This window comes from Xenopus laevis, chromosome 5S (assembly GCF_017654675.1).
Source record: "Xenopus laevis strain J_2021 chromosome 5S, Xenopus_laevis_v10.1, whole genome shotgun sequence".
NCBI classification, from domain to species: Eukaryota; Metazoa; Chordata; class Amphibia; order Anura; family Pipidae; genus Xenopus; species Xenopus laevis.
The window spans coordinates 116115897-116244630 of NC_054380.1; the positions used below are offsets into that span (position 1 = coordinate 116115897).

Genomic DNA, 128734 nt, shown 5'->3' on the forward strand with positions numbered 1-128734 from the left:
ATTCTTTGCTAGGATGTGAACCTTCAAATGGCCATTACAAATCATCACAATCTGATTCTGTTCAGCATTTCACATTAGCAAATAATAAAAAATACTGAAAGATTCAAGACTACCCCCAGACAATGGGCTGAGTTCAAAAGAGAGCATCAAAAGAGATAATAAAGGGGCCAGTAGGACCTGGTTTAGGTGGAAAGAAGTAATGAATTGTTCAGTTTTTGTTAGGTTCTGTTTGAGATGGCGTTGGTTCTTCCAGTAGGACATTTCAAGGAGGTAGTTAGAGTCTCAGTTTCTGCTGTTATAGGAGGGGTTGATATACGTATATATTTAGATCATATTTGGATTATACATATGGTATTTAAGGTCAAATGATTGGATGAGATCTCCCAAAGGATCATGGGTGTATAGGGAAAATAGCAATGGTAAAGTACAGAGCCTTGTGGTCAATGTTCCCTCAAAGCAGTGCGCTCATGCATGAACACAAATCTTGAGGTCAGCGCACATAACAAGTTGTGGGGCACGCAAAGAATTCTGCATGAGAACACAACATTTTGTATTAATTCTGACCTGGGCACATGGTTTTTTTGAATTTTTTGCTATGTGCACATTGCCGAGAAGGAATTAGATGAAACGTTGCTTGTTGCACACCTAGACTAAGTGGAACTGGTGATCAAATGCAGATCATGGGTCAAGGAGCTTTAGAATGCAGAAGTGACCTTTGACTTTGGCAGCCTACAGACCATTTGTAATTCTGCACAAGGTAGTCCCAGCAGAGTGTGCAGCTCAAAGGCCAGACTGCAATGTGTTCAACAGATCATGGGTGTGTAGAAAGTAAGTAATGTAAAAAAACGCAATGTGTTCTAGTCATAACCTGGCATGTACCCTGCATTCCATATCTCAGAAATTAGATGCCTCATTTATTATGTTACATTGGTGCAGGCCCAAAAACAGGTGCAATTTTGCATCTAAACAACTTACAGAATAAGATATGTGCTATGCTAACAGAGTAAACCTTATTTTCTCTAGTCAACCATAGCCATCATAGCAACTATTTTGAATAAGGTGCAAAGTGCAATGTCCAATGAGCCCTGTATTCAATACATCATTGACCATGTATTGATCCCACATTATTTTGCACAAACTAAACATGTAAGAGAATTCCCATATTGATGGCAATACAACATTTTCAGTGGGACACCAATTTAGCACCCAGTATTGATGCTTCAAGTTGCAGGTGCAAAATTAAAGGGAACATGCCAACATACTGGAATTCATGAAAAAAGTAATATGTTGTTAATGAAAACAGGGTAAATTGTTCTCATATTTGCACTTTGTACATTATTGGTATTTAAAACCCACATATTACCCAATGAATTATATAAGTTTGTGCAATTGTGAAGTGGGCCTTGCAGATATTGAGGTGGTCAAAAGATTTATAGGAATAGATTTACAGAATGTAGATGCCTGGATTCAGTGATTGGTTTCTCATTGACTATACTATTGAGCCACAATTACTCTAATTCGCTTTGCTCCATTGGCTTGAACTGGTAACAGCTGCTCTCTAATATATACAGAAAAGCAGTAAATAGATTGCATTCATGGGATTTGTAGCAAACCTAGTTTATTATTTTGATAAGTGGTGCTGGTGTCTCCATCATCATCTCAGAAGGTTTGAATCGTAAGGAGTCGTTATAGAGCTCAGCCATTGACATAGGTGGTAAATTGAACATTGCTTACTAATACTTTCTCAAATCTAACTATAAATACAAGCTGCATTCCACAAGTCTAATTGCAATCTATTGTGCTGGTAAAATGTATTTGAGTCTGTAGTTAATATTCAGGTACATTGTTTTAATATAACAATGTACAGTAAATAGAGAATTATGTTGATTTTTGAGGGTTGCAGTCTTTTAAAAAATATTAAGGTTGCAGCTCATCCATAAACTTTGGATCCAGCTGAACACTGACTGAATCCTCACCCAACTTGATTTTCCTTCAGCTGTTTGGTGCTTTACAACCTCATGATTTTTAGACATTGGTTACAGTCGGAATCTGAATCCTGCAGAAAGAGCCGAGATTTGTCCCAATCCTGGACTTCTTTACACTGCGCGTTACTACTTAATCTAAATTTGTGTTCATGTAGGTTAGAACTGAAGTAAGAAAGAGCCCTGACATGTACATCTTTTTATATGCATGTGTGAATTTTAAAATGCACTTTGTAGGCACATCAAAAAATACAGTGAAACACATCTGTGCTAAAATTACAATGAAGACACCTTGCAGTGATATGGTATTTAAATATATAATGCATTTATATCCAGGAACCCTTTTCTGCTATGGATTTAAAGCCACAGCATTTGGATATTTTTATCTTTCATTAAATCTTTATAGCAAATTTTAGCACTTTTACAACACAGGCAATTGTTTTTTTTACATTTGATATGACTGTGAGACACAAGTTTGTGCATGATCATGCCATGTTATGCTGCCTGGTTGTATCCACTGACATTAAGATCTGCATTTTAGTACAGTTGTGTTCCATTGCCTTTTATTTCCTGGATGTGCTTTCCAAATACAATAAAATGTTCAGAAATGGAAGTTTGAACTCACAAAATGAATAAATCCAATACAGGTATGGGATCTATTATCTGAAATGTTTGCAACCTGTTTTTCAGGATAAGGCAGAATTTCTGTATTTGGATCTCCGTATCTTAAAGGGCACCTGTTTGGTAAAAATGTTATCCCCAACCAAAGGTGCGGGCTAATAGAGCCTGCATTCCGGTTGGGGATAACTAGTTTTTTTTTTTTTTTAAAAATGCCCCCCACCAGTGCTAGGCTACCCGCACTGGGAGGGGGCTCCCAGTGCAAGCAGCCATGTCCGGTCACTCGCATGCACATAATGAAAATCTGCCCTGAATTGCTCATTATGCGCATGCACATGATGTCACATGCACGTTATGCACATGCGAGTGACCGCACATGGCTGCTTGAATCGGTGCGGGTAGCCTAGCGCTGGCGGGGGCATTTTTTAAAAAAAGATCTACTGTTATCCCCAACCGAAATGTGGGCTCTAATAGCCCGCACCTTTGGTTGGGGATAACATTTTTACCCAACAGGTGCCCTTTAAGTCCACTAAAAATCATGTAAACAAGAAATAAACCCAGTAGGATTGTTTTTCCACCAATTTGGAGTCATGCAGCTTATTTACCATCAAGTACAAGGTACTGTTTAATTATTACAGAGAAAAAGGAAATCATTTTTAAAATTATAATTATTTGCTTAAGATGGCCTTCTCTTAATTTGGAGATTTTCTGGATAATGGGTTTCCTTATAAGGGATGCCATAGGTATATGTAACTCATTTGTATTCTAAGACAAATAGCATGCATTTTAATAGACACGCTCTAATGCCTGTGTGTGTTAGCCCTTATTTCTGTTTGTGTTGGCTGAAAAGGCTGCTGTCCAGGGTGCTGATTCACAATAATAATGTGTTGTGAGCCGTAGGGCCTTGTAGGTACCCATATATACCAGATATTGCTTAACATAATGACTTATATTTCCTACATTGAGAGAGACAGTTCTATTATTAAGCAGAAACATGTAAACAGTTGCAGCAATTACAATGCATTGCATACAGTGTGCACATGTTGGTGCATTTACATTAAATCAGAATCATGCAGGATTGATAGCCCTGTTTTTTTATAGAACATCCCAGCTTCCTTTTATTTCCCATAGGCAACTTAAAGTGAATTAAACCTTCACAATTTAAGATTCAAAAATCAGTCCTAATATTGTGAATGTTTGGCACGTACGTACTGTACATATGACCTCTTAGCCCACCTCTAAGCACACATGCTTTTTTTCATAAACATAAAATTCTGGGCAACAAATGCTAAGTAGTGTTAAAGATCTCAGTTCACTTTAAAATAACAATAACTGTACTGATAATCATTTTAGAGTCATTTCATGACTAATCAAAACTCAATGAACAATTAGTTTATTACTGTACAAGCTTGCAGTCAGTGGACTTATTTATGGCTAAAATCCGACTCCTAGTTCTGCTACATTTAGGCATCATATTGCACTAGGAGAAAAATCTGTGCATACACCTGAAATAAGACTACATGGCTTGAAATGATCTGCAAAAGCTGATTTCCTTGCTGCAGTGATGGTCAATCTCTATATATTGACTTGGCTTATAGGGGGTTAAAGGATTGTGCCTTGTTCACATCTTCTCCTCTGACTCATCTGTGTGTAGATAGAAGGAGTGGCTTGGTCTCAATAACGGGGGATTCAGAGCACAAGCAGGAGCAGCAGTATAGTATAGAGAGAGAGACTGGAGTGAAGTGATTCTCTTCTCCTTGTGAATTCCTGCCCTCCCTGTGTTGGACCTTCACCCTGTTCCCAACGCATGCCGTGCATCTAGACATGTGGCCATATGTGTCCCAGAGGTAAGACCATTGACACTCACCTTTCTTAGTGAAACTAGAGCAACATTGTAAAGCTCGTAGCTACTTTGCCAAACTCTATCCACTACATGTGCCCTGTTCCTCCACTAACCTATATAGCTTGGTGCTTCTCTGTGATCTTCAGTGGGAAATGGGTCATTCTCCATATTGCAGCAAGGATTTGAGCAGAGATAAAATATCCCTAGGAAAAGAACACAACATGCAGACTTGTGCTCGCTGTTAATTACTGTTGACCCTTTCTTAAAAAAAGAATCAAAATATTTCCATGTCCACGGCAGTCTATTGTGACGGAAAGAGTTAACTGCTAGTTTTTGAATGATGACGAATGGGTTTCAATCATTAATGCAGAATACGGAATTAATTCTCAATGGTCAGGACAGCAGTGAACTTCAGAATACCCTTGGTTATGTATGTCTCATACTCCTCTGATTAAAAGGGATTATTGGCAAGCCCAGATCTCTGTTGTGCAGGGGCAGCCGAGAACGTTTTCCTTCTTGTTGTATTTTTGTGAGCACAGCTGGATAAATCAACTCAGTTTACAGAGAACTCATTCCAATGAATAGAAATAAATCACAAGCTAGGCATGCCAAATGACTGATGCTTTACCTTTAGGGTCGGGGACATAATCTCCATTTTTATGAAATCTATTAATACATTACAAGTGCCCAAAGCTGATGTTCTTGGGTAAAACAATGAGAGATTTAAAAGGATCGTTCCTTTTAAAGATGCAGTATTTGAATTGGTTTGGGTTCTAATAATCTCATGACAAAACAAATCCCTATGCATTGGAAGCAGTTAATATGTTGCTGTGAATTTCCCTGTTGTGTAGGATCGGGGAAGGTTTATTCTAATTTTGCATACAAGTCGTGCAGATGTTCGGATGCTGCCGGGGAGAGATTTCCTGACGTGAAAATGACATGGGATGTTATTTGTATCCCAGGAAAGCAGGGACAGGAGATAGAGATCAATCTTCTTAATGTTGTGTGATATTGATGGTATATGAATATTTATAATATGGTGCTATTTCATATTTAGAATATTGCATATTGTACAATATCTAACTATTGTTATAGTAATCTGTTCTACAGTATATGATATTTCCTATAAGGGGCCCCTGAGATGTTGGGGGCCCATGGGAAATTACTTTACTTCAGTTTCCAAAAATGAGCCCTTCACAAAAAGAATACATTGTCCTCTGCTTCTTGAGCTTTCCAAGAGTTGAATGTGTAACCTTTACCTGTTGTTGAGCTTTATACAAAGGTTGCATAATACCAATGGCTAAGAAATTATTTTCTCGTATATATATTTAGTGTGTCTAATGCCTGGCTCTTATTTTTTTTTTCTTCGCATTGTAAGGTTAAAATCTTTTTTTTAAATGCGCCATGCTAAGTATGAAGCTGCAATGTTCTCAAAATGAAATGGTTAAAAAATGAAATTCTCATTGCAACGTGCCCTGGTTCTGCATGATTCCATCACTATTTTTAATAGCAGCATTAAAACAGATAACTTTATTATTGCCAGAACAGCCAGAAAGGGATCCAGTACAATAAGTAACAAGAGGATTAGAATAAATTCCCCACTTGGTATAATCCCAGCCCTACAGATATCAAACAGTTCTATAATGAAAACAGCAGCTCTATTATCCCCAGTTTAGCTCAATATTAACATTATCTCAAATAATTGTGCAGGATATATTAACCTTTTTATTGCCAGGAGAACAATGACTGTCCCATATGTTTGCTCCTATCCAAGTAGTTAGCAACTTACCCCCTCATACTGTATATGGACATCTGATGGAGTTATTGCTTTTTTTCTGTAAGGTGTAAAGGATAACTATACAGGTGTGGGATCCGTTATCCAAAAAAACTATTATCCAGAAAGATCAGAATTACGGGTCATCTGCCATAGACTCCAGTTTAAACAAATAATTCAAAAATTTAAAAGATATTTTCCTTTTTCTCTGTAATAATAAACTAGTACCTTGTACTTGATCCCAACTAAAATATACTAATACTTATTGGAGGCAAAAAATTCTATTGGTTATATTTAATATATAATAATAAAACCCCAGGTCCCCAGCATTCTGGATAACAGGTCCCATATCTGTATAGGCAAACGCAGCATGAAGGACAGATGATGGCAATAAGTGGCTGAAATTATCCCAAGGATTGAGTGGAGTCTAAATTTAAATCATTCTTTCCAAATACTGTTGTTGCTATGAAATTAGTTTATTTGTGCTTCTGTGTTGTTATTGCACCTTTCCAGATTCATCTGCCTTAGAGGGAAATTGGTTTTCAAACCTAACAACAATGTTATTAATCTCTGCCATAAACTCACAAACACATAATACACTGTCCAACAGAGGACTGCAACTTGGATGTCTTTTATTGCCTGTAAGACTCCCCATTTGAGTGTAATGTATAGTAATGCTGATTCTATTGCAGATTTCTCATAAAGTGTTTGGGGAATAATTTCCATTTGTGCAAGGAGGGAACCCTGGTTTAGATATGTGGGAGGAATCGCATGGCTGGTTGAAAACAAATTTTTTATGAATATATTAATACTCAGTTCTTCATATGATACAAGGGGGCTCCACACTGCAGTGATCTGTGTCATATCTACTTTATCATTGAGTCACTGAATGGATCTTATAGATCACAGATGTGAAGTTCTTGTGTTGGAGAGCCAGATAAATGTGACTGATTAGAGAGCAAGTACTGCATGCTACATGAAGAATCATAATAATGTATACAAGCGTCAGAGTCATTAAACTGGTGGCCTAGATGTTTTCTATTGCCATCCACAGCTATAGGGGATGGCAACAGCCAACAGGAGGTACATAATGGGGTCCCAGACAGCAGCAAGCAAGAAGACTGAGGCATAGCAGGTACAGCAGAACAAGACGGTGATTGTAAATAATGATATCCATCAGTGATTATGGCAGCCCTTCAAGTGATGTTGATGTACAACTCCAGCAGTCCACACTTTCTGAAGGTTAAAGGGCCATAGGTTCAACCATCCTATCACATATAAATAATGGGGTCAGCCAACATCTGTTGTGCCCCAGGCCCTACCACTAGTAAATATATGACCACTGGCACCATAAAATATTACAGCTCCTTTTCTTCATAGTGCTGACCAGCATGCATAGAGAAAAAAAAACAAATAATGAGGAAGTAAGGCATACATGTCATACAAAGGTTGCACAAAGTGACAATATTTAGGAAAGCATGTATTAATGAGACTGGGTTTTGAGGGATACAGATGTGTAATTTGAATATAAGACTTTGCAGGGAGATACAGTAGATGGTATACCAACGGTTAGTTCAGAAGCTGTCAAGTGGCCAGAAACAGTGTAGAAAACCATGTTTGCAAACATTAAAAATACTGCAAATCAGCCACAGTTCCATAAATATTTAGAATTGTTTTCTACAAGTTTTATTTTAATTAATCTCCAAAACAGGCATTCAGGAGTTTGTAGGTGAGCAAAGAGACATTCTTCATGACTTGGTCCCTAGCTAGCCTTCAGGTTGGACCCTTGCAACCATGGCAATGAGCTCTTCTAGGTGGGGGAGCCGCACTGTTTGGGAACCATTGGTGTAGATGATACAAGTACAGCTTGGATTTGACAAGGTGACATTTATTACTTATGGGTGTAGCATACCTCCCCACATTTTGAAAACAGAAAGATAGATTTTTGACCATGCCCATTTTGTGGCCATATCTCCTAATTATCATGTCCATTTTACAAAATTTGGCAGGTTATGAAAGTTTGAACACAAGTCTGTGGTTTTCATGTGTTATTACAGTTTTGCTAATAAAGGTGAATTTCCCTTTAAGCTCTGAGTCTAAGTTCTCCCAAGATACATACAAAAGTATCTAAGTATCTATTATGGGCTCTCTGCCAAAAGCCAATTAAGTTAGGAACTTTGTATCTTTTTCTGGCTGTTCAGTGCAGGAGATCAAAGAGAAAATCAGGACATTTCAGTAACAATCCAAGGACCCGCAGGTTGAGCTGTCAAAATAAGGACTGTCATGCGACAAACAGGACAGTTGGTGTAGGATTGAATGATTGCAAAGGAAGCTGTGGTAGTGGTTGAGAAGCCATAAGAGTGTTGCTAGATGCACAGGTTAACAATGAAAACGATTGGTAAAGAGGCATGGGTTGAACAAAATGTACTGAACCCAGACATGTAGATTGAATTGCAAGTCAGGAACTAGAGATGATGCAGTCTGCCAAAAGCATGCATGAAAGTAAACATTGGTGGAGAATGTTATAGGAAGGGAAGTTGTAGAAAGTGAGGTTGAACTTAAAGTTTTGGCCATTGTCTGGAGTACGGGGTCAGGCCTAGGGGGAAGGTGTAGGGGAAAGACGAAAAAGGTATTAGAATGCAAGTGGTGAATGATGGGAAAGCATTTGTGCTGGTATAAAAGAGTGGGGTTGATAAGACAGGCAATGACAGGAATTAAAAGGGGTTAAAATCCCTTGTAGCACAAAGTCAAGCTTATTTTCAGTTGCATTTTATTTACTGAAAAGTAGATGTCCCACTAGAATTTCTGCGCACTGGCTGAAATCATCTTTATGAAGGAAAGATGACAGTGCTGTGGGTTTTCAAAAGCTGGTATGCATTTTCTGGCTAATAGAAAATCTCCTATTTCGGAAGGGCAGCCATGCTTATTGCCATGCTCCCTGATAATGTTTTCTTTCACTGCCTTCTTGCTCCAGTTCATTTCTTTCAGCTATAGGATTTAGACAACCAGGTGAATAAATCTAAAGTAACTGTTGTTCCCTGCTGGTTCCTGGCATACTTATCGTGGGCTAGAAAGAGAATGAGAGAGAGCTCTGCTAAGAGGACTGACAGTGAATGCGAATGCTGCAATCACACGTGCTATAATACTCATACTATATAATCAAGGAGCGCATACCTACACTAACTGATACCACTGAAACCATCTTCAAAGAGGACCACTTACTCTCATCTGGCACTGTGCACACAAAGGCTTTAGATCCCTGCGGAGTAGTAAGATCATAAATGCAAGTGTCTCTGTGTCAGATTGTACTACTTACAAATACCAGAGCCATTCTGCAGCCAAAGCCGATTACAACTGTGTCTTTGGATGTTTGACTGTAGAGACCAGGGGGCAAATTCATTAAAGCGCGAAGCGGCTAGCACAAATTTGCCAGTGTGACGTTGTTTCGTTACTTTGCCGATTTACTAACGGGTGCTGGCGTAAATTCGCTAGCGAAGTGGACCTACTCTAGCGCTACTTCGCACCCTTACGCCAGACGAAGTTGCAATATGGCGAAGGGACGTAACTACGCTAATTCACCAACTTGCAGATTTTACTGAACGTTACCTCTTGCGCCAGACTTGCCTTCGCCACCTCGGACCAGGCGAAGTACAATAGATTAGATATGGCTTGCTTCAAGAAAAGTTGACATTTTTTCTAAGTCCCAAAAAACGCTGGCATCTTTTATTTTTTTAAGGGTGATAGGCTGAAAAAGATAGGGGGTACCCTCCTTCCCCCCTACATTTCCTAAGATATGGCACCTAAACTATACAGTGGGCACATGTATAGGGAAAAATAACAACTCTATTTTATTATATGAAGCTTTCCCAGGCTTGTGTAGTGTAATGTATTTGCTGCTACATATACGTCCATTGTACTTTAACTTGGCACGGTATGCAAATTAAGCATCACTAGCGTAACTTCGCTTTGCTTGACAAATTAACACTAGCGCAACTTCGCTACCTTTCGCCTCCCTGAGCACAACTTCGGATTTTAGGGAAGTAGCGGCGCCCTGGTGAAACTTCGCCTGGCAAAGTGCGGCGAAGTGGAGTGAAGTCAACGCTGGTGCAACTTCGAAGGTAAGTAAATTGGCCCCCATGTGTACCTTGTTAAACCACATAATCAAAAATTTTCCCCTTTCACTGAAAATAAGGATTTAAAAAGGCATGATGGGCAAGCAGATCAGTAGGTACAGCCAGTGTTACTATTGGTTAGTGTTGGATCCCTTGGTCTCCTTGGTTGAACCTCTGAAACCTCTATTAAGTACCCTAACTACTTCTAGGATAACTAGACCTAGCATTAGCATGTCCTACATTCTAGTTTTCCACCCTCTTTCACCAAGTAGAGTTCAAAGAACCATACCTAGCCCAATAGGGAATTCACACTTCCCATGGAGTATGCCTAACCACCAATACCTGAACCTACTGTACCCAGCTGAGAGGTTCAGCAATTATATTATTATTATTATTATTATTATTATTATCATTATTACAGGTATGGGACCTGTTATCCAGAATGTTTGGTACCAGATAACGGCTCTTTCCATAATTTGCATCTTCATACCTTAAGTCTATTAGAACATCATGTGAATATTAAATAAAAAAGGCTGGTTTTGCTTCCAATAAGGAATAATTATATCTTACTTGGGATCAAGTACAAGCTACTGTTTTATTATTACAGAGAAAAGGGAAATCATTTTTAAAAATGTGGAACATGGAGTCAATGGGAGTCAAATAGAAAATCTTCTATTTTGGAAGGGCAGCCTTGCTATGCCATGCTCCCTGATAATGTTTTCTTTCACTGCCTTCTTGCTCCAGTTCATTTCTTTCAGCTATAGGATTTAGACAACCAGGTGAATAAATCTAAAGTAACTGTTGTTCCCTGCTGGTTCCTGGCATACTTATCGTGGGCTAGAAAGAGAATGAGAGAGAGCTCTGCTAAGAGGACTGACAGTGAATGCGAATGCTGCAATCACACGTGCTATAATACTCATACTATATAATCAAGGAGCACAGACCTACACTAACCGATACCACTGAAACCATCTTCAAAGAGGACCACTTTCTCTCATTTGGCACTGTGCACACAAAGGCTTTGGATCCCTGCGGAGGAGTTAGATCATAAATGCAAGTGTCTCTGTGTCAGATTGTACTACTTGCAAATACCAGAGCTATTCTGCAGCCAAAGGCGATTGCAACTGTGTCTTTTGGATGTTTGACTGTAGAGACGACTTTCGCCTTTCACTGAAAATAACGATTTAATAAGGCATGGTGGACAAGCAGAGCAGTAGGTACAGTGAGTGTTACTATTGGTTAGTGTTGGAACCCTACACTGGCGTGAGATGGTCTCCTTGGTTGATACTCTGAAACTACTCCTAGAATAACTAGACCTAGCATTAGCATGTCCTACATTCTAGTTTTCTACCCTCTTTCACCAAGCAGATACCTAGCCCAATAGGGAATCCACACTTCCCATGGAGTATGCCTAACCTGCATGGAACCTCTTCCCACCAATACCTGAACCTACTGTACCCAGCTGAGGTACCCTACTGTACCCTCATAGATCCCTGCTCCAGTGGAGCTTACAGGCAAAAGGTGGAAGGACTATATGCTGACTCCCCTACGAACCTGCAATCCGTAACCCGGACCCGCAACCCGCATTCTTACCCGCTTGGGCCCGCTACCAGACCCGCAAGTACCTTATCCGCAACCCGGATCCGCAGACCATCAAGAATCAGGAAGTGCTGTCATTGTAAACCAGAAGTGACATCATCGGAATTAGGCATGATCAGAAAAAAAAGGAGTAAAACAGGAAGTGCTATCATTTTAAACCGGAAGTGACATCATTGGAAGTAGCCGTGAACCGAAAAAAGGAGTAAAATTCGATATTGAGAAGACCCGCGGCCTGAACCACGACCCGCAAACCCACAGAACCGCCGACCCGCGTCTATACCCGCACCAGGAACCTCTACTCGCAACCCACAGTCAGCATTCTGCATATTTTTCACAAACATATATTATACTCTAACTGAAATCAATGCCAACTGGGCGCTAATGAAAACTTCAGCAAACAAGTTAATAAATTGTAGCTTATATGTCAATATAATAACCAGGCTGGAATAGATTATGTAAATAATGGAAAACTGCCACAGTGCTAGTTCAGCATTTTTTTAAAGAAAGACCTAACTAACAAAAAGCCTACTGGAAGTGCGCTAAAACTAATGACATTGCAATTGTGGTTGCACATCAGTTGCAAGGTGTAGCTCTTTTTTTCAGAATTGGGACCATTCCTGGCACACATTGACACAAACGTGGCAGCACTGTTTAGGGCAGAGACATATGCTGCTATTTCGGGAGATTAGTCACCCAGCGACAAATCGGTTCTTCGGGCAACTTATATCCACGAACTACCTCCCGTCGGCTAGAGTGTAAATCACCGACCGGATGGCACTAAGATCGTTTTGGCTTTCCGAAGTCACCCGTAGTTTCCTCGTGAGACGACTTCGGCTGTTGGAAGGCAGTTCGGGGACCTTAGTCCCCCGAAGAAGAATCGATCTGTCGCTGGGCGACTAATCTCCCAAAATAGCAGTGTGTATCTCTGCCCTTATAGTAATGTGGGCAGTCTGATATATTTTCAAACACTGTAACCACCCTAGAATAAAGTTTAGCTAGGAAATATCTACAGTAAGCCCTGCTATGCTCCTTCACCGCTGGGTTTCTGTCATGATACTATGGGGAAACTTTTTGCACTGGTTTTTGATGTCTGCCACATTATCGGAGATTTCATCTTAGTTTTTTATGAAATGCTGTCTCACAATCAAAGAGATTATTTGGTTTCTACACTAATACTTCAATTCTACATTCTCCCATCTAACTGAACACGTAGGTTCAAATATAGGGCAGTCAGGCTCCACTGATTTGTGTTAGACTGGAAAAATACATTACAGGACATACAGTAAAGGTTAAGTGTAGCATGTGTTTATTATAACCCATATGGTATGAGATGCTCTTCTGTCTCACAGTTTCTGCCTTGTTGATTAGCGTGCTGAGAAAGAAAAGGCACTTTTAAATATCACTATCTGAATAATACTTGCAGGGTCAATCTGCCCCCTACATATCAAGCTGACCCCCTGCCTTATACCTCCTTTTCATCTTACCTCTCCCAGCAGATAATAATGGCATTCAGGTTGGGATGGAAACAAGCTTTATTAACAAACATGTAAGGGATAAATATAGCATAAAAAGTTCAACAGTGTTAATAGTTAAATAACAGCAACAATATAATAACAATAATATAACAATACAACAATAGCAATAATTGTTACTAAACTCCGATTTTTTTTCTGATTGGAGTTTTAGATTGCAAAAACACAATCTATTTGTAAGAAAAAAAAAACTTCTTAAAGCCCAAGGCTGCTAAAAGTCATAAGTCCGAATAAAAAAGTTATCGCAAACCTGCCGAGGTCATATAAAAGTCAATGGCAGATGTTCCGTCTACAATTGGAAGATATCATGATCTGAGTTTCCAGGCGTCAAATCCGAAAAAAACGCACAATTCGGGTTTTTTTTTAACGATTTTAAGTCTTTTCCCGCACCAGATTTTTTTTCTAGTAAATTTATTGATAAATATGATAAAATGTACACTGGAGTTTGGTCGAAGTGGTTTTAAGAAAATAGTGAGAAATCTTCTGATTTTAGTAAACAACCCCCTGTCAATAATATTTAACCCACACCAGAAAATCTTGACAAGATTGGCCACTTTATGCTAAAGCGTTGGGTGGGCAAGTAAGACTGGCCAACCATAAATCTTCCTTCTTGAGGCCCTTGTCTGAGGATGCAGCTCACCTAATGCCTTTGCGCATAAATGGGCCCCCATAAGCCCCCAACTAGTGACCCCCAAAAGCTGTGACATTGCTGCCCATGATATAATGAAGCCTGAACTGAAAAAAAAGTACAATGGCGGGTGGAATGCTGCTCGCTATACCACAGGAATAGGAGGAATCCCTCTTGCCATGCTACTTCCAACTCCTAACATTTATCCTTAACAGAATCCTAACAATCCCAACAACCTGCATAGCGTAGTTTCATTAACCCTCTTCCTAAGCTCAACTAATCATTTGCTAATCTTGTCTAGCCTGCCCTTCCCAGTCCCAGTTAAGGCTCCTCCCCCTAAGCTACACTCCTCAGTTGGATCCCCCTTCCCCATGGCCATTTGCATGAGAATATGCAGGGCTCTGCTTGTAAATACCCAACCATTCATTGTGTTATGGTCTGCTGTCAGTATCTTTCAGAATGAATCCAGGCTCGTGTTGTCTGTGAGAACCAGTAGGAAACAGCTTTCAGTTATCCTATTTGTTATATAACCTCCAATGTTAAATCAGGCGTCATATAGAACAGCTGCTTATTCCAGGAATGGCACAAGGCAGATTTTAATGTGAATACCATTTTTTAACAAGATCTTTCCTATCTAGTAAGTCTGCAGTGACAAGTTTAAGGATAAATGTAGAATAAATTATGCAAAAGGGAGGTGGCACAAGTCAATAAAATAAAAATAAAATGACAGTTAAACCTAAAGGGGAAGTAACATGCTCTGGAGGATGGGAGAGAAATTGTATAAGTATCTGAAAGAATTGGTGAGGAATGTTATTAGAACTGACCTTTCTGTGCAGCCGAGGATTATTAGTGCATAGCTGCTGTAGGGTGAATTTATCCATGTGTCAACTCTTGACGCAAATAAATAGATCTGATTTGTCACAAAAAGAGCTAAACAGGTGAAACGTGGAGCTGTTAGCATGGGAACTGTCGCCTCGACAGAACATCAGTGTTCCAGAGAACAGCCCGGGATGTTCTTTTCCTGCGGAATAGCCAGCAGACTTAGCTGACATCCAAGCTGGATTCTGGAGGTCTATGATTTGCTATGCTTTGTTTATTCATCAGTTCGTTTTAACTGCAAGGCAGGAATGGATTAACTATTGGGGTACCAAAGATGGGAATGCTGAGGCAGTGATGCCCTAGTGATACTGGGAATAACCTACTGATACACCTACTTGGCAATACGTTGTTATGTGAGTCTTGTCTAACAGCACTTTGTATGGATTGAAAGGGGGACATTTCAGTGCTCCACTGGAACAGTATGCATAATAGTTCAGCCTATTCTAATATCTGTGAAAATAAATGAGGAGTCATTTATGCAGGTGCTCTAAAATGAACAAAATGAAGAGCACATATGTATATAAATACATGTTAATAATAATAATATGCAATTCATTCATTGAAGAATGCAAGTACAGGTGCAAAGTGCCATTTTGTAGGCACATCACCATGTTTTTACCCACAATGGAGTTTTTTTGCCATAATTCCAGAGTAGTTGGAATTATCCCTCCTTCATGCAGTGGTAGGCAGTTCCAGGATTTCTTTACATCAACCCAGAAGGCTGTGTTGAGAACTGTATTAGACTAGTGCCCATTTAATATGATGGTGCCTATAGTGGAAATGCAATAATAGACTCTGGAAAGGGACTGTTGGATAGCAGGTATAGTAGGGAGAGATGGTGCCTATAGTAACAGTGGGATAATAGTTTCTGCAAAGGGAGTGTGACTGTGGGATAGCAGATATAGTAGGGAGAGATGGTGTCTATAGTAACAGTGGGGATAATAGTCTCTGGGAAGGTAGTGTAACTCTGGGATAGCAGGTATAGTAGGGAGAGATGGTGCCTATAGTATCAGGGGAATAATAGTCTCTGGGAATGGGTGTGACTGTGGGATAGCAGGTATAGTAGGGAGAGATGGTGTCTATAGTAACAGTGGGATAATAGTCTCTGGGAAGGGAGTGTGACTGTGGGATAGCGGTATAGTAGGGAGAGATGGTGCCTATAGTAACAGTGGGATAATAGTCTCTGGGAAGGGAGTGTGACTGTGGGATAGCAGGTATAGTAGGGAGAGATGGTGTCTATAGTAACAGTGGGATAATAGTCTCTGGGAAGGGAGTGTGACTGTGGGATAGCAGGTATAGTAGGGAGAGATGGTGTCTATAGTAACAGTGGATAATAGTCTCTGGGAAGGGAGTGTGACTATGGGATAGCAGGTATAGTAGGGAGAGATGGTGCCTATAGTAACAGTGGGATAATAGTCTCTGGGAAGGGATTGTGACTGTGGGATAGCAGGTATAGTAGGAAGAGATGGTGCCTATAGTAACAGTGGGATAATAGTCTCTGGGAAGGGAGTGTGACTGTGGGATAGCAGGTATAGTAGGGAGAGATGGTGCCTATAGTAACAGTGGATAATAGTCTCTGGGAAGGGATTGTGGAATATGCATTCTTAAGAGTGTTGATACCAATAGCTAAGTCATTTAGATTGTCCTAACTATTATAATTAAAATGTATTTCTGCAAAATTCATTTTTCTTGAGCCCCATGGCTCCCAGTATGTTAGAGCCAAAGATAGCATCAACATCCATGCTATCAAGTAGGTTTTTCTCCCAGATGGCAGCCCCAGCACTTAACCTAGAGCCCCACCTCTCCAACTCAGAAATGTAGAACGCAGAAATGTAAAATGCATTGTTTCTAATAGAGTATATTAGAGCCCTGGATATCTTTCTTGATGTTGGTCTCTTGCCTGGATTTCCTTGCCATTTCTATTAGTGTCAGACATGTTACTTGCTGATTTGGTCCTTTAGGGCTAGTCCACACGGGGAGATAGCCCTGCGTTTGCGGTCGCGGCGCCTATGTAAAAACGCCTGTGCTAACCACACGAGGCGATGCGCTTTTCAACAGTCGCCTGAAAAAGCCTGGCTTCTTAATATGATGTAAACTATCTGCTTCATTTTGGGGGTATAGTTTTCCCTTAAAGGTGAACCAACCCTTTAAGAAGTGGATGGGCCCGAGCTAAATAGACTTTATGGGGTTCTGTGCTCATTTAGCTATTTTTGAGCTTTAATTAAATTGAATAACAGGTCAGGTCACAGTGGGATAACAGAAGTCCCTGGCCACAACAGCAAACAGTCGCCATGCAGCACAGAACCCGCATGACATCTCTAGCAGCCCAAAATGTGTCAATTCTCGGATCCTATAGAAGAGAGAGCAAAAGTCTGCACTTGTTCGTAGCAGGTTTTTTTTGTATTATTCAGCAGGGGCAGGAGAGACAGCTTTTCCTTTGTGTTGATTATTTAATGTGTGGATCAGTAGGTGTTATGTGATAAACACTGACGTGTAACAGAAGAAAAACAAACTGAAATACGAGGTAGCAGGAGGCTTTATGCAGGATTAATATCTAGTGGTTTAGTCTATAGAATCTTGTATCCTGTCCATTCATATTATGAAAATAATCCAGCAAAGGTATTCTGTACAGCACAATGATCTATATTGGTTCTATCTAAATAGAATGTGATTACAATAAAGAAAGCCGATTTGTCTTTGGTGGTGTGATAGTATAGACTCTATAAAAAATGTGGGAGTCCCAAGGGGCACAAAGTTGTCCTCAAAGACTTAAGCACCATTGTCCCTGCCCTTGGTGGGGTGGTAACTGATTGCAGGGGACAAGCTATGGGGTATATTGTAGTTCAGTTTTTTTCTAATGAATCAAAGATATTAGCAGTAGAATGCAGTTTTGTGATTAATTATCTAATGGACCAACACACAGAGTGGAGTGTTTTACAGTTGTGTGAGGCTATTGGATCACGTTTGCTCTTAAGGCAGTAAATTCTACACCCTGCTCCTGGTTTCTTGCTACAAAGCAATTCAGGATTGGAGAGTGATGTCCCCATTCTTTACTCTGATAATGAACATTCTGGGAAAGCACAGACTGTAATTAACAAGTGCAGGAGCAGCTAGGAAAGTCCTATTGTCAGTTCGCCATGATAAATACTCACAGACATTGATTTTTTTTTTTTGGTTTGTAATAAGGGGCCAACTTACTGGAGTTAATTAGTTAATAGACAGCAATTCTCTCTGCAAACCACAATGTCAGCAAGTTTATAGGATGGGCAGCCATTTCTCTTCCTTGCAGTTCTGCTTTGGTTTAAAAGATACAGCAGACAGATCCTTGTCATATCTGGAGGTGGTGGCAATTTCACCCACAGTAAAAAGTAGTTATGACAAAAGTATTATAAAACCAAAATCAGTACAACAACATGAATTTAAAGCCTGACACATTACAATGACTTGGATATACATTACATACAGGGTACAAAGGCAGCCGGCTCCACCCCCCATTCTTCTGATTGACAGGGTTCTGCTCCCCTAGTCCTGCATTTTGTATATTTGGTTTTCTGACCTTGAGAATGGCCTTGCCTCCGCACAGGAGCCTGCATACACTTAACCCCCACATAGACAGCAAACTGGAGATAAGTGGAAAGGCAGGGGTGGTCAGGGTGCAATTAAAATGACCAGATCCAATCACAAATTGGAAATATTTGATTTAATAAGTGGCATTCCATCTAATGTGATACTGTAATAATGTACCCTTTAAATGGTGTTTGCTACTTTTCCTTGGGCTACTTCATTATTACGTGAGCTGATGTGTTTTCCAGAAAGGTCACGGTTAGTCACAAGCTGGTAAATTGCATTAGTAAAATAAATGCACAGATTTGCAATCGGTTTCTTGTACTGATGTGAGATGAATGGGTTTCTGTACATTCTTTAGTGTTATTAAAGAAGGAGATGCACACATTAGGTACCATAAAGGGTTGTTCATCTTTAAAATAACTTTTAGTATGATGTAGAGAGTAATATTCTACGACGGGTTGCAATTGGTTTTCATTATCTTATATATGTGGTTTTTGAGCTATTTAGCTTTTTGTTTAGCAGCTCTCCAGCAATCTAGTTGCCATATTACCCTAGAAGCCATGCATTGGTTTGAATAAGAGACTGGAATATGAATAGGAGAGGCCTGAATAGAAAGATTAGTAATAAAAAGTAACAATAACAATACATTTGTAGCCTTATCAAGTATTTATTTTTTAGTGACCCCCATTTGAAAGCTGGAAAGAATCAGAGAAGAAGGCTTATAAATTAGAAACTTTAAAAAAGAAACAAATTGAAACTATGCTTAAAAATAGCCACCTGTAAAAAAAAAAATAAAAAAAAAAAGATAAACTGTCAAATCCTCAGCAAAATTTTTACAAATTGGTAACTATCATTAGTACTCATTAGGCTGATAATTGACCGCTGCACTTTCTCATACAAGCTATATGCATTTAACATATTCTGTCCTTCTCATGAGTTCTATGCTGTTACTACCTTCATTATAACTGACAGTTTACTGAAGCTTCATTTCTTTTTATTGTATACGAGTTTGATGCATTTTTCTCATTTTTTGAATTGCGTGTTTGCCAGATGAGCTTTGAGTAGTCTATTCTGAGTGAAAAGTGATTATGCATGAGATTCTTGTATCCTTTATTTACCCAGCCTGATCCTACACTCCTCCCAGCTTTAATACGGAGCATGATAAATATTTGCTCAATCGAGGATTTTTTAATAACTCAACTGATGATAAACAGAAAAGGAGCCTTGATGAATAAGAGTCTGTGTGTGGCACATTGGATGCCTGGATTCATGGTTATGATGTTTCAGACACTTCTTGTCCATTAGCAACTGGGCTTCTGGAACACATAACTCAGCATTTCCCATACTCTTGCCAGCATTTGACTTAGGCAGTAACATGGGTATATATGTGTGTAAGGCTATAGTAAAATGGGCGGCATTGTTACTCTAACTAGCAGCTTTACCCCAATATATGCTCCGGATGAGACCTTAATGCTCAGAGGATAAGCCCTCGCAAGGGTGTGGAGGCAGGGTGTTGTGCAACTGTAACTGTATACAATGCACAATAATTGGTCACCAGTGGTTCTTGCAACTTAACCATAGAACTTAATGCACATACAAGTTCAATTAGAGATAAGCAGGAACATATAACATCAGTAGATAGACATATACTCATGGTACCAATGGTCAGTATGAACCCAACAGGGTAAGAAAGAGAATACACAGCATATATGGAAGTACACCCAGCTTTCAGCCTTTACCCTAAGCTGAGCAAACTATAACACTAGTCCCTACTTATGGGCAGGGTCATACTGAGTCGGACTGGGACCCTGGCTCTTGTGGGCCTCGTTGGACAAGATCTGCACCCGCACTGATCTTCCTGACATGACCTCCCTGCTTTGGGCAGGTCATGGCAAAAACACATTGTGAGTGCAGAGGGGGGGGTAGAGGGAGGGCTCTGAGACAGCAGCCCCAGTGGACCCTGGGCCCCCCCAGTCCGACCCTGCCTCTGGGCCATTAATATCACAGATCCTATTCCCATGGTACATTCCTCTGTGTAACCTCAGCTGATCGGCTTAATAGCCCACTATCTACAGGCCCGGATTTGTGGCGAGGCCACAAAGGTCCGGGCTTAGGCGGTATAATATTAGGGGCGACATGCCGCCCAGCCGCCTCCCGGGGAGCACAGCTCCCCAGCGCTCCATTGTAGGTGCGCAGGCACTATTGCACTGGAGGAGGTAAGCAGCCGCCTTGGGGCACCTGGCCACTAAATCCGTTGCTGACTATCTATCACTCCTAGAACGACCTATTAAAGTGAGTAGCCTATCACTAGATAGACCTGACCTGTCTAGGTTCCACTTCTCCCTTTCTGCCTGCTCGGGTAAGGGGACTGGCAAAATGGACCCTGAGCACATGTATGCTCAGCTTTTATATTAAAACACAGTGCCATCTGGTGGCTAAATCTGGGATAATTAGGGGTCATGCTTTGACCCAGGAAATGATGCCTAGCTCCTGTATAACTAGGGGGCCCTTAAGTGGCTAAACTTTAGGGGATTGTGCTATAAATGGTAATGGAAATACATTTTTCATTCCCCTACATGTGCAAACATTAAAGATTCACCTGGCACACAGAGCACAAGGCAGACCATTAATTTCATGAGGAAATGGATGTTAATGGATGTGTGTGCCAAATGCTTCAGTAAGTTTTGCTTCATTTGTATATTGAAGGTTGTATATTGAAGGATTACACAACTTTTAGTGCCTGAGTAGAGTGTTAAGCAGAACGTGGAAGCCTAAGTTTTGAGTGTTAAGATACTATTCCTGATGTGAACTATAGAGACCAATCAGAAACCTTCATCCATGTGCTAATGCGGTCCTCATCTAATGGCATTTTCTAATCTGCCCAATAGTTATTTTTTTGCCATATATGGGTCAGACAGGTCATTGGAAAGGAAGATACTGGAGTCAATAAACTGCAACTAGAAGTTGTACAACAAAAACCAGTCTGTATTAAGTCTTTTCTTACCATTGCATGTACATCAATTAGTGGATGGACCACTGAGAGCTCTACAATGCTTACCAATTAAATCTATGCTCTGAAAAGTGAAATAGACCAAGCCATGTAGCACAAGCATTCTGGGTATCCCCAGACATTTGTTTAATTAAAATAATTGTTTTTAAAAAATGATCTGAACTTTATTGTGGAAAGTATGCCCTTGAGTTGACATTCACACAGTGTGACACCAGTAACCACATTAACATAACATGTGGCAGATTAATCCATCAGGACCTTGGCTAGAACGCTGCTTTCTTATATTGAAACAAATGAGTGTCAGTTCTGCTGCCATGGTTTTTGGTTCAGGCATATGGGGGAGGAAAATGACAAGGTTAAGAAAGAGAGATGACGAGAATAAACAAAGTGAGAGAAAGGATCAGACAAAATGTGAAATGTTGGAGAAGAAAGCAAAACAGATGGACAGTTCAGTGTTAGGGTTGCAGCTGGAGAGTCTATGGCTGGGAGCTGAAACCATAGGCAATTGAGCCCTATAGCAAAATGATTTTAGGACCCCACTTAACCCAAACTTCTTTTTTGAAGATCCATCACAATGCCCAAAACATCTGTGTACCTGTGCCAACAGCCACCATATTGCCCCATGTACCTGAGCCTGCAGCAGCCAAACCCTCATATTCCCCCAAATCTATACCTGTGCCAGCAGCAGCCAAAAATACCCACAATATTCCTCCCAAATATGTACTTGTGCCAGCAGCTGCCAAGAGGGAGGTGGGGAGTGCTTCTGCCCACAGTACGAATCATGGGCAAGAGGGGGTTGGAACAGGTGGTTTATAACATTAAAAAACTATTAAAGGCCAGGGTTTAAAAAAAAAAAAAATTCCCCTTAAAAGTACGCCCCCCCTATATTGCACCCTAGGCGGCCGCCTACTCTGCCTACCCCTAGTTCTGGCCCTGCTCCAGTGCCCACAACTCCTTGCACACTTCTGTAATTTCTCTTCATTAAAGAGTTTGTTAATCACAAAACATGCTGGACATCGGAGAAATTAAGTCTTGGTTTAAGGGGAGCACGTTATTTCAATGGTACATGTAGTCAGGACCAGCATCAAAGAAAGGGCAGACAGATGTTGCTTTTAGTAGCAATAACATTTACAAATCATTTTTAAACCATTGAACGTATTTAATGGCTGTATATTTTCAAAGTTGCTTAGATTTAAATATCATTATATTTATTATATTATAGATTGCCTATGACTAAGTGCTAGGTAAGCATGAAGTGCCATAGGGGGAATGTTTGATTTTTTAATATGAAATAAACCTGTATCTTTTTACTTACATGCATGCTTTGGGAATATTTTTTAAGAGATATGGTTGTACCTCTGTTTGAAAAACAAGGGAAAGTTGTGCTCACCACTATTTTTTAAAACCATTAGGCGGGGGTGCAATGAGGCTGTGACCACAAAATACATATAGTCAAATACAAGAGTCCTCTGCACTCAACCCATTATCAATATATTTAAGACAGAGACATTTTGTGCATACTGCTACTACTGGGTACTGGGTAAGGCATTTTTTAGTAGCAGTATGCACAAAATGTCGCTGTCTTAAATATATCGATAATGGGTTGAGTGCAGAGGACTCTTGTATTTGACTATATGTACCTTTGTTTGGCCACTAGAGGATCCCAGCGTGCAATAGTAACCTTTACTGTGCTCTTGATCCAAGGTAACTATATGCATTGGTAACAGTTAAGAACTGGATTGCGCCTAGGGTTGCACTAAAATAAATGGAGTCTTCATGTAAAATGATGGCATTCATAAAGGTTCTTGTTTCCAAAGCTGATCCCTGCACTTGCACATAGTTGCATTTGTGTCTGTCCCACCTTTGTGAAGCCTGGAGCTATCTGTCACATCAAAATCAGTGGAAGCATTAATGGTTGCAGCAGAATTGAACCTAAAGAGTGGAATGCACACATCATTTTGATGGTTTGAGATGGAACATGTTCCAGAGTTTAAACATTTTCAGCTCAATTGCATTTGTTTTGATACATTGATCACATTTACATTGGGTGCAACTCTCCATTGTGGCTACAGCTGTTGGGAACACCATGTATTAGCAATTTGTGTCCAAAATTGTACATTACAGTGCAAGTAAAAACCTTTATAATGTAGTACTAATCAGATAATGATGTATTGAGTCCCTGAAGAATTCCCTGGTCATATTATAGTAAATAAACATTAAATAGGGCCCCAAGTAATCAGAATCCTCCTTTAGCCTTTGGTACCATGCTGGGCAAAATAGTGCCAGTTTGACCAGATAACCTTTTTCCAAAACTGCTTTACCTCCAAGTCCACCCCTCTCTCTCTATTCACTCCCCATGTTGTGTAGTTACAAAACTGTTTGCTGATGATTTATAAGAAGCTTCCTTTATATTGATTCCCATTCTCACAGAATTCATGTTAATGCTTCCTCTCCATTTTAGCTGTAACACTTGTTGGATATTTTGGCTGCACGCACTTTTAAGGAGCTAGATCCTAGGAAGCCCTGGGACTATTTCTGTCTTATTTAGTGCTCTGAAAGTACAGCACCTCTTGAAGATGAAAGATTCAGTCTCTCATGGCACAATTTGCATGGCTTTTCTCTGTTCCATTTCCAAAGCTTTTTCCTTGTGCTTTTTTAGAATACAAAAAAAAAAAACAGGGTTCTAAGTCTTTCTCTACCTGCTACAGGGAATTGTCATGCTAGTCACAAACCCACGATCTGTCACACCTTTCTCTGTTATGGGGCAGATTGTTCTAGCTGTGTGGAAATTACATATCGAAGGAATAGAATGCCCTGACTCTGCAGCTATTGACAAGTTCTCAGGAGGAGGCTCTTGAAAGTTATAGTTTAACATCCACTTAAGGCTGTCCTTAGTATTCATTTAATTTTAACCACAACTTCCAATATAATCTAGTATTAAAATTATGTTATCCATGAAATGACATTGAACCCAAAAACATTGTACTGGACTGGAGCAATCCAGTATAGGTATGGGATCTGTTATCCAGAATGCTCAGGACCTGGGATTTTCCAGATAATGGATCTTTCTGTAAATTGGGTCTTCAAGCCTTAAGTCTACTAGAAAATCACGTACACATTAAATAAACCCAATAGGTTGGTTTTGCTTCCAATAAGGATTAATTACATTTTGGTTTGGAATAAGTACAAGGTACTGTTTTATTATTACAGGGAAAAGTTTGAATTATTTGATTATAATGGAGTCTATTAGAGACATCCTTTGTTTAATTCGGAACTTTATGGATAACTAGTTTCCGGATAACGGATCCCATACTTGTATAAGCCATAAGTCAAAGACAGCTCTGCAGAGGCACAAACTTTGACCTGGTGCATAGTAGAGAAGTAGATATGAATCATGTAGACTTTACAACCTCAACCACCATAAGGAGTTCTTTAGTTCTAACTAGACTATCTGTTGCCCCACAACCAAGGCCATATAAACCACTTTCCATGCTATACTGTGATGAGTTTTTGCACAAGGTATTTTCTGCAGGATGATACCACTTTATCCGGAAATTAATCAAATGTAAAATAGTTCCATATGTGTCAGTTTAATCAATTCAATAATTGAAGGCTCACCACCACTGGCCTATTAGTTCCCTAGTTGTGTGCTTTTCCTAGAGACTTCTGCTTCTTAAAATATGAGATTTTAACCAATGGGAATAACAGTTATTATTATCTCTCTCTGTACTATGAGAGAAGAAATATGCCTTAATTGAAAGAGAAGATGCCCTTAATACTAATTTATCACTTCGGTAGACAGAGAGGTCTGATTCAATCAGTACAGCTTAGTTATAACAGAAAGGAAAGGAAAGAACCCCTCTTCTATCCAATAATCCTATGGTTAATTTCTAAAAATCAAATTCATCAACTTGCTTAATACATATAATTGAAAGTGATTACACCTTAACTGTATGATTACGTGATCTTAAAAATATAAATAGTGGATATATCAATTCATTAAAATTTCATTATTAAGTTACAGAATTTATAGTTTTTAAATTAAAATGCGAATTCATTGAATTTTTCTAAGAAGGGCAGACTAAATCAATTTAATTCTACCAATTCATTAATTAGCAATTAATTCATTTGCAATTGATCCGCTGCCTAAAGTGCATAGGTGTTAATTAATTAAGATACACGTACTTAAAGTGCAAGTGCACTAGTCCAACATAGGACTTAGAAGAATATGTGAAGAATTAATATATGAACCAAATTAATTAATGATAAATCAATTACCCAGCAACTCAACCCAATAAAAGTAGGAAAATTGATATACAAGAAGGTGGAGTTGTCCCAAATCTTTCTACCTATTGCAATTACTATCCCTGGGACACCAGAAAGCAAAGAAAGGCAGGAAAACCAGGACTCGATTTTTAAACTGGCCCTATCTATTGAAAGAACTGTCTAGACCTCACAAAACCACAAATCCTGGCCCCCTTGAGAATCTCAGTGAGGGATACAATAGGAAGGGAAGAGAAAAAAGAGTGGGGTTTGAGTGCAGAATTCTGCCAAACAACCTCCCCCCTTGACCAGTTTTAATTGTAATATGCCTTAACAGATGGGATGGGAAAAAGTACATTATTACCAATATCCTGCTTCTCTTTTAACTTTGTGCAGGGCTGGGGGGGGGGTGTTGATCCTGTATCTATACTTCATTCATTATTGTCCATATTTTTAAATGGACCATAAAACATACTAATTTCTTACAAGCTAATCCCATTTTAGACAAGAGCATAGCCTTAATATCACAAATGTCTCAGTCTTCTAAAGATGGCTGCAAACATGGTTGCATATTTGAAGCCTAATAGTCTGTGTATTGGCCCAAAAATGGGATTTGTTCAGGTGTCACCAATACTAGGCAAAATAATCACCTTGGTCCATGGACATAGTCTTCAGCCAACAAGTCTGCACAGGCCTGCATATTGCCTGATCTTTGTATTGGGGGCTAAGTAATTGAATCAGTGCACATGTGGGTATTGGGCCAAAACTGGGTCTAGTTCAGGCATCACCCAGGTTAGGCAAAAAATCCCCAAAATTAAAGACCGCTCCCTGGGTCCATGGGTGTTGCCAAGGGCCTATATTGCTTGATCTTTGGCCTGGGGTAAGTAATTGAATCAACGCAGCATGTGGGTTATCATATCAGGAAAAGATCCCGTTGTCTTGCGGTCTCACCATTCACCCAAATCTTGATGTAAAAAGCCAATAGCCCTAGAACCACAAATGTTTTCTCCCCTTGAGATACACAATGACTCCTTGTACTCTCTGAGTGCCCAATGACATGGATTGCAGAATATTTGCCATGCACGGATACCCAAATACAAAAAAAATGTATAAACAAAACTGAATTTTATATTTTATTTTTCTTATAGGGTTAGCTGCTTCATTTATATTTCCCATTTAGAACCTGCCGCTTGTAGGCAAGTGTCACCTTTAAGACTATTAAACATCATTGTCACATGGGCAAGCTTTCAATATTCTTGCCAAGTCTTACAATTCCTATAAAGATGAAATCTGCATTAATAATTGCTATCTGTTATTCCAGTCTCAATTTAAAAGCGTTGGCAGGAGCTGGGCTCATAATGTTCGCTGCTCAGCAGATTTAATAAGGGCATGACAATTCTGTAGATCGCTCCACACAAGCAGTGTATTTCTAGATGTGCAAAAATAATAAGCCCTGGTCTATTTCTCTGCAAAGATTTCAATTAAGTGTCAGTCTTATGTAAAGGCATTTATGCAACGATGATGGATTTAAGGCCATTCAGTGAATATGGCATGTTCCCTGAAATGGAATATCATACTCGTGAATGTCATCAATCTAATGCTAAAGTCCTTTTTCTACCTAAAATGGCAAAATGGTGATTCCAAATGTCTTCCATAACAAATGTCATTGTCCAGTTCAGTGAAAGAACATTAATGCTAAATCTGCTGTGGGGGATTGTGGGAGCCTGAATTCACCACTGCTGGAAATGGGTGTCTTGTTATATTTGTTGGTCACAGATGAGAAACCCACCCAAATGCCAAAAGTAGTATTGTACATTGACATTTATGTACAGCCATAAACACTCTGAATAGAATTAAGCAGTTCCTGGCTAGGAAATTCCATGAATAAAAGAAAGAAATGTCCTCTTAATGTTCCTGGTCTATAAGGCAGATGAAGGATTATTCACAGTAACAAATATTTTATATATCCCAATCCCATACCCATACACAGTAATGGCTAACGGTGCTCCAAAATTGCTATATCCTTTCCAGCTGTTGTGGATGTACTCCCTGCCCTAAATAAAATAAAGTATGAACGTGTAATGTAGACTGTAATTGGCTTCTAACGTATAAATGATTCTAGGTCCAAGATATAACAAGCACTAGAAAATATTGATTTTAGCAACTTTCCAATATTTATTACAGAATATTTTAAATTTTTTCATGCCAATTACAGTACAGCTGTAGTAATGTAGGTCATCTTGTGCAGAAAGGAGATTCGCAACCTGGAAACCCATTATCCAGAAACCCATTATCCAGGAAAGTTATCTCCCAAAGACTTCATCTTAATGAAATAATTGACATTTTAATTTTTAAAAGTAATTTCATTTTTCTCTGTAATAATAAAACAATACCCAGTGCCGGATTTACATAGCACGCACCCCTAGGGCCACTGCCGTTCATTGACCCCCATCCCCTCCCCTTCTTTTGTGCACAGACATGTGCAAATTTCCTGCTTCGAGTCTAGAGTACTGGGGATTGATGAACAGGAAATTTTAAAAACTATTGTATCTCCTGTGAATCCCTAGTGCTTCCAAACCTATGCAGGTGTAGTTGGGTGGCATGCTGCCCTCCTAAAATTCTGCTGCCTTAGGCCTGGACCTTTGTGGCCTTCCAGAAATCTGGGCCTGACAATACCTTGTACTTGATCCCAACTAAGATTTAATTTATCCTTATTGGACGCAAAACCAGCCTATCAGGTTTATTTAATGTTTAAATAATTGAAATAAAGTTATGGAGATCCAAATTACACAAAGAGCCATTATCTAGAAAACCCCAGGTCCCAAGCATTCTAGATAAGAAGTCCCAAGTATACACAGGCACACAAGCAGAATTAATTTGATAAAATGTCAACTTTTCTATATGTAAAGTGTAAGGCAGGGGTGCCCTAAAGGTCTACCAGTAGACCTTTAGCTGGTGATCAGTAGCTCTCAGGACACTGTCAACAAACAGCTTGTTTATATCACCCTCCTGTTTCATGCTTTTAATTTGGATATTTATTCTCTTAAATTACATAAGAAACAGATGTTTCTTAAGTAAAGTAATATACAGTAAATTCTCTCATAATCAATATAATATTAAAGTAATATTTTCCACTCCTTGTGCCCATACTTCAGAGGGACCCAGGGCACTCCAATCCTCATCCTCCCAACCCCCTTCCCACCTCTGCCCACTTTCCAGCCCTGACTCTGCCCACTCCCCCCACCCAGACTCCGACCGGGGATCAGACAAATCTGATCTGTAGGGGATCAGACAAATCCTTCCCCCGTTTTTCTGTCTGTGACATCATCCAACCCAGTTACAGACAGAGAGCCATCTGATTTACTGGGCGCCCCAGTGCATCCCTGGGAGAAGGGGAGTGCCTGACTTTGGAGCCAAATGTAGAGGGTTACAGACAGAGCTTAAAAAAGAACCCCTGCAGCAGCAGCCATAGAGATCAAGATCTATGGAAAGTGACAGTGCTGCTTGAAAAGACTAATCAAGAAGAGCTTGAAAGGGCTGCTTTGTGCTGTCTGTGGATGCTTTGGCCACTATGCGATTCCCCAGGGTGAGGACAGGTCTTGCTCGTGTACTTGCCATGTGAGAGCGGCTACTACTTTCAAACGGAAAAGTATCTTGGGGCAGGTAGCGCTACCTGGGGACATAATAACTCTTGGGGAAGGGACATTGACTGGATTTATTCTACATGTATCCACCCGATGTGGTGTGTGGGACTGTGGCATTGAGAGACTGTGCCAGGGGTTTATAGTCCACACAGGTTCCCCAGAGCAAAGTCATATTGAGTGATTTGCATTTACAGTTATAAAGTTTATATTTGTTTTATTGCAAACTGTGTGGGTTTTATTTTTCCTAGTGGAAATCCCCTAGGTGGAGGCACTGAGTTGTAAATCCCAGTTCACAGTACTTTTCATACGCAAAAGGGATTTAGGGCCCTGGATTGCAAAGGGTTATTTAAAGAGACAGTAACCAAATTAGAGTTATAATCACTTTGCACAAAGGGTTAATGATATACATACAAGGCTGGATTTCTAACTCTGGCGCCCCTATGCCGGCCACGTCATTCCGCTCTGCCCCCCCTCCCATGCGCAAGCGCACATGCTCACACGCTTCTTCTGTCCCTATCGGCACTGAGGACTGCATGCACCTGGTAAGTATGTGTAGGAGATTTACCATGTGCGCAATTGGCCAGTCTGACCCTGCTTCTTAGTATTGAGAGACCGAGGTGGAAAGCTTAAAACCTTGAACACAGGGTTTCAGGGTCAAGTAATTCAGTCAAAGCAGTTATCAGAATTTCGCACGAAATTCGCAAATTTTTTAGCGAAGCGAAACTGAGCAAATTCCCCCATCACTAATTGCCCTGTTTAAAATGTTTTGATACAATAAATTTCACGTTTGTGCAAATCTACTGTGTGCTGCTGATAAGTGCTTTGACCTGCTTCTTAGTATGACATGCTATCATATTTCCCAAAAAAATGGCAATGCATGTCTACAAAAGAAAAAAGTCCCCACCTATTATCAAGCTGTATTACTCCAAACACACACGGACAAATGCACAGGGCCACTCCTGCAATGATGCATAATGAGAACTTTGCCTCATGTGGCAGCGAGTGGCCAGTTTCAAGGGGAGGCAAAACGTTGACTCTTGTTACTTTAAGACCGAGTTTTGGGGTTTTAACCCGGATATTCCACTCCTCTACTGCAGAGAGCGCTATTGATATTGACCTCCTATGATCCGCTCCAATGCTGTTTTAATCATAGAAAGGGTGAGGGGGGCGGCATCTAGGCTGCTGCCAGGATCACCCCTGCTCACACACAGGTTATAAGGAATGAACCTTTGACAGTGGTAACAGTATATATCTTCCCAGTTTCCCATTTTCAAACACAGACATTTATAAACACAGTTACACACCGGCATGCTGACACTGCTACTGTGGTTACATAATGACAAGCACCAGAGTGAAATTACCAGCAAAAAATCCATACTTTTGGCGTTGGTAGTGGGGACGGGAGACATCCTGGCCTAGCATCTCAACTGTAACGAGAAATAATTAATATAACATAAGGTTGTATAGAATAACACCCTTAAAAGCAATGGGTATTGAATATGTCCTGAGCAGGAATGAAGATGAAGGATTAAATAGGATTTCTGTCTTTCTTGCTAGAAATATAAAGGTCAGCATGGGAAACGTGATGTCAAGTTTTAACTTTCCTTGGGAACTGTAGAAAAAAAAGCCATGATGGGAGATCTATACACAGGAATGGTAAATTCTAGCACTATAAATTCAATAAATAACATTTGTTTGGACACGTAAATCAGTCAGGTAAAAAGAAATTGTATTTGTGAAGAATACTAGATCTAACTTAACCATTCCGGTCATCTCCTGATGCACAGATATGTCTTGCATTCTTCTTAGGCTTTCATCCAAATTGAATATTGACTGTGAGAATAAGATAAATAATCTGACTGTTAGATCTGGAAATCTGTTAATAGCTGATCAAAAGAATGAATCCCCGCAAGGCCCAAACAATGGTTCAGCAGAAGAAAATCAATGTTGCTCTTAGTTTTCTATACATAATGAGGGGATTCACATGTCCCAGATGGTTCTCAAACGATGCCGCCAGTCATTTCCCTTCTAGTAAATTGTTGTTTTTTTAAATGAAGGTTTCATGTAGGATTGCAAGGATGTTTTCTTATTATCTGCCTTGAATCTACTTGACTGCAAAATGGTGGCTCAACAGGTAAGGCCCAGGAGAATATATCCGCAGAACTCCAGGTTTTCTATCAGCCAAATGTTACGGTTTGAACAGGCCTGATGGGTGCCACGCCTAGAGGCATATTTTGTGGAAAGAATGATTAACACATAAATCCTAAAATACTCCACTGCAAATTATGGAAAGGACATACATCTGTTGGGTAAAAGAGATCTTCTTTATTTTCCTTCTCTACACAATTGATTCTTTATTGGGCCTCTACAAATAAGAGAAGTTGGAATAGTTGGTCATTCTTGAACCCCCCCAAAAACAGCATTTCTTGGCAGGGCTATTAGGGGAAATTGATATCTAGAACTCATTTTCATAGTGAGAGAGACAAAAAGAACCTAATAACCAAACATATTTGCCTTCATGTGCCCACTTGTGAACCAATGAACCACACTGAAATGTCCATCTAGGAAATGACAGATAAGTGCAGGTGTTCATAGATACATTACATATGGCATTGGGTAAGGACCAATCATTTATGCCCAATGTATTAATATGGAAAGATGGCAAGGTGTACAACCATTGCATAAAAGCACACTTTTCAGTCATTACAAGTTAATTAAATGCATAATAATAAGAAAACACAGCTGTAACATGTCCCGTCCCCAAGAAGCTCACTGTTTGTAAGGTAGAGGAGCTATATAAAAACAAAAAGATTGAGGGAATCAAGTGCTTTTGTCATTTATGAGCATAGTGAGCCTCAGGAATGCTGCTAAAACAATCCCCTCCTTTCTAAGTAGGCTTGAGAACAAGGTTAATGCAGAAACAGAGTTTCAAAGGTTTAAGGGTGAATAGCTTTGTGTACTACTTATAGTGTTGAATTGATTGCTATTGATATATTTTACTGAGCCTAAGGACAGGGGTAGAGTGTACTGGGAACTTAGAACAGAGAAAAAGAGAAGCAGAAGAATGTAGAGCTTTAAAGAATAAAGGGTATATTTTTTTAATATTTCTTGTGCCACTGGACCAGAAACCAAAAGAAAGCCTTTTTGGCAGAAAGGGAATGAGAATGGCTTTGTGCATAATAGATTGTTGTGGACCTGTGGCACCACATAGACACCACAGAGATCATTTATGCCTGCAGCCACAGTTGCATTTGTGCAAATTTCCCAGCAGCGAATTACATGTAAAACCCCACAAAATACACTTTTTGCATTTGTGTATAGTGTGCTCTGCTCTGAGAACAGTTGTGCCTATTGCCACAGAGGAAACCTGGAGCTACCACCACTTACAGGCCAAATGACAGCTCCAGGGCTCCTTCATCGCTGTGTGTTGATTGGTTCAGCAGTTTTGCGTCTAAATAATTAGGACACGTGAAGTGTAAGCGGAATTGTGTTAATTTTGACACATCAAGCTCAGTTGCATCATACACCACACCCCAACAATGCTGGAATTCTGGGAAAACCTGCTGCATTATGCAAAATAAAATGGTAAAATTGTACTTTGCTCACTGCACTTAAATGAGCCCAGTAGTTACTGGTCTGGTCTAACCTGAATATATTACATAGATACATTTTTCAGAGCATTGCATAGCCCAGTCAGAAACCTAGACATGGCATAGCTAAATAATATATGGAAGGGCTTTTTGACCCTTACCGCAATATTGACTATATATAAGCATAAAGGTAGGGATGTACCTGGGCAGTATTATGGAAACTAGGGTTTGATATCTTGCTTTTAGAGAACAGATAGTGAATAGTAACAAGTACAACACTTACTTGTAACGGATTGTGTTAACTTTGTTATGATCATCCTTAAAACAAGAAAGCAGTACAGGATCCTCCATTAAATGTGTAATGAGAGCAGTTATTAGACTTATGCCGTAACTTTGCCTAGCTCAATTTGTGCAGATAACTACAGCCTTTAACATCTGTTACTCTTTTAGTCTGAACAGTAGTATGAATAAATTACATTTCTATGCTGAAATCCAGCTGTTTAACAGTTTTTCTCTTTCTGCATCATTTGAAATCCTGGCAGGGAACGAGGGACTGAACACTGATGTTACAAATTGTAAAAACTTCTCCACAGCTTACAGACAGCATGCAGGAACTACATAACCCACAATGCATTGCACTGTGATGTTCCTATCCTTATTGAAATCATGTGTGCAGGGAATTGTGGGGTTTGGAGGATAAAGGCTGAGGACAGATGGCTGTTAATACAAAGTAACAGTAGTCAGCCAGCTCAGCAAAGTAGTCAGAGAGATCAGCAGGAGAGCAGGGGGCTAGGCTTAGGGAACAGTTCAAAACCATTAAAAGTCATGAAAAGTCTGCATATTTTTTAACTGATATATATTGCAAAGTTGCTTGAAATTATGTTTACTTTTCAAAAAGCTTAAGTTATATTTGTGTGGAGTTCCCCTTTAAGTCAAGGACAAAGACTTTTTGTCTTCTTGGGGTTTAAACTAGTTTTGGATCCATGTAAGTTCCATTAATTCATTCTTAAGAAGCAAAACTCTGCATCAGTTCTTTCACCAGCACAGCCTAACAAAGCCCTTCCACGGGCCGATAGAAGTCGCCGCCATTGGACAGTGTATGGGGCCCTCCAACTGGCTTCCCCGATCGATATCTGGATGAAAGTCGGCCAGATTTCAATCAGCAGGCTAAAAAATCCCATCAGATCGAGGACATTTTTGGTTCGTCGATGTGGTCCGCGAGTCTGCCGAGCAGATATCTATATATATGACCACAATTTTCAACATTGGTTCAATAAATAAGGCTTGTGGTGAACATACATGTTGCCTATTAATTTGCCTTTTAATTTGGACATATCTATGCTTTTGTTATTTCTTGCACTAAACAATTATTTATTGAACCAATGTTGAAAAATCTGAAAATGAAACTAAAGTCACATTCTACTTCCTGATCCCAAAGAGCAAAGGCAAACAAAGCAACAGTCTACTGAGAAGCTTTTGTATAATGAGCTGTAGCTGGGGGAAGAGAGGGGTTTATTTATGTAGAAGCTTCTCAGTGGACTGTAGAGACCTATTCTGCTTGGGCAAATGAAGCAAAGGCAAAGCTTGCCTTTCTCCTTGCCTCTGGCCCATTAGTCTCTTCAGAAATGAACACTAAGGCTGTCAGCTCCTAGAACGTCCAACCTCATTATCCGGCACTAAATTGTTTTTAAAAATATTTTCCAACGGAGCAAAGTTTCTCAGCTCAGTCTCCATGGACCATCTGTAGCATCAGGTCGGGATGCTGAGTTTGCCTTGTGCACAAATGAGACAATAAAAAGGTTCAGTCATTTTAATGAATTCACCTGATTTCAAGTAAGCATGTCCTTTAATGTACACTGGCTATGTTTTCCCAAAGGACTGGATTAATCACAGAAAAAATGTGCAGGCAAAATTAGAAGCAGCACCACACAATAGAGCTGTGAAAAAAAACTCTTCTGTTGCTGCCTCTTTGTTGACTTTTAGTGATGTCCTCAAGTGCAGCTCTGGGAATTTGGCAGCAAAAATGAAACTACTGTACCAACCAATTCTCAATACATATAGATCTCTAATTAGCCAAAATATAAAACACCAGCGAGAAGATGACAGTGGGATTTGGAATGAGGAATATGAAGTAGTTAAAGTTGTTTTAACCCTCCTACTGCCTAAGGCTGGATACCAATAAATGAAACTCAATTCAGCCATTGATCATAAATCATTGCATACATTGGTTGTGGCATAGTGTATACTTATTTATTTTGAAATGAAAGGAAATGAAGAGATGAGTGGGAAGGGTGATGCTTCAGTCCTAGGGGCAAATTTACTTACCTTCGAAGTTGCGCCAGCGTTGGCTTCGCCACACTTCGCCAGGGCGCCGCTAATTCACTAAAATCCAAAGTTGCACTCAGGGAGGCGAAAGGTAGCGAAGTTGCGCTAGTGTTACTTCATCAAGCAAAGCGAAGTTACACTAGCGATGCCCAATTTGCATACGGCGCCAAGTTAAAGTACAATGGACGTATATGTTGCAGCAAATACATTACACTACACAAGCTGGGAAAGCTTCATAAAATAAAATAGAGTTGTTATTTTGCCCTATACATGTGCCCACTGTATAGTTTATGTGCCATGTAGGGGGGAAGGAGGGTTCCCCCAAAAAAATCTTTTTCAGCCTATCACCTTTAAAAAACTAAAAGACGCTAGCGTTTTTTGAAGCAAGCTTTTTTTGAAGCAAGCCCTATCTATTCTATTGCACTTCACTTGGTCTGAGGTGGAGAAGGCAAGTCTGGCGCAAGAGGTAACGTTCAGTAAAATGCGCACGTTAGTGAATTAGCGTAGTTACGTCCCTTCACCATAGCGCAACTTCGCCTGGCGTAAGGGTGCACGCTAGCGAATTTACGTCAGCACCCGTTAGTAAATCGGCGAAGTAACAAATTGACGTCACGCTGACGAATTTGCTCTAGCGTTAGCCGCTTCGCGCTTTAGTGAATTTGCCCCTTAATGTCTCTTTGTTCCCTCTTGCTGGGCCATGGTGCCCCTTTCTTTGCATATTTCTGTTAAGACATTAGTTGTTGTTTATTGTCTATACATGAACACTGAACAGTCTTCTGTTAGAAAGTACAGGTATGGGATCCATTATCCGGGAACCGGTTATCCAGAAATTTCCAAATTACCGAAAGGCCATCTCCCATAGACTCCATTTTATCCAAATATTCCAAGTTTTTTAAAAAAAACTTTCTCTGTAATAATAAAATAGTACCTTGTACTTTATCCCAACTAAGATATAATTAATCCTTATTGGAAGCAACACCAGCTTTTTGGGTTTATTTCATGTTTACATGATTTTCTGGACTTAAGGCATGAAGATCCAAATTACAGAAAGATCAATTATCTGGAAAACCCCATGTCCTGAGCATTCTGGATAACAGGTCCCATACCTGTATTGGGAGATTAAAGATGTCTGAACTTCTCGCCCTGAGAAAAATTGTATATGTTGTGAAGTGCATCGTGGGGGCCCAGTTATCCCCCCACATTTCAGCTCAGAGAGAGAGAGAGAGATAGAGAGAGAGAGAGAGAGAGAGAGAGAGAGAGAGAGAGAGAGAGAGAGAGAGAGATGTGATTCTTGGATGAGACAAAAGCATTGGCTTTTTGTACTTTCAAACATAATTAAGAGAGATGTTTGTTTAGCAGCTATTGCTTGTTTGTTCTTAACTTGCAATTTTTGTAGCACAGACTATTACTTTTTATATTTAGCTTACTCTCTCTGCTTAGATATCTTTATATAAGGTTTAATTGTGTAGTTTGCCTTCAACCAGTGATATTGCAGTGCTGTATGACTGAGCAGTTTAGCTTTCTTCTTGTAGACCAGTAACCCTCAGCCCCTGACTCTCCTGGTGTTTCTGAACAACCATCAAGTGGACAGACCAAGGTTAAAGGTCCTTACTGTGACAGTAGAAAGTCCTTCTATCTTCTAATTTCTAAAGCTATTGTACTGTACTGTAGTTTAGCTCTCCTCTGTGTTTCTTCTGCTGCATGCTGTATAAAAGAAAATCAGTGTCCAACCAAATCCTAGACAACTTCTTCCAGCAGGACCGGACTGGCAATCTGTGGGTTCTGGCAAATGCCAGAGGGGCTGCTATAAGGTCCCATAGAAAGTCAGTATTTAGTGGGCTGGTGGGGGCTGTTTGGGCCTCTATGTGGGCTGATTGGGCCTCTGTGTACCTGAAATGCCAGGGCCTACTTTAATTCTCAGTCTGGACCTGCCTTCCTGCAAGAGCTACTGTTTGTGATTCCTTCGCAAAGGGCTTCCATTGCAACTGTGGGGATGCAGCCAGTGCTGGGATGGAATGCAGAAAATAAATATTTTATTCACTACAAACTACAGGACCCAATGATAAGTAGGTTTCTAATTGCAGTCCTGCCATTGGATGCAGTAATAGACTCTCTTTATTCCTGTTGTAATGTAAGCCCCATGGTCAGCAAAATTATCTGATTTAGCATATTATTCCAAGGAGTCTAAAAAGAATCTATATAAGCAATACTGTAATATTTCACCAAATTATTTAACTAAGAAATACAATACCTCACCCAATGCATATAGGTAGAGAAATGGAAATGCATACCTTCATGAGACACATAGTAATTTGTCTGATAGCATGTTGTAATTAGCAAAGTGGTGACACTTAGTTGGAACAGTATTCAGGAAGGACTGTGCTTATGTCTTCTTTATATGATCTCTTATTAGTAACCTGGATATGGCTGCAATGTATGGACCATTGGACAACTATGGGAGCAGTGGATGCAGCAGTACTATGGACCCTTCTACCAGTAATTTAGGCAGCTCTATCACAGCTTGTAAAAAAGTAAGTATAAATTGTTCTTTCACTGTAACTTAATGGGATACTGTCATGGAAAAAAAAATTTTTTTCAAAATGAATCAGTTAATAGTGCTGCTCCAGCAGAATTCTGCACTGAAATCCATTTCTCAAAAGAGCAAACAGATTTTTTTATATTCAATTTTGAAATCTGACATGGGGCTAGACATTTTGTCAATTTCCCAGCTGCCCCTGGTCATGTGACTTGTGCCTGCACTTTAGGAGAGAAATGCTTTTTGGCAGGCTGCTGTTTTTCCTTCTCAATGTAACTGAATGTGTCTCAGTGGGACATGGATTTTTACTATTGAGTGCTGTTCTTAGATCTACCAAGCAGCTGATATCTTGTGTTAGGGAGCTGCTATCTGGTTACCTTCCCATTGTTCTTTTGTTTGGCTCCTGGAGAGGAAAAGGGAGGGGGGTGATATCACTCCAACTTTCAGTACAGCAGTAAAGAGTGATTGAAGTTTATCAGAGCACAAGTCACATGACTTGGGGCAGCTGGGAAATTGACAATATGTCTAGCCCCATGTCAGATTTCAAAATTGAATATAAAAAAATCTGTTTGCTCTTTTGAGAAATGGATTTCAGTGCAGAATTCTGCTGGAGCAGCACTATTAACCGATTCATTTTGAAAAAACATTTTTTTCCCATGACAGTATCCCTTTAACAAAGCAATGAATAAAAATTTGTCATACAGGCGTGAGACCCGTTTTCTAAAAACCTGATATCCAGAAACCATGTTCTTGATCCCAACTAAGATATAATCAATCCTTATTGGAGGCAGAACAAACCCATACCTGTATATCATATATATATAGCTAATTCTCTATGTCAGGGATCCCCAACCTTTTTCACCCGTGAGCCACATTTAAATGTAAGAAGGGTTGAGGAGCAACATAAGCATGAAAATAGTTCCTGAGGATGCCAACGAAGGGCTGTGATTGGCCTTTTGGTAGTCCCTATGTGAACTGGCAACCTACAGAAATCTCTATTTGGCAATACAACTGGTTTTTATGCAACCAAAATGTGCCTCCAAGCCAGAAATTCAAAAATAAGCACCTACTTTGAAGCCACTGGGAGCAACATCCAAGGGGTTGGGGAGCAACATGTTGCTCACGAGCTACTGGTTGGGGATCACTGCTCTATGTCATCCAGCCTCTAAATAACATTCTAGAATAGTTTGCTTAATTCCAATTTAAAACTTAGATTTGTAGTCAGACGGCTCTCCTGATAAAAGAGATGTCTATCCCTGGTGGTCTCTATGTGGGCTGCATCTTAATCCTGGCTGTGAATTCAGATAGTGTGTCATTGCTTGTTACCACTGCTACAGTCCATCCTTCCAGAGCTTGTTTTCATTCTATTAAACGATAATTAGACTGGGTAATTGAATTAGCAGAGGTTCCGTGTCTGAGTGTGCAGAGGTCTGATTTGGAAATAACACTGAGATTAGTTATTTCTCTGAAATATACATGAGGCACTAAGTAGTCTCTTCTGTATTGGCACATCTGCTCTATTGTGCTCTGGCAAATGCATTGAGTGCACTCTTTAATTATCTCTTCCGGTACATAAAGTAAATGATATACATACATATATTAGGGATTTTTCAGTTAAACTGGGTTGATTTACAACGTCTGCATAGCAACATTTCTACGCTATGAAGTTTTGTCCAGTCAATTATTCATAATACTTAGCTGGCTCAGCAGTACCTTGTACCTAATGCTCACGTATCTACAGGTGCTGCACCCACAGCAATGGGAGAAACACTACAAGGTGCAAACTCTACTATCTACATATCATTATTGATCCACCCACAAAAGGCACCTCTGCTTTCTCTTCTATGTGTGCCTCTTGATAAAGTCTCACCTTCACCTACAATTTAGCTTTAAAGGGTTACTGTCATGGGGAAAAAAATTTTTTTCAAAATGAATCAGTTAATAGTGCTGCTCCAGCAGAATTCTGCACTGAAATCCGTTTCTCAAAAGAGCAAACAGATTTTTTTATATTCAGTTTTGAAATCTGACATGGGGCTAGACATATTGTCAATTTCCCAGCTGCCCCAAGTCATGTGACTTGTGCTCTGATAAACTTCAATCACTCTTTACTGCTGTACTGCAAGTTGGAGTGATATCACCCCCTCCCTTTTCCCCCCCAGCAGCCAAACAAAAGAACAATGGGAAGGTAACCAGATAACAGCTCCCTAACACAAGATAACAGCTGCCTGGTAGATCTAAGAACAACACGCAATAGTAAAAACGAATGTCCCACTGAGACTCCTTCCATTACATTGAGAAGGAAAAACAGCAGCCTGCCAGAAAGCATTTCTCTCCTAAAGTGCAGGCACAAGTCACAGGACCAGGGGCAGCTGGGAAATTGACAATATGTCTAGCCCCATGTCAGATTTCAAAATTGAATATAAAAAAATCTGTTTGCTCTTTTGAGAAATGGATTTCAGTGCAGAGTTCTGCTGGAGTAGCACTATTAACTGATGTGTTTTGGGGAAAAAACATGTTTTCCGATGACAAGCTCCCTTTAAATTTAAACACCCAAACAAATGACAAAATGACATGACAAAACAAATGGGCTTAAGCCCCAAAACAAGGGGTCAAACCTTAAACCGTAAAATCCTGTACCACTTGGGTCAAAACACACTACTGACCATGTATTCAAATTCTATAATTAAATCTAGTATTTTAGAGACAGAAAAAAAATGGAAAATCTATGCAAGGTGTAAACTGATGAATCATGAATCAATTCATAATAATAGGCATAGTAGCATCATGTATTTAGTTTCCTAGTTTCCTGAAAGTGTTCTGCAGGGATAGACAGATAATGGCTGAATATTTTAGAATATTTAATCAGAAACTGACGGAAAGCCATATGGTTTATTAAAAAGTGTAGGTAGCGTAAAAAGACCAATAGTTAAAGTTAAAGGGGGTTACAGGGGCCTCCTCCTTAGGACATGACGGCAGCGTCTGGATAATGATGATGGGAATTTGGCAGATGGAGCTACACATGGTGTCTTCTTCAGTTTATGACAAACATGTGACTCCAGTTGCTGATGTTGGAATTCACTGTGATTCTTTCACAAAAGATGAGCAGGTTCCCCCAAGTTTATAAGAGCCTTGTCCTTCAAAGTTTTTCTTTATGGTCTTCATAACACAGTGTCTGTCTCTTTTGTTTGTCTTCTCAGATATTGTGCAGCAGCAGACCTGGAGAGTCATTGGATTACTGGCTACAGAACTCTAGGAACCTGTGCAGGATAGGACTTATTGAAGGAAGTTTGGAGACCCACTGCACATCAGTGAGTGACTCTTAATCTATGCTAAAAGGAAATATATCTAATTGTTTGTATATTTTTATTTTGCTGCTATAATATATGCAACATTTCTAGCTTTATCTGAGTAAGACCAAAGAATAGTCAGTTTATGGTGGGACCAACATACTTTATATTTATATGTCCAGACTGGATTCGGTTCAGCCGGGCAGAAGGATTCGGCTGAATATGAATCCTGCTGAAAAAGGCAGAATCCCGAACCGAATCCTGGATTCGGTGCATCCCTTTTTAAAATTTTTCAAATCTTTCCTATTAATTCTGACTGGTGCAGACAGTATACAGGTATTGTATACAAGTAATTGCCCCACTGCTCCTAAAAGTGACAGATATAACCTGCAACCTACTGCCACTTATTCCCCAATCACCCCTGCTGCAAGAAGGTGCAAAAACTAGAAGGTGTCCTCTTCAAACAAATATAACTACTACAGATTGCATAATATTAATGAACAAATGGCACATATATCAATCAGACTAAACAGTATCATTTAAGCCCCATTTGAGTTCCCTGTATAGGGGCATGGAAATTCTTGCTGACTTAAAATGAAAATTCATTGTTTGATGTATATTATCCCTGATAATGGATTTGAGGGGTAAAAGGGACACTTTATCTTTCTAACAAAAGAATATTAACCTGTGTGGTTGAGTGACTTATTTACCATTTGAATCCTATGATAATGCTGGAGATGCAGTGATGCCAGATGTAGAAAAGCTGACGATATTTCCAGTAGAGCTGCTTAGGGGTGAGTCTGCAGCTGTCATTCTATCATGGGAAGTTGGATCTGGAACGCTATAATCAATCACTTGCAGAAGAAGTGATGTCCATATTGGCAGTCTCCATCCTTTCAAGCTCTTCGGAAAAGAGCAGAAATGCTGCATTGCATGTTATTGCACTGACCTTTAATGTGGGTAAATTAGAAGTATTCTTAGTCTCTAGGCCCTTGCATATATATATACATTATGCAAATGAAAGACATTTATGTTATAATAATTTTAGCCCTGTCAGCAGTTTTATTCTCCGCTAGTGTTAATCTTAAACCACCTGGAATGAAAAGCTATTACATTCAGAGTTACTGTTCTAAAGAGAGTGAAACAGGCTGGAGACAAGTGATAGATGTGATGTGCCCTCCGAAATGAGACACTGAGTGCCTGCCAAGGAACAGAGAATATAACATTTAGTACTTTAAAGTACCAGCCTGATCACAAAAGGTTTGTCGGACTATGGCATTAATAAATGATGGAATAAACGTGAATCCAGACAAAAGAATTAGGAGAAGGATGTGGCATGTGGAGAGAAGGGAGATGCACTGGGGGATATAATTAGATAATATTTTACAGAAAGCTTAAGGTTCATGGGTTTTCCTTAAACAGTACAGGGAAAAGGTATTATTATGAGTCAATATACTTTAACTTCAAAGACTTGCAGATCCACACTTGCAGATTTATCAAGGGTCGAATTTCGAAGTGGAAAATACTTCGAAGTTCTACCATCGAATAGAATCCTTCGACATTCGAAGTCAGAGGATTTTATTCATCGTTTGATCGTATTCCGATCGTAGTACGATCGTACTCAGATCGTACTTCGAATAGTACGATTCATACGATTTTATCGTAAGATTTTCCTTCGAAACCCAAAAGCTTCGAAATATGCCCAGGCAGGTCCCCTTAGGCTAACACAGCACTTCGGCAGGTTTAAGTTGGCGAAGTATTGAAGTCGAAGTTTTTTTAAAGAGACAGTACTTCGATTATAGAATGGTCGAATAGTCGAGCGATTTTTACTTCGAATCGAAGTCAAAGTAAATTCGATGTCATAGTATCCTATTCGACTGTCGAAGTATCCAAAAAATTACTTTGAATTTCAAATTTTTTTAATTCCCTCCAATTCACTTCAACCCTTGATAAATCTGCCCCCTAGTGATATTCTGTTAATTAAAAAGCTTTCACTTTGCAACCTTTGGTGTATATCAGACTGAAGTATACGGCTATACGCCATAAAGTGTCAGTGCAAATATTGTTCATCTGACAATTTGGCATCCCTGACTCCTGTCTGCCTTAACTCTACCATAGCCAATTTGAGTACTGTATATCATATACAGTATATAAAATATTTAAAAAATATATGAATCAATCAACTCCCAAGTTAATGCCCAAGAAATTTTAAATGAATTCAGTCCTCATAAATATCAACTTAAAAGAGTATATTTGCATTTATAAAATTATTTCTCATGTGTACAGCCTACTCCCGAGAAACATTGTAAAGGGCATTTACTATAAAAAGACCCAAACACAAAGGCAATGCTGTATTCACAGGGGTAGCCACGGGTCTTTGCACTCTAAAATGCAGCCATATTCACATCTTAAAAACAGTAGCAATTGTTGTGCCAAGTCAAGTCTCAGTATCAGTAGTAAATGTCCTTAATAATGTCGTATTTCACAATTGTGCATTAAACAAAGATGTGCAAACAGGGATCCCAGTCTCCTTTGAAAAACCTTTTCATACCACATTAACTGAGTGACCACTTTTTTCTTTTAAAATAGTACAGGTATGGGACTTGATATCCAGAATGCTCGGGACCTTTGGTTTTCTGGATAAGGAATATTTCCCTAACTTGGATCTCTATACCTTAAGTCTACTAAAAAATAATTCAAACAGTGAATAAAAAAATCACACAGGATTAATTATATCATATTTGGGATCAATTACAAGGTATTGTTTTATTATTACAGAGAAAAAGGAAATAACTTTTAAAAATTTGAATTATTTGATTTAAATAGCCTTCCCGTATTTCGGAGCTTTCAGGTTAACAGGTTTTCCAGAAAACTGATCCTATATCTGTATTATAAAAACACTTTTTGGTACAAGATCCATTCTGCTGTGGTTAATAATATCAAAATCTTGTGTTTGTAAAAGGAAATGACTGGCCTGGTAATACATCTCTCTGTCCTTTCCTCCTTTGCCAGTCCAGGAGCTATTAACAACAGTGTATAAGTATATAGTGCCTTAACAAAGCTTATTAGCGAAACGCGTTCGGCAGAGCCCCTCTTCAGAATAATTGATTTTATTTGTTGCTCAGATCCTAATACCAGTTCGATCACTTAAAAAAATTTTTTTAACTGAATTTGAATACTCATAGCCTGGTCCAGGGAACCACATTCAATTTCTTTTATTCTCTGTTATTTATATGGCACTGGTGGATTTGTGTTTTTTTAGGATATTTTAGCTCTTTCAAAGAGATAGGTTATGTAATACACAAGACCACAGTACTCAGTGTACTACTTTCTCCCCATGTGGGATCCCAGGGCTTATAAAATAATAGGCAGCAGTTTCTTTGGGACTTCTCCACCTCTGCACTATTTTCCTTTTCCTACTTAATTTTCCTTGAATGATGGTCCTGGTTCCTTTTTCTTAACTAATTTTGTTAATGAATTACCTTTTGATCATATAATGCACTTGCATAAATTATTTATTTCGAACCACAAGCAGTCGGTGACTGTAATTAATTTAGCACTTGCACGTTATAACTTATTGAAATTTTGAATCAATTGTCTATAGACTCAGTATATAAATCAACAAGTCGCCACTAGCTATTTTTAATATACAGAAAAAGCAACTCCATGCTTTTCTGAACTTGTTGTTTGTTAATTGCTTAATATTTGATTAAACTTATGAGAAGGTTTTAATTAACCAAGCAAGTTCTCCTTATTAGCACAAGCACTTTATATCTATTAATTGATTAGTTCACGGTATAATTTAGATAATTAATTTAATTCATTTGAGAGTGCGGGGGCTTTTACTATCTTTTTCTAATTTTCAAATAGTTGTTAACAGGAATTCACGCCTCCGTTCTCCACGAGATAATAATTAAACTTAAAGGACTGCTTTCCCTCTTTGTATTTTTAAATTTACTTTTGCCATAATGTGCTCTTGCAATGTGTTGGCTCTTTGTGCTAATTCACAGTCATTTTCAGCTTTCAGTTCAATACATTTGCTGAATAACTCATTCTTATGATTCATTCTTATTATACCCTTAGCATTACGTAGAATATTAGGAATACTCTCAAGGTGAGAATTAGTTCATAAAGCTTTTATGGTCTTTACCATTCATCCTTTAGCGTGATCTATAATTTGAGTTTTTTCTGTGTGTCAAATACACTAATTATGTGAGTAGAAAAATGCAACATATATACAGTATTTCAGTTTTCAGTGTAATTCTGTTGACTATGGCAAAAAGCATATATATATGGCACCTGAGCAGTTCCTAGAGCATTTCTGTATGCCCAGCGGAGCTTGCACTAAAAAGCAAAATCAGCACCAGTCGGTGAACCCAAAACTCTCCTTCCTTCACTACATACTCAATCCCACATTGGCTCCGGGCCATAAAGGCAATATTCACTTACATTTTAAAAATCTATATGTTTGTTCAGTACATACAAACAGAATATTTCTTTTCAGCAAGAGTCTTATTTTTTATTAGAAAATGTTCAAGGTATATGTGTATGAATAAAATGTGACCCAAGTTTATCTGAACACTTAAAGGAACAGTTCAGTATAAAAACAAGGTAAATAGATAGGCTGTGTAAAAAAAATGTTTCTAAAATAGTTAGTTAAACCAAAAATGTAATGTTTAAAGGCTGGAGTGACTGGAAGTCTAATGTAATATCCATAACACTACTTTCTGCTTTGCAGCTCTCTAACCTGACAGTGACTAAAATGGAGGGGGGACTTGGGAGATATCTGTTCCTTTAAGTGCCGATCTATAACCATACCAAACTCCAGTACTGACTCTTCTTATTGTAGGGTTCCCACTGTATGTCCAGGGCAATACCAGCCATCAGAGAAAAGGAGCTGAACAATGATATCATGGGAGGGAGCCAGAAGGGGTGGAGCTGTGAAGTAGGGAGTGACATCACAGCTCTGTGATGTAGACGGTGCAGTTAATGCAGAGATTAGGTGAGCAGGCAGGGTAATAAAGCTGGCGGGGGCAGACAGGGGGAGTGGATGATTGGGGTGGGATGCTTGTGGATAACAAATTTACCATTTGTCAGTAAATTTGTAATATTGGCCATGGCTTTGGCTGATATATTTCTGGCTACACTATTGAAAAACAGTCAGGCTCAACTCCAATTGTTACCCCCTTCCTGGAACAGCCAAACACTTTATATTTCATAGTCTTCACCACCATCAATCCCCATCCCCAGCTTCCCTTCAGGGGTCTGCCTGATTCCAAAACTTATCAAGCATTAAGAGCAAAACACACAACACAATTAATAACAGGGTTTTCTATGAACAATATATTTTCTTTATAAATATTACGCAAGGCACATTGGCATACTATAGTTAATGTGACATTAAAACCTCATCCAAAAGCTGTAATGTTTAGGTCTTGGTCAGTTTATCAAGCAATAGTTTTAACTTTCGAGCATAAAGTTCTCCTTTTATGTGTTGTCCATTTGCGTGTGCACGTGCTTGCCTAGTATTTTGAATGTGAATGTTGATTGCACAGAGTAAGGGTCGACACGATTTCCCTGTTGTCTGAAATTGAGAGTATTCCTTCCTCTACAAGTCTGTAGTGCTCTTGTGGTGCCGTACAAATAGATGGGGGAATTGCATTTAGGGCTCTTACACATGAGCGTTCCGACCTGCGCTCCCCAGCGTTCCGTTTTTTGGCGTTCAGCCGCAGGGGAGCGCAGGAATAGACGCAAGTCATTATTTGAAATGGGGCTGTACTCACTCAGGCGCGTGTAGGCGCCGAACGCAGGTTCAGACGCAACATGCTGCATTTATCCTGCGTTCGGCACCTACACGCGCCTGAGTGAGTACAGCCCCATTTCAAATAATGACTTGCGTCTATTCCTGCGCTCCCCTGCGGCTGAACGCCAAAAAACGGAACGCTGGGGAGCGCAGGTCGGAACGCTCATGTGTAAGAGCCCTTAGAGTTGGATTAGATTAAACCCAATTTGGCACAAACTGGAAACAGATGTTGCTAAGGCCCTGTGGGAAAGTTCTAATTAGAGGCTTTAAATCTGTATTTGGTTCGGCATTTCTTCAATCAGTCCTGCAGATAGTGATTGAAACATGTAAGACACGAGGAGGTGTTAATTAAACATGAAAGGTGAGAGTGAGTCAAATCAGAGCTGGCAGCTAATACATTGAAATAAACCTTCTACAATCTATGATGTCTTATAATAGGACTGTTTTATGAGCCCAAAAATACAGCAGCTTCATTACTGTACAGATACAGTTTCATCATTATTTATTTATATAGCGCCGACAAGATACGCAGTACTTTACCTTGGTTATAACAAACAGGAAATAAATGGTGGATAACAAACAAGGGTTTACATAGTACAATGGAGTACAATAGGATTAGAGGGCCCTACAAATTCAAGTTTACAAACTAAAGGTTAGGATACAATTGAGACATTAGGATAGGTATGGCCCTCTAGCCTTGAACTCTTTCTATTCACATGCCTCTGCTGAGGATGACACATATCCACAGTACAGGCATGGGATCTGTTATTGGGAAACCCATTATCCAGAAAGCTCTGTATTACAGGAAGGCAATCTCCCATAGGCTCTATTTCAGGAGTGCCCATACTTTACTAACGCGAGGTCTTCGTTTAGTGATGTTGTTCCATTATGATCTACATCCATAAAAATATGGTTAGCATTCTGTTCCATGAAAAATATTACTTAAATATTATATTGAATTATGAGAGAATTTATATTGCTATATTTAATAACTATTTCTTATGTAACCTTAATGTAATAAATATGTGAATGAAAAGCATGAAACAGGAGGGTGATATAGACAAGCTGTTTGTTGACAGTGTCTTGAGATCTACTGATCACCAGCTAAAGGTCTACTGGTAGATCCCGATCTATCTTTTGGGCACCCCTGCTCTATTTTAATCAAATCATTCAAATTGTTTTCTTTTTTCTCTGTAATGAGGAAGAGTACCTTGTATTCAATCCCAACTAAGAAATAACTAATCCTTAATGGAGGCAATGCTTAAATTATGTTTTAGTAGACTTAGGATATAGAGATCCAAATTACAGAAATATCTCTTATCCGGAAAACCCCAGGTCCCAAGCATTCTGGATAACAGGTCCCTTACCTGTAGGATGATTGACGCTCAGCCATGCACATTGAGAGATATCTACGGGGACAACCAATGAACCACCAGCATGAGAGGCTTCTGTAAAGTACTAATAACACAGTTATACAGATGGAGAATTCACAGGGAGGGATCTTTTGGACAGATGTTCTAATGTGCTAGTGTGTTAGTCATTAATAACAGCTCCCTGCTTCCATGTTGTTGGCCTTTCACTATGCACTACAAAATGCTGGAATATGTGCTGTATAATGCCCCTGCCCCTGCTGACATTTCTGATCCCTCTATGTCAAAAGGAAGCCATTAATTATCCCTATCTCAGAGTATTTAAAGATCCGAGCAAATCTGTAAAGCAACACCTGCTGCAAAAAATACATTCAATACAGGTGACTGTGTCAGTTCCAGGTCAGAATACAGTTCTGCTTGCTTATGGATGTGCGCTTCTCCCCACAAATGTTCTTTCTTACCCCTAAAGTTTATCTAAGAGTACACTATATTTTATATTATTAAAATGATATACATTTATTTGAAATGGCTTCCTGGAATCAAACGTTTACACATTTTTAGTTTAATTAATAGCAATAGACATCAGAATGCTGAAAAACAACAGGGATGTGACAAACAAATCAATATACAGTGTATATATATATATATATATATATATATATATATATATATATATATATAGGATATAAAGTGATGGCACTCACAGGATTTGATGAGACAACAACTGGAGATAAAAAGAAAAAAGTTTATTGATCCCAGGATCAATAAACTTTTTTCTTTTTATCTCAAGTTGTTGTCTCATCAAATCCTGTGAGTGCCATCACTTTATATCCTACATGAATTTTTGATGCATGGGCACCCAGGTTTCGTCCTCTTTTCAGGGTGTGCGGCCCTTACCTGCTGCTTTTTATATATATATATATATATATATATATATATATATATATATATATATATTGGCAAATTGGCAACTTGCACACATACTTTTTGGGGGGATTAGTCCATGGTGGGCAGGCAGCATAGGACAAAGGAGCAGGAAGACAATGACACAGGCTTCTTATTTTCCCACTTTTTGTAACATAAACAGTCCATTATCCACCGGGGTGACCAATGGAGCAAACAAACAAATCATAAAATAAAAACCTTGCACACAGAGCACTGCCTTCCCAATTTGAAGCAGTCCCTGACTAGACTGGGCCCACGACCAGTACAACAAAATAATATAGTTTGGTTCACCCCTGTACACACAGGTAATATTCAGCCTCCTGGCTTCCTCACTCTCTTGTAGCCAGACTCACCAGCTCGACCAACTCCTGGTCCCGGTCACCTTCTGCTGCAGGCGGCACTCCCAGCTCCTCTGGGAGTTCTTAACACAGCCAGGTCTCCTACCTGCTGTGCCCTGCTGAGAGACACTCTCCACCATTCCAATTAACTTTAAATAGTCTTTCCAACAGGACAGCTTTCCTGTGGAAGGTGAGCTCCAATGTCCAGACTGGATCTGCGGAATGGAATACCTGTCTACTAAATTCTTTAAACAGAGAACAAATTCTCTGTTTAACAACTCCCCCTCTGGAGTATATCTCAGTCCCTGGGGAGAAATTAAAGGCTACTTTTCCTAGTCACTCTACCACAATATATATATATGGGCTGCAATAATTCAGGATGGATTTGGGTAAGATTCACAAATTGAAAGAATTATGTAAGGGATTAAAGCTGTATATGAAATATTTATGTGGAAACGGAGCTCTTGTTGCAATCAGTTGGAAAATGAACTTATAAACAACAGCTGGGGCTATATCTGGGGAAAAGATCCAGTCTAGCAAGCAAAATAAATTGAAGCAACATGATATTTTCCTCAAATAACTGTTACTCTGTGGCTTCATTGAATGTGTTATTTAAACCCAAGATTGATATTGTGATTTTAAAACAAAAACAGTAAAGTGTAGATGTGGCTAGATTCCAAATTCAGGAATTGTGTGATCAGTGAAATCTTTTAACAAGGTGCCACCAACTCAGTGCAGGTAGGTCTCTACATTCAAAGATGCCACCAAAGCACAGACCTGAATGCAGATTATGCAGATAGGACTATCCAATAAAAGATGTCCCCTAGGCAAGACCTGAATGCAGTTAGGTCAATCCAATAAAATATGCCATCAAAGCATAGATGTGAATAAGACTATCCAACACAAGATGCCTCCAAAGCACAGACATAAATGCAGATCAGTCTGTGCATTACAAGATGCCACCAAGGCACAGACCTGGATGCAGATAGGTCTAACTGATACAAGATTTCAGCATGGCACAGACGTGAATGCAGCTGGTGTTACCAAATATGAAGCCTGGGCCAATTTTATAAGTGTGATGAAGTGCAAAGCAGCACATGGACAAAATGTCTCTGTGCCCTGAGCTACAGCATAACAGAGATTTCCCTTTTTTTGGCTTTTATCACATTCAGGAAAAGTGTAGCAAATGCAAAAATAGGTGGGGTGGTGCAATAATAACTGCAGTAGAATGGGAACTTCTTTACTGAGCTGAAATACTCTGGATTGTGATTTCCAGCTATGGCAAAAAGCACACAGGTTCATGCCAGGGAAGATATTCACCAGCTTTCATTGATACTTGTTATAATGTATATAGCACCACTATTACAGCTCTGAGTAAAGGGGATACAAACATAAGGCAGAACAGTTTACAATTACAAACAATTAGGGGATGTTGGAGCTGTTATAAAAGTTGTACAAATTGTTGCGGGCATAAGTCTGCTGGAAGAGGTGGACTTGGTTGTCTGTCTGAAGGCCCGAAGTTGCAGATTGTCAAATGGTTGTGGAGAAGAATTCCAGAGGATGTGACCAGCTAAACTGGATCATAGTTACATGAATGAGACCGGGCAAGCTCAGTGTGATCATTTATATTAGGGATGCACCGAATCCACTATTTTGGATTTGGCTAAACCCCTGAATCCTTCACAAAAGATTCAGGCGAATACCGAACCGAATCTGAATTTGCATATGCAAATTGGGGTAAGAAGGGGGAAACTATTTTTACTTCCTTGTTTTGTGACAAAAAGTCACGTGATTTCCCTCCACACCCCTAGGATTTGGTGCATCCCTAATTTATATACTGTAGATTGCTATACAAATGTGTGACCTTGACATGCAAACATTTTGCAATTTGGCTTGAAGATTTATTCTGTGCATTACTAAATGAATTCTCTTTTTTTCTGCTAAAATATGGAGTGGGGAAGGAGTACATTCAGCATCGGACTGGCGGGTCAAAGGTCCACCAGGGCCGCAATCAGGGCTGGGGAGGTGTGAGAACTGGGGTAGCACAAGCCATAGATGGGGCCAAGGGACGAGGCCCACAATTCAGAAAAAGCAGAGCTGTCATCCACAACATACAGAGAGAGTGATAATGATCCACTTTAGGCATTTCTAACTCTATCTCAATTTAGCAGTTGGAATTAGGTTTTCAAAAACCTAGGACCAAGAACACTTTGACCCTAATGACATGGGGCTAGATGACATGTCCGAAAAGGGCAGAGCATAATGAATGCTAAGGAGCATTCATGTCAGGTAGCTTGTTACTGCACATGTTCTAATCTCCAACAAAGGTGATCCGAGAGAAAGAGCTGTTGTATAAACCTAGTCTTGTAATTTAGCAAATTCTTAAAAAGTTTAATGAAAGGTGTGAAGCCTACAATAGAATAGACAGCAGGTGAGGCTATTAACATGCCTTTAGTTCCCCTTTAAAGTGTGTTTGCTTACTAACCATCTCACTCCAATTTGGCTGTTGTAATACAGCACATTCTTTTAGATTTGTACCTTAATTAATTTAAATAACCGGGGAGAAATAAACTGGGGTTAAATGTTTAACTGCTCCCAAAAGCAAGTGTCTATTACTCATGAGCACAAAACTGCTTAATAATAACACACACACAGCAAAATAGCAATTCAGTGCTGTCATTATCAAGCGCAAGTGTCATAGACGATAACAATGCTGTTCTGACATGGCCCTAGTGTTAGACTCAGAGAAAAAATCCTGGCCTCATTAAATCTGATCGTTAAGGAATGGAAATTATTAAATATAATTTTTTTTTATTATTCTGAAAGTTTGTTATTTTTAATACACTATCAACCCCTCCAGGCAAGAATAGAATGAACAAAACGATTTATGCTAAAGAATGTATGATTTGCATTCATAAACGTGATAAAACTCCTCAGAAGAGCTGACAGCTGAAGAAAAAAAGAGTTTTCTAGGTAATGAGGAGTGAAAATGATAAAGTGAGTTTCTGTGGCATTGTAATAACAGGTTGGTTGAAGGAGATAATAAAAGGAGTACATGTATTAGATCTGTTATCCAGAATGCTCAGGACCTGGGGTTTGCTGGATAAGGGGTTGTTGCATAATTGGATCTTAAGTCTGCTAAAAAACATTTAAACATTCAGTAAACCCAATAGTATTGTTTTGCCTCCAGTAATGATAAATTATGTTAGTTGGGATTAAGTACAAGATTTTGTTTTATTATTACAGAGAAAAAGAAAATCATTTTTAAAAATATGAATTCTTTGCTTAAAATCTATAGGAGATGGCCTTCCCAGTTTCTAGCACTTTCTTGATAACAGGTTTCTGGACAATGAATTCTACACCTGTAATAAGCACACTTGTGTATTCGGAGAACCACTGTTGTTATATTGTGTATAAAAGTTAGAGAGGCCTTAGACCAGGGGTCGCCAACCTTTTTTAACCGTGAGCCACATTCAAATGTAAAAAGAGTTGGGGAGCAACACAAGCATGAAAAAGTTTGTTGGGGTGCCAAATAAGCGCTGTGATTGGCTATTTGGTAGCCCCTATGTTGACTGGCAGCCTACAGGAGGCTCTGCTTGGCACTATACTTAGTTTTTAAGCAATTAAAACTAACTTCCAAGGCTGGAATTCAAAAAGAAGCACCTGGTTTGAGGACACTGAGAGCAACATCCAAGGGGTTGGAGAGCAACATGTTGCTCATGGTCTACTGTTGGGGATCACTGCCTTAGACTGTAAGCCCTGCTGGAACAGGGACTGACATAAATGATGAACACTCTCTGTAAAGTTCTGTGAAAGAGGTGAGAGTGGGTGACCAACGTTATTGGCAGTGATCTTTCTTCCTAGGGAATGCTTTGCTATTTCTCATTCTTGATCAACGGAAGTTCTAAGGAAAAGCAAAACATTTTTGAACATTTTTTTTTGTCATAAAGTTTTACGCATATTTTTAGTTTCTGATTCTGTTTCTGATATTGGTAGACTTTGTAGACCCCAAATATTTGGGGTTTCTTTCCATTCCATAAATCATATGGAGTTTTGTCTGTTGCTTTGCTGGGTAAGTGATTTTGAAGATAGTAAGCTGACACAATTGCTTCTCTCTAATACATGTGGTTGGCATCAAAAAGAATTTCTTCCACTTTCCTCCTCACAAAGTGCAGTTCATTCTCTCTGCAACACCATTTTGCTCTGGGTTTTATGGTACAGTAGTGTGAAACATAATTCCATGTTTCCTTGTGTTGTGTTTCCTTTTGGCTTGTGTTTTGCTACCATTACCTGCACACATTATTTCTGGCATTTTGCTAAATGTATTGTTTAATTGAACAATATATTCTTCAAGCTTCTCTGGGACGTCATCCTTGATATGCTACAGATAGAGTACTGTGTACCTTGAGAAGTCATTAATAAATGTAAGAACATATTTCTTCTTTCCTGGAGACAGAGTTTTCATTGGACCACATAGATCTGTGTGAATTAGGTCTAGGGGTTGTTCAGCTCGGCTGTTGCTGGCTTTTGGAAAAGGTTACCTTTTATGCAGCTAGTACATTTCATTAGCTTACTACATGCATCCATTTTTATACCACAGGCCTGCTGGTCCTGAACTAGTCTTTTAATTGCTTCATGTGTCCATGGCAGGGCCGGGCGCTCCAGGTAACCCAGCAGGCTGAATCGCCCCCCGTACGAGCTCACACGCATGGGCGCTGACTGTCCGCGTCATCCTCCTTTAGGCACGCACGCTCCCTCCCCTCACGTAGGCGCACGCGCATACACACAAACAAGCGCAGGAATCTGCAGACCAGACTATGGTAGGCAGCAGTAAAAGGTATGTGCTTGGCGCTCCCCAAACATTGCATTCTAGGCACGTGCCTACTCTGCCTACCCCTAGTTCTGGCCCTGGTCCATGGCAACGGCAGTGCCATGTGTGAATATAATTCAATGTCTTTCCTCTTTGGCAGCATTAAAGGAGAATTCAATCCTTAACTAAAAAATCCCCTACCCCTCTACCCTACGTAGACCTATATGATTAAAATGCCCCTATAGCTTTAAATCCCTACCCTTTCTCCTTTTCCCTAGTTGCTGGGCAAAAGTACATGTATCTAGTTATATTTACATAACCAGTGTTATTGGCCAAGAGGTGTAATGACCACTTCATACCACACTTCAATATAGTGTTTGGAAAGGGGTGGATCTTCCTCTTTGGCTGCTGGTGTCCTTACTTACTGGATGTTCCCATTGAGCCTGGGTACACCAAGGCCCAGTAAAGCAATTGCCCTAAAGGGACTGCACCTTTAGTGTTTAAGTCGGGGACCAGGGAACCCCGTGAACGAGGTTAGCTAGAATAGGTTATATCTGTTATAGACTCTCTAGGAGTAAGATAGAGAGTACAGATATCAAGAGCGGCTTTGTGCTCCATTGAGGATCTGTAGCAGGGAGTAGCTTCCCAAGGCTCCTAGATTGCCTTTAGTGAAGGGACCACAGTGGATAGGGCGTCAGGATAGACTCCATCTCCCTGACCACTCTGCTGGGTGGGATCTGGACCACTTTGAGGTATATCTGCCTGAAGGAATTAATGTACTGCTTGACTACAATGCCTTATAGGAGTCACATTCCTCAGCTGTGTCATCCAACCTGTTCTAGCATTTGATGTTACATCTACCATTTACCTCATCTTATGTAAGTAAACCTGAGGTCATTTGTCTTGGTACAAATAAACTATCACCCTTTTTGTTTCACCATAAGAACCTCCTGGCGTCCATCATTACTGCTATTTTTATGCAAAGTAGCCTGAGAGTTGTAGTTCTACTACATGTATTCTATACCTACTACACATATATTCTATATCTACTACACCCTTACTGAGTTCTTCCATTTAGCAAAGGCCTTGACCTGAAGTGTTGTGTCACATGTAACTAGACTAACTAGGCCTGCCCGGTAAAAATGTTGGTTGATTCCAATGTTATTAATAGGGAAAAAAGACAAATACATAGGAAGGCCGGTATTTTTTTCCAGAAAAGGTGGCAACCGTGCATGTAACCAATGCTCCTATCACTAGCTGGACATTAACCCCTTTTTGGTCTGCCTAGCCAAATTAGCGTTACACAAGCTTTTCTGATTGCAGGCTGACAGGTTCCCTTTGCTGGGGCTTTCCTCACACTCAGTATTGACTTCAGGGAAATGAGAATGATTACCAGAAGTATAATTAACCTGAAAAGACATCTACCAACTGATGTTTCCAATGACAATAGCAATGATATAGTTGCAGGTGTATAAATGTTTGAAGTGGGGGGGTTCTAAGACAAGTACAATAGTGGTGTGGGGGGTTGAAATTCTCAACCCCAACCCGCACCCGCCTGCTGTTCCTCCTCCTCCCCCTATTTATAGAGCTGCGCCCACCCCACAGCGACATCACAAAAGGGGCAGGGTCTGCGCGAGTTTATAAAATTTAGATGCCGGAAGCCGGCAGTGTTAGGTCGCGGGCGGGGAGAGCAGGAGAAGAGCTTAACTATGACTCGCGACCCAAAGATTTTGTGCAGGAGCCGGCTCGAACCTGCGGGTCCCATGGGTAAACCTGCAGGTGCACAAAGTACAATAGCTGAGAATACATTTATTAAGTGCCAGGAGTCTTCTTGTAGTTAAAACTATAATTATTCTCGGCTCTTTAGAAAAAAGTATAAAGCAGATGCCCTGTATATCGCATAATGTTACAAGTCTGTAAACCCTACAAATTGGTATACCTGTAACTTGGTATAAATTGGTATTTAGGTTTTTTTTTAATTTCCACTGCAAGATAATTCATATATTCAATATACCAAACTGTCCTACAAAATACTATAGCCAGTCAGCGTGATCAGAATCCTGGAGTTGCGCAAAAGGGTCTATTGTGTCATTTATAAAGATATTAGAGGCCACAAGAATATTCTAAGACCATTTAGAAGCACAAGGCCCAAAGCTAAATGTATTTTTTTTTTTTTTTTTTAAACTTGTTTTTATTAAAGATCAGCACATAGTAGTTACAAAGTCACAACCGAGAAAGAAAATGCCCAGAATATTTTTGTAACAATATGTGAATGCAGTGAGCACAAATTATCAAGAACAGTAATCATAAAATAAAATAAACAAATAGCTCAAACTAAGGAATGAAAAAGGCAAAAAGAGAAAGGTCGAGAGAAAAAAAGGAAAGGAAAATTCCCTATATAGGGTTCGATAAGTAAGAACTTAATAACCTGTTGGTGAGATGGATCCCGGGGGACGTCGGACTCAAACGTGGTTGGTTTAGACGTTGGTCTCTGAGATACTGGGACGACTCCATAACCAGCGGATGTTCCGTAGCTAAATGTATTTTGTTGCAGCTCATAAAGCTCAGTGGTGACTCTGAGCAAGTACATTATCTCATACAACTCGGGTGTTTTGCACACAAATAGTAATTGTTAAAGGAATCCTGTCATTGGAAAACATGTTTTTTTTCAAAACGCATCAGTTAATAGTGCTACTCCAGCAGAATTTGGCCCTGGAATCCATTTCTCAAAAGAGCAAACAGATTTTTTTATGTTCAATTTTGAAATCTGACATGGGGCTAGACATTTTGTCAATTTCCCAGCTGCCCCTGGTCATGTGACTTGTGCCTGCGAAATGCTTTCTGGCAGGCTGCTGTTTTTCCCTTCTCAATTTAACTGAATGTGCCTCAGTGGGACATGGGTTTTTACTATTGAGTGTTGTTCTTAGATCTACCAGGCAGCTGTTATCTTGTGTTAGGGAGCTGCTATCTGGTTACCTTCCCATTGTTCTTTTGTTTGTCTGCTGGGGGGGAAAAGGGAGGGGGGTGATATCACTCCAACTTGCAGTACAGCAGTAAAGAGTGATTGAAGTTTATCAGAGCACAAGTCACATGACTTGGGGCAGCTGGGAAATTCACAATATGTCTAGCCCCATGTCAGATTTCAAAATTGAATATAAAACAATCTGTTTGCTCTTTTAAGAAATGGATTTCAGTGCAGAATTCTGCTGGAGCAGCACTATTAACCAATTCATTTTGAAAAAATGTTTTTTCCCATGACAGTATCCCTTTAAGGGCAGGCCCTAGAAATATGTATTGATATTCCTTGGGAGGTTTAATGCTAAGATGAGTCATATTACTGAGTAGACTAAGTGGATGGAAATAGCATTTGTAGAATATATTTTTCTGTATTTAGAGTCATACAATACTGTATGTTTATGGGAATTACTTTTAGCATTGAAATGTGCATTCCATTGTTTTCTATTTATCCATATTAATATAGATATTAGATATATGCAGATAAAGCAGGTTGTAACAATGTAGTATTGCACAGCAATGAAAACTATTGTCCATTGTACAGGTTATAACCATAAGCTATGTGCAAATATTGGCACTTTTTGGTGGATATGTTAGTGTCACAGCGTTGTGGGACTATTTGGGGTGAAGTAACTGAGTGCAGTGAGTCAAGGGAATGTCTGCAGTCACTGTGTGCTTTGTTATGTGTGTGATATTTGCCCTACATGTCGGTGCCTGCACAAGACAGAGCTGCCCAATGGGTATAAGTTTGCTCCTGAAGTGAATAACACATGCTGACAGGCAGAAGTTACGTGTTTGCTCATCGAGCTGGAACAAGTCAACAGGAGGGAGAGGCACTGGGGAAGGGAGAGTATACACAATGTGACCTATACAAGGGGAACATAGGGATTCCAAAGGGTTAACATTTTCTGCACTGCAGGGAGGGAGTCAGTCTACTTCTGGCATTGGCACAGTGTCAGACTGGCCCACCGGGATACCAGGAAAACTCCCGGTGGGCCCAGATGTCAGGGGGCCCTTGTGCTGCTAAATAGTCGGCCTATTTCATGGCCATTTCCTATTTCTTTGAGAACAAAGAGGCTAAATAGATGGAATAATAGATTATAGTATGTAAAGAATAGGGACTAGGAGAATAGAGGTTGAGTGAGGAGAGAAATAATAATAGTACTGAGAGTGGGCCACTGGTCTATGGTTCTTAGGTGGGCCCCTGGTCTAAGGTTTTTGGGTGGGCCCCTGGTGTCCCAGTCCGGCACTCCATTGGCATTCTGTTATAAGCAGCAGATATGGCACCCTGTATAGGCTAGGCTGGGTTTTAGGCAGTCACATCACAAAAGGTGTTCTGCAGTGAAATAGAAAGGAGAGTGCAATTAATTTGATGGGACCTGGCACTCACTAGAGTGGTCCAAAGGCAAATAATTCAAAAACTATAAAAAAAAAGGTACTGGCAATTCCATAATTGCACTAAAAGCCATTGCATCCGTCCTGTATGTTCTAATGAATTGTGTGCAAGTGTGTCTCTTGAATCCTGACAATTATGATCAGAACTTGTACCTCAATGTCGAGAACCTGCACCCACAATTGCATCCATTTAAATACATTTGGCACAGTTGCTGAAGCCACAATCACTGGTGGCGGAAAATGCCATAGTCTGGGTAAAAAATCTATTTGCATCTGAAAATTGCACACTGCACTTTGCAAAAGATCCTTAAGATGTTTAAAAATTCAAACAGTGTACATAAACAGGCACCAGTGATAAAAATCAATTAAAGGGGACACGTCACCCACCCAAAAAAAATATTCCAAATCCTATTTTATCACATTAGTCAAGCAAAATTAACTTTAATTACACTGTATAAATTATTTGAATCTTGTTTCCTTCAGTCTGGGATGTCCTGATTATAGCAAGTAGGTAGGAGCAATTTTGTGGACACTGTTATTAAGGCAAGCCTTGTATCATCTCAGAATCTTGCTTGTGCACCAGAACGGGGGACCTGATGTCCATCGACATGCACTGGCTACACAATTAAATGGTTTTAAGAGATTGGGGGCAATGTGGAGAGAGCAGTGACGTCTAGGAAGTGCTGAATGGAAAGTGAAAGTAACTGCCTGCCCTGCCTCGATGCCTAAGGCATAGAGGAGGGGCAAGCAATATTTGATTGACAGTTGAGATTTTTAAAAGTGTTTACTACAGCTATGAATGCTTTAATAAAAAATTGAATTTGGTTTACATGTTTAATTTGAAAATGAGTTTTATTATACAGTTTTTTTATGTCTAGCTGACTGGTCCACTTTAAAACCAGGATAAAAAGAAAGAAAGAAACCTTTAAATGTAAATATATATTATTTTTAAAATAATGTCCCTTTATAACTGGCATCACGTGTTTGTGTGTGTGATTCCGCTCTGCCTTCCAGTGCCATGTGACATTTACTTGCAGGTGGAATTTAAGGCAAATGATGTGCATATCAGCTTGGGTGAGAATCGTGTAGCGATCATCTTGTCTTAAAGTGACTCTGCGTGGGAAGGGCTTTATCCTGCCTTCTTTATCTGGAGCCACGAGGTTAAATCATTTCCATTCTGCTTAAGGGGGGGGGGCAGCCTCATAAAGATGGATATGAATATAGACTCATACATTTATGTATGAATTGTTTCCATTCGAAAGATCGCATCTATCTGACTGTAACCCGTGTAACCCTTGCGCCCCCTGCCTCACTTTGCACTTTATTCTGGTTTATTGCTAGACATGCTAGAGCATAATAGGAACCCCCTGGCAGGCTTAAAGGACTTGCAGTGTGTATATCAAACATGATGTGTTTTTCCCTTGATGGTAACATGCTGTGGATGAAGTTTTAATGATATTGTAAAATTATACAGAAGGTTCTGATCTGCTGCAATACCTCATAGTGCGCCCCATGCTCTTCCTTATATAAGTATGTGCAGCAGCATAATTCCAGGTTCTTGCTTCTTTTAAAGGGGCAGTGAACCACATGAAATAATGAGAAGCTGCACTCACAGTCCCTTATTGTGGTTATACTGTTGTTCATCAGCAAAGGCTAATGTCACATTCCGGCAGTTGCAGAGAAAACCGGCACATGGGACATTAGTATGAGGAGGGCTGTGCAACACATTGTTTCTTCAACATATACAATGAATTATCGCACATCCCTGAAAACAAAAATAACAGTGAAGAAGAACCAGTGACTGGTTATTATCTATTTAGATGTAGAACTGGTCTTTAACCAATTGACAATAGTCTTCTTTTTTTGAGGGGGAAAAACACATTCATAAACACTGGGCAAATTTGCACCTGGGAAGTAACCCATAACAATCAATCAATGACTGGCGTTTTACAGGCGGCTGAAGGTTGAACAGTGAAAGAAAGCATTTGATTGGTTGCTATGGGTTACTGCCCATGTGCAGATTGTCCCAGTGTTTATAAATGCATCCCAAAAAATCCAATATTGTTGCAGTCACAAGGTAGCTTTGTGCCTAACAAAATTGGGGCGATGCATCAAAATGAACACAGCTGTACTTGTACTTTACTAAATATCGGACTTGTCTTTGTCCAATGGGCTATTTAGCCAGTGTTACCACAATGAATAATGTTTTGGGGCAGGGTAGGGTCCAAAAGGTAGATTAGGATCTGCCAGTAGACCTTTAGCTTGTGAGCAGTAGATCTCAAAGCAGATCAGCAAACAGCTTGTCTAAATCACCCTCCTGTTTTATTCTTTTCATTCAGATATTTATTACACTAAAGGTGCCCATACATGGAGAGATACGCTCGTTTGGCGATGTCGCCAAACGAGCGGATCTCCCTCCGATATGCCCACCTTGAGGTGGGCAATATCGGCTGATCCGATCGTGGGCCCTAGGGCCCAACGATCGGATCCTAACAATGCCCAAACGGGTGGTCGGATCGCGGGACCACATCAACGAATAGATGCGGCCGCGATCCGACGGGATTTTCTGTCCCATCCGATCGAGATCTGGCCAACTTTCGGCCAGATCTCGATCGGTGAAGCCCGTCGGGGGGCCCCATACACAGGCCAATAAACTGCCGACACGGTCTGTCGGCAGCTTTTATCGGCCCGTGTATGGCCACCTTAAGGTTACATAAGAATTGGTTACTTGTTAAATATAGCAGTATTTTTTACAATACAGTAATATTTCTATGGAATAGAATACTAAAAATGCCTTTATGGATGTAGATCATAATGGGACAACATCACTAAAAGTAGACCTTGCATTAGTAAAGTAAGGGCAATCCTGTTTTAGGGGGTCTACACCTCCCTTTTTCAGGTTGTAGGCCCCCTCCACATCTGATTATTTGATTGTGACATGCCCATATGTTTAATAAGCCCAAATAGTTGCACTCCCTTTATTTACTGTTCAGACCAAATCTTGCAACAAATCTTTTCTTCTAAAAATCCATTGTAAACTCTGCCAATTAGCTGTGCCGTCAAACACATCAATCACTATAAAACTTATCCTATTTTGCTAGAACACAAAGAGGAAAAAACACGTAATGAGTCAAGCACATTATATTTTGCTCTCTATGTAAAGTCAATTGAAGCACAGCCAGCACCTGTATGATTTATAGCCTGGCCGGGCTCTGTAAGGAAAGGAAAAGGGGTAAGACACTGTCATCAATAAACTGTCAAGGGAAAATATACAAAATACCACGGATCATTTATCATAAAAATCACGTTGCTAAGTTTTATTGGGGCTCCACTGACTTAGGTACTGGGCTTATTGAGCTGCTTTGTCTGGATAGAATGGATCAAGCTTTGATGGGGGGCTTTTATCCTGCTATTGGCATGAATGCAGTTGAGGAATAATCTCTATTCTCCATAAAGGTGTTTAACTATAGAGGAAGCAGCATTTTCAGCCACTGTTAAATATTGCACCAGGAAATAGTGCCCAGGTCTGTACTGGGATTCAAATTAGGCCCAAAAAAGCCCCACAGCCCCACACCAGCCCACATATAGTGACTTTCTATGGCATATTACAGCAACCCCCTCACATACGCCAGAATCTACAGATTGCCAGTCTGGGCCTGATGGTGCCTTGGGTTGAGGTCTGTCCTATTTGTACAGATCATTTGTGGCAGTGAATTGTCATAATAAATAGATTTTAACATTTTCATAATTAGTGATTATTTTCTTTTTAAAGAGCTACAGATTTAAGTTTATTTATAAGAAAGTTAAATTGCTTGCAGTGGTATAAGAAACCACAGGTTGGATATCTCTTAAGTAAGCCTTTAAACAGTATAAAACCTTCATTAGCCCCTAGCAGTAGGTGTAAAAGTAGACGGAATGACATTGGAAACACTGAATTGTGGGTAAAAAGAATTCTTGCACTTTGCTTATATCTTATAAATTAGGCCCATCAGATACCTACAGATATTCCTGCTAGATTGTTGAACCTAAACATGGCACCAAGATTCTTTGGGTGTGTGCACCAATCTATTCCACTTTAGAGATGTATCCCGTGATGCATGTAATACACGTATGTGGGTTTCTCTGTTTCAGCTATGCTCTACTCATTGGAAGCCGTTCAATACTTCTGCAAATTGCAATACAGCTGTATAATCATTTTCTGATGGTTTAGAGCGAGTCCCTTGTAGGAATTTGCATCAGGAATAATTTCACGTAAGGAACACAATGCCAAACCAATTAGCTCTTACACCCTCGCAATGCATTTCATTTCCACCCGTAATCTGGGCCTGCTTTTCATCGCATGCAAAGTGTCACAGTGCCAGCCATGTGATTGATTAATTTTCAAATGCGCATTTCAATCTTGCAAAGTAAATGTAGCCATAAGGAATAACAGAATGAGAGCCTTTTTCATATCTTCTATGTATTTTTTCTTAATAAAAAAAAAAAAAAGAAAATCAGAGAGAAAATGTTAATTTAGATGATGGAAATGCAGCACAAAAGTAAGCAACAACACCAGACAAAAGAAACATCATTTTCAAAAGATTGAATAAATTGAATCGTTTTATCCTTCTTTCACTGTTTATGTTCCCATTTACTATGAAGGTTTTGTGTATACAGAACATTCCCTCTCGGCATGTTTGCATTTATACAAAGAAATTGGAATAGAGATGAGCACACTGGGTTCAGTTCAGCTTCTTGAATGCAAGTAAGGTCTATTTTCCTATTGCCTGGATAAACTGTTTGCTGGAATTAAAGTGTAACTTTGGGATGTAGCTCTCAATAAATTCTGAGGCTGGGCTGTTGATCCAAACAAATAAATATAACAATAGAAGGTAGCCATGCACCATCATATGGTATCCATCCATTCTGTCAAATAGAACAGATTCCTTGGAAGAATGGTGAGTATATGGCCACCCTAAATAAAGAAACCGTCTTTAATGTACCACACAATGAGGAAGTATTTTAGCACTTCCTATAAGATACAGACACATTTAAGGAAGCAAATCTGATGAGGCAAAAACAGGCAATGTAGAGGGGACCCTTGGGGTCATTCCATATATGATGTACACCCATCCTTTCTGAACTTTTATGAAATTATTCATTTTATATTGAACATGATGCACTGAACCAACTCTCATTCATTTGGAGGGGTTGAACTTGGTGGTCTTTTTTTTTAACCCAGCTTACCTATATAAATATGGGGAAGAGTTGATGGGGAAAGTAAAGTGTCTGTATGTAGTGATGGGCGAATCTGTCCCATTTCGCTTTGCAGAATAATTGGCGAAACATCAAAAATTCGAAAACGCATTGAAGTCAATGTTTTTGACGCCGGACAATTTTTACACGCTCGACTATTTTGTCCAAATGCATTAAAGTCAATGGGAGTCCGAATAATTTTAATGCCCGTCAATTTTTATGCATGCGCCAATTTCGATGCTCGCCAGTGAATTTTTGATTCAGTATCACAAAAACATTTGCAGGTGGTGAAATGCGGAAATTCGTAGCGAATCCATGCCTGGCGAATTCATTCACACATAACTGTGTGCAAAGGCTTGCAACTCTTGGGGGCAAATTCATCAAGGGTCGAATTTCGAGGGGTTAAATCCCTCGAAATTCGACTGGGGAATAGAATCGAATAGAATCGAATAGACAATTCGGGCGAATTTACGCGCTGGCGAATAGTCGAATTGGCGAATATTCGCCAGGCGAATAGGCGCTCGATCGAATATTCGCTCGAAGGATTTTCATTCGATCGAATGCCTTTTTATGTTATAAAAACTTGGAAAACAAGTCTATGGGACTTTCCCATAGGCTTTTAAAGCAATTCGGTAGGTTTTAGGTGGCGAAGTAGGCAGTCAAAGTATTTTTAAAAGAGACAGTACTTCGAATGGGCGAATAGTCGCAGCGTTTTTCCGCTCGATCCAGTACTTCGACTATCGAATGGTGAATAGTCGCAGCGTTTTTGCGCTCGATCCAGTACTTCATCTATCGAATGCCGAATAGTCGCAGCGTTTTTGCGCTCGATCTATTCGAATCCTTCTACTCAGGCGAATTTACGCCAATTCGATAGTCGAGGAGCATAAAAAACTACTCGAAATTCGAAGTTTTTTTACTTCGAATCCTTCACTCGAAGTTAGTGAATCGGCCCCTAAGTAAAACCAAAACCCAATGCAAAAGAGCATGTGTGGTGCCCTCACTGGGGGGTAGTGTGCAATGACAGCAGTGGAGGCAAAAGAGCCTGGACTAGGGGTAGGCAGAAGAGGTACCTGATGTGTGTGTGTTGTGTGTGTGCACACGTGAGTGTATAAATTAAATGAAGAATAGCAAAACCCAGTTTGGGTAGTAATGTGTATTAGTAATGTATCTGCAATTGAATTTAGTACCAGCTGCCGCCAGGTCTCGAACACCTGTTAGTCTGGTAATTAATGTACATAATCTGTTCATGTAATGCACAGTACGTGCAGATGCAAATAATCACAAATGCCAGATTTCCCCTGATACGTTGTAAGATTTAAGAAAGCTTCTGTAAGCGCCTCAGTTGCTCTCCAGTGTTGCTTGTAGGCAGCAATGAATAAAGATATTTCTCAGCCAAACATCTAGCACTAGTAATTAAGCATGCCCAGGTGCTGGCCGGATTTGCTCTAAGGAATGCAGGGATTTCATAGATTGTTCATGGAAAAGTTTAAGTCTTTGTATTATAGTAAAACAGATGCATAATTGTGTTTTTAGTGCAACCACTTACCTTGAACAATCAGTTATGGTCCAGGATTTCCAAGTTGGCTAAATAGAACATAGTAGATTTTCCTACTAATGTGGTTTCCTTTTAATTACATTAGTTAATATGTTCACACAATTGCACATAGGTTACCTGGTGACCATCTCTAGGTCAAGATGGGATTTGAATCCATTCGTATCTCCCTTTGTTCCCATCAAATTCCTTGTGAAGGAACCGCAACCTGAATTTCTGAAGTCCAAAGAAAGATAAAATACTCAACAAAGAGATTATTTCCATCAAAAAGGTCTTCCTTCAATTGGCTTATTAATTTTTCTAAGCTTTAAATACAACATTTTCACATTCAGATTTACCGTAAAGGGATTCTGTCATGATTTTTATAAGGTATTTTTTTTCTAAATTACACTGTTTACGCTGCAAATGATTCACTCTACAATATAAAATTTCATTCCTGAACCAGCAAGTTTATTTTTTTTAGTTGTAATATTGGTGTGTAGGTGCATCTCAGGTCATTTTGCTTGGTCATGTGCTTACAGAAAGAGCCAGCACTTTCCTACTCAATGTAACTGAATGTGTCGCAGTGGGACCTGGATTTTACTATTGAGTGCTGTTCTTAGATCAACCAGGCAGCTGTTATCTTGTGTTAGGGAGCTGTTATCTGGTTACCTTCCCATTGTTGTGTTTTAGGCTGCTGGGAGGGAGGGGGATAATATCACTCCAACTTGCAGTTCAGCAGCAAAGAGTGCCTGAATTTTATCATAGCACAAGTTTCCATAATTCAGAGATTTCTGGTTAACATGTTTCCAGATAACAGATCCCATACCTGTACAGTGCATATAGCATTATAATACTATTATTACAGTACTTAAGAGGGGTATTAGGAGCATTGAACAAATTGTATGGTATAGTAGCTTCCTTGAAATTAATAAAGAGTTAAAGGTTTTGCTGGATAAAGAGCTTATGATTATATAATTTGGCATTTGGTAGCAGATTTATATCAGTGCCAAAGTGTCAGTCATCTCGCTGAGAACCCTGTACCTTGCTTTCATACAACATGTGTCTTGATATTTCTCCATCTGTTGGTGCTAAGGATGAATGAATTTCTCTTGCCTTTAGACTCTCTTTTCCGGTTTTAGGAGAAAGATTCCTACGGACTTGTATGCCCTTCATACGATACCCAGACATCACTGCATGACAAGTACAGAAATAAATACTAAGTCCCAAATATAAATAAAACACAAAGATGCTTTGGGATCTTGTTTATTTAGTAAAACTGCTAGGCTCTTTAATTCGAGTTTTCTTTTCAGTATAGGTGCACCAGTACATTTTGTTCCTTGCACTAGGGGTATAACATGGAGAGTTCCCATTAATATAAAGATACAAAGCATATTCTCTTGTTCCAATTCTGAGTTTGTAGTTTTTTAACCTTAAAACCTTAAATGTTGATGCACTTTAATTTATGGTTTTAATTTAAGATATGTCAACAACATTTAGAGAAAGAGAAAAAAGGTAAAGACATACTCAGTATGACTAGGTGTTCATGAAAAAGTGGCCATTGGAGGCACTGTTTCATTAAGATGTAAAAATGATACAATATTTTATTTTTGCAGGAAGTATATACATACTTATCTTTGCTGAACACTATACAATATATACAAATGTGTGTTGTGATATAGATTTCATAGTGAAATATAGTAAAAGTAAACGCTGGAATCATTTCAGTATACCTACTAGAGAGGTGTGCATCCCTACTAAATGCAGGTTTGGACAAATCCACTGGAATAGCAGGAAAAATACTGATCAGCCCCAGTCCTGTTGTCCCCTTCTACTCACCACTGCCATCAGTCACCTGTCCCTGCTTAAAAGAAACTTACACCTTAAACTGGAGGTGTAATAAAATGAAAGATGGCCATATGTTTTCCTGTAAAATGCATAGCCATACTGGAGTTTCAGTAAAGTAGAGGGAGGAGGAAAAGTAGAATGGGGGTGCTCAGAGAGTAGCAAAAGTTGGTGCTCTAATGCTTATGCATTTAACTGTTAGTAAGACAAGCCTTTCATTCTATACATTTTCAGTGCTGATCTTTCTGGTCCATCTTTGTTAATGCAGTCAAAGGAGCTCTCCATGCAGGTGAAACAAGCCATCCTTGAGCTGCTAAATAGAAAAAACCCATCTGAAAAATTGCTACAATATTAGGAGTGGCAAAATCTACAGTTTGGTACATCCTGAGAAAGAAAGAAAACACTGGTGAACTCAGCAACGCAAAAAGACCTGGACGTCCACGGAAGACAACAGTGGTGGATGATCCCAGGATCATTTCCATGGTGAAGAGAAACCCCTTCACAACAGCCAAACAAGTGAACAACACTCTCCAGGAGGTAGAGTATCCATATCCAAGTCTACCATAAAGAGAAGACTGCATGAAAGTAAATACAGAGGGTGCACCGCAAAGTGCAAGCCACTCATAAGCATCAAGAATAGAAAGGCAAGATTAGACTTTGCTAAAAAAAAATCTAAAAAAGCCAGCACAGTTCTGGAAAAACATTCTTTGGACAGATGAAACCAAGATCAACCTCTACCAGAATGATGGCAAGAAAAACGTATGTAGAAGGCGTGGAACAGCTCATGATCCAAAGCATACCACATCATCTATAAAACATGGTGGAGGCAGTATGATGGCTTGGGCGTGCATGGCTGCCAGTGGCACTGGGACACTAGTGTTTATCCATGATGTGACACAGGTTCAGAGACACTGTCTCCTCAAATCCAGGTAAATGCAGTCAAATTGATTGGGAGGCTTTCATAATACAGATGGACAATGACCCAAAACATACAGCCAAAGCAACCCAGGAGTTTAGTAAACAAAGATGTGGAATATTCTTGAATGCCCAAGTCAGTCACCTGATCTGAACCCAATTGAGTATGCATTTCAAATTTCAGACAGAAAGGCCCACAAACAGCATCTGAAAGGCCTGGCAGAGCATTAAAAAGGAGGAACCATGAGTTCAAGACTTCAAGCTGTCATTACCAGCAAAGCGCTTGCAACCAAGTATTAGAAATGACAATTTTATTTTCAGTTTTTAAATTTTTTTTGGACAAAAGTCCAATTTAGTAAATATGATGTCCTGATCATCCATGTACATAAATTGCAGTCCACGGTGGCAGCCAGCGGGTTCATTTGTGTGTAAGGTGTATGGAACCCTGTGTGGGGTTACTCCAATATGCTTTCACAGCCCAAAAACATGGCACTTATAGAATTTATTCTAACCAAGTAGCATCTTCTCCCCTACCTCTTTCTGTTGGGGTTCCTCAAGGCTCTGTCCTGGGACCCTTACTATTCCCCCTCTATACTTCCTCCTTCGGCAAATTAATTAACTCGTATGTTTTCCACTACACCTCTATGCTGACGATACTCCGATCTATCTCTTATCTCCTGATCTCAACCCAGAACTCCTAACTCGCGTCTCCTCCTGCCTGTCCGCTATCTCTACCTTTAATTAAACCTCTCTAAAACTGAAATGGTTCTCTTTCCTCCAACTAACACCAGTAACATCCCGGAAGTATCCATCATAGCTAACAATTCCACTATCACCCCCTCTCCCCAGGCCCGGTGCCTTGGGGTTATCCTAGATTCTGCCCTGTCATTCACTCCTCTTATCCAGTGACTTATTAAATCATGTCACTTCCACCTAAGGAACATATCCAAAATACGATCATTCATCACCCAAGACGCTGCCAAAATTCTTATTCACTCTCTCGTCATATCAAGTCTAGACTACTGTAACTTTTTTTTAATTGGCCTTCCCCTCCAGAGACTGTCACCTCTCCAGTCTATAATGAACACTGCTGCGAGGCTCATACACCTCAGCAACTGCTCCTCCTCTGCCACGCCATTCTGTCAATGCCTGCACTGGCTTCCGCTACCTTTCAGAATCAAATTCAAATTAATGACCCTGACATTCAAAGCACTTCATAACTCTGCCCCACCCTACATCTCTGAACTCATCTCTAAATACTCACCCAACCGCTTACTACGCTCCTCTACTGACCTGCTACTCAACTCTTCTCTCATTACCTCCTCACATGCTCGCATTCAAGACTTTGCAAGGGCTGCACCCCTCCTCTGGAACCCTCTCCCACGGTCTGTCCGACTTTCTCCCAACCTTTCTGCTTTCAAAAAATCTCTGAAAACGCACTTCTTTCGAGAAGCCTACCCTCACTCTCTTAACTACAAAACGCAACACCACATACAGTACCACATTTCTCACCCACTTAATTCGATCTTGCTCCCACACCTTGTGTATTACTCCCTTCCCTTTAGAGTGTAAGCTCTTTCTGCATAGGGCCTTTATCACCATTTGTACCGGTATTGATTGTGATGGATGTAACTCCATATGTTCTATGTATAGAATTCATGTGATTAAGTTGTATAATCACATTTACTTTACAGTGCTACGCAATATGTTGGCGCTATATAAATAAATGTTAATAATAATAATAATAATTTATTGAATTGTTCAGCATGTCACTAAAAAGACTTAAGGGCACGGACTGGCAAAGTAGGCTCCATGCACCAACTTTTATTGCTACTATTCAAGTTACTGTTTTTACTACCTCTGGTATACTGAAAGCAATAAAGTAGTTCTACTGGAAACAGAACTAGCATAGAATGAGGAACAAGGTCATCCTAGTGCTCCATGAACTGTATAAAATTCAAAGGCCTCTGGGCACAAGCCTTAATACAGTTAGAAATGTCTGTCTGTTCATTTTAATACCCTTATAATTTGCAGTGCTGTTAGTGTGTATGTGTGTGTGTATAAATAGATGCACTAAATATGATACATTTTGTCACATCTAATAAGACTGAGATTAAAACTATGATTATATAGCAGATAAGTAGATTCAGCTGAAGCTTTTAATTATCTCCAATTATTTCTGGTTCAGTTTCACTGATTATTTCTTTAATCAGCATTAGCTTTTCTATTTTAATGCAGAGCAGTTAAGCTACAGAAGGAATACAATGCAAAGTCAAATTCTTTTAATGGGCCACTGACCACTTTTGTGCGTGTATACAGCATAAACAAATTGCAAGTTTAGATTCTAACAGTGGGTGAGTGTTTGGACCAGCAATGTAAGTTTGATTGCTAAGTATGCAGAATTGCAGCATATTCAGCCATAAACTGCAAAATGTAGGAAAGGAGGTATATCACCAGGGACCATATTTATATTGTATTTAAATTAATTGGATTTTTTGTCATAATTCCAGCACAGAAACTTCAAAATAGGATAGAGACCTCTCCCATTGACATATACAATCTTGGCAGATCTGAGATGCGGAATTTCGGATTTGGACTTTTTCCATCCTCCCCTCCTTCCCTGCCCTTCCCTTAATCTCTATGGCGGATGCGCGCTCGCGCCTGCGTGCTGTCGCGAGCATGTGCGTGCATGCACGCTTACAGGGCAGGGTAGCTGACCAGGCGCCTAGGGTTCCTTGTCAGCTTGACCCGGCCCTGGAGAGCGGGTGGGGTGTAGGATGGAGAGGATCAAGTTTGAGTTGAGCGGGGGGCTGAGCGGGTTGAGTGGCCTATGGGCGCGCAGTTAATCTGGCCCTGAGTGTAGCTCCACAAAGGACAGCTCCATGCTGGTGCAGGGTGTGGATCTGGGCCGATGGGGCCCACAAGAACCAAGGGCCAACTGGGCCAGTCCGACCCTGATGGCATGGGATGCCTCTTCTCTGCCTGCATACAAAACATGGAAAAAGGAAAGCAGGAGATCAATTTTGTGTGCCCTTGCCCCTAATCCAAGGGTTTGTTTGATACCCAAAACACTCCTATTCAGATTGTTTATAAATGGACCATGGTACATCCAGTATCACATCTAGACAGCCTGAACTGTAAATGAGAACTAAAGCCTTACTAAAGAAGTAGGCTAGAAATGTTGGACATTCCAGACCTTACCGATAACTATCCCCAAACCACTATTCAATTCTTTACGATTGGCGATAACAGATTTTGTATGGGGCAAGAAGCCAGCAAGACAGAAATTCATTATTTGACACAACTTAAGGAAAAAGGAGGCCTAGGTGTGCGGATCTATACAATTATTACGCAGCAGTGGCTTAACAAAGGATGTTCGACATATTTTATGCATCGGACCTGAAACTATGGATGAAAGTAGAGCAGCAGTGCACACCAATCCCTCTAGACTCATATTTCCCTCTAGACAGAAATTCATGTATTTGACACAACTTAAGGAAAAAGGAGGCCTAGGTCTGCCGGATCTATGCAATTATTACGCAGCAGTGACTTTACAAAGGATGTTCGAAATATTTTATGCATTGGACCAGAAACTATGGATGAAAGTAGAGCAGCAGTGCACACCAATCCCTCTAGACTCATATTTCTGGTTGCCAAAACACAGTCGTAAACTGGATTGGAAGAATGGCCCAGTCCTTGAAGGGACTATTAAAACATGGGACTTAGTAAAATATAAAAAAAAACATCTCTTGAACCCTAAGTCAAGGCTCACTCCCATTCTTTACAACCAAGATTTCGAACCAGGCTTATGTGATGTAAACTTTAAGAGATGGTCGAAAGGGGTTCTCTATTCGCTTACCAATTTATGATGGGTAGGAAATTTAATCGACTACAGGAGATCTCACCTCTGGACGAAATGACTGGATTAGAGAGGTATGGCCTGATGCAAATACAACATTTTTTACATACGACTGGAATAACAGATAAAAGAGGCCCACCCGATACAGTATGCGAACGTTGGTTTATGTGTCAAGAGAAATTGCATTAGTGTATAGAGTGTTGGTGGAAGAAAGGGATTCCCCTAAAGATAGATACAAGCAAAAATGGGAACAAGAACTGGGAGAGACATTTACAGAGAAAGAGTGGAATCAAATAAATGAGCGATTTTTCAGAGTCTCTGCCTGTTGCAAAAATCAAGAAAACAATTACAAGATACTTACACAATGGTATAGAGTGCCTGCTGTCCTGACTAAGATGTACGAGAATGTGACTGATAAATGCTGGAGATGTAACCAAGACAAGGGGAATTTAATGCATATATTCACACGTACGAGAGGTTCAAAAGCAATAAATTAGAACAGATTCAACAACTTCAGTTTCTTCTTGGCTTCTCTTTATAGATTCTAGTGAATATCAAAAATTAGTTACCTCTGGGTAGAGGGTACTCAGGAGCTCAAGAAGGGGGAAGAGGGAAAGCGGCGAGGATTGAAGGAGGGAGAGCTAGAAGAAAAAGAATGTAGAGGAAGAACCAGAGAGGTCAACCCATGGTCTTAAGTGGTATTAACAAACACATTTTTTTTAATTCTCTATTTTTTCTTTTCCTTTTTCGTTCCTTGTTTCTTCTTTACGGTATTTTTATGTTTGTCGTATACATGTTTTGTAAGATAAACGCAATTTTAAATGAAGCTACATAAGGAAAATTTTGGCATAAGTTAAGCGATGATATGTCTTGTCGAAAAATACTGTATATATATGGACTTCTATACCAGCACAAGGCAACCACAGCCCTTTAGCAGTAAAGATCTGTGTCTCCAGAGATGCCCCAGTAGATTATACTGATTCACTGCACATGCAGGCCTGGACTCATGGTCTTAGTGCCCATCTGCGCACCTTTGCTGCACCCCCCTGCCATGTGCCAGTGTACGTCCCCAGTGCACCATCGATTGCAGCTGGTACACAGTACACATATGGGGGGGTGTAATAACAGTTGGTAATGGAAAAATATTCGCAAAGAGAAAAGTTATGCCTTTGCGGGATCACATTTTCAGTTGTGCGAATTAAATGTAACTTTTGCAAACCCTCCTGGATCATTGCTGCTATTGAGAAGCTAAGACTTTAAGCTGGTGCAATACGTTCAGTATATAAAATATGTAAATTTTAGCCACATTCATGCAAATTCTATATTCATATGAATCAGCACATTGTGTCTATCCACTTTCTTTTTCTTTCTTTCTTTCTTTGTCAGCAGATATAAAAATGAATGTCTCTGCGCCATAGTGAGCATATCACCTCATACTGTACATATTGGCATATTCATTAGCAGAAAATGTGCAACGATAGCCATTCATTTTATTCATTCTGTTCAAATATCTCAGAGTAACGTGTATGTTCCCATTTCTATGCAGACTAAATGTAACCACTTATCTATTGATAATTTGGTCATATCATTATCTTTAAATGTTACTTAAAGGCTTGTCTGATTTAAGAACACAGACAGAACAAAACTGACGACTATCTTGCCTCCTATATTTCTCATTCATCCCTGCACAATTTTTCCCTAAAAAGTCAGATGATTTATAATTTTAGAGTTAAGCACCAGTTAATAAACTATGGCGATAGAATGCGGTTAAAAGGTCATTATAAATTCAGAGATTCCAATACAATTGTGCTTATTTAAAGGACATGTAAGTCCCCAACATATAATGTTAATCAGTGGGCAGCCTCTTTGCATTTTGTGAATACCTGACGGTTTTTTTAGAGTTAATATTATGCATTCTCCCCTTAATCCCTTGTCATTCCTTCTCCTGTGCTCACCTACTCGTCCAGCTCACTTTGTGATTTTCTTTGGTGTTTGGCTTTGAACACATAGGCACTAGACAGAACCCCCCAGAATAACCTTGTATGTAAACTTGTACATTTGAGAAAGTCCAACCGAAACGCTCGTTTGCTATCCAATAAATAGATTTGAGTTGAAGTCCTAGGGTGTGTTATTGATGTTGGCTTCAGATGAGGTGATGTGGGGTCATGAATCGCGTAAAATATGTATGTATTTATTTATTTATATAGCACCACAATCAGTGTCGGATAAACTACCGGTGAGCCCAGGTGTCAGTGGGACCTCTTGCTTCTAAACATTTGGCCTATTTCACAGTCATTCCCTTTTGGGGAAAAAAGTCTTAATAATGGAAGAATAGAGTGTAGTAAGTAGATTAGGAGAATGAAGAGGTTGAGTAAAGAGAGGAGGAATTGTAGTTTGGAAAGTGGGCCCACAGTCTAAGGTTTTCCGGTGGGCCCATGTTCTAAGGTTTTCTGGTGGGCCCCTGGCATCCCAGTCTGACACTGACCACAGTTGTACACCGTGCTTTACAAGGTGTGAGCACAAATAGGGGTAAACTAATAATTAAGTTATAAAGTAAAAGTAGATAAAAAAAATGCTGAAGAGCTAAGCGCTTTCAATACACAGTTTGGATGAGGTCCCTGCCCGAAGCAGCTTACAATCTATTAGGAAGAGGAGAACAAAACACAAGCAAAAGGGGAGTGGGGTGTAAATGTGTAGGAGAAGGATGCGTTGTTGCACAGGAAGACTAGCTAAGTGCTTCATCTGGTAGGTGGTTAAGGAGCTTAGAGCAAAGTGTTAGTGTGGGGGCTTTCCTGATGCACAATGGTAAAGCATTCCAGAGGTGGGTGCCCCCCCAGTCGGCCAGATCTCGATCGGATGGGACTAAAAATCCCGTTGGATCGCGGCCGCATCTGTTAGTTGATGCGGTCCCGCGATCCGACTGCCCGTTACTATTTGTTAGGATCCGATCATTGGGCCCTAGGGCCCACGATCGGATCGGCCCGATATTGCCCACCTCAAGGTGGGCATATCGGGGAGAGATCCGCTCGTTTGGCGATTGTTTTGGTGAACTGTACGGTCAGTAGATTGTCCTGAGCTGAGCATAGGGCCCAGCAGGTAGTTTATGGGGTGATGAGATCTGATGTATAAAGAGGAGCAGAAGAATGAAGGGCGCTGAAAGACAGGAAAAGAATATTATTAAGTGTACAGTATAAAGAATTGATGTATTATTGCTTTTAAATATAAAGTCATGCACCTGGGATGTAAAAATATCCAAGCCTCTTATACCCTTAATGGGACTGCACTAGGCAAATCCATTATGGAAAAGGACCTTGGAGTCCTTGTAGATGATAAACTTGGCTGTAGCAAGCAATGCCAGTCAGGAGCATCAAGGGCAAATAAGGTCTTGAGCTGTATTAAAAGGGGCATAGAGTCAAGGGAGGAGGGGGTCATTCTTCCACTGAATAGAGCACTTGTAAGGCTCCATCTAGAATATGCCGTACAGTTTTGGTCTCCATCCCTCAAACAGGACATTATTGAATTAGAGAGGGTACAGAGAAGGGCAACTAAGCTGGTAAAAGGTATGGAAAATCTTAGCTATGAATCTTTCTATGTAAATGGAAACAATAAAGGAGAGATTTGATGAAAGAAGAAGCATTCCTGGTGCTCCATGAATACCCTGTTGTCATATTTGTGAGCAAATTTGTTCTCTTTGCAAATTTTACTACATTGCCATTTAGGAGGGAAATTATTGAAAGACCAAAAGGGAAATCCCGCAGGCTTCCTCTACCCCACATCTATCACTTGGGCGCATGTATTGTCTAAAGGAAGTCTGCTTCATCTGTTTGTTGATGGAAACAAGATTATTTTATGCCAAGGGAAGGTCCCTAATCCTCCTCATTTTGTACCCATATCAGTTATATGATATAGTCTGCCCCCCCCCCCGACAGAGTATATGTTTAGCCTCTTTCTTCCCTCCTGTAAGGGCCCGGATGCTCTGCTAGGATTTTGTGGACCAAGGAGGAAGCAACTAGTCCAACACAGTTGGCAGTATCAAATGCAGAAGAAGTAGAAGAGTAGTCAAAGTCCAGGCAAAGGGTCAATCCAGGCAGCAAGATTCACAATCAAAATAACAGGCCAAGGTCAATAACAGGAATCAGATATAATAGCAAATAGATCACACCCAGGAATTCAAGAAGATCAATCTATATTTGGGCAAGGTCTGCAATGTTCTGGTGTCTTAAATGGGCCAATTTGGCACCGAAACAGACGTGATGACATCATGACGCTGCGTGCTGATGCTGCGCACTTTGACACGATGGCGTCAAGACATTGCGCACATTTGATGCACTGGCACGTTTGATGCACTGGCATCCTGAACGTGCCACGAGGGTGCCCTGGCCGCCACCATCTTGCCGAAGAGGACCGGAACCGGAGCGGAATCCAGAGTGGTGAGTATTCCTTACACCTCCATTCTCTACCCTTATATACAGGTACAGGTATGTGTTAGTAGTATGTTATAAGAGTCTGCTTTGTTTTGGGTTTAGAAGTAGAAAACATCTACTGGTCTTTATCTACTTCTTTGGGCCCCTTGGGAGAGGGCATAGCTCCAGAGTTCCAGACACGGGGTTGTCCTGAGGAGAACTGATGAGGAACAACTAGTTCTTGACTGGTGCAAGAGCAATTGTATAACAACTTATTATAAGCACCTTAGTCATTCTAGCTGTCTCTTGTCTCTTGGAAGCTGCACAGAGAGGCTTCTGCACCACCCCATTACTGTTTTAATTTTTTTTGTTTTTTGCAAAAGGACATTTTATAAAGTCTCTTAGGCATGCTACTGTCTGAACAACCTCGGGGTAATCAGACAATAAGTGTGAGGGTCACGCAGATCAATGCAGGAAAGCTTAGCATTAAGAAGCTGTATTGCCATATGTCAGGGCAGATTCTGCAGCGAATGCAGTATTATATGGATGCTCTTTGTATATAAACAGATGGTACATTTCTACATGTCAGTACTGAATAAAATAGGAAGCACATTTATTTGCAAGAAAAATGCAGTTTTCACATTTGAATGACCTTATTTCTAGCTGAAAGTACAACACTTAGCAGTTAGAGAAGCATTTTGCTTAAAGGTACAATGTTGCTAATTTATCCCGGAGGGATATTAAGGTCTTCTTTTCTTAATTCTGATGCAGCTGTGATGGCAATGCAGATATGGGATCCCTTATCCGGAAATTCATTATGCAGAAAGCTCTGAATTACAGGAAGGCTCATAGACTAAATTTTAAGCAAATAATGTCAGAGAAGTACTGAATCTTATTCAAAAGATGGCGTAAACTGTTAATGTTTTTCTGCAGCATACAGGGTATGTTTAGGGACCAATTTAGCACATGGTCCCTGCTTTATATTTTCCTGTACCCAAAGAAAGCTTACCCCTTGGATTTTGTGTGTGAGAAATGATAGACAATATCCATGAAGGAACCGTAAACCCTTCTGAAGATAATTGTCTGCCACAAACAGACACAAGTCACCGTGTTTTACACACTGTGTACCCTACACCGCTGCCAGTGCCTCTGGTTGCAGGAAAAAATATGGGTTCCCCCTATGGATATAGCGCTGGGGCATAGGGGAAGGCAGTAGTCTATAGATTTTTTATTTTGGTTAAAGTGGACCTGCCATCCAGACACAAAAATCTGTATAATAAAAGTCCTGTTCAAATTACGTATATACCCGAGTATAAGCCGAGTTTTTCAGCATCCAAAATGTGCTGAAAAAGTCTACCTCGGCTTATACTCGGGTCAGCGGGCAGTAGCTGAGATTGCAGTCACTTTTAATCATTCCTATACCAACAGTTCACTTGGGGAAAGACTGCAATATCCCACAATGCCCTCTGTTGGTTATATGAAAGAATAACAGTGCGCCCTCTGTTGGTTATATCAAAGAATAACAGTGACTGCAATATCACACAGCGCCCTCTGTTGGTTATATGAAAGAATAACAGTGAGCCCTCTGTTGGTTATATCAAAGAATAACAGTGACTGCAATATCACACAGCGCCATCTGTTGGTTATATGAAAGAATAACAGTGCGCCCTCTGTTGGTTATATGAAAGAATAACAGTGACTGCAATATCACACAGCGCCATCTGTTGGTTATATGAAAGATTAACAGTGACTGCAATATCACACAGCGCCCTCTGTTGGTTATATGAAAGAATAACAGTGACTGCAATATCACACAGCGCCCTCTGTTGGTTATACGAAAGATTAACAGTGATGGCAATATCACACAGCGCCATCTGTTGGTTATATGAAAGATTAACAGTGACTGCAATATCACACAGCGCCATCTGTTGGTTATATGAAAGATTAACAGTGACTGCAATATCACACAGCGCCATCTGTTGGTTATATGAAAGAATAACAGTGACTGCAATATCACACAGCGCCCTCTGTTGGTTATATGAAAGAATAACAGTGACTGCAATATCACACAGCGCCCTCTGTTGGTTATACGAAAGATTAACAGTGATGGCAATATCAAACAGCACCCTCTGCGCATGGTAGTGGGACAGTGGGACAATGCACACAGTAATCCTTTTGGCAATTCTCTGTCACCATCAACTTTCCAAAGAAGTCCGGTTGATCGCTGGGGGGGGTCCCTTTGGCGGAATGTGCGCTGCTGGGAGACAGGGCTGTAGTTGTGTCTAGGCTTATACTAGAGTCAATAAGTTTTCCCAGTTTTCATAGGTAAAATTGGGTACCTCGGCTTATACTCGGATCGGCTTATACTCGAGTATAAACGGTAAACATTGAATAGAATTTTTATTTTTTATTAATGCATTCATAGCTGTTGTAAGCTCATTTAAAAATCTCAGCTGTCAGACAATTACTTTCATTTTCCATTCAGCACTTCCTAGATGTCACTACTTTCCCCACATTCCCCCCAGTTCTCTTCACCGTTTAATTGTGTAGCCAGTACATGGGGATGGACATCAGGTCCCCCATTCTGGTGCACAAACAAGATTCTGAGATGATGGAAGGCTTGTCTTAATAACAGTGTCCACAAAATGGCTCCTGCCTGCTTGTTATAATTATGAATTCTCAAACGGAAGAAAACAAGATTCAAGACTAATGTGATAAAATAGATTTTAAATAATTTTTTTGGCTGACGGGTCTCCTTTAACACTATGATTTTGCAGGTGGCATTTGAATAGGCCCTCATGTCCTGAGGCCGTAATGGCAACTAATAGACAAATCTAGTTTCCTACAAGGTTTCCCTAATTCAAGAGACAGATTTGGCTTGTGAGCATTTAGGATTGGGATCCATTATCCGGAAACCTGTTACCCAGAAAGCTCCAAATCAAGGCCATTATGCCATTATGCCATAGACTCAATTTTAATGAAACAATTCACATTTTTAAAAAATCCTTTTAAAAACTGTAGAAATAAGTCAAATCAACTGGACTTGCTGTGTTTTTTTTTTTCTTGAAGATGTTTCACCAGTCATCCAACTGGTTTTCTCAATTCAGAATAACTTGTTAATAAGATCTTTCGGGAATAAATACCCTGCAATGTTCGCTATACGTCTTCATTAATTACTCAGCAAGTCCGGTTGTTTTTTTTTTTTTAATTACTTAGATTCGATACTCTGCAATGTTGCTCCAATCAGCATAATCTGTTTATCATAATCAGCAAGGATGTCATGAAGTTACCGGTAGGTGTGGGTTGTATTAGCAAGATTGGAGCTTTGATGTGTTATTGAAACTTCAGGGAATAGATATTGCACCCCCCACCTCTATTCAAGCTTGGTGTTTCAGTTTTTACATATACTTGCCAGTCTTCAAACGTGTGTCCTTTTTCTTTTAGATGTAGGTACACGGCTAAGTCCTGACCAGAACTCCATACGCTGGTGTAACTGTTGTTTGGTTTTCCCCACATACAAATCAGAACACTCCTCACTGCACTGCATTGCATTCACAATGTTACTCTTCTTGTGCTTTGGGGTTGGGTTTTTTGGGTGAACCAGTTACTGCCTCAGTGTCATATTTACAAGTAGTGATGGGCAAATTTATTCGCCAGGCGCGAATTGGCGTGATTCGCCGCCAACGAATAAATTCGCGAAAGGACCGCTGAAACGGACGCCGGTGTCAAAAACGGACGCCGTTGTCAAAAACGGACGCCGGTGTCAAAAACGGACGCCGTTGTCAAAAACGGACGCCGGTGTCAAAAACAGACGCCAGTGTCAAAAACGGACGCCGGTGTCAAAAACAAGACGCCGGCGTCAAAAACGAGACGCCAGCACAGTTTCGCAAATTTTTCGCCGCAAATTCGCCCATCACTATTTACAAGTCATTCTGAATTGAGAAAGTCAGTTGGATGACTGGTGAAACTTCTTCAAGAAAAAAACCACAGGAATTCCAGTTGATTTGACTTATTTCTACAGAAATACCATGACCTGGATAAATGAGAATCTTCACAAATATACTTTTAAAAACATTTCCTTTTTCCCTGTAAAAAATCAGTATTTTGTACATCATCCCAACTAATATAAAATGAATCTTTATTAGAGGCAAAACAATCCTCCTGGGTTTATTTAAGGTTTAAACTACTAATTTTTTAGTAGACTTAAGGTATGGAGATCCAAATCACAAAAATATTCCTTATCTTTAAAACCCCCAGGCCCTGAGCATTCTGTATAACAGGCCCCATACCTGTATAAAGGGGAACAAAAAGAGAAAAGCCACCCTACAAGCAAATGATTCCCACCGCATCTCCTGTTAATAAGCCCCAGAGCCCATTTCCTACTGAGGAAGTTGCTCATTTTACTCTGCTGAACATCAGACTGTGACAGGAGAATTCAATTTCAGACTTAAAACAAACGATCAGCTTCTTACATTTTCCAAACGCGCTGAAAAACACTATGATTTACACATAATTATTCACTTGTGAAGAACACAGATCGGCGGGCAGGAGCGGCGACACACGGGAGAGCTTTCAGCAAACAACAAAGAGTATTTTATGTATGCCGAGGGAACACATTATTTTGTCTTATTTGAAGCAGTTAAGTAGCTACTTTGCTTCTCGCTTGTCATTTTTACACTGCAGAACAAACTGTTAAACGGCACAGGTACATTTCTATTTTCAACAAAATGCATATATCTGAATTTAAACTTATTTTAAAATAAACTTTACACATACTAAACAAATATAGGACCAGATTCAATTTTAATCTCCAAATTCAATTCCAGTTTTTTTTTCATAGACTTCGGTGGCGAAACTAGAGTGCGCCGGACCCCCTGCAAAAAAATCTTCAGAGGGGCAAACATTGACAGTTGCACTACCACCAGGAAGAAGGCCAACCTAAATAGCAATGATATTAAATTATTATTATGTTGAGCATAGTTAAATAATGAAATACCCCCTATTTGTTTTACTAATTTATTGTTCTGCTGTACAGTGCTTTGCCCTCAAGGAGTGCTATACAAATTGAAAAATATATACAGTATATACATACATATAGTTGATTTTAAGCTATGCTGTTTTCTTTTATAGATTTGCAGAATCATTAAAGGGATACTGTCATGGGAAAACGTGTTTTTTTCAAAACACATCAGTTAATAGTGCTGCTCCAGCAAAATTCTGCACTGAAATCCATTTCTCAAAAGAGCAAACATATTTTTTTATATTTAATTTTGAAATCTGATATGGGGTTAGACATATTGTCAGTTCCCAGCTGCTCCCAATCATGTGACTTGTGTTCTGATTAACTTCAGACACTCTTTATTGCTGTACTGCAAGTTGGAGTGATATCACCCCCAGCAGCCTAACAACAGAACAATGGGAAGGTAACCAGATAGCAGATCCCTAACACAAGATAACAGCTGCCTGGTAGATCTAAGAACAGCACTCAATAGTAAAATCCAGGTCCCACTGGGACACATTCAGTTACATTGAGTAGGAGAAACAACAGCCTGCCAGAAAGCAGTTCCATCCTAAAGTGCTGGCTCTTTCTGAAAGCACATGACCAGGCAAAATGACCTGAGATGCACCTACACACCAATATTATAAATTCAAAAATATACACTTGTTGGTTCAGGAATTCATTTTTATATTGTAGAGTGAACTATTTTCAGTGTAAACAGTGTAACTTAGAAATAAAAACGACACCATAAAAATCATGACAGAATCCCTTTAAGTTCTCTCTTGACTCTTTAGTTCACCGAATGTCATTATTACAATTGTTTTCTAGGTATGTTTTGTGAACCTCAATGTTATGAAGGAGGATTCAAGTCATGACATTTTAAGTAAGGTAAGTAGTTTATAAAACTATAATTATAAAACTTCGCCAAAATAAAATAAAAATACAATTTGTTTTTGTTTTGTAATTCTTATTGTTTTGGGGTTTTTTTATTTTCATGATCTATATTGATTAATTTCAAAAATAAATGTTTTGCTCTTGTTTTATTATTTTCTTTTAGCAATACAATATTTGGCATTGTTGTATTATTTTTATTTTTTATTACATACATTTTTTTATTCATTATTATTTTCATTCTTTTCTTTATTATCTTTATCATCCAGTAAATAAAAAATGTTTATAAATCCTTAATACATTCTACTGAACCCTGTGTATGGCCACAGCCAATAGACTTTTGCCAGGCTAGTGAAACTGGCAAAATTGCACAGCTAATGCCTAGTTTTAGGTTTCATTTGATTTTAAATCTATAGGAAATGATGTCCCCTTTGCTGTAAAATATAAAGATGTTAAAATCCCAGAGGCTAATACAATGCCAAAGGATCATAATAGAGGTACGTTATTTCTTATAATACACATGTTTCAGAGAGTCATGACAGAGATTACGTCAATAAATACTGATGACACCACTAAGCACAGTTTAAAGCTATATTTTACAATACATTCATGGCTCTTGTGTACTATATCAGCTTTCTGGTATAATTCTTCCAAAACTTTGGCCGCTTTTCACTAAAACAAACTTGTTTTTACAACTCACAGTTTTTCTTTTCTTTAAAAAGCCTTTATTAAGCCATGTGCTCTGACCCAAACAAATCGGCAATGTTTCAGACTGCCATTGGTCTTTTATCAATCCACCTTGATAGGTAGCACTGTTAGTATCACAATAGTCTTTGATATTATGTCTATCCAAGAAATCATCCAAGCCATTCTTATAGTCATTAACTGAATCAGTATCACAACATCACCCGGCAGTGCATTCCACAACCTCACTGTCCTGACTGTGAAGAACCCCCTACGTTGCTTCAAATGAAAGTTCTTTTCTTCTAGTCTAAAGGGGTGGCCTCTGGTACGGTGATCCACTTTATGGGTAAAAAGGTCCCCTGCCATTTGTCTATAATGTCCTCTAATGTACTTGTAAAGTGTAATCATGTCCCCTCGCAAGTGCCTTTTTTCGAGAGAAAACAACCCCAACCTTGACAGTCTACCCTCATAATTTAAGTCTTCCTTCCCTCTAACCAATTTAGTTGCACTTAGTCTCTGCACTCTCTCCAGCTCATTTATATCCCTCTTAAGGACTGGAGTCCAAAACTGCACTGCATACTCCAGGTGAGGCCTTACCAGGGACCTATAAAGAGGCATAATTATGTTTTCATCCCTTGAGTTAATGCCCTTTTTTATGCAAGACAGAACTTAATTTGCTTTAATAGCCACAGAATGACACTGCCCAGAATTAGACAACGTGTTATCTACAAAGACCCCTAGATCCTTCTCATTTAAGGAAACTCCCAACACACTGCCATTTAGGGGCAGATTTATCAACAACAAAAATACTTTGACTATCGAATTTATCAATTTGATGGTCGAATTTCGAAGTTTTACGATTCGAAATTCAACCATCAAATTGAAAAATTCGATAGTCAAAGTTTTTTTTTGTTTCAATTTAGCTGTTTTTGATCGAATTAAAATCGTTCGATCGATCTGAGAAATTGTTCGAATCGACCGAACGATTTTCAAAAAAAAGCCTTCTAAAAACGTAGCCAAATATTGGCTATAGGTTGTAGGAGGTCCCCATAGGCTAACATAGCAATTCTGCAGGTTTAAGGTGACGAAGTGTCGAATTCGAAGTTTTTTAAAGAGACAGTACTTCGAATATTAGAAGTATTTTCAATTCTAATCAAAGTCGAAGTGGAATTTGGCCTATTCGATGGACGAAGTACCCAAAAATGACTTTGAAATTCGACGTTTTTAAATTCAAAAATTCACTTCGAACCTTAGTAAACATGCCCCTTGGTGTATAACTTGCATTCATGTTTGGTATGGCAAGGGCGGGTTTATCTGTTTTTGACTAAACATGGTTTCAATAAAGCTGTGGCCAACCTCCACCCATTAAAATAGATAAATGAGTCTGGTGTTTTATTGATAATATTACAGTATACAGTATATTGATCTGTTGTAATGGAAAGGTTGATAGTACATACAAGTGACAAAGGTTTACCTTGATATCACCAAAGTCAAAATGAACTTTGCTTTTGAGACCAATAAGAAAGTAAAAACAAAGTCTTCAAAAATGACTTCAAAAACATCTATCACCAAATTATTATTTATTAGTTCTGATTTTTTTTTATCAGATTTTACCAAGCATTTTCTTTTCCTCCTTTAATAAATTTGACCTGCATCATGTTGCTTTTAGTATTCATAATATTGGCTGTTTACCCTTTGTTTTCCTTTAGAAATTGCTAGATGTGTCTGCAGACATCCCCAAACTGATGACATCAATGAAGGCACACGAGTTGAAAGAAAATGAGATTATACTGCTGAGTGGATTAACATCGGGGAGGCTTCGTCCTGGGATTGAAGGCCAACAAGTAAGTAACAGAGTAACATAGTAAGTTAGGTTGAAAAAAGACACACGTCCATCAAGTTCAACATTTGAACTTTTTTTTAACCTCCCTAACTGCCAGTTGATCCAGAGGAAGGCAAAAAAACATCCGAAGCCTCTCCAATTTGCCTAAGAGGGGAAAAGAATTCCTTCCTGACTGAAAATGGCAATCGGACTAGTCCCTGGATCAACTTGTACTATGAGCTATCTCCCATAACCCTGTATTCCCTCACTTGCTAAACACCATCCAACCCCTTCTTAAAGCTATCTAATGTATCAGCCTGTACAACTGATTCAGGGAGAGAATTCCACATCTTCACAGCTCTCACTGTAAAAAAAAACCCGTCCGAATATTTAGGCGGAACCTCTTTTCTTCTAATCGAAATGGGTGACCTCGTGTCAGCTGGAAAGACCTACTGGTAAATAAATCATTAGAGAGATTATTATATGATCCCCTTATATATTTATACAGAGTTATCATATCACCCCTTAAGCGCCTCTTCTCCAGCGTGAACATCCCCAATTTGGCCAGTCTTTCCTTATAGCTAAGATTTTCAATACCTTTTACCAGCTTAGTTGCCCTTCTCTGTACCCTCTCTAATACAATAATGTCCTGTTTGAGTGATGGAGACCAAAACTGTACGGCATATTCTAGAGGGACGATTTTAATAGCGTTGCCACCACTCTGACAGTGAGATGTTCTTGGCTTAGGGGCAGATTTATCAAACAAAGACAAAATATTCTCAGGCGCTTTTTTCACAGAAGTCACATGACAACTGCAATCACATCTCTCCATTAATTTTCAGTGAGGCTCAAAATCTAGAATGTTTTTATAAACTGGCAAAATGAATACAAATACAGAATTGTTATAGAATATTCCCATTGACTTCTATACAACCTTGCCATTGTTTACTTGCTACATTTTGTGGGCTCGAGAAGAAAAACCCAACTCAATTTTGAATAAATCAGCCCCTCAGTGTGATAGTAACACTTTATTGTGCAGACTTGCTTTGCCTATAAAGTAAAAGACAACTTAAAAATGCCAAGACTTCAAAAATTTAGTGTAAGGCCGTTCCTTAAAGTCCCAAACACCTAAAACCTACTGAGCAGTTGTTTCCTAATCCAACCCCTTATTGTTGCCTAAACAGCTATTTTCTGAGACTGTGAAATATCCTTTTCATGATACAGATTTATATTCCTATGATGGTGAAAGATTTCCCACTCCTGGGTCCTTTTAAACCTGAGGGCCTGGCTGTGACCCTTGTGGATACTAACCTGATGAAATGGTCACATATATCAAGTATTATAAGTATTATCAAGTATTTGAATATACTGTATTCTGTGTCTTCTGGTTCTCTAAGGTAAAGGACCACCGAAATTGTTCAAATCTTGCTCCATACATATGGAGATTATTGTGACTTTGTGGTGTTATACTATAACTGGAGGAGGACATACTACAGTTCAGTTGTTCAGTGGGCAAATAACATGGAGTCAGCTGTGCACAGACCACATGGGTACTCAATGGAGTCACTCACTGTGAAAATGAGAAAACCACAAGAGCTATAAATAGTGCAAGCAATCTATACAGAGGACTGAGAGGCAAAGGGCATGGTCTTGATACGGAGAAGTAATTAACAGAACATATGAACTCATTATAATAGCATGTTGGTAGCTCAGGTATAAAAGATTTTCAGATTTGATCTGGCTGTGGTGCATTCATATACTGTATGTGTAACCTGATAGAATGGGGGGTCACATGAAATCCCTTTTTACCCCAGCTGCTAGACAGTACAGCACTGTTACTTACAATGCAACAAGGCCACAGTGTAAAAAGGGATTTTAACACTTGTTCCTTCATATAGAAAGTGGTTCTTAACCATAAAGATTATTTATTGAACAACATTGTTTATTGAATAACTGTATTCACAGTCATTATTTTAAAAAACATCTATTGTTTCCATGTTGGATATACGCTAGTTTAGGCCTATGGCACAATTAGGGTTTTGATCATTAACGGTGCACATGTTCACACCTAGGGGCACATTTACTAAGGGTCGAATATTGAGGGTTAATTAACCCTCGAAATTCGACCATCGAAGTAAAATCCTTCAACTTCGAAGGATTTACTGCATTTACTTCGATCGGACGATCGAAGGAAAAATCGTTTGATCGAACAATTAAATCCTTCGAATCGAACGATTGTAAGGATTTTAATCCATCGATCGAACGATTTTCCTTCGATCAGAAATTGCTTAGAAAGCTTATGGGGAAGGTCCCCATAGGCTAACATTGGTGCTCGGTAGGTTTTAGGTGGCGAAGTAGGTAGTCGAAGTTTTTTTTAAAGAGACAGTACTTCCACTATCAAATGGTCAAATAGTTGAACGATTTTTAGTTCGAATCATTTGATTCGTAGTGGAAGGTCGAAGTAGCCAAAAAAAACCTTTCGAAATTCTACGTTTTTTTCATTCTAATCCTTCACTCAAGCTTGGTAAATGTGCCCCTCTAATGTGTCATATATATATAAATATCAAAAAGAGTCCGCACACACAGGTCTTGAAGTGAGAAAAAAAAATGATTGTTTATTCAACGTTTCGGCTACATGAGCCGTCCTCAGGAAGTGAAGGTGCACCAATAAACATACAGATATATATACACTTTAGGAAACCAAAAAAGGCGCCAAATACAAATATAAAAAATAAAAACCAGTGAGAGGAGTGTGTGGGGACGCCCGTAGCGATGATGTCATCTTCCTATCCACCCAACCAGGAAAGTGAAGTGTGTCCACCCCTTGTGAGGTAGTAGCCTGCAATCCAGCCACATCTGTATAGTGTATCGAATACTATTGTGCAATGCCTAATGTGAAAATTAAAAAATATAAAAACAAGAGGGAGACCCCTCGATAATGTAAAACCAACCTGCAGTGTAGTCGACACATGCTCATTTCTCATGCTTTTGTTCATGTTGTAAAAATCCCAAGGAAAGCTAAGAAAAAGGAAATCTCTTTTAAAAATTCTAATTATTTGATTAAAATGGAGTCTAAGGGGCAAATTTACTAAAGGGCGAAGTGACTAACGCTGGCAAAAATTTCCAGCGTGACGTCATTTTGGTACTTCGCCAATCTACTAATGGGCGCAGGCGTAACTTCGCTAGCGAAGGAGATAGATATTAGTGCAACTTCACACTCTAACGCCAGGCGAATTTTTGGGCTCTGGTGAACAGACGTAACTGTGCAAATACACTAAGATGCGGATTTTACTGAACGTTAGCTGTTCCGCCAGACTTGCCTTCGCCAGCTCAGACCAGGCGAAGTGCAATGGAGTGTATAGGATTTCATCAATTTTTTTGTTGAAAAATTTTCTAAGTCCCAAAAAACGCTGGTGTCTTTTCACTTTTTAAGAGTGATAGGCTGGAACTTCGCATGTTAGTGCATTAGCTTTGTCTGGGTTGAATTTACGCCTGGCGAAGTGTTGCGATGTGAGCGAAGTGGACGCTAGCGCAAATTCGGCACTTAATGAATCTGCCCCTAAGGGAGATGGTCTTCTCTTATCTCAGAATTTTCAGAATAATGGGTTTCTGGATAACGGATTACGGGAGCCATAGGCTCCAGGCAAAAAAAAAATATATAAGGTTATTTGGAAAGGTTGGTATTTGGGATGTGCACTGCATAGTCATAGATGTAATATCCATCGTGTAGTAGTACGAAATTCTGTGTATATATTCCTGTGGTGCTCAATCTGGAAACTTGCTGCAAACCTTCCAGTAATCCATGCAATGTAGAAAATCAGATGGCACACACTCTGGCTAAATATTTAAAATTTATGGAGATCATTCTCCACACAACATTTTGGAGGAACAACCTCTTTTCTTATTAAAAAACCTTATGGGCCAGGCATTTTTGGCACAGGAAAAAGCAGAATTTACATGGGGAGGTTTCTATTTATCAGACATAAAGTCACTTTATAATATTAGTATACAAGAAATGAGGAGAGCACTCAATAAGCATAAATGCTGTGGTTACTTTATTCAATGCCGACCACCAGTACACGACATGTTTCGGGCTTCCTTGCCCTTTATCAAGGTGACCTGTAAGAGGAAAGTTGCACTAGTATCCTGCACTGAACAGGCAGAGCGTTTTTGGACATCTTCAGTATTATTGAATCACTTTATAATATATTTACACTGCTAAACAAAATATATTCCACCACACTTTCACGACACATAAATGAGAACACAGGTGCCTTTCTAAACAGCAAGATCCAATCATTTCCCTTGTTCCGTTCAACTGGAATCTATTCTTCATGCTTTGTGGTTTTCACAAAAAGCATTTTCACAGCATTAGTAATTTTATTTTTTGCTACACTAGACCCCTGTTGCTCATTTGGATTGCCCACAGAGCTGTAAAACCATCAATCTTTGCACGTGAGTTCTGAGAGCTATCCATCATCGTATGGGGGGCCATGTTTCCCTATATACCCTACACATTTTTCTTGCCTGTCCTGTAATAGCTTACAGTGATTTCACTTGCCAACTGTATAAAACAGCTTTACACTCCCCAACCACAGTCTGAAAGTAATATAAGAGTAGATGTGTCATTTCACTACTTCTGACATGCTTGACTTGTTCCAGGTGATTTTACTACTGTTGCAAAGGCTGTAAAATGTGCTTAAAGGGCATATAAAGGCAAAAAAATAAAATCCCATTTTTACTTTCTTTAATGAAAAAGAAACCTATCTCCAATATACTTTAATTTAAAAAAGTTGTGCGGTTTTTAAACTGTACGCAGTGAAATTCTCCCTTCATTTACTGCTGTGGATAGGAATTGTCAGATGGTCCCTAACTGCTGAGCAGGAAAATAATCATACTTATGAACAGTAGGGGGAGCCCCCGCCTTACTTCCCAGCCATGCAGAACTCAAGCAGCTTTGTTTATGACGATCCCTAAGCAGCCCAGACCACACTGAGCATGTGCACAGTCTTAGTCTTGCAAAGATGTTTAACAAAGTTACAAGATGGTGACCCCCAGTAGCCAACTTTGAAAGCATAAATCATTTGTTTGATTGGGCTTGTGGTGCAGTAAGTTCATGTTTATATTTAGTATACAGAATACAGCATTTCTAGCCTTATTCTATTTTAGACTTTACATGCCCTTTAAAGGACATAGGGTGGGTACAACTAATTGCAGGGTTATGGGGTTGGTAGGTGCAACATACTGCAGGGCAGGCCCGGACTGGGATTAAAAATAGGCCCTTGGCATTTCAAGTACACAAAGGTCAAAACAGCCCCCATCAGCAACTGTCTATGGCATCGTAAAGCAGTTCCATAAAACAGGCTTGCTGCAGGGAAAGGGGTTCAGTGTACGCAAATGGCCCTATGCATGGGTATTGGGAGGGTCATCAAGGTCACTGAGACAGACTTGCTCTTAGGTTATAGAGTCTGGCAATCTTTTGTGTAGTCAACTTAGAAATCTTGGCCTGCAACATGCAGTGATGAAGCCTTCTGCTGTTTAGTGGGCACACCAAAGCAAGGAGGGAACGTTGTCTTATTTTTACACCAGATGCTACACTCAGGAGTCTACTTACTGATAACCTTGCATAGGTTTGATTTGCCTAAATTTAGTTGATTTTATGAGGGGCTTACATGTTGATAGGTCCAAAGAGTCTAGCCTTACCAAGCATTACTGCTTTTTCTTCTTTATCATATTAGCTACTGTGATCTCTTGGTATCTTGGCATTTAGTCTTTCATGGAAGTCCTGGCTGCTCCCTTGCTCATGATCCTTCAATAGTCATTGTTTCAGTCCCACCATGAAGAAACAGAGGAAATTCATGTGCAAGCTACCTTAAAAGCACATAAGACACAGCATGTCCACAGCGATGTATTCTGCAACCCAGTACCCCTTTAGGTGTTTCAGGCTATAACCATGGTCACTTAATTTTCCCTAGATATGTATAAAGTAGATTCTATAAGCAGCACCCCTTCCTGTCTATAGCCATTTTATTCATCTTCCTTGTTGCGCCAGTATTTTTAGCTGCTATAAACATGTCAGTGAAATGCAATAAATGTCCCCGTTCTGTTGCACGTAAGTCTATTCTTCACGCACTGCAGTTTCCAATCATTACATAGCATTTGTTTTTTGTTTTGTTTTTTTTAATGCTGCAACAGACCATTAATGTTCATTTATAATTCCCTCTGCTGTGTTAAGCCAACACATCAAAAAGAGATGAAAGCCTAAAATAGCGAATAAAACATTCTTGTCCTTTATACTTAGCAGCCTTTGTTTACCTGTAAGGCAAGGAGCTGCTGTGTTTCTCAAGTCTGTGAACAGCATGCCAATTTGGCTTTATTTTGTCAGATTAAGAAATAAACAGAAAGGTTAGAAAGAAATGCTTTAGATGTGAATCCGCCGTGGTAATTCTCCACTTATAGGTAGAAATATAATCATTTTATTCTAAAACACATAATGAGGATAATACTTCTCAGTTTTTCCTTTGCTCGCAGTTTGATGCCTTAATGAAGGTAATATATTTATCTCTATATGGGCAATACCAACACTTGCAATCAAAGCAGCACTTTATTCTCAGCAGGTGGCTCGACACTGCGGCTAAGTCTGAAAACAAGGGCAAATTTAAAATTGGAAAAACATGGGGGGGGAAGTAACTTAAAACTGGGACCTCCGAGAAGGTCAAGGATGAGCCCTTTTTCCACCTTGTGGAGTATAGTGGAAACTGTTGCATATTTATACTGTACCAAGGGAAGACCCCTCTCTGGGTGCATCCAAATGACACAACAGCAATTTACAGTAGCTCTGTTTTAAATGGCAAATCAAATCCAAAATAAAAATTTGCCTGAACTTTCCATCAGACATTTGTTAAAGTTTTAAGTGCTTAAAGTTATTTGTAAAAACAATTGCTATTAAAACCAGCGTGAAAAGTCATGAACGAGATTCAATTTGAGGAGAAAAAACTTTTCTCCAAATTCAGTTCCAAATTTTTCCCATGGTCTTCAATAGAGATTTCTGAATTAAATTGTATCTCAAATTAAATTCCGTCCATGAGTTTTCACGTGATAAACCTTTTTTTCACTGGATTTAATCTGGCCCAATATTGCAAAAGTCTTCGTTCCCCAGCAAAGACAGATCTGTTAATCAATTTCCTTATCTTACATTGTATCAACAGTCTGAGCCATCAGGGCAGCGAATAGAAAGAGACAGACAAACACGGCTTTCAATAGCAATACATATACAAATAACTTAAACATCATAGAAAATATGTAATGAATGTATATTGCAAAGTTGGTTAGAGTCTTCTTTTCTTGGGCATTCCATTTAAAGTTGCTGATAAAACTGCTAAAAGCCAATTGGGCAATGTAGGTGTAGCTTGAACCCCAGGGGAACATGAAAAATTTAAGGAATCTGTGATTTTTAAATTAGCACATATTTTCTCATTCTAATAGTAATAAGGGTGTTTGCATGCTTCAAAGATGCTTTATTTTAAGGGTAAGTCCACAGTGGGCGTCTTGGGGGGATTTGTTCGCCTGGCGACTAATCGCCTCGACATATATGTGACCCATATGTACCCGCCCTATTCAAAGCGTAAGTGTACTAACGAAGTTTAGGTAGACCGGAACTATCATCAGCGAAAGTTCGCTATGAAATGCTCGCGCTGACAAATTTATGCTAGTGACACTTCGCCAGCATTCGGCTGCTGAGACGCAACTTTGCATTTTGGTGAATTAGCGAATGTTCTGCAAATGAATGTCTGATGAAGTGGCGTGAAGTGTGGCAAAGCCTTCCCAGGAGAAAATTCGCTTGTGACCCATTGTCTCTAGTCAAAGTATACAAGGGTGTGATGGTGGGAGAAAGTACAGGGAAAAAACAATGATCCGTTAGAGCTGTATAGCATTAAAAAAGGAATAAAATATTGATTATTTTTATTAAAATAAGACATTTTCACAAATCCTTTTGAGATCCCTTCAATTAGCTTTATAATATTATGGTCACTGAGGAAATATGAGATTAAACAGACAAGGAGCCCCTTTGGCATTACTCTTTTTCTATGTATGTCTTTGTGTGTCACCTAGGGACTGTACAACTCAATATTAGCAATACAGCAATACAGTGAATTCCATAAAACTAGAGGGTAGCACATGGTGGTTGCTAGAATGTGATATCTGGTATTTTCCTTTTAATATTCTAACATGCATTACTATCGAAATTAACTAATTGTTTTGGCACCTATAATATACACAACTACAAGTTATGACTCTTACACTGATTATAAAGGTATCGGAGAGAAGTCATTTAAGTCATGGTTTTCAAGCAGATAGACACTACTGAATTTGTACTTCTACTTTAGCTAAGCTATGAAAGGCCTCTTAAGTTTTTACAAACCTTCCTGGGTAACAAATAGGTGTTTTAGTGTTGCTCTGCTCAGGAAGGAGATGGGAAAGTGTATCTGAGGCTTTTGATCTCTTTCATGAGCAGAGCAACATCAGGACGCTTCTCTGTTTTCCTTCTGAAGTTACAGTATATCTCTTTGACTGTACAATTAAGGGGACTGACCAGCAGGTGGCGATGTTATTAAATAAATCCTTATATTGCCAGTTTATAAAAACTGAAATAGCTCTGAACCTGAAAAAATAATTGTAAAACGCAAAAGTGCAATCCTGAGCCACTGTGTAATTTTTAAGGTTTACGTATCCTTTAAAAGAATGAGAAACATCAAGTAAATTCATATATATATATGAATGCTGGACATGGAGTCTTAGGAGAATCACTTCCACATGTTATGGTGACGCACAAAGATTCATAATGGTTCCAGTCTAGTGCACAATCTATTAAAATGTTCCTTGACAGTATGACTAGTTAGAAAGGCAGTGCTTTTATTTTTAGACATCAATGTATTTAATGAGTTAAGGAGCTGGTCAGTAGTCCCAATGTGCGATGTGTGAATAGTGCACAGCACATTTATGACTGTGGACTGGCTCACATAAAATACATTATGTAAGATTCACCTAGTGGATGGGGAGCTGTGTGTATGTTTTGTGCCTGGGAAATGTTAAAAAATGGTGACTGTCATCGCAGTACATTTACACTACAACTCTTTGCTAGCGAATCCCATTTAGTCATATTATTGCCATGGAAGTTACTGAAGGAAAACATCAAGTTTCTTTTTTGCTGTTAAAGCTTTGAATTACTATTCTGTCTCTTCAAGCTGTGATGATAAAGCTTGCACCTGGCCATCACCATTCTAATAATGTTTCTAATAATTCTGTGTGATCATTTAGGTATCCTGGCCAACAGAGATCTGTCTTCTGCAATACACAAGGGCCCTTGGGAAAAGCAGCCCTTCCTGCATCCTCTTGGAACTGAATAAATTTCTTCTTGGCTTGGAGCTGGCACAAGAGAATACACTGCAACATGACAGCTCCCCCTTTAAAGCTGAGGATGACACTAACTGCTCGGTGTCCTCCATAGAGGAAGATTTCCTGACTGCCTCTGAGCAGCTAGAAGATGAGAGCGAGGGGGAAAACTGCAGGGGAGGTGAGTAAAACATCTATCCAAGTTAAATGCTATATCGTTCTTCGTTGTATTTCCCATAGCTATAAATCATTTTTGCATATGTAACTATTAACCTGAAATATATGCACACAGTTTTAAAAAAACAACTGCCCTGGTGCATGGAAAAAATATATATGCAAGCACTAGCAGAGTGCAGCACTCACGAGTCTTGTTGTCAAGTTAATATTAATATTTATTCTACGTTTTGTCACTTGAGTCTTCTTTAGGAATGTCTATATAGTGGATTTAAAAAGCAGCACCAAAAACATACAATTATGCATCTTGGCATGGCTTTATGTACTGATGTCCTGGACCAGGCAACATTAAAAAAAGTAATTATTCTTTTGTTTTTCTTATAATGCATCACAGAGCCTCCTGATGACATCAAGAACATAAGACGGAAAGTAAGTCTTCAGAACATAAATAGCAAAGAGACTCACTCTAAATTAGAAAACTACAAAGACCACATAGAACCTGCCACTGAGACTTTGCATTCAAAACAGGCCCCTATGAAAACATTCCAAAGAGAAGAATTACTTGGAGAGATTTGCCTGGATGGGGTACAGGGAACACAGGAATCGAACGAAAGGAGACTTTCTTCATTTGTGGATAACTACGAACAAAGCAGAAATGTAAAAAGACATTGCCTCCATGACGTGTGCAAGGTGGACAAATGCAAGTTGCAGGCAGAAAAGGAAAAAAGTGATTATACAGGAGTGTGTACTTCTGACCATTTTGGTGAACCTGCCACCACTGGCCAATATGCAACCAACCTAGCCGAATGTGTGTTACAAGATGCATTTATTAGACTGTCACAGCCAGAATCTTCTTTCACCAAGGAAGCAGCTGTATCTATTTCAGCTAGAGACACTTTGCCTTCTGGAAACCTCACCAAACAAGATGCTCCCGTAGCTTCTCGTTCATGGAATGACCTTCCTAAAATTGTTATAGTTCAAAGCCCAGACAGCTATGAAAATCCAACAGAGTGGACAGATGAATCTCACTGTTTGGAGCAGGAAAGTCCTTCAAATGCTTCTGATAAGTGCATGGATGAGAATGGTTCTGTTGTTGCCACAAAAAATACCTTAGAAATGGCCTTAGCTTGTGCTGCATCAGTAATTGGAACCATCACAAGCCCCCAAACTGCCAAAAAAATAAAGATAGAACACGAGGGACACATGGATTTAGATAAAAACCTGGGTGAGCAGCAAAGGGACAGAGTAGGACTTTCAGGCATCGCTTTGGGGCCTGAGTATTCTGTGCCATCTGCATTGTGTGAAATGACTCAGGTGGCAAGCGCAGTAGCAGTTTTTGGCCTTGGTGAACAAAAACAGATCTCTTATCCCACCACAGCCAGTGGACTTCTGGCAGCTGCGGATGCCTCCACAGCTATGACTCTGCATTGCAGCATTACATTGGGAAGCAGTTTGGAAACACTAAAAGACAACATTGCAAAGGTTTTACTTAGCGAAGCGTCTATGGTATTGACAAGTCCTTGCGCCTATAGGAATATTGGAGAGTTCATAGAATCTTTGAATGAAAGGATCCTGAGTAGTGTAAATTCTTCCAAACTGGCACACGTAGAGGATGTTGTTAATGATGATCTGGCTCATAACTTGTCTGATTCAATCCTGAGATATTCTGCAGAGCAAGCTATACAGAGGCTACAGAGTGATGGTGACAAGGGCAAACCCAGGACCCAAGGTGCTTTTGTTGCAGCTGCAACAGAGCTGCTTTTCAATGTGATGCATTTTACCTGCAAAAAGATGGGTGACTTGTTACAGTCAGGTGACCTGCCTTTTGACCTTAAGGATGACAAAAACAATACAGTCAATTCCCAGATTCAGGAGAGTCAAAGTCATGGTCTATTAGATGATATCTCAGTAGTTCAAAAGTCAGAGGACCTGAGGAATAGGACGAGGCAACATCAGCTTTGCAAGAACAGCCCTGATTTGAAACATGAGCATTTGGAGCATAAACTTCCACAATATGAGACCAATGAGGCTGATGCACCGGCAGAATTATACAACAGAAACAGTAGCCAAGCAAATCTGCAATTGCAAATGTCATCTAATAAGCCAAATATGAAAAGGGAGATGTACAGACGCCATCACAATGAGCACAGAGCCTTCTTATCCAAAGAAAGCACCATTAATGCAGAAGAACGCAAGCACTCCAGCCAAAATACTGGCTCAATGGAAGAAGGGATACATTTTGGAAGCCAGGAAAAACTTAATTCTGAGCACAGTTTATTAAAGGACTTTTCCTCAAATTCAAGCCCACCAATTAATTACAAGCTACATCCATCACACGCTGTGATTCCAGTAAAACATTCAGCCACTAATTACTGTTTAACAGACTTTGCAGATGATTTAGCAGAAACGGTTGTTTCTATGGCCACTGAAATTGCAGCAATTTGTCTAGAAAATTCCCATGGGAAGCAGCCGTGGTTTTGTGCCTGGGCAAAAGGTAGCGAATGCCTCATCCCACCATGTCGAACTGTGAAAAGAAAAAAAGACACCTCCTCTGGGGGATCTGTAGTAAGGAGACACAGGCCACCTCGCCTTAGTGAAATTAAAAAGAAAACAGATGAGCACCCAGAGCTAAAGGAAAGGCTTATGAACAGAGTGGTGGATGAGTCCATCAACCTTGAGGATGTTCCTGATGCTGCCAATGCTTTTGCCAATGAAGTGGCTTTAAAAATTATGAATCTAACTGAGTCATCGGTGGCAGACACTCTGTGGCAAGGGGCACACAATAGGTTACACTGTGACAGGTGGAGTAGGGGTAAAGCATCTAGTTATGAAAGCATTCCAGAGGAGGATTCGGATGCTAAAAGCCTTCCCAACACCTTGGATCCAAGTAGCATTTTAGGGCTGCCGTTCAGCAGGACGGGTTCGGTGTCAAAGCAGTCAAGCTGTGAAAGCATCACTGATGAGTTCTCTAGGTTTATGGTCAACCAAATGGAAAATGAGGGCAGGGAGTTTGAACTGTTATTAGATTATTACGCTGGGAATAATGCAGCTAACATCCTGAATTCTGCATTACAGCAAGTTTCAAAAATAAACAATCATTTGAATGTGAAAACTAGTTGCCTATCTAAACAGTCAAGTACAGAAAGCATAACAGAAGAGTTCTACAGGTACATGCTGAAGGAAATAGACAAAGAAAATAAAGAAATATCCAACAGAAACACTGCAGCATGGACAAGCAGTTTACAACCTCCAACAACCCGCACTCCATTTTGCTTTCGGCAGTCTTCGATGCCCTGTAACCGATCTTCAAGTTCCCGTTTGACTGTGAACACTCCAGTAAAAGCAAATTCTTTGGATGGGTTTGCAAGATGCGGCTCACAAGATTTTCTCTATGTGCAGCCCGTCAGTGCTATGTCCTCTATCAACCTTTGCAAATCAGACTCTTGCCTGTACCAAAGATGCCAGACTGACCAAGTCACAGATATGTTAATTCATGAAACATGGTCCAGCTCTATTGAGGACCTAATGCGCAAGAACAAGATCATAGTAGACAGCACAGAGGACAGCGATGTAGATCTATCTCCGAAAGGTTCACCAGCCCATGTGGACAATTACGCTAACAAACTAGCTGCTAATATTGTACAAAGTGGTAAATCTATCCTGGTTTTACAACAGGAATCCCTAGACGACTCAAAAAAAGGAGGCTTAAATTATAGGAGTACATCCCAAGGTCAGCACAAAGATACAGGCAAACAAGGCTTTGAGAGCGAAAATGTAATGACAACGAAATCTCTGACTGCTCACCAGCCTGGTTTATGTTTTGGCCCCAGGGATGTACCACTTATACAGATCGAAACAGAACAAAGGGATGAGACAGAGGTAGAGGAGAAAGGAAACATTCTGGATATGACCTTTTCAGAAGATTCCAAATGTTCAAAAGAAGAAGGAGAAAGAAATGTATTCTCAGCAGAAGTCAGGTACAAATTCAGTCTGACATTAAAGGTTCAGTCATTGCTGTGTTTAAAATGTAACATTTATGTGATTGAAGTGTTTTTTAGCCTAATCTGACATCTACATTTTGTACAAAGTGCACTTAAAAACTGTTTAGTTAGAGCTTAGTACCATTTGAATCACTATAGTCAAGACTTTTCTATAAATGAACGTCCTCGTCTACGGAGCAACTAAACCGAGAGAATGACTTAGGGAATCACCTACTGCCTACTGCTCTGGTATGTAGTCTGGTCAGGCTGCCTATATTCTCTGCACTAGGGGTAGAGAGAAGCCAGACCCCTGATGCTAGTACTTTTTGTGCTAGCAGCCTAGCTTATAGCCTATATGTCTTTATTAGTGTTGGTGAAATTGCTGGAAGTGGCCACTTATTTAACAATGTAATTTAACAATGTCCAAGGAAGCAAAGTAAAGATAAAAGAGATCCTCTAATAACCTAGACATGAGCCCACTCTAATAAAATGCGACATGAGCTTCAAATGTTAAAAAAAATTTTTATATATATATATATATATATATATATATATATATATATTTAACAGTTACAACGTTTATACATAATGCCAAATTAAAATATGAAAAAACGCCAGCGTTTTGTCTTTTTTCATGACTTTTCGGCATACAGGATATGATGTCATAACCTGGTGAAACAGACTCTGGCGAAAAGGGTAACACATTGGAAAGTTCACCCTTTGATGAATTTGTGTAGTAATGCTCGTTTGCCTGAGTGAAAATTACCCTGGCGAAAGGGCATGAAACTTCAGTAGCACTGAGCTCTTTCTCTACGCCTTTTAGGAATTTGCCGATGTCCCTGCAAATTGTCTTTTTGGCGAATTTTCACTAGCAAAGCTCACTTCACCCTTAACTAAATCTGTCCCAATGTCTTTGCAAGCCTGCTTACCTAGTCCTTGTCTATTAGTGCCTGCTGTTGTGTGCTGTCACATTATTCACTGCCACTGCTGCTCATTGCCATAGTTGTGTGACCTGTGGTATACTTTAAAATTGTTTAGTCTTGTTAAATATCACTTTTAATGTATATGGGTATATTTTTACCACACTGCATTACATCTGTTTGCTTATTTGTTAATTTTTTATTTAGTTTTAAGTAATTAGGTCCACAAGTTGTTAGGAGAATGTATGGGAATAAGTTTCATTGTGAGAGTATGCTCAGTTTTGTACATTATAAATGAGCCCTACAGCCTCCTACTGCATTATTAGTTGCAGAAAGTTAAATATGTGCCCTATATCCGGTGTATCCTTCTGTATTTTAGGGTTTTCAATCAAAAAGATTTGAAGTGCTATTTATAGTTCTGTTGCCTTATTCTCCATTTAAATATATAAACTGAATTTTTACATGTACCATGCGGCAACCACTGTTCACTGGACGGTTAGCAAACTATCGGGTTATTATTATTATTATTATTATTAACATGTATTTATATAGCGCCAACATATTGCGTAGCACTGTAAAGTAAATGTGATTATACAACTACATCACATGAATTACATATATAGAATATATGGAGTAACAAACATCACAATCAATACAGGTACAAAAAGGTGAGGAAGGCCCTATGCATAGGCATACAGTCTAAAGGGAAGGGAGTAATACACAAGGTGTGGGAGTGGGCAAGATCGAATTAAGTGGGTGAGCAATGTGGTACTATATGTGGTGTTGCATTTGGTAGTTAAGCAGAGTGAGGGTAGGCTTCTCGAAAGAAGTGCGTTTTCAGAGATTTTTTGAAAGCAGAAAGGTTGGGAGAAAGTCGGACAGACCGTGGGAGAGAGTTCCAGAGGAAGGGTGCAGCCCTGGCAAAGTCTTGAATGCAAACATGTGAGGAGGTAATGAGAGAAGAGTTGAGTAGCAGGTCAGTAGAGGAGCGTAGTAAGCGAGTGGGTGAGTGTATAGAGATGAGTTCAGAGATGTAGGGTGGTGCAGAGTTGTGAAGTGCTTTGAAAGTCAGTGTCATTAATTTGAATTTGATTCTGAAAGGTAACGGAAGCCAGTGCAGGGATTGACAGAATGGCGAGGTAGAGGAGGAGCGGTTGAAAAAAAACATTATAAATCCCTTTTATATATATATTATATATAATCCCTTGATAGATCAATGTTTTTAACTACTTTTGGTTTGCTCTCCTTTGGTGGAACAGAGGTGGCATTCATGGCAGACACAGAAAAATATGACCTTGGTATCACTGAACTGAACCGAGTTTTCTTCTTGCTGTGCTTTGGTGTATTTTCTTAATTTGTCCAGTTTCGCTTGATAGGCTGGGCCTCATTTTATAAGGCACACTCATTAAATGTATTGTGATTGGTCTAGCACCAATGTGCCCATTGTATCTATTAATATGAACAAGGCACATGCTGCTACTGTACATGCACTTTACTCTTGCCACAGACCATTTGTAAAATACAGAGTTCCCCTTGGCCATTGCACCCATGCACACCCATACACACTTCTTTTATAATTTGTGCATAGTTGTAGTGTGTATCAGGGAGCAACACTTGGAATCCTGCATGCCTGATGCAAAATATTGGTCTGAGAAAATGTCACATTGTTGGAAATCATTTGTCAAATTGACCTACTGTTTTTTTGCACCTTGATTTACTGGTAAAAAGTAACGTAACTACCACCCCCCACCAGAAGCGATGTTCAGGCGCCCCATAGTTCCTCCACAGTTGGTAAACAAAGCCTGCTGCATCTGACAGATAGAAATGGGTTATTTCTTTACAGCTCTGTTCCAACAGGTAGTAACCTAATCAGCCAACATTATTCAGTATGTTTTTCTGAATTTAATGTCCAGCTACCTGAAGGTATTGTTTTGTAATGCAAATCTACTTCAATGGACTGGAATATATAAAGGGAAAATCAATGTAGTGTAGAGCACAAGGAACCCTCTGATAGATATGTATAACACAGTGCATTGGAATAATGGCAGCCTGTTTGTAATGGAATCATAACTGGTCTTTCATTTAAAGCAGCAATGTGCAGGGGAGAACCAGACATGGCCCTGATGTTTTACGAGAGGGAAAAACAAATCCTGAGCCCCCTATCCCAGCAAGCAGCAGTGAGGACAGTAATGGCAGCTGGTCACAACTGGCTAACAAGGAGGAAAATCCAGAGGACACCAATAGCGTCCTGCAGCTGAGTGAGCACTCCGTGAGGTGAGTGGACAGAGCAGGAGCAGTATGTGAGTGGGCAGCAGTGCATTTAAGGCTTTTCAGCATCACCATGTGGGGAAAATAAAGAATTAATTCAATTCATTTCTGATTGGTTGCTCCTGGCAACTGGTGTTTGAACAGAAAGACTCATGCTAAGAGACATAGGTGGGGTATTGTAAGTACTATGGCTTGGGTTGGACTTTGCCGATGGGACACGGGAAAAAACCTAGTGGCCCCCGGCTCCTGTGGGCCCCGCCAGCCTAGAGCCGCACCCAGATCCAAGGCTTCTTCCGGTCGAGGCAAAAACATTGCAGCAGGTGGGTCCGGGGGGCCTGGGACAGCAGCTCCGGTGGCCCCCAGTCTGGCCCTGACTATGGCCACTGGGTATTTTCATTGCTGCTACTTATTTATGCACCACAGTAGTCAGAATGCTGGAGTTACCCATGGACTTATTTGCACTGACAGCAATGGGAATCACCATGAGCAGTGGGTGTTTCTTGCCCCAAAACTGCACCTTTCTTGGCAACTATAGGCGTGAGATTTTTATATAAAGAGAGATCCACCTGAATAAAGGAACTGAAACACTCCTGAAGATACAAGAAAATAACAGCACAAATCAAATTTGCCACCAACTCTTCTATATAAGGTTCCTTAGGGTGATGTGCAGGGCCGGGCCAGGGCAGCCGAATTCCCCAGGCAATCCAACTGGGCACGTCCCCCCCACATCAACCCATGGGCACATACGTGAGCATACACCAGCAGACAAGCACATGCAAATGGCCAAGAACAGGTGCACATCCAAGAGTGATATGAAGTTGGAAAGCGGAACTTGCTCAGCAGACATGGGGTAGGCAGCAGGGAAAGTACATGCCTGGCGACCCCCAAGCTTTGCGCCCTGGGCACGTACCTCTTCCACCTACCCCTAGTTACGGCCCTGGTTATGTGGAGATTAGTTATCCGCAATAAACCTTCTCTACCATGAGCAAATAATCTCCGTAAAACTCTTTTTTTGTAATGGGAAAACATACACATTGTCAGGCAATTTTGGGCTACTTTGGGGAAACCAAGTGATGCGCATTTCTACCAGCGATTTACATTATTACTGATGGGAAAACATTTTCAAGAGATTAAACACCCGCAGTAGAGGAGATTTATCGTGGGCAGCTAATCTTTACGTATTCCAAAGCCCTTAGTGTCAGGAGGTACAGTGGTAAATTGAAATGGAAGATACAAATAGAAGACCAGTAAAAGGTTAACTCCTTGGCTTTGAAGTAAAGGAGGTGAGTCAGAGATTTTGGATTACTGTGTTTTGTTCTTTTTAAATGAATATCAAAGCACAGTGGCACTCTACAGCCTGACAGGACAAATTGGGAACACCGATATTAACCCCAATTGATTTTTGGATTTAAATCCAATGTGCATCCTTAGCTGAAAAGTGAAAACTAGGCTGAGTCAGATCAAATTGCAACTATTAGGGTCCTTTTATGGAATTCTTTTGTCTGTAGCTGTTGGAGGTTCAACCTCCACTCTATACTTTGATTAAAAATCCAGCACAAGAAAGCCTTGTACTTAACTCCCTTCATAGAGAGCTCCCTAGCGCCTTCGCATCCCTCATACTCCATAGTTTGGATATCTTAAAACACACACTAAGGGAGTTATTTATCAAAATCCAAATTTTTCAGATTTTTTTAAATAAAGTCAGACCAACCTAGAATCCACAATTTACCCTTATTTACCAATAAAAAACAACAAAAAATCAATCAACAAAAAATACTTTTTCGGATTGTCGCATGAAAACTGCAACTTTTCGAATTGTCTCACGAAAAATCTGATTTTTTTTTTCAGATCTGATGCCGATAAATTAGAATTGTTCATAAAATCATCGAAATGTTCTGATTATCATATAAAACCCAGAGCAGACAATAATATCTTAAAATTGCAAAGAGAACCTCGGCCTTTGACTTCTACAGGACCTTGAAGGTTGGAGTATGTTTGGATTCTGACTTCTTGCAGCCTCAGGGTATAATAAATCTCGAAAAATTCAACGTTTTTTTCTTTCCAATAAAAATTCGGATTTTATAGTAAAAAATAACTTGATTTTTTCGAGTTTTTAGCATTCGGACTTTAATAAATAACCTCCTAAGAGCCATTACAGCAGCACCTTTAAACTAAGGAGTCATTGTATATTTTCTCTGCCTCTTATTGTGCAAATGGAACCATGTTTTCCAATCTACAAATTTATGTTTTTTTTAAATCTCTCTGAAGTTCTGATTTTCCTTTTTTTGTGCTGGCAGCAACAGTAACAGCAGTACCGCCAGCAGTGCAGGAGCCATGGACCTGGAAGCCTATCTGGAGGAGGTTTCAAGCACAGTGAGCGCTAACATGTGAGTATAGAGTAAAAGGACATTTATCCCCTGTTGTGTGTTTGCAGGTGGCATGTTTTATGTGTAATTCTGGTATTGGAGACCTTCAGAATTAAAACATAGTTCTGCATCAGTAAAAAAAAAAGTGTCTGATGTGAATGATGGTTTATAAAAGAATATGTTACTTGGAACATTCATTCCCAGCCAGGGCAGACAGTTTAAAAGACATTCAAACAGAGGCAAATACTGTTTTTTACCATTGAGTTAACTTTTAATGAAGAGGGATATTCTGAGCCAATTTGCAATTGGTTTTCATGTTTTATTAATTTTGCTTAGTTATTTAGCTTTTTATTTTAGCAGCTCTACAGCTTGTAATTTCAGCAATATAGTTGCCAGATCCAAATTGCCTTAGCCACCACACATTAATTTGAATACGGGACTGGAATATGAATAGGAGAGGACCTGAATAGAAAGATGAGTAATAAAAAGTAGCAATAACAATACATTTGTAGCCTTACAGAGCATTTGTTTTTCAGATGGGGTCAGTGACCCCCCATTTGAAAGCTGGAAAGAAGAATAGGGCCTTATTTATTTAAATTAAAAAAAGTCTGACCAAACTAGAATCCACGATTGGACCGTATTTATTACTAAAAAAGCACCATTTAATCGGATCAGGGACAAACGTAATAAAATCGATCGAAAACCAGAATCGTATGTTTTATTTTTAGTTTTTTTACTGAATCGCTCTGAGTCAAAATAGTTGGATTTTTGCAAAAATGATGAGTACCGCTTCAACTCACCACCACTTAGCTGCTCCCCTGTGGTGCTGGGGGCTCAGTCCGCAGTGTCCCCACTGCCAACAGTAAATACACGAACAGGAGGACGGCATTCCGGTAAAAAACAGGTTTTTATTGCTGGGTACTGTAAAAACACCTTCCCTTAATCATAGGCTGGATTTTTGGGCTAATTGCAGCACAGACCACAGAAACTTCCAAAGAGGATAGATGCCTCTCCCATTGACTTATAGTTATATACAACCTTGGCAGGTCTGAGATGGCGGATTTTTGGATTCTGACTTTTTGCAGGATCCGGCTTTAATTCAAGGTTGTTTTTTTCCACAAAAAAAATAGGATTTTATAGAAAAAAAAACGCAAAAAGTTTTTAACATTCGGACTTAATATTTAACCCCCTAAAAGTTAACTCAAAGGTGAACCAGCCCTTTAAATTAAATTGGTCGCAGAAATAGTTGAGATAATAGTTTAAAGCAATTCGGTAGGTTTAATCTGGCGAAGTTGGCAGTCGAATGATTTTTAAAAGAGACAGTACTTCGACTATTGAATGGGCGAATAGTCGCAACGGTTTTTCGCTCGATCTATTCGAATCATTCTACTCAGGCGAATTTAAGCCAATTCGATAGTCGAGAAGCACAAAAAACTCAGTGAATGTGCCCCTATAGACGGCAGGGTGGTGGACAGACAGTGGCCTGGTCTAGGGGCGCTGGAAATAGAAATTTGGCCCTGACTGTGTGTAGATTCTCATTCTAATCTCTCTGTCTATTTCTACTAGAAATGTAAAAGAGAAAAATGTGACCAAAGATCTGCAGGACAATCTTGATGGTAAGGAACTGCTAGAGTGTAATTAGTGCATTTATTGTAAATTGATACCATCCATTAAAGGTACATCCAAAGTCGTTTGTGAACTGGCACATTTAGGTTCCAAGCGCCATTGTTCCCCATTAGTCTGTTTGGATTTATCACACAAGTTTGCCCTCTGACTCAGGAGAATACTGGAGCTCTTGCCACTTTGAAGGTGTTGGTAGTTCCTGGGTTCCCCTTGCAGCCAGTGGCAAAACTCTTCGCACCTAAAAATCAGATGTCATTTTGATACCAATTTTGGAAATAATGGCATTATTCAAAAACTTTCAACGCAATTATGTCTGAAATTAAAAGTGCATTTGAAGTGCACTTAATTATTCTAGAATTATGGTGGGAAATACTGCATTTTGGGTGAAGAACATGGCAAGTTGTGTCAGAATTAGCACTTTGCACACTGCACATGTGTCATGTGCCGAATGCCTCTGCATGTCTCATAGAGGTTTATGACATTATATTCACATATATAAATATTCACAATAAGCAAAAACGTATTTGGCACAGGACCCTTTCCAAATGGAACCTTATGGTTCATCCGGATACAAATATAATATCAAAGATCTTGACAATGTTCATTAAAAATCCCTTAACCACATCAGTTTTAAAGTGCAAGTATGAATAGCCAAAATAGCTACCAGTATAGGTCCATGAAGTATAGTCAAAAGAGGTCCAGAATGAGGGGGAGACCGTGCTCCACTCCATGTGGGAAATTCACTAAGATTCGTAGTTGCGCCAGGCGTAACTTCGCCGCACTTCGCCACACTTCGCCAGGCGTAGTTTCGCCAGCGCTTCGCAAATTCACTAAAATCCGAAGTTGCGCTCAGGGGAAGCGTAAGGTTGCGAAGTTGTGCTAGCGTTGATTCGCTAAGTAAAGCGAAGTTACGCTAGCGAAGGCTAATTTGCATACGGCGCGAAATTCAAATTTCAATGGAGGAATACGTATCAGCACTACAAATGGCTAGAAAAGCTTCAAAACATCAAATAAAAATTTTATTTTGCCCTACACATGTGCCCACTGTCTAGGTAAGTTGCCATGAGTCAGGAAATGTAGGGGGGATGGAGGGGAGCCCCAAAAAATTTTTCGATCTTTTTCAGCCTATCACCCATAATGTAGAAAACACGCCAGCATTTTTTGGGACTTTTGACTTTTTTTGAAACAATCCCTATCTACTCTATTGCGCTTCGCCAGGTCTGAGGTGGCGAAGGAAGTCTAGCGTAAAAGGTAGCGTTCAGTACACTGCGCGCGTTAGTGAATTTGCATAGTTACGTCGCTAGCGAAACTTCGCCAGGCGTAAGGGTGCGAAGTAACACTAGCGAAACTACGCCAGCGTTCGTAGTGAATTTGCGCAGTAACGAAAATGACAAACGCTAGCGAAGTAATGCTAGCGTTCGGCGCTTCGGCGCTTAGTGAATTTGGCACCATGTGTATCGCCCATCAAACTCTTCATCAGGAGACCTGTCTCTGTTTATCAGAGATTTCATTTTTGTAAGCTGAACATGTTTGGGAGGTGCAGGTATCTAGGTCGTGGTAAATACAATAGGAAGGGGAGAAATAATAACTGTCTCAAAGCCGTTCCATCCTGAAGTGCTGGCTCCTTCTCAAAGTTCAGAATAAGGCACAATGCCGTCACACCAATAAAACAGCTTAAAAAATACATTTGTTGTTTCAAGAATACATTGCAAATAGTGTCATTTAGAAATAAAGAGTAAACCATAAACATCACGACAGAATTGCTTTAAGGGAGCTAACACACGGGCAGATTTGGGGAGATTCAGTCGCCTGGCGACTAATTGCCTCTTCTGCGGGGTGACAATCTCCCCAACTGCCTTCCCCGTGCCTGACGTCTGCTATAATGACAAAACACCAGCGCCAATGCACTTGCATCGCTTCAATTTCCGAAGTCGCCCGAAGTTGCCTCACGAGGAAACTTCAGGCAACTTCGGAAATCCAAGCAACGCAAGTGCATTGGCGCTGGCGTTTTGTCATTTGTCATTGTCATGTAAATACAGTGATTTAGACTATAACATATATATATATATATATATATATATATATATATATATATATATATATATATATATATATATATATATATATATATATATTATTCCATTGCTAATAAATCATAGCTCCAACTCCAAAAAAATATTTAGTTGTTATCAGTTACTAAACTTAAAGAAAACATTGCACATTTTAATTTTTTACCTGTTGTTCCTTCTGAGCTGTTCTTGATTACTTTCTAATGATTGGCAGAATGTACCTCCGGGCTATCGGTGGGCACAGCCAGCTATCAACATGAAGTCTCTGTTATAAACATTGACCTGGAGTCAGACTGCATTGAATCGGAGTTACACACAACCTTGCAGTGGATTGCTGCCTCACAACTGGGAATTCCCGCTGTCTTTTTCAGGAAATCCCAGGAACAGAATATCCAAAAGGTAAAAAAAGTGAAAAAAGTTACATGACTAGACTGAGGGGTGACTAAATAAAAATCAGAGTAGAATATCTCTAAAACAGTCAAGAGGTTTGTAACACAATGCCACAAGATATTTCTACTTGGGACTGTGACAGAAAACAGTTGGTACAGGAACCATACAATCCCTGCTCCATGTAATAGTGCAGTCCCTAAAACACTGTTCCCTGTGACAGTGTGAGCCCACAGAAACTCCTTGTAATAAAACATAGAACAATAGAACCCCAGCCATAACACTACACCCTGTAAGAGTGTGACCTCCTCATTATGACCTCCTCAAAAGAACTATTCCAGGAACAGAATCACCTCCCTTGAGAAGGTCTTCAACATGGTGCCAACACTCCTCCAAGCACACAGGAAACAAACTAAACTGAGATAGAGTCAACCCCGTAGGGCTTTGCACTAATCACATCCCTAATAAAATAGATAAGGCTAATCAAACTAGATAAGGCTAATCAAACTAATATGAAGAGTCCTTTCCCTCCACCCCTTCAACACAAAGTTGCCTAAAGGTGGCCATACACGGGCAGATAAAGCTGCCGATATCGGTCGCCAAACGAGCGGATCTTTAAGTCTATGGCCACCTTAAGTCTAGAGCAGTGGTCGCCAGTGGCTTCAACATGCTGCTCACCAACCTATTGGATGTTGCTCTCAGTATCCTCAAAGCAAGTGCTTCTTTTTGAATTCTAGGTTTGGAGGCAAGTTAGTTGCATAAAAACAGGCGTACTGCCTGTAGTCTGCCAGTCCACATAGGGGCTCCCAAATATCCAACCAGAAGCCTTATTTGGCACCCCAGGGTCTTTGTACATGCTTGTGTTGCTCCCCAACTCTTTTTACATTTGATGTGGCTCACAGGTAAAATAGGTTGGGGTCCCCTGACCTACAGTATGTACAAGTACTTTATTTATTACAGCAACACTCACAGATAGATCAGTGTGCAGGGTACAAGATGTACCTATGATTGGAGCACCTTAAATAAAAAATCAAACAACCCTTTTTGCACATAAATAAGATATTGTTGTCTTTAAATTACATTTGTGTATATATTGTTATGTGGATTACATAGCTTGCACCTATTTTGAGATATATATATATACTTCCTGATGACGGCTCTGATGTAGGGGCCGAAACATTGAATAAATCCACATTTTTTCACTTGACTACAAGACCTGTGAATGTGGTTGTTTTTTCAAAGTTCAATCCACTTGGAAATACATCTTGATAAAGGTTGTAGACCACAACCGAATCGAACATTATACATTGGTAACATTGAATTCTCTCTTGCACCAATTATATCTTCTAACCCAAACATTTCCTATCCTTCACCATCTAGTTCCTTGAAGTCACACATTTAGTTCAAGCGAAGTCCTGGAAAGTGGGAGACATCTTCAGCGCCTTGATTCTTCACTGCAAGATGCAAAAGCAGGGGAACAAAACATTGCCCAGCTTTTTCGACTGGCTTCTGGAACGCGGATAAGAAATGTTAGATATTTCCCACAACCAGGTGTCGGCCATGGGGTTCTAGAATCCCCTGTCTCATCAGTCCATAAACAGGCAACAGTGTAAAGCGACAAAAATAGCATTGCCAGATTGTATATTTAGAATGTAATAGAAACACGTTTTCTAGGCAAGTGGACAATTATTAATATTTTTCTAATAAATATAAATAAGATGTATATACATACATACACACATATATATATATATATACTGTATATTGATTAGAGCACCTTTAAACTGGCTGTGTTTAAGTGGACAGTGAATATTTTTTTTACAGTAATGGGACATTTCATTTTAATTGGCTCTAAAATGTGTGCTTGACATAAACTTCACTTCTTGAGATTTTGTTAAACTGTGGAATTGAAGGAAAACATACCAGGCAGTTCTGGACTGTGGAAATATCTACCAAACATTCAGAGAAAATGTCCAGTTGCATTTTGGAACTATAGGATTTTGCTAGCATCAAAAAATTGTCTATTTTGGAAGAAAAGATTATACAAGACAATATGATTCCTTATTTGGAGTTATCAAGTGTTTATATAAATATATATATATCAGGCTGAAACGAATGCTTTGATGGCACAAAAGAAAATGTGTAATTGGGTAATTATTCAATATGAAATATTACAGTAAGAATGTACAGTGTTATTGGAACCCTTGATGAAGGCTGCATGGCATTTGAGTAGTCATACAGTAAATATATGCCAGGCTGTGGAATCTATATACTGTATATATTTTTTAAATAATGACAGTTTGAAGGTGGGGGATTTAATTGATTTGGAATACAAATAGAAGTGTGAGAAATGTATAATTTATATATTTTAATATATTTTAATTCATAAAGTAATTGATTTCCTTCCATCTTAAATGTTCACCATGCATATATATCAATGGCCGATAAATATTTACAAGGCAATGTAAAACTTTATGAACAGTAAAAAGGCAGATTTCTGACAGTTTGAACAGTGGATTATGAAGAATTGACATCATATTATTAAAGGTGAAGTGTAAAGCCTTGAAACCAATGAATGTAAAATTCTTCAGAGCTTTTCCAGTACTTTTGCAGTTAACATAAATATTTTTTCTAGTTTTCAAGATGTGGGGGACGGTGGGGAATGAGTCTGGATTGGTGGGGCCCATTGCGTTTTTTCCCAGTGTCCAACCAGCCCAGTCTGACCCTGCATGCTCTGTAGGGTCATGTTAAGAATTTCCTAATGTGGGAATGAGCAAATGATGAAGATAGGACCCTGTAGAATAACAAGATATTACTGGGCTCCACAGCAAATTATTTTTCAGGCTCCTAAAATGTCTTGAGATTGACCTGTTTTACCAACATGTATTGACATCCTATACAAATTAGGGCCTCATGGGGCAACTATACCTCCTGGGCCCCCTGCAGCTGCAGGGTCTGCTTCCTCTGTAGTTATGTCCCGATAGGACCCAGGGTGTAGTACAACTGGGTCTGCAGTTGGCATGAGAAGCTGACAGAAACCAATTGAATCAATGTAGAAAGGAACAGCACCTTATTAATGAAATAAAAGGCCTTTATTCAAACATGGCACAGACCAATTGTGGCTGTTCCTTTCTATATTGAACCTTCCATGGTGTGGGGTGGCCACCATTGAAGGTGCACCAGAAACAGTGGAGGAGTTGTGTGCTGACACAGAACTACAATTAGAAACCAATTGTATGGCTAACCTCTGCCTAGTGAATTCACTCTTATTAAGAACGCTGGTCAATGTGGCTCTGTAATTTGGTGTCTATTGTGGCTTCAAAATAAATTGATTAATCCGTGGCCCTTACATAATTTGCACATTCTGATTCTGAGAAGGGCAACTGATCTGGTCAGCTGAAATGAACAGTAGATAACACAGTTGTTTCAAATCCTTATATAAAGGTGTTAGAGTTCACAAACAACACTGAACTTTAACCGCCTACTGATCTGCTAAGTCTTTGAAAAAAGACCCCACATTATAAGGCAATGCAAGTCTTATCAGTCCAAATCTTATTCACAATCACAAATTTTATGCTCAGTGGATCCTGTCGGATACACTGATACAACAAAAAAGAGCAGGAATTCATGAATCTGACCTTTATATATCAGAGAATATGTTTTTATTTTCAATATCTTTATAATAGATATGTCTAATCCCAGCCCCCAGCTTGGATAGATGACATACATTTGTCGTCAGTTACTGATAATAATCACTTGATGAAGTAACCTTGGTTTCTCTGCTATGCCTCGGACTAAATGTAACGTCTCAGATTAAAAATGAAACCCCCAGCACTGACAATCTGTTCATCTTCCCTTTCATACCTGGAACCCAGTACCCGAGTCCTTCATTTCAGCCTTTGTGATGGGAACATTGTGGTTATTATTCCAGCAACAGTAGGAGCACATTGATCTTACATTTCACATAGAAATGGATTTAGAACACACCCCTCCTACATCTACAGTGGCAACTTTTCTCATTGGAAAGGCATGTCTATCCTAGACTTTACTTGTAATATGATGGAGGCATTTACTGTATACTTCCTGTTGGATCAACTAGAAGTTAGGCAGGTTCTTCTCAGACAAAAAAGGTTGAGCTCCATGGATGTGTGTTCCATTATCCTCATTTACTATGGGGCACGTTTACTTAGCTCGAGTGAAGGATTAGAATAAAAAATACTACGAATTTCGAAGTATTTCTTTGGCTACTTCGACCTTCAACTACGACTTCGAATCGAACGATTCGAACTAAAAATCGATCGACTATTCGACCATTCGATAGTACTGTCTCTTTAAAAAAACTTCGACCACCTACTTTGCCACCTAAAACCTACCGAGCACCAATGTTAGCCTATGGGGAAGAAAAATCGTTCGATCGATGAATTAAAATCCTTCGAATCGTTCGATTTGAAGGATTTAATCGTTTGATCAAATGATTTTTCCTACGAATTGCGATAAATCCTTCGAATGCGAAGTTGAAGGATTTTACTTCGACGGTCGAATAGCGAGGGTTAATTAACCCTCGCTATTCGACCAATAGTAAATGTGCCCATATGTCATTTAAAGGCACATTTGTAAAAAGTGCAAATCCAACATTTTTCCCACAATACAGCATTATTTCCAAGAAGGGTATGCTGCATTCTCTAGTGTTATGGTGGCACCAGTGTGGGTGCAAAATGTGTCCATTTCAGCACTTTGATGATTGTATCGTCAGGACCAGTGTTAGCACTAAAATCATTGGGTGCCAGTCAGTTTCATGTTTAGGTGAACCATGGTACAGTTATGGGACCTGCTATTCAGAAGCTCGGGATATGAGGGTTTTCCAGATAATGTATCTTTCTGTAATTCCATACCTTAGGTCTACTAGAAAATCATGTAAGCATTAAATAAACCCAATAGGCTGGTTTTGCTTCCAATAAGGATGAATTACATCTTTGTTCGGATCAAGTACAAGGTCCTGTTTTATTATTACAGAGAAAAAGGAAATAATTTTTAAAAATTTGGATTATTTGGATGTATGGGAGATGGCCTTTCTGTAACTCAGAGCTTTCTGGATAACCGTTTCCCAGATATTGATTCCCATACATATATATTTATTGCAAAGCAGCACAGTATTAGAGTGGTTGCTCTTTAGATCAGATCCTTATCTCTCCAGACCCTTCAATTGGTAGCTGGACTGTACCCACCACTTATTGCTTTCGTGGGATTGTGTGTGGGGGTGGGAGGCAGAGCACCACTCTTTTATTGGGTAACAAATCTCCTTGGCCTGGCTCTACTGTGATCTACAGCTCCAAAAATGTAGGCTTAATGCTGTGGCTACTATTACTGTATGTTATATTATTTCAGTTTTATGCCTTTTACATTCATCTTTCAGTGAGTCATTTCCAAGCATTTCCTGGTTACTTGGGGCAGTGGTGGAGCTAAAATGCATGGGGCAAAATATAGTGACATATCCAACTGAAATATAATTATTTTTTGTTTTTATATGGACTTTGCTTCTGATTTAAAATACACAATTTTGCCTTCTAGAGATGAAGCCATATTCTCTTCTTTTGATATTGTCAAAACAACTGAAAGATATTTCATTTATTGTGTTGTTATATATTTTCATGGACCTAAAAAATGATGTTGTCAAAAAAAACTAATATCGCAGGAATTGATGAATTTACTGATTAAATATGCTCAGGCGTATCAGTGTGATGCTGCTAATAAAGCCATTACAGATTACAATGCCTATAGGGGCTGCTACTTGAAACCAGCACATGGAGGAGTAAAGATGATGGAGAATGCTAACATGTGAAATGTGGGCAAGGATATTTCTAGAGTATTTGTGTCCCTTATCTCCCTAAGTCCACCTTATCATGCACTTAGGCTAAAATATACTGACTATTTTTTTACTGGGAATCCCCAGAAAAATTAAGTTTCAGAATTTTTAATAAGGGAATCGACAAATTCATGTAAAACTACTCGTCTGAGCTTTTGCCATTCATATTATTTTCTTTCTAGCGTTCAAGATATTAGCAGATTTCCCACTGCTTATAAACTGTCTTTGAAAAAGCAACACCAGTTCTTCAGTTCAGCTGATTGTCCAGCCAGTTTTCAGAAAGCTGATATTTACCAGAGAAGAGTCTTGTGATGTTTCTCTGCTGAAAACTGAGCAGAGAAAGGTCAGAAGACGCTTATCTACTCAGTGATTTAGATGTTTTTTTATCTGAGGCCTATATCTGCCAATGTATGGTACATCAGATGAGGAAATGAACACACAGTTCCTATTCACTTCCTGCTGAGCAGAGCAGAGAAAGGTCAGAAGATGCTTCTCTGCTCAGTCAATTAGATGTTTTTTTGTTCTGAGACCCATATCTGCCAATGTATGGTGCATCAGATGAGGTGAAGTGAATGTACAGTTCCTATTTACTTCCTGCTGAGCAGAAAAAGGTCAGAAAACAAGTTACTGAGCAAAGAAACACTGTAAGACTCTTCCCTGCTCAGTAATTTAAAGGGATACTGTCATGGGAGAAAAAAAAATCAAAATGAATCAGTTAATAGTGCTGCTCCATTCTGCACTGAAAACCATTTCTCAAAAGAGCAAATAGATTTTTTTATATTCAATTTTGAAATTTGACATGGGGCTAGACATATTGTCAATTTCCCAGCTGCCCCAAGTCACGTGACTTGTGCTTGGATAAACTTTGATCACTCTTTACTGCTGTACTGCAAGTTGGAGTGATATCACCCCCTCTCTTTCCCCCCCCCAGCAGCCAAACAAAAGAACAATGGGAAGGTAACCAGATAACAGCTCCCTAACACAAGATAACAGCTGCCTGGTATCCCGTTTAATTTTGACTGACCAGCTGAACAGAACAGCCGGTGGCACTGCTGTTTCAAACTTGTCATATTTTCTCTTTAAAACTAGATAAGAGTTCATAGGTGAGCTCAGAAGCAAAATTTGCCGAACATTCCAAAGCACTTTGTAATATGCAGTAATGTATTAAAGCTTTTGATTATTATTATTATGATTATTATTATTATATACAGAGAAACTGTATTTGCCTTTTATACTATTTAACATGTTTCTGTTGCTGGAAATGGTATAATAAAAGGTCACGCCCGCTCTCACATAATAACTAATGAATTGTTTGTTTGGTAGGGCTTGACAGGAAGATTAATGAGTCGGCTGCTGCTTTTTCTTCGAGTGTAATTTGTTGCAGGTAGTGTAATATTAATAAATAAATGTTATGTGTCATCTGCGCTTAATTACTTTGTGTTTATTCTGCAGAACAGCGTCCGTGCCTTGCTCCATGAACTGGCCACTATCTGTATCTTCAGAAACACTTAGGTTATTTACTAAACTCCAAATGCAAAAATCATGATTTTTTTTGTAAAATCAGACGTTTAAAAAATCATGAATTGTTCGGAATTTATTAAACCCTGAGGATGGATAGTCTGAATCTGAAAATCTGGCATCTCAGACCTGTCGAGGTTGCATATACCGTATATACCCCTGTATAAGCCGAGTTTTTCAGCATCCAAAATGTGCTGAAGAAGTCTACCTCGGCTTATACTCGGATCAGCGGTACCCGACCCAAGTAGCTGAGATTGCAGTCACTTTTAATCATTCCTATACCAACAGTTCACTTGGGGAGAGACTGCAATATCCCACAATGCCCTCTGTTGGTTATATGAAAGAATAACAGTGCACCCTCTGTTGGTTATATGAAAGAATAACAGTGACTGCAATATCAGACAGCGCCATCTGTTGGTTGTATGAAAGAATAACAGTGACTGCAATATCACACAGCGCCATCTGTTGGTTGTATGAAAGAATAACAGTGACTGCAATATCACACAGCGCCATCTGTTGGTTGTATGAAAGAATAACAGTGACTGCAATATCACACAGCTCCATCTGTTGGTTGTATGAAAGAATAACAGTGACTGCAATATCACACAGCGCCATCTGTTGGTTGTATGAAAGAATAACAGTGACTGCAATATCACAGCGCCCTCTGTTGGTTATATGAAAGATTAACAGTGACTGCAATATCACACAGCGCCCTCTGTTGGTTATATTAAAGAATAACAGTGACTGCAATATCACACAGCGCCCTCTGTTGGTTATACGAAAGATTAACAGTGATGGCAATATCAAACAGCACCCTCTGCACATGGTAGTGGGACAGTGGGACAATGCACATAGTAATCCGTTTGGCAATTCTCTGTCACCATCAACTTTGCAAAGAAGTCCGGTTGATCGCTGGGGGGTCGCTTTGGCAGAATGTGCGCTGCTGGGAGACAGGGCTGTAGTTGTGTCTAAGCTTATACTAGAGTCAATAAATTTTCCCAGTTTTCGTAGGTAAAATTAGGTTCCTCGGCTTATACTCGGGTCGGCTTATACTCGAGTATATACGGTAAGTGAATGGGAGAAGTCCCGATGATTTTTTGAAGTGTGCTGGGTTTCCTGCGATACCCCAAAGTTGAAAATCGTGAAAATCGGATGAAAAATCAGAAAAAAATTGTGAAAATCTAATGAAAAATCCAAAAAAAAATCGTGAAAATCAGATTTTTTTCCTGCAAAGCAAATTTTTGGGAAAATGTAATAATAAATAAGTGTAAAAACCCCTAAAAGGCAGCGTCATAGAGATTTTATCTGGGGATATAAAGGTTACCTCTTAGGAGAACAAGTTTAAAATTGATTGCAGGGTGAAGAGGTGGAAGTCTAGGAGACTACAGGGCCAGAACTTGAGGTAGCCAGAAGAGGCACCTGCTTATAGCACAACAATGTGGGGGCGCTGGGAAGGTGCCTGTTCAAGGGTCTTGTGCCTACTCCTAGTCCGGATTCGCTTCCCTCTTGCCTCCCTCATCTGTCATTCTCCCCTTTCTATCTCCTTTCTACCTTTCTACCTCCTTCCCCTCTGACGCTCGCAGCTACCTCCCTCCCCTGTCCTTCCACCCTTCCCTTCATTACCCTCCCCCCAGTAGCGTTCGTTGAGGGGGGCGGGCCCTGGTGCGTGACGCACAGCCGGGCCCCACCCCCTCCGTACCGCCGCATTAGCCCGCATTTCTCAGTGGCGCACGGTTGCAGGGTTCAGTTAAAGTGGCGTTGGTTTGTCCAGGAGGCAATAACTTATGGAGATAACTAGGAGGTAGTTAAATATCTGGGTCTGAATGTCAGTGGTTCAAGAGTTAAATGTCCACAATGTCATTGCGATCTCTGCATTTTGACCCCCTCCGGTAACTAATGGGGCATTTCTCAACTCGCCTCATTGGTCCAGCGCCCCTGACTGATTGATATACATTTTTGATTTGTGAGCCATATCTGCCAGTGTAGGATGCCAGATAAGGAAACAAGGAAATTAAGGGGTGCCTTTGGCCGATTATCAGAAGCTACACATTAGGGGTCCCCAACCTTTTGTACCCATGAGCCACACTCAAGTATAAAATAATGTTGGAGAGCAACACAAGCATGCAAAAAGTTCCTGGGGATGCCAAATAAGGGCTTTGATTGGGTATTGGTAGCCTTTGTGTGGACTTGCAGCCAATAAGAGGCTCTGTTTGGCAGTACACATGTTTTTATGCAACTAAAGTTAGCCTTTAAGCCAGGAATTCAAAACTTAGCACTTGCTTGGAGGCCACTGAGAGCAACATCCATGGGGTCGAAGAGCAACATGTTGCTCACGAGCTACTGGTTGGGGATCACTGCATTAGGGCATATATACATATATATATATATATATTCAAACATCATCCAAGTGTCAGCACTTCTGATCAGTGTCACAATGCCGTAGCACAATGCAGCATTCCACAGATTTGTCACACTGCATTGCATCAGGACTAGATCTGAAAATACATTTGTTAGTCGACAACAATAAGGATTATAATTTCTTCATGCCCCTTGTGTGTAATGAAATCATTTTTCTAGGGTGGGGATAGATAAATATCCTAGAGTGTTCGGCAGTTTTGGTCACCAGAATCTGACACAACGGAATAGTGAGCATATTAGGTGATACCAGTAAATATTCAGATGCACAGGACTGAAGAAAACACTGGAACATGTAAAACTTCTCCATGTAGCCCAATATTGGAACAAAATACATTGTTGATGTGTATCTGTCATACCAAGCAGTGTCTGGTAAAGAGCATCAGCCCCAGCTTACATTTACTGCACTGCTGGAGTGCATATTGCTACGACTAGGGGGCAAATTCACTAAAGGGCGAATTTTCGCCTGTGAAGGCTCCGCCACACATCGCGCAGCTTCGTCAAGTGCAAATTCGCTGCCTCTACGCTAATTCACTAAAATGCGAAGTTGCGTCTCTGCAGCCAAGCGTTGGCGACGTTTCACTAGCGTAAATTTGACTGTGCGAGTATTTCATAGTGAGCTTTCGCTAACGTCCGTTTCTGCCTAGCAAACTTTGCGCTTAGGTCAATTTGAACAGGGCGGGTACATATAGGTCATATATATGTATATATGTCTTTATTAGAGATGTTCGTGCAAATGCTTGAAGTGGCCACTTATTATTAAAAATGTCCAAGGAAGCAATAAAGACAAAAGAGATCCTCTAATGTCCTAGAAATGAGCCCACCCTAAAACAAATGGGACATGCCCCTCAAATGGTTAAAAAAATGTTAAAATTAAAAATTTTAATTGTTACAATTTTTAAAGACAATCCTGCATTAAAATATTATAAAAACGCCAGCTTTTTTTTATAATATCGGTTCGTCAGGTCTAAGCTGGTAGAAGGATACTCTGGCAAAAGAGGTAATGTTCTGTAAAATTCCCACTTTAGTGAATTTGCAGAGTAACGGTCATTCGCCTGAGCGAAAATTTTCCTGGTAATGGGGCGCGAAACTTCATTAGCGATGTACTCTTAGCGGTTTTAAGGAGAGGTTTTATGATGCAAACTGAGAGAATTACTGGAAGAATTTACATGGAGCAATAAAAAGTTATGGTCAGAGATAATAAAACTGAATGTGACTAAAAATGCCATATTTTATATACTGAACTTATTGCACAAGGCTAAAGTTTCAGCTTGTCAATAGCAGCAATGATCCAGGACTTCAACCTTGTCACAGGGGGTCGCCATCTTGGAAAGTGTCTGTGACACTCACATGCTCAGTGGGCTCTGAGCAGCTGTTGAGAAGCTAAGCTTAGGGGTCGTCACTAATTATCCAGCAGAAAATGAGCTTCCCCTGTAATATAAGCTGATGCTATAGGTTTGCTGATTATTAAATTCTGATGCTAATTGCACTGGTTTCTGTTAAACGCCACAGTGGGGTTAGACCGAGCACTGGTGATTTTTTTTTGTGGTTCATGTACGAATTGTAGCCAAATATTGCCTATAGCTGCCATTCAGCCTTTAAAACAGGGAATTATTTATAGATGTATGTTAAATGGCTGGGGCTATTTCACTAGAGCTTCTGAGTGAAGGGCACAATTGTATTACTACTCAGTCACATTGGTAGGCGATAAGATCTCCTCAATTGGCAAAATTGCCAAAGTATCGGATCTTTCCCCTTTCTGTGCCCACCAATGGCAGGACGATATCGGGTTAATCTGAACGTTTGGCCCTAGGGCCAAACAATCAGATTATACAAAGGAAATGGGCACCAACGGGTCATAGGATCGCATCAATTAGCTGATGCGGTCCATGATCGCAAGATAAATAAATCTTGCCCGATCCATATCTGACTGATTTTTGGCCTGATATCAATTGGGCCCCCACACAATGGCAGATAAACTGCCAAATTGGTCTAAAGGACCGATATCAGCAGCTTTAATCTGCCTGCGTATGGCCACCCTTAGAATGCTAATAGATAGTGTAGGAAAATAATTATTCACAGGTGTATGTTAATTGGCTAGGGCTTAAAGGGGTTGTTCACCTTTGAGATAACTTTTAGTATGATGTAAAAAGTGATGTTCATTTTCATTTTTTATTATTGAAGGTTTTTGAGTTATTTAGCTTTTTATTCAGCAGCTCTTCAATTTGCATTTTATGCAATCTGGTAACTAGGGTCCAAATTCCCCTAGCAACCATTCATTGATTTGAATAAGAGACTGGAATATGAATATGAGAGGCCTGAACAGAAGGATCAGTAAAAGAAAAGTAACAATAACAATACAATTGTAGCCTTACAGAGCATTTGTCTTTTAGAAGAAAGTCAGTGACGCCCATTTGAAAGCTGCAAAGAGCCAGAAGAAAAAGGCAAATAACTATAAAACTATAAAAATATAAATAATGAAAACCAATTGAAAAGTTGCTTAGAATTGGTCATTCTATAACATAATAAAAGTTACCTTAAAGGTGAACCACCCCTTTAAGGGTAAAGCTCCAGGGTATTGTCGGAGTTAACAACTACATGGTTCAACTGTCGGATGAAGACGCTGTTTTCTGCGTCCACATCCGAGAGTCGTGTTGCGTCCGATGTAATGTAGTTGTTACCTTCAACTTTTCATTCAGTCCAATTATATCTTCGTGCATGCGACTCCATCTAACTTGTTGCGTGCTTTGTCAGCGGGCGTCGATCCGACCAAAACGCTTGTGGAACTCTATCCTAAGGGGGTTATTTACTAAGCTCCGAATACCCGAAATCCGAAAAATAAGTGATTTTTGTGTTATAATAGGCTTTTAAAAAAATCTAATTTTTCGGAATTTATTAAACCCAGAGGGCTAAAAAGCCGGAATATAAAAACACGGCATCTCAAAACTGTCGAGGTTGCATAAAAGTCAATGGGAACAGTCCCATTGATTTTTGGTTGTGTCTGGGGTTTCGGGCAATTTCACAATGTTTTCTGAGCTTTCGGGTGAAAATGAAATGTTAAAATAAATGTTAAAAACCCAAGCGGCTTGGATCGGAGTTTGTAGCAGCCGATATTGAGATAAATTCGGACCTTGATAAATAACCCACTAAAAGTTCCCTGCTTTCTCCTGAGTAAAGGGTGAGTCACATTGGTTGCTGGGGGACTTTATTTTAAATGCACTACAAACTTAGAATGCTGACAGTGAGCCCAAAAAATAATGTACAACATTTCTTGCCTACTTCTTTAGGGCTGAACTCTGCAGCGCAACTTCTTCCAATATGACGAGCTGAGAGGAAGCGCAGGCGGCAAGTCGTAGGCGCTGAATATAATGTAAGTAATAGAAATATCACACCTACAAACTACATGCATCCGACATGACTGTCAGATGAAGATGCAGAGTGTGGCGTTCCGATCTGACAGTAGTGTCGTTTCGGATGCATGTAATTTGTAGGTGCAATATTTCTATTACTTACATTATATTCAGCGCCTCCGACTAGCCGCCTGCTCTTCCTCTCAGAATGTCAGATTGGAAGAAGTTGCTTTGTGGAGTTCAGCCCATAGTTAAGCTTTAGTTCTCCTTTAAATTAGTGGTACAATGGTTTTACATTATGATTCAGTTCTCATCCCATACTAATAAACAGTTTCTATTGAAAAAAAATACATTTTTATACAGTACAGGTTATAGAGAAGGCAGTACATTTTTTGCATGAAGAGAGTGAAACCCCTTTCTGGCCACCCCCCCTGGTGCCAAGGTTGTACATCACATATTTCTTACCGATGCAGGTCCTGAGTCCCCTTTGCTAAGTGAATGGTACTGGGAAACTACTCTCTGGCAGTGCCTCCACCTAATGGGATCCGGGAATACACTTGCAGGTGGCCCATTAGGAAAACATTCAAATACACAAAGTACTGTTTAACGAATAACTTTATGTAACATTAAAGGCAAAGTAAAACACATTTTCATTCCTCATTCCCCTGGGAATATATGCAGTCCAAGATCCTGGCCCTCTGTGCCAGGCAAAGTCCCGTAACTCCTTTGGTAGACAAGAGTCTTAGTCCCCTTTCCCCAAAGAGTACATTGTTCCCAGGTAGTGTTACCTGCCCCAAGTACTTTTCCCAACTGGACAAAGTGCTGCTTCCACGTGGCAGGCACACAAAAAGCCTGGGTCACAAACGGAAGACATCCTGGATCCTCACTTTCCCTCTACCCTCCCTAGGCAGACTCACCCGGGGGCTCACACAGATCTGGCAGGCTTACACAGAGCTGGAGCAGGCATCCACAGTGATGACATCCTTTATCCAAGCACCTTGTAGCTTGCTGCACTTTCTGAACTGTAGCTCCCAGCACTGTATATAGCGCAAGCATTCCAAGTCCAGATTCTGGAATCAGGAACTTCTGACCCTCCTGGTCTAGCTCCCAGGCATGGGGCTGCCGCACCCCAGCCTCAGAGGCCTCCTGCCACTACATCTTTGCGGCTGAAATCACTATCTCCTCCATGAAGTAGTATCCAGCTAATCTCTGCTGTCTGAGCACATGGCTCTTCTTTTTACATTGGTGCAGCAGCAACACCTAGTGACTTCCTTTGGTATCGGCCATGCTGCACCAACACAATGGCTCTGGCCCCAGCCAAGCCCCTAGGAAACCCTGTAGCTACAGAACAAGCAGGGGGTTTCCAGGAATGTGGCTCAAACCGGAGGGGAATTAACCCTACAGGTCCCTACAAGAGCATACTATCTCATTTAATATGTTGATAGTTATTGTAGTACAATTGATGGATCCGGGAAGATCAATCTTTTTATGTACCAGGTCCCCTGGAACCCTCCAACGTTTTTCAATAGGTAATGTCATAATGTAATTCTCCCATGTGTCAAAAAATATGTTAACCTGCATTTCTTTTTGCATAGAAGCTTCAATCCAATCCATGTTAAACAAATGGAACAGTTGGGAAATAAAGAGAGAAATGGATGGTAGTTGTGGTTTAATCCATTCTGAAGAAAGTTTTTGTTTGCTACCGCTGAGATTATAATTAGTAGCCTTTTACTACCCCTAGTCAGTCTGGATGGAAGCCGTGTTGTGAGGCCTAAAGTGACCCATTCAGGGGTTATTGGATTATTGGAGTAGGTCATAATTGGGGTAGTCTCATCTCTGTCCAGAATTATTGGACAGTTCCAAAGGGCATGGAACATATCTTCTCCACTTTGGTTACACTTTGGGCAAATGTTATGTTGTCATCATTTTAGTTTATATAATTTTAGAGGGGAGTAGTGTAAGCAGTAAAATTAAAAATATACAGTTACAGTAGGTCCATAAATCTTTGGACAGAGACAACTTTTTTCTAAGAAGAGACACATAAACGGCTTGTGACTTTGGATACAAGTGGTTACTGACATATTGGCACACATATGTGATTTTGACTTTACAGGGGTTCTTTATCAGTAGATTATGATTATTATTTTTCTGGTCAGACTTTTAAAGGGGAAAAACACACTGATGGTGTTAAAAGTCAGAATAAAAAAGTACTGCAACTCAGACCTGTCGAGTTCATGTAGAAGTCAATGCCAGATGTCTCGTTGGCATTTTGAAGATATTCTGCCCTTGTTTCGTTCAATAATCCAAAGATTTTGTGGTTTTGGTCGTCAAATCCGAAAACAGTTATTCGGTGACAAATCAAGGAAAATCGTATGCTTCAGGTTTTTTCATAATTTAATTGAGTCTTTTTCGTGAAAATGTATTGATAAATGGGGGGAAAGTCCATACGGATTTGGTTGGAGTGGTTTTCAGAAAATTAGGAATGTCAGACGTTGTTGCTGCGTGCATCCGACACGACTGTCGGATGCGAATGCTGCATGTTGCGTCTTCATCCGACACTTGAGATTCATCTCAGCCGTCGGAACAGATGCTATCGCAGGTAAAAGTGCTCCTGTAGTTCTACCCTAAATGGCTTCTAAGATCTTATAACAAGTACAATAAAGAACCGGCTGATAGGTCAATTTTATATTGCATGCAGTTAATTTCTATATTAGTGCTGATCAGTTATCTCTTTCAGCCACATTTTCATCGCTTCTCTTTTGGACTCAATGAGTTAAAAAGGCAGGACAGATTCACAATAAAAGCTACGCTCTATCGCACACATTTTTACTCATTATGAATAATGGTATTTATTCAAGCGAATAGAAAGTAAAAATACAAGAAATCTTAATGACTAGTCAGTTGGAAATTCCTAGAAGCTTCCTTGTACCCTTGCTGCAGGGAGGCCTTTCCATGTCATTAACACTCCTTTCCATTTATGCACAAGGACAGAGTAAACCCCTGGAAAAGAAACCTCAGTGCTGATTAAGGCTTTAGATTAATGCCTGCTAGTTTTTCCCATTAAATAAATGTCTTCACATTCAATCATTGTTACATTGCCACACGGAAGAGAAAAGATAATGCTACAGAGCAGAAATGATGCAATATTATATCATCCGTTTTGCCTCATGAAAACTTCGACCCGTTGTTTTCTATTAGTAAATATTAAATAGAAATCCAAATGTTCTAATTGTATATATGATCCTGCTCAGTAGGAAATGTAGTGCAAGGAGTGAATAGTGCAGTCAGAATTCTCTGAGCTCTTGAAACTGATTCTCATCCAGCCCTGGTAATATTGTGAGGCTTATTTGTGGGCTGGAAAGTGAAAGTTGTCTCTGGTGTGTGGGTGAAAGATGTCACCCATCTTTTTCACCTTAAAAGGGGACCTGTCACCCACACATAAAAAGCTGTATAAAACAATTTTTAAAAATAAACATGAAACTCAAATTATTTTTTTCTATTTTTAAATATCCATACCTGTTATAAACACATTTAAAAGTCTCAGCTGTCAATCAAATATTAGCTGCTCCTCGTCTATGCCTTAGCCATAGACACGGGACAGGTAATTACTTTTACTTTCCATTCCACACTTCCTAGAAATCACTGCACTCTCCACATTCCCCCTCCCTCTTCACCATCTAATTGGGTTGCCAGTGTACATCAGGTGACCCATTCTGGTGCATAAACAAGATTATGGCATGATGCAACACAATAACAATGCCCACAAAATGGCGTCTGTCTACTTGCTGGGGTTGTGAAATCCAAGACTTAAAAAAAACAAGATTTAAATATTTTTTAGTGAAGTTTATTTTGCATGACAACTATCATAAATTAGGATTTGCAATTATTTCTTAAAGTGACAGGCTCCCTTTAAAGGGGATCTACCACGAAAATTAAAATTTCATATAAGCTTAACGTCACACTTACCAAATATAATCTATTACAAATTGTGTACCGTTTATGAAATAATTAAAGGGATACTGTCATGGGAAAAAAAAAAATTCAAAATGCATCAGTTAATAGTGCTGCTCCAGCAGAATTCTGCACTGAAATCCATTTTTCAAAAGAGCAAACAGATTTTTTTATATTCAATTTTTAAATCTGACATGGGGCTAGACATTTTGTCAATTTCCCAGCTGCCCCTGGTCATGTGACTTGTGCCTGCACTTTAGGAGAGAAATTTTTTCTGGCAGGCTGCTGTTTTTCCTTTTCAATGTAACTGAATGTGTCTCAGTGGGACATGGGTTTTTATTATTGAGTGTTGTTCTTAGATCTGCCAGGCAGCTGTTATCTTGTGTTAGGGAGCTGCTGTCTCGTTACCTTCCCATTGTTCTTTTGTTTGGCTGCTGGGGTGGAAAGGGAGGGGGGTGATATCACTCTAACTTGCCGTACAGCAGTAAAGAGTGATTGAAGTTTATCAGAGCACAAGTCACATGACTTGGGACAGCTGAGAAATTGACAATATGTCTAGCCCCATGTCAGATTTCAAAATTGAATATAAAAAAATCTGTTTGCTCTTTTGAGAAATGGATTTCAGTGCAGAATTCTGCTGGAGCAGCACTATTAACTGATTCATTTTGAAAAAATGTTTTTGTCCCATTACAGTATCCCTTTAAGTTACTTATCAGAATGGCTTTCAACAACATGTCTCTCTCTTCATAGTCTCTTTATGCAGAGGTCTGGGTCCGATTTTGGGTCAGGGTTGGACTGATCCGGTGGGGCACCAGGAAAAAACCCAGTAGGCCCCCGGTGCTTGTGGGCTCCGCCGGCCCAAATCCGCACCCTTGATCGTGCACACGTACCGTGCAGCGTGGGGGGAGGTCAGAGGGGGGTCCTGAGACAGCAGCCCAGGTGGGCCCCGGGCCCCCAGTCTGACCCTGTCCACCAGAGCTAGTTGTTTTAAGAGTGAGCTCTAAAACATCTTCTAAGCAAAGGGTAAAGGATGTATTAGCCCTGATAATAAAAAACTGACTCCACCTACTGCATGAACAGAAAAGAAAGAGAGACAGGTTGCTGCGTGTGGGACAGTGAAGAGTAACTTGGCTATTTTATAAACGGTATAAAATGTTTAATTGATTATATTTAGAAAGTTCATATTTCAGTGAGATGAAGATTATATTACATTTATGTGATAGATCCCCTTTGAAAAAGGTGGAAATCTCCAGCTTTACTATTTTGATTTACATTTAAGAAAAGCGCGGTCTTTAAGCTTTCCATGAATATCTATACATAAACTATATCTTGAGTCCCTTTCTCTGACACATGACAACTGCTTTAGTTTATGGACAGATCCCCAGGCCCCCATATTTGGTGGAGGGTGCGGGTGGGTAGTATTGTGACCTTGATACCAGTTGTGACATGGCCTTATTTGATTTAGACCAGACAATGTATTTCCTTTGAGTCGTTTGTCCTGTTTTACACGCAAGAACCCATCCACCCAAGATTGTGAGGATTATCAGCACCATTTATGTATACAGAGATGTTGCGCTAATGAGGCGGGTAGAGAAACATGCCTCAGGTGGCAGTGCCCCACTGGTTACCAGGGGAAGCAAAAATAACAATCCTGCGAGTGTAAGGTATCATCTCTCTGCTGAGTTAGAACCAGGGACCTTGTGTATTGAAGCCTGGTGCCTTTCCTCTTCGCTATTCAGGAAGGTTACAGTTATAGGCTTACCCTGTTCTTAGGTTCCTATGGTTACCCCTGGCGCTGTTAATTATACTCAGCTGCTCTGCCTTAACTGGCAGGTGCAGCCTATCCCTAATATGCTCCCAGTAGAGGGCCAGGCCCAGATTTGTGTAAAGGACAACAAGGCCCGGGCGGCAGAATTTTAGGGGGCGGCATGCTGCCCAACCACACCCACATTGGTTCAAGAAATACAATATTTTTTTAAATTTCCTGTGCACCAATCCCCATTGCTCTGGTCCCGATGATGAAAAAGGGGAAGGGATAATTCGCTGTGTCCAAAAACATTTTGATGCTGGCAAAAATTTGGACGGCAGCGACAATTTAAGGTGCACCCATTGACTTTGATGCAATCTGACAAAATAAACGCATGTCAAATTGTCGCCGGCATCCAAATTGTTGCCAGAATCAATTATGATGCCCACGAATTGATGCTGCCATTCGAAATGGAACAAATTCGCCCATCACTAGTTTGGGCTACTGGGTATGACAAAGAGCCAGTTTTCAAACCTGATATTTGGCTCTTCTAGCTCAGAAAGCACAATTGCGCCAAAAAGTTGATTGTGGGGGGAGGGGCGGCAGCAGCAGCAAGCTGTCTTAGGTGGCAAAGGGGCCAGGATCATCCCTGTATGTATATAGCTCCAAAAAAGTACTTAATTATCATAATGATTACAGAAAGAAAATGTCTAATAAAAAATAACAGTAGAGGCCCATGCTCATAAGAGCTTACAAGTCAGGACAGTTTGTTCATCTTCCAAACACCTTTTTCAGTTTAATTGTTTTCAGATTGTTCGCCAGAAATAAGGACTTTTGTCAATTACTTTCCATTTTTTATTTTTTACTGTTTTTCCAAAATCTAAGTTTAAAGTCCCTGTCTCTGGTATTTGAATCTGGCAGCTCAGTGATCCAGGAGTAGATTCTGAACTGCTACAATTTGCTACATTTAGTTGCTACAATTAGTTGTTATAATTTGTTACAATTAGTTGATACATTTCTCAGCAGCATCTCTGGAGTATTAGCAACTATTGTATCAATTCTAACAGCTGCCTGTAATGAAACCCAGGGATTCTGCTCAGCAGGGAAAAAGATAAGAAATGTATCAACTAAATGTATCAATTTAGAACAGTTTACAGGGTCGGCGACCCCCCCTCCCAGAGCTGATTTAGAAGGTGAAAAATTACACTTTACACTTCAGTATTCAAAGAAAAAAAAAGTCATGGAGGTATTGGTGGCGCTATCCTAAACGCTTCCATTTCATCTGGAGATGTGCCAGTATCTGCTGCACACATAAAGTCAGGGCCACCATTAGAAATCATGGGGCTCCATACAACTACATTTTCAGTGCCCACCCCACAGTTAAAAGACCACACAGACATCAGAGCAAAAAACGGTAACCCCCCCCAAAATCCATGATGGTGAGGGACCCCTTATAAGTTAAAAAAAATGTTGGTGCCAGAGCCCCCCATAAAAGTTTTTTAAAAAACCATTGGCTCCAGGGCCACCATTACAAGTCACAAAAAATAATAGGGCTCCAGAGAATACTATTAAAAAAAAAACATTGGCGGCAGGGGTCTATAGAGTATTAAAATAATACACTGGTGGCTAGAGGTTAAAAAAAAACCAAAAAAAAAAACCAC

At 39.8% G+C, this 128734-nt stretch overlaps 1 protein-coding gene across 2 annotated transcripts; it reads left to right on the top strand.

The window, feature by feature from the left end:
- The first annotated feature begins 4321 nt into the window (after window positions 1-4321).
- sphkap.S (SPHK1 interactor, AKAP domain containing S homeolog) lies at window positions 4322-111127 on the top strand. Of its 2 annotated transcripts, none has more exons than XM_041564997.1 (12): window positions 4322-4447; window positions 37780-37897; window positions 41100-41210; window positions 82481-82540; window positions 84937-85071; window positions 94368-94623; window positions 95011-98593; window positions 101605-101790; window positions 104082-104171; window positions 105717-105766; window positions 108057-108241; window positions 109610-111127. In XM_041564997.1, exons 1-12 carry the CDS (start codon window positions 4425-4427, stop codon window positions 109751-109753), a joined length of 4941 nt encoding a protein of 1646 aa, XP_041420931.1. In that variant the 5' UTR covers window positions 4322-4424; the 3' UTR covers window positions 109754-111127. The 2 variants fall into 2 exon arrangements, with proteins under 2 accessions (XP_041420931.1, XP_041420932.1); XM_041564998.1 differs by having other exon boundaries at window positions 101608-101790.
- Window positions 111128-128734: the final 17607 nt, after the last annotated feature.

Excerpts from the sequence above, each read along its gene's own strand:
- sphkap.S (XM_041564997.1), top strand. The coding sequence starts at position 4,425 with ATGTGGCCATATGTGTCCCAGAG. Across the intron at positions 101,791-104,081 it reads CTGAGTGAGCACTCCGTGAG|CAACAGTAACAGCAGTACCG; the intron begins GTGAGTGGACAG and ends TTGTGCTGGCAG. Across the intron at positions 104,172-105,716 it reads AGCACAGTGAGCGCTAACAT|AAATGTAAAAGAGAAAAATG; the intron begins GTGAGTATAGAG and ends TATTTCTACTAG.